Source organism: Chiloscyllium plagiosum, unplaced genomic scaffold, assembly GCF_037043375.1.
Source record: "Chiloscyllium plagiosum isolate Xiang-an unplaced genomic scaffold, Cpla_swu_hap1 HiC_scaffold_26, whole genome shotgun sequence".
Taxonomy (NCBI): Eukaryota; Metazoa; Chordata; class Chondrichthyes; order Orectolobiformes; family Hemiscylliidae; genus Chiloscyllium; species Chiloscyllium plagiosum.
The window spans coordinates 56009874-56154052 of record NW_028270164.1 but is presented as its reverse complement, the minus strand read 5'-3'; the positions used below and the strand labels follow the sequence as shown (position 1 = coordinate 56154052).

The following is a 144179-nucleotide window of genomic DNA, read 5'->3' as shown; positions in this document are numbered from 1 at the left end:
AAACTGCACAGTTTGTTAACCCAGCCACAACTCTGTTCATGAGTCTGTAGAATGTGGCTGGTGCTTTCTTCATGCCAAAGGGCATCCCTTTGAATCGATATAGCCCATTTGGGGTTACAAACGCAGAAATTTATTTCACTTTCTCTGATAAAGGTACCTGCCAATAACCACACAGTAAGTCTAACTTTGTGATGTAATTGGTTTATCCAATTTTCTCTATACTGTCCTCCAATCTCGGTATTGGGTATGAGTCCGATTTTGTTATGGTGTTGACTTCATAGTAGCCCACTATGACTTCATAGTAGCCCAAATCATTGAGTCCCATAAGGTTTGTGAACTAGCACAATCGGCGAACTCCACTTGCTCTGAGTTGGTTCAATGATATCTTTGTTCAGCATCACATCTACTTACTTCTGCACCTCTGTGGCTTTGAAAGGATTAAGCCTATAGGGGTGTTGTTTTATTGGAACAGCAATTCCTACTTCAATTTCATGCACAATAGCATTAGTCCTCCCCATCTTATTCCTGCATAAGTCCTCTACTGCTGCAACGAACCTTTCAACTGGGTTCTTTCCTCCTGAGCCAGATAGTTCACTAACCTATTCCACTCCTCAAGGACTTCCTCATTGTTTAACATATTATGAGGCACACCAAACTCCACAACATCAGGATTTGATTCCTCACTCTGCAGGGCAATAACTAACATTCACTAATTGGGGTGGCACAGTGGCTCAGTGGTTACCACTGCTGACTCACAATACCAGGGACCCAGATTCGATTCTAGCCTCAGGTGACTCTCTGTGTGGAGTTTGCACATTCTCCCCATGTCTGTGTGGGTTTCCTCCAGGTGCTCCAGTTTCCTCCCACAGTCCAAGATGTGCAGGTCAGGTGAATTGGCCATGCTAAATTGCCCGTAATCTTAGGTGCATTAGTCAGAGGGAAATTAGTCTGGGGACCTACACAATCAATTATAACAAGTATGAAAGTTTTTTTGCATGTGTGAATTGGCAACAAAACTGCTGTTTTTATTACTGCTGGTGGCTTACCTACCATTTGGCATGTATGACCTGTATGGCAAAAGTTAACCACATCCTTGTGAATTCCAGGCCAACAGAAATGCTTTTGTACCTTAGCCTTCTTTTTTCCGTACACCTAGGTGACCTCCTACAGCTAATCCATGTGATACTCTTAACATTTCCTGTCTGGTGTTCCTGGCAACACAATCAGGCACACTTCTGCCCATTTCTCCTTTGTACTAACCTGCCATTGTCTCTATTTTCATCTTATCATTCTATCTTTAAGATAATAATCCTCAGGAATATATTCTGACTCCTTTTCTGAGTATGCATCAATATGGATCTTTTATTGTCTCGTCTTTCTTTGTAGCTTTCTGTAGCTTTTCAGGACAAAGCTCTTCTGCCTGACCCTCTACCTGTTCAGGTTTTTCCTGCACCATTATGCCAGACAAGGTGTCCGCCAACTGAATCTCAACGCTTTCGTATTTCTCTTTAGTTTTTGCTTCGTGCTGTGACTTATGATAATAGGATCTTGTTACTACCCAGTCTGGAAAAATTCCAGGATATTTTTCTTTTAACTCCGCAGTTTCCTGGTCTTCCTTTGGCTTCTCCACAACAAGGGGTGTCACTCCCACCTTGGACCCTACTCAATCATTCCCAAGAACAAATTGTATTCCTGTAACTGACACCCTGTCAATCACCTCTAATGTTAATTCCCCAGTCTTAAGTTGGCACTCCAACCTGATCTTACATAGAGGTATGCTAAATTACTGTCCATCTATCCCACAAATTACCACTCTCTCAGGTAACAGGTCAGAACGAGTGCAAATACATTAATCTCTTACTATTAGAGGTTGATTAGATCCTGTACCTCTCAAAATTATAACTTCTTTCCTTTCTCCCCCAGTTCTTTCTGAGTAAACTTTACCCACAGAGGTGAATTCCTTATAGAGATCAGGCACTATCTCCACACCCAGTCCCTGCTGAGGCTGTGCACTGTTCTGCAGTTCCTCGATTTTTCTTGGGGTTTCCTTTACTACTCTCACTAATGCCATTGGCTTAGCCTCTTTTACCACATCTTTTCCCATAGTGCCTTTCTTTGATGACCAGCACTGTGATTTTATGTGTCCCACTTTCTGGCAGTGAAAACACCTTTTCCCAGTGCCCTTCTGCAACCACCGGCAGTGTAATTTTCTGAGTCCCACTCCATTACAGTGAAAACACCAAAGGCCTTTCACCTCCTGTCCACTCTCGTGGGCTTCGTTTTTAATCTGTGGTAAACTATTATCAGTGTGCTCTAATCTTTGTTTTGTAGTGTAGGATCTCCCCTTCTCCCAACTTCTATCCCTCACAGGATGAAATTCTTGCCGGAAGCTAAACTTTGCCTGATGCACCAATGCATATTCATCTCCATCTCTGCTGCTCTTCTCATTTCTTGAACTTTCTATCCCTCCACATGAATTCTTATCATCTCTAGAAGTGAGTTTTTAAACTCCTCCAGCAGAATAATCTCTCTTAGAGCATCATAGGTCTTATCTATTTGAAAGGCCTGCACCCTTTTATCAAAATTACTATGTTTAATTCTTTTGAACTCAGTATAAATCTGACCTATTCCTTCTTTATGTTTCTGAACTGTTGTCTATATGCTTCTGGTACCAATTCATAAGCTCTCAAAATAGCCTGTATAGCAGCTTCATAATCTCTTGATCCCTCATCAGACAGCGCTGCAAATACCTCACTAACTCTGCCGACCAGCTTAGTCTGAACTAGCATTAACCACAAAGTTCTCTAACCAGTCCATCTGCCTAGCCAGTTTTTCAAATGAAATAAAGAAGGCTTCGACATCTTTCTCATCAAAATGTGGCAAAGTTTTAACATATTTGTACACAACGCAACCTTCTCGCTTCAATTCTATTCTGTTAACTTGACTTTCCTGACTAATCAACTAGGAGGAAGTGAGGACTGCAGATGCTGGAGATCGGAGCTGAAAATGTGTTGCTGGAAAATCGCAGCAGGTCAGGCAGCATCCAAGGAGCAGGAGAATCGACGTTTCGGGCATGAGCCCTTCTTCAGGAAGCTAAACTTTGCCTGCTGCACCAATGCATATTCATCTCCATCTCTGCTGCTCTTCTCATTTCTTGAACTTTCTGTCCCTCCACATGAATTCTTATCATCTCTAGAAGTGAGTTTTTAAACTCCTCCAGCAGAATAATCTCTCTTAGAGCCTTCAGGAAGAAGGGCTCATGCCCGAAATGTCGATTCTCCTGCTCCTTGGATGCTGCCTGACCTGCTGCGCTTTTCCAGCAACACATTTTCTGAAGTTTAAATTCTCTCTCCCTTTCTCTTTCTTCTCTCTCTTTCTCTTTGTTCAGCTAAGAACCTTCTCTCCCTTTCTTTACCTTCTAACTTCATTTGCCTCGTTTGTAATTTAAGTTTTTCAAACACTATTGCACTTGTCTGTTTCTCTGATACACCCAAGTGCTTGACAAACTCCCTTACAATTTCAGCTTTATTTTTGTCCCTGGTTAGACCCAATTCTAACCTCTTTGCTAATTCTAAAAGTATGGCCTTCTTTTGTCTTTCTAAACTTTCTTGGCGAATTTGGGAATCATCTTCAAACCCCAGAAACTCTTCAGCAATTTTAAGAGCCTGTTCTCTCACTTTTAATTTAACCAACCACAAGTAACTTAAAGTAAACAAATTGTCTCATCTACATCTTATTTAAAGATCTAGGACAGTAATTGGCAAGTGTTTAAATCTGCTGGGATCTTTCATACCCCAAATCTGTTCAAAATCTGTCCAAACCTCAGACTGGATTTGTCTAAACCTTTCCAAATCACGGGCCCGAGCTTCCAAACTGTTATGACACAACGGTGAACCCTTCTGTTAATTAACCCAAACACACAGAAAAGCTCACCTCACCTTGTAATCTATTAAAGTATGAGGGACAGAGAACTCGCAAATTCCACTATTTAAAGGAAAAATATCAACTTTTTTCTTTAACTTTAAAAGTGAAAACTACGACAATGACTATTTACAACTCTCAGCCTCCTTTTTCTTAACTGCTTGTTATCTACCTCCACTTCTATAACAATATACTGATCTAATAACCACCCGTGTTAAAATTACAGCAACTTAATTTCGAAACTCCACAGCGGCTGACAGCTCTGGTGTCTGTCTTGCTCTGGTTGAAGATTTCCCTGGGTTGTCTTCGGTCTTTTGCTGCAAAGATGTTTCACCTGAAAAGATACCTTTGATAGAGAGTGTTTTGAATGGTAGTCTCTCTCTAGATGGCAGTTACTCTCTGTCTAACTTTCAAAATGTTTACGTCTTTATACCCCTCACATTGGATCGTCTCATTGCTTGAAGTTGGCAAAAACAATAAATTCAAATTCGATTGGGTTTTAGTACCCTGGGGCATAATTTAAACTGATTGGTTAAATTTGAACTGTTGTGAAAACAGCAACCAAACCTCAGGTCTTTGTTTCATAGCCAAATGTCGCGTATTTTCAAGTTTCCAGTACACTCTGAGACTGCTAGTCAGTCACATGACAGGTGCCTGGAAGTTCTCAGTGCAAAACAGCTTTTACTCTCTCTTAAAGGTACAGTACATGCCATCAAGTTCATAACAAGGCCCTTGGATGGTGAACAGGGAAGAGGTGAAGGGGCAGGTTTTGCGGTGATATGGGAAGGTGCCATAGGAAGGCAGAGTGGTGTTGGAGGTCATTGAAGAATGGACTAGGTTGTTCTCAGGGATTGGTCCCTTAAAATGCAGGCAGGGTGAGTGAGAAGATGTGTTTGGTTGGTGGCGTCTAATGCAGTTGTCTGAAATGGCGGAGAACGATCTTTTGAATGTGGAGGTTGGTGGGATGAAAACTGGGGACAAGGGTGACCCAATCACGTGTTGTGAGTAATGGAAAAGGCTAGGGGCAGAAGTATGGGTGATATTTTGGTTGCAGTTGAGGGTCTGGTCAATCACAGTGGGCAGGAAACTATGGTTATTGACAAAGCAAGCCATGCCAGCAGTGCCGTTTTGGAAGGGAGTACCATCTGAACATATATAACATGGACGAAAAAACTGGGAGAATGGAATGGAATCCTGCCAGGATGTGGGGTGGGAAGAGTTGTAGGGAAGTTAGCTATGGGTGTCAATGGCATTGTAGTGGATGGCAATGGACTGTTTGCTCCCCAAAATGGAAACAGAAAGGTCGGGAAAGGAAGGGAAGTGTGAGGGATGGACCATGTGTAATTTAGACAGTGAAATTGGAGGCAAAATGAACAGATTTTTCAAGATCCAGGTGGGAGCATGAAATGGAACAGAACAGTCATAAATCTATCAACAAAGGAAAGGAGCCAGTGTAAGACTGGAACAAGAATTGTTCTTGCTGGGCCGCTTGCTGAGATATTTGTATCATCGATAGCCACAGGTGAGGTGCCAGAAGACTGGAGGTTGGCTAATGTGGTACTTCTATTTAAGAAAGGTGGTAAGGAAAGGCCAGGGAAATATAGACCAGTGAGCCTGACAACAATAGTGGACAAGTTGTTGGAAGGAATCATGAGGGCCAGAATTTACATGCATTTGAAAAGGCAAGGACTGATTAAGGATAGTCAACATAGTTTTGTGCATGGGAAATCATGTGTCACAAACTTGATTGAGTTTTTTGAAGAAGTAACAGAGAGGGTGGACCTGATCAATATAGACTTCAGTAAGGCGTTCGATAAGTTCCTCATGGTAGGCTGGGTAGCAAGGTTAGACCACAGGGAATAGAGAGAGAACTAGTTATGTGGATGGGCTCCAAAGTAGAAGACAGAGTGTGGTGATGAAGGGTTGCTTTTCACCGCAGATCCCTGTGACCAATGGTGTGCCACAAGAATCGGTGCTGGGTCCACTGCTTTTCATCATTTATATAAATGATTTGGATGTGAACGAAGGAGGTATAGTTAGTAAGTTTAGAGATGACACCAAAATTGGTGGTGTAGTGGACAGTAAAGAAGATTACCTCGGAGTACAATGGGATCTTGATCAGATGGACCAATGGGCCAAGGTGTGGTAGATAGAGTTTAATTTAGATAAATGTGAGGTGCTGCATTTTGGAAAGGCAGATCAGAACAAGACGTATATACTTAATGGTAAGGTCCTGGGGAATGTTGCCGAACAAAGAGACCCTGGAGTGCAGTTTCATAGTTCCGAGAAAATGGAGTCAGTAGTAGACAGGGTTGTGAAGGAGGCATTTGGTATGCTTGCCTTTGTTGGTCAGTGCATTGAGTATAGGAATTGGGAGGTCATGTTGAGGCTGTACTGGACATTGGTGAGGCCACTTTTGGAATACTGCATTCAATTCTGATATCCCTGCTATGTTGTGAAACTTGAAAGGGTTCAGAAAGGATTTACCAGGATAAAGTTGTCAGGTTTCCCAGGAGCTTTGGAGGCTGAGGGTGAGCTTATAGAGGTTTACAAAATTATGAGGGGTCTAGATGGGGTGAATAGCCAATGTCTTTTCCCTGGTGTAGGGGAGACTAAAACTAGAATTTAAGGTGAGAGGGGAAAGATTTAAAAGTGATTGGAGGAACAATGTTTTCATGCAGAGGGTGGTACGTGTATGGAATGAGCTGCCAGAAGAAGTGATGGAGGCTGGTACAATTACTACATTTAAAAGTATCTTATGAATACATAATGAATAGGAAGGGTTTAGTGGGATATGGGTCAAATGCTGGAAAATAGAATTAGATTAATTTATGATATCTCCGCAGCGTGCACAAATTAGACCGAAGGATCTGTTTCCATGCTGTACAGCTCTATTTTCTTCACTAAAACCCATCTGATTCATAAATGTCTTTTAAGGAAGGAAACTACCATCCTTAACTGGTCTGGCCTGCATGTGACTCCAGAACCACAGTTGACTCTTAACTGCCCTCTGGGATGGGTAATAAATGCTGGCCTAGCCAGCAATACTCTCATCCTTTGAAAAATGCTTTTCTCCATCAATCATTGGTAGTTTCTGTAATGGTGACCTTTAAATTATTTCCATTCCAAATTTTATTCATTGAATTTAAAAAATCAGCAGCTGTTGCAGTGGATTAGTGCATTATGTTGGATCTCTGAATTATTATTACAGCAATATTCCCATTACATCATTACATGCCCCCGCCTCTCCCCAACCCCAAAATAACTGTTGTTATTGTGACCAATATTTGTCCATCAGTCAACATCACGTATATTCACCTTAATACACAGCCATTTACAAAAACACATTCTTATGAAGCACCTTTCATACTGAAGAGACATCACCCCATTTTCCATTTATGTATTTTATGCTTCTGGAACTCAATGCTGTGTTCTACAACTTAGAGCCTGAATTCATGACCTCTGTCCCCCATTTTTCTTCCATTCTCTCTCCCCATTCCCACAGCTTTTAAATGTTGCTCTCAGCTGAGGGGAGCCATCCTTTCCCTTTCACATCTTATGGTATACCCATTTGATATTTCCATTTCTCTTTCATCAAAATTAGCAATCGCCTTGTGTTGGGTCTCCACACCATCTGTTCCCTTCGCTTCTCCTCCTCCACTTCTGACAAATGTGTAAAACATACCAACATTTCCAACCCCTTTCAGTTCTGTAGAAGGGTCATACCAGACTTGAAACATTAACTGTTTCTGTTTCTACAGATGTTGCCAGACCTGCTAATTTCCTTCAGTGTTTGTTCCAGATTTCTGGCACCCGTAGTATTTTGCTTTTATTATCACTACCATGTCTTCTGCTCATTGATCTCATTGTCCAAGGGACAATACAAATGCTGCAATACAAAAGTTTGTTTTGTGATGTCCTGAGATCCTGAAAGGCACTATGTAAGTGCAAACTCTTTATTTACACTCAGGTGAGATACCGCTGCTGTGCACTGCACTATGTTTGCGTTAATGTCAGTATTTTATGGAGAGTGGATGCTGTCATTTGAGCCATCTAAGGCTTAATGCTCACATTCAGGACATAGGCTCTCAGTCACACTGGCTGGAGTCCCTCCTTAACTTGGATTCTTACATCCTGTTTTACACCAGCTCATGGCTTAGTAAGCCAGCATTCCTATAGTTCCCTGGCATAACAAAACATAAAATCTGGAATCAATGTAGATGTTGCAAAGTTTTAAAAACTGTATTCAATTGGCTTTTCACAAGTTCATTGATTCTCCCAAGTGTTTGAGACCCAACTGTGTATTTTTGAAGGACAAACATTCTTGTATGTAGTAAATAAATTGAATTAGCTTATTGTCACATACTGAAATGAATACAATGAAAAGTCACTTACAATGCAATCTTAGTTACAAAGTTTCCAGGTACAATCCTTAGTTACAGAAAAGAGAAATGAAGAAAAAAAGTTACATTACAGCTATACACCGTATAACCAAAGGTCAGTTACATTACAGCTTTACACAGTATAACCAAAGGTCAGTTACATTACAGCTATAGGAGAAAGTGAGGACTGCAGATGCTGGAGATCAGAGCTGAAAATGTGTTGCTGGAAAAGCGCAGCAGGTCAGGCAGCATCCAAGGAGCAGGAGAATCGACGTTTCGGGCATGAGCCTTTCTTCAGTATAACCAAAGGTCATTTACATTACAGCTATACACAGTACAACCAAAGGTCAGAAAAACAAGAAGCAAAGTCAAAAAGCCAAACATCACAGTGTGTCTCTAAGGGCTCTCTCCAGCAGACCAACACAGGGGGCCTCCATATGTTCTGACCACAGTCTACCACCACACGCTGCAGTGGGCCGCTATCACCATGCACTGCCCTGAATGGCTGGCGTCCCCACTCCGGACCGCTGTCATCTCTGCTGACCCTGCTTCAGAGGCCAGAGCCAAGTGTCTGAGGCTGATAGAAGGGTGAGAGAGGGAGAAAGAAAGATAAAGAAGAGAAAGAATGGGTGGAACAGAGGAGTTCCGGCTGGAATGTCCTACTCCATGTTATCTTACTGGAACGCTAGAGAACTCCAAAGGTATATCAATCCTGGAGTGATATAATTTCTCCTTATCACAGTCCTAAATGGCTGAATGTCGAGCCTAAGACTCTGACCAGTAAGTGGGCAGCTAATTAATATGTACATTGTGATAACAGTGACAATTTGTTTCAATGATGTATTGCTGAGACATTGGAAGGGCTCCTGTGGCACAGTGGTAGTGTCTCTAGCTCTGGGCCAGAAGGTTTGGGATAACTTGCCCCAGATAACATGTCCAAGCAGTATACTTAGAAATAATTTAAATATTGGGCAATAGATGGGGGACAACCCTTTCTGTCCTGCACTTGGAGTGTCAAGAGGATGTTGCTTAAGTCTCCGGTGAGGCAATTGAATCTTTAACCTTCTGGTCTGAATTTAAGTGTGCTACCATTGAACTTACTGGTAGCAGAGAAATGGATTTTGACATTTTGAGTTGCATAGCTGTTGGGTAAGTCAGATATCTGTTTCGTGTCTGTGGTTGGCACTTCAACTGATGCCTGCAAAATTAATAACAGTGCCGCCAACCTTCCACTGTTTCAACTATCGCACAGGTGATGCTCTATCACTTCTGAGGGACTTCCATGAATGGGGTGAAACCAGCAACTGCAAGTTCACATCCAGAAAGATAGGTGCACACATCAGCCAATTAGCTGCTTGAACTGCTTGTTCTCTGTTGGACCAGTTCCAATCTGAACCTCAACTCCTCTTAATCCATCTCTCTTGATACCCTGTATTGAACAGACATTGGTTTGAATATACCATAATGGGTCAGAATCCAAGCAGCCCATTTATCTTTGGTGAAGTTTCTCCTGTGGGTCAGGAGCCTTCCCAGTCTAAGCAGGGCACAGCAGTCCAGGAAAACCTGAAGCTGAAAGCAGGGAGGGTTGTCTCTGAAACTACATCCCTGATGAACAGCAGCTAGGACTGGATTCTGCACTTCAATAACTCAAAGCCACTTTGACAGCGACTGAGAGAAGTGTGTAAGGTAAGTGAAGGGGTAGGCTGGCTGGTGGATGAGGGGGGTTAAGGGCATTAAGTTGTGTTCTAGATTTTCATGTTACAGGCTAATTTAATGCTGAGCTAAGCAAGAGGTGGGGTGCAGAGTCTGTGTTATTTGTTAATGAAGACATGTTCTAAAGACTTGTAATGTGCCACAAGGATCTGTTTTGAGACCATTGCTGTTTGTCATTTTTATAAACAACTTGGATGCAGGCATAAGTGGATGGGTTAGTAAGTTTGCAGATGATACTAAAGTCAGTGGAGTGGTAGACAGTGTGGAAGAATGTTGCAGGTTGCAGGGACACTTGGATAAACTGCAGAACCGGGCTGAAAGGTGGCAAATGAGTTCAATGCAGATAAATGTGAGGTGATTCACTTTGGGAAGAATAACAGGAAGGCAGAATACTGGGTCAATGGAAAGAGTTTTGATAGTGTGGATGTGCAGAGGGATCTTGGTGGCTATGTACATAGATCCCTGAAAGTTGCCACCCAGGTTCATAGTGCTGTTAAGAAGACATACAGTATGTTGGGTTTTATTGGTAGAGGGATTGAGTTCCGGAGCAGTGGTGTCATGCTGCAAGCGTACAAAATGCTAGTGCAGCCACACTTGGAATATTGTGTGCAGTTCTGGTTGCCCCATTACAGGAAGGATGTGGAAGCATTGGAAAAGGTGCAGAGGAGATTTATCAAGATCTTGCCTGGTCTGAAGTGAAGGTCTTATGAGGAAAGGCTGAGGGACTTGGGTCTGTTCTCATTGGAGAGAAGGCTAAGAGGCGATTTGATAGAGACATACAAGATGATCTGAGGATTAGATAGGGTGGACAGTGAGAGTCTTTTTCCTAGGATGATGACATTGTACGATGGGGCATAGCTGCAAATTGAAGGGTGATAGTTTTAAGACAGATGTTAGAGACAGGTTCTTCATTCAGAGAGTAGTAAGGGCATGGAATGCCCTGCCTGCCAATGTAGTTAAATCAGCCACATTAGGGGCATTTAAACAGTCCTTGGATAAGCACATGGTGATGATGGGATAGTGTAGTGTGATGAGCTTGGATTAGTTCACCAGTCGGCACAACATCGAGAGCCAAAGGGCCTGTTCTGCGCTATATTGTTCTATGTTCTAAATCTCAGTGAGCCCACCCACCAGATAAGGCAGCAAGAACTATACTGATATGAATTTTCTAAAAATAGATACTCTAGTGCCCAGCTTACATCTTGACGAATTTTGAGAATGACCACTCACAAAAGTCTGATGCCCAGCAAAACCGCTGGAACCTGGCCAGAGCAGTTTGCTTGCAGCAGTCAATCGGAACAAAGATTTTAAGTTGTTTTTGCAGACCTGACAAGATAATCCATTCCTCCAAGTGTGAACAGAGTTAACGTTTTGAGTCTGGTATGACTCTAATTTGGATTATATTATAAAAATATAAATTAGAGAAGGAGTAGGCTTTTTGGCACCTCAAGCCATGCTTTGATATTTGATAAGATAATAGCTGATCTTGTGCCTCAGCTATACCTTCCTGGGCTGTCCACAAGTATCCAAGAATCTAACAGTCTCCTGATCTCTGACTTGAATAGACCCAGTGTCTGAGCATCAACAATTCACTGTGATTAGAGAATTCCAAAGATACATCATTCTTTGAGTTACATAATTTCTCTTTGTAACAGCCCTACATAGCTGAATGCCTAGTCTAAGACTCTTACCATTATTATTTATTTATTATTTATTTACCACTCTTATTTATCGATTCACCAGCCAAGGGAAGCATTCTCACAGGACCTACCCATCAAGGTCCTTAAAAATTTGATATATTTCAGTGAGATCATCTCTCGTTTTTCTAAACTGTGGGGAATATGACTCTTGTCCATTCAGTCTCTCCTTGTAGGACGATCCCACCATTTGAGGAAATCCTTCGCTGCACTCTCTGTAGAGTAGAGACTAGGTCTGTATGCTGTACTGCTGTATAAAGGATTCTCACCTGAGTCACCTTGGTCAAAGATAACTCAGGTAGACTTGCTGTCACCATTCTACTTTTAGTGGAGATCTAAAGGCCTGACTGGTCCAGTATTAGAGAGGTAAACCACTAGGTAGTTTCAATCAGTGGACCTTGTCTTATACGAGACATAATTTATTGCATGATAAAGATCTGATATGAGTTGCATTATTAAGGTAGACATAGTTACTAAGATTAAGACTAACATATAAGGCCGTATAACATCATCATTCTGGACAATGATTGATGTACTTTGCCCCATTAGCCCTTTCAGAGGGTAACATCTTATGCAATAAGTATTCCAAGCTCCCATACAATTGTAGCAAGACTTGCACACAAATCACTTTTTAATAAAAATAGGAATTTGGTGCAGGCCATTCAGCCCTTCAACCTGCCATGCATTCTATGTCATCAGGCTGATCTGACCCAGGCCTCAACTTATTTTTCATGTCAGCTCCTCAGAGCCACTAACTCCTCAATGCTTCAATAAGCCATGTAACTCTTCCTAAGATCCTTTCAATGATCTGGACTCGACAACTGTCTGGGTAGAGAATTTGTCTGGGAAAAGAAATCTGCATTCATCCCTTGTGGTTGGAGGGCTCCTAGGTGGAAGATGAGGCGCTCTCCTCCAGGCGTCGTGTTGCCATGGTCTGGCGATGGAGGAGGCCAAGGACCTGCGTGTCCTTGGTGGAGTGGGAGGGGGAGTTAAAGTGTTCCGCCATGGGGCGGTTGGGTTGGTTGGTGTGGGTGTCTCAGAGGTATTCTCTGAAACGTTCCTCAAGTAGGCGGCCTGTCTCCCCAGTGTCGAGAACACCTCTGGGATGAATGCAGATTTCTCCAGCTTCCTCATTTCCCCTCCCCCCACCTTATCTCAGTTCCAACCCTCGGACTCAGCACCGCCTTCTTGACCTGCAATCTTCTTCCTGACCTCTCCGCCCCCACCCCTTCTCCGGCCTATCACCCTCACCTTAACCTCGTTCCACCTATCGCATTCCCAACACCCCTCCCCCAAGTCCCTCCTCCCTACCTTTTATCTTAGCCTGCTTGGCACACCTTCCTCATTCCTGAAGAAGGGCTTATGCCCGAAATGTCGATTCTCCTGCTCCTTGGATGCTGCCTGACCTGCTGTGCTTTTCCAGCAACACATTTTTCAGCTCTGATCTCCAGCATCTGCAGTCCTCACTTTCTCCTAAAAGAAATCTCTTCTCAGTTTTAAATGAGTATTCCCGTATTCTGTTATCATGTGCCCTAGTTTGAGACTCTCCCACTAACAGAAACATCTTCTCAACATTGACCCAGTCCAGCTCCCTCAGAATCATAAATCTTTCAATAAGATCACCCTTGTTCTTCTAAATTCTAATGAATAAATCTCCAACCTGTTTAGCTATTCTAGATAAGTCAAACTTTTAGCCCAGGAATTGTCATTGTGAAATTTTTTTGAACAGTCTCCAGTGCCTGTACGGTCTTTCTTAAATACCAAAAACGGTACATTGTACTCCAGGTGTGGCCTCACCAACAAAGTGTACAGTTGTAACAAGATTTCCCTATTTTTAAGCTCTAACCTTATGACTTGGAGGGGAACTTGCAGGTGGTGGTGTTCCCATGTACCTGCTGCCCTTGTCCTTCTAGAGACAAGTGGCAGTGATTTGATAGGTGCTGTCAGAGGATCTTTGGTGAATTTCTGCATGCTTTTTGCAGATCGTACACACTTCTATCACTGAGTGTTGGTGATGGAGGGAGTGGATGTTTGTGGATGTGACACCAATCAAGTGGGTTGCTCTGTCCTGGATGGTGTCATGTTTCTTGAGTGTTGTTGGCACTACGCTCATTGAGGCAAGTGGGGAGTATTCCATCACACTCTTTAGTGGTGCCTTGTAGACAGTGGACAGGCTTTTAAGAGTTAGGAGACATGTTATACACTGCAGAATTCTCAGCCTCTGACCTGCTTTTGTCGCAAGTTTATGCAAGTACGGTTGAGTTTCTGGTCAATGGTAACCTCCAAGATGTTGATAGTGAGGAAGTCAGTGATGGTAACACCATTGGATGTCAAGAATAGTGGTTAGATTCTCTCTTATTGGAGGTGGTCATTGCCTAGCATTTGTGCATCGCAAATGTAACTTGCCACTTGTTAGCCCAAGCCTGGATATTGTCCAGATCTTGTTGTATTTGAGCATGGATGGCCTCAGTATCTGTAGAGCCGAAAATGGTGCTGAATATTGTACAATCATCAGCAAGTCTCCCCATTTCTGTCCTGATGATGGAGAGAAGGTCATTGATGAAACAGATGGTTGGGCCTAGGACACTACTCTGAGGAACTCCTGCAGAGATGTCCTGGAATTGAGATGACTGACCTCCAGCAAGCACAACCATCTTTCTATGTGCCAGGTATGACTCCAACCAGCAGACAGCTGGCCCCCTGATATCCATTAGTGTCAAACTGACCCAACAGGTCAGTCATTGAGTCAGGCTGTGATTGACCTGGACTATGGCAGTCAAAGGATTAGCTCACTATTGGTTGATGATGAGTCCCAGAGAAATTTGAAGATCTGGATGTTTGCAAAGTGGCAGACACTGCATAACAGTGAAGACTGAGTGAAGGCTTGGCAGAAATACCAGAGGGAATGGGTGCCCCTGCAAGGACAGTGTAGGGGTCCATCCCAGACCATGAGCAATGCTTCCCAATACTTCTCCAGATCCTAACTGCTCACTGCATAAAAATACTTCTCATGTTCTAACCCTTTAACTGATGGGAACAATTTCTCTTTACTTACTAGACCCTTCAATTTGTTTCAATGTCCCTAAATACAATTATAATTTCACCTATAATTAGTGAAGCCATGGGGTCACTGCAGCACAGTGAGATTGCTTGGGTTCAAACACACGCTCTGTAGAACAATTCAGCCAGTCCCATTGTCCCGCTCTATCCGCACATTGCTGTAAGTTTATTTCCCTCCAGTGCTGAAAATGTGTTGCTGGAAAAGCGCAGCAGGTCAGGCAGCATCCAGGGAACAGAAGCCCTTCTTCAGGAATCATTCCTGAAGAAGGGCTTATGCCCGAAACGTCGATTCTCCTGTTCCCTGGATGCTGCCTGACCTGCTGTGCTTTTCCAGCAACACATTTTCAGCTCTGATCTCTAGCATCTGCAGTCCTCACTTTCTCCTCTATTTCCCTCCAGTGTCAATCCAATTTCCTTTTGAAATCATTCAGCATCTCCATTTCCACCACCTTCAATGACAGCAGGTTCTGGATCATTGCCACTTGCTGTGCAAAAGAAATTCCTCACAACAACCCCCTGGATTTCTTGTACTGAGCCTTAAAACTGGGCCTCTGGTCCTCATTCCATCAAATAATAGGAACAGCTGTTCTTTGTCTACTGTCTCCATGCCTGACACAATCTTGTGCACTTCTTCAGAGGAGGGTCTATGTTTTCCTGGTTAATCCCTCTTCAAAATACTTATAGCTGTTTCTTGTTACTTAATTTTCTTTTATTATCATAGTAATCCTTTACCATATTTTTAAATCCTCCCAAACTTTGGGTTTTTGACTATTTTCTGACAGTTCTATTATCCTCTTCCATTAATCTACTGTTATACCTAACTTTTCTTGTTATCAAGCTGGATCACTTTTCCCTGGTGTTTTTTTTCCATAAGGAAATGTATAATAGTTGCAAATTATGAATGATTATTTTATATGCTTATTATTGCCTATCTGCTGTCATATCTTTTAATTAGTTTTAAAAACTACCTTAGCCAAAGTGCCCCTTAAACCTGCACAGTTTTCCATATTCAGATATAAAACCCAAGATTCATTAATTAACCCAATCTCAAACTCAATATAACAGCCTATCATGTTATGATAATCAATCCCAAATGTTTCAGTTACAAGGTTATTAATTAACCTTCTTTCATTGGACAATCATAGATCAAAAATAGTCTGTACTCTAGCTGATTCCTTAGTTTCCTGGTCTTGAAAATTAGCTGTAGACATTGTATGCACTCACCCTTCTTACTATTACTAGAAATTTGGTTTGCCAGTCTATATAAAGATGAATGTTTCCTAAAATTACTGTTTTATTCACGATACACATACCTCAGGTTTGCTGATTTATACTCTGCCTGCACTACAATTACTGCTAATGGACCAACTAACAATTCACACTGGTGCTTCCTGCTCCTTGCTGTTTCCTAGCTCTATTCAATTGTCTTTACATCTTGACTTTCTCTACACAACAATCCGTTCTCTGTATCTTTATCTAATCATTTATTTTCCTCCATTTTACCTATCTTTTCTAAGAGTCAATCAAGTATGCTGAAATATTCAAATTCTGGATCAGTGGTGCTAGAAGAGCACAGCAATTCAGGCAGCATCCGAGGACAGGCCAGATCGACGTTTCGGGCAAAAGCCCTTCATCAGGAATAAAGGCAGAGAGCCTGAAGCATGGAGAGATAAGCTAGAGGCAGGCCGGGGTGGGGAGAAAATAGCGTAAAACCTTCAGGGCTGAGGAAATGACCTGGGAGTTGCAGTGGGAGAGAGACTCCCTGAGAGTCTTGTAGAGAGAGGAGGAAAACTTCTTCAAGGCAGGCATCCTTGCAAGAGGATTCGACACTGCAATTATATTTCTGTATTTGCTATTAGATAAAGCTTGCTTACTTCTCTCTAGCTACTAATTCCTCTATTTATTTGTGACTAATTTGTGCATTCAGATGTAGTACCTTTGGCTTTAATTACTTCTGCCACTGAATGAGGTAGAGATAACGTTTTAGCCTCTTTCATTGGTTTGTCTGTATGCAAAACATGGTATCTTAAAAACTAATGAATGGATTTCAATGGAATACAATCCACAGATAGGGTGTGGCCCAAGAAAGAACTTATCAGTTTTTAGTGAAGTTGCAGAACCAGATCCAGATCCTTTGAGATATTAGGTGAATTGACTTTCCTTTTTGAATATTGTGGATTATTTTATTGAGATTGTTGTTGATTATTTTAATGTTGTGGATTTACTTAGGTGTGGTGATGGAATTTGTCACAATTATTAAAATGTAAGCAGAATTTTCAGAGCAGGTTAGTGGGTATGCAGTTCTGAAGAAGTCATCTAACTTGAAACATTAACTTTGATTTCTCCCGACTGATGCTGTCAGAGCTGTTTGGTTTCACAAGCAATTTCCATCACCACACCTAAGAAAATCCACAACATTAAAATAATCAAATAACAACCTCAATAAGATAATCCACAATATTCAAAAAGGAAAGTCAATTCACCTTATATCTCAAAGGATCTGGTTCTGGATTTGCAACTTCACCAAAAGCTAATCAGTTCTTTCTTGGGCCATACCCTATCTGTGGATTGTATTCCATTGAAATCCATTCATTAGTTTTTGAGATACCATGTTTGTACACAAACAAATGAAAGAGGCTAAAACGTTATCTCTACCATATTCAGTGGCAGAAGTAATTAAAGCAATTTCTGTTGTTGGTGGATGTACAGACTGGCCTCAAGCATCTTCAGTGGAGCTCTTACAAAATGATTACTTTTTCTTTTGTTTGCGTGAATGTTTTGTCTCATTTGTAGTTGCAGAACATTGACTAAGCTAGGAAAAGCATCAAGGAAAAGCTGCACATTACAATAATGTTGAGCTAGCAAAGCATAGCGGAGCATTCACTCTTCACTTTGTCCTCTTCATCTTTTCTTTGTCTCCCTCTGATGTCACCTTAGTTACTAACACTGTAAAACTCTCTCCATCCTGACCCATGCTGCATATTTTTATGTAGGATGACTACTCTGTTTTACAGCCACACAATTTTTATAGAGTACTTCTTGACAATCACTTTTCCTGAATCCTCCTACAGCTCCCAATCGGATTTAAAGCCTTTTCTACAGCACTTATTATATGTTATGGCTGGGTACTATTTCAACCTGATTTGAATAGATTCAGTATAGTTTTCTTTTCACCAGTACTGGTACCAGTGACTCATAACTCAAAACCCTTGCCTCCTGTCGATACATTCTAAGCAGGCTGGTCAAACAGAATAAGACTTGACTTTCTTTGCACTATATCTGTCCCACAGTTCTTTCTCCTGGTGCCCACTGATCACCTTGTAGATATTGACAATTATCACCTACTTCTCTTCTAGCATTAATTATTTGTTAAATTAACAGATTTCCTGCTTCTTTCCAAATAATATGTTTTCAATTTGCAACAATTCTTCTAAAAACTAATGAAAAAGTAAAGAAATAAAAGATTTTTGTGATGTTCTATATCTTGCATTATAACACATCTTCACCTTTCTTTAAAGAGAAAAATACAACAAATTAAATTACAAAAAAATCCAAACAAACAATTAATTTTCTATATTTGGTTAAGACAAGATGCCTCTCATCAATGACATCAAACAGGTTCTCAGGGCAAGTATTTTTCTTTCTAAAAAGTCTTAATAACTCATTTTGTTTTGGAAATCTCTTTTATTTCCAACATTTCTCTCACATCATCCGAAAAAAATCCACATATTTTTATTTATTCATTGGGTAGGGGTGTTGCTGATGAAGCCAGTATTTGTTTTCCAACCCCAATTTCTCTTGAGAGGATTGTGGTGAGCTGCCTTCTTAAACTGCTGCAGACAGCGAAAAAGATTACCTCAGATTACAATGGGATCTTGATCTTGATCAGATGGGCCAATGGGCTGAGAAATGAGTTTGATTTAGATAAATGTGAGGTGTAACATTTTGGGAAAGCAAATCTTAGCAGGACTTATACACTTAATGGTAAGGTCCTAGGCAGTGTTGTTGAACAAAGAGACCTTGGAGTGCAGGTTCATAGCTCCTTGAAAGTGAAGTCGCAGGTAGATAGGATAGTGAAGAAGGCGTTTGATATGCTTTCCTTTATTGGTCAGATTACTGAGTACAGAAGTTGGGAGGTCATGTTGTGGCTGTATAGGACATTGGTTAGGCCACTGTTGGAATATTGCGTGCAATTCTGGTCTCCTTCCTATCGGAAGGATGTTGTGAAACGTGAAAGGGTTCAGAAAAGATTTACAAGAATGTTTCCAGGGTTGGAGGATTTGAGCTATAGGGAGAGGCTAAAAAGGCTGGGGGTGTTTCCCCTGGAGTGTCGGAGGCTGAGGGGTGACCTTATAGAGGTTTATAAAATCATGAGTGGCATGGATAGGATAAATAGACAAAGTTTTTTCCCTGGGGTCAGGGAGTCCAGAACTAAAGGGCATAGGTATAGGGTGAGAGGGGAAAGATATAAAAGAGACCTAAGGGGCAACGTTTTCACTCCGAGGGTGGTACTTGTATGGATTGAGCTGCCAGAGGAAGTGGTGGATGCTGTGATGCTGCCTGACCTGCTGTGCTTTTCCAGCAACACACTCTCAACATTATTGTTATAACTGTCAAACCTGTGTTTTTTTTTGGCTACATATGGATCTGCTCCAACTCTTGTGGTGAAGTTACCAAGAATGATTAGGCTGAGTTTAGAACAGTAACAATCATTGAGTGGAAGTCAACATAGATATATCCCTGATTTCATCAGCATTGACCATGGTAGGGGAATACATACTAGTGAGAGTTGATTACCACTCCCTGCATAGCACTAGGCAAAGTGCCAGCTGACGGTCATTAACAGACTTAGGAGTGCAATTCAACTTAACTGACAAGATCACTGCAGCAGCAAAGCCTACCCCAGGTTTACAATATTCTTGTTTTCCAAATTCACTCCAAATAAATGTGCAACCTGTGACAATTTTGTTGAGCTGATACTGTTCAAGTAGACCAGTCTCACTGAGAATAGTGATCTGGATACTGTACTGAGACAGCTCTCTACTGACAAGAGAAGTTGTTTTGCTTGTGACCATAAGACTATAAGATATAGGAGCAGAAGTAGGTCACTCAGCCCATCGAATCTGCTCTGCCATTCAATGAGATCATGGCTAATGAGATAATCCTCAACTCCACTTTCCTGCCTGTTCTCCATAAACCTCGAATACAATTCATAACCCAACTTCGACAACCCTCTGTGATAAAGAATTCTACAGATTCACTCTCCTTGGAGACAAAATTCCCTCTTGTCTCTGTCTTAAATGTTTGACCCCCCTTATGCTGAGATTACACCCTTTGATCCAGGACTCTTTCTCATGCATCTACCCTGTCATGAGGCCTAAGAATCTTTATGTTTCAATAAGTTCACCTCTCATTCCTCTATATTCCAATGAGCAAAAGTGCAAACTACTCAACTTCTCATTATAAGACAGTCCCTCCATACTTTCCAATGCCAGTATATCTTTCCTTGGATAAGGGTCCAAAACTGTTTACAGTGTTCCAGGTGTGGTCTGACTAGTGCCTTGAATGGTTTTAGCAAAACTTCCCTACTTTTATGAAACAAGAACAAAATGCGCTAGAGAAACTTAACAGGGTTGGCTGCATTCATAGAGAGAAAAACAAAGTTAATGTTGAGTCCAGTGACCATCAGAACTGAAAACAGATAGAAAATGGTCATCTTTATGCTGATGATTGGGGTGGGAGGTCAGGAGGAAGATTGAGTAGAATAGATGGAAACAGTGCTGAGAGAGAAAGAAAGGGAAGACAAACATAAGGATTACTGATGATAAGCTGGAGGGGAGGTTGTGGTGAAGAGAAATGCTGAACATGTGCTAATGAGAAGCGTGAATAATTAAACGTGGGCTAGCTGAGTTCAGATCATCCCATAATGACCAGGATCTTGGGGTGTGGGGGTGGACAATGAACGTGGAGGAAGGTGTTCAGGTTCTGAAATTGTTAAACTCAATGTTGAGTCCCAAAGGCCAAAGTATTTGAGCGGAAGAACTTTACTGCAACACTTGCAGTAGGCCTATGATAGAAATATTGCCATGTGTTGAAGTGGTTGGTAACTGGAAGCTTCAGGGTCATTTTTATAGAGTATAGAATTTTGCAAAGTGGTCACTCATTCTGCACTTTTCTCCCCAGTGTAAAGGAGCCTTGTGAGCAGCGAATACTGTAGAGTAGATTGAGTGAAGTATAGGTTAGCACTGCTGCCTCACAATGCCAGACACCCAGGTTCAATTTCAGCCTTTGGCGACTGTCTGTGTAGAATTTGCATATTCTCCCCTTGTCTGCATGGGTTTCCTTTAGGTGGCCTGGTTTTCTCCCACAGTCCAAAGATGGGCAGGTTGGGTGGATTTTCCATGCTAAATTCCTCACAGTGTCCAGGAATGTGTAGGCTAGGTGGGTTAGGGATAGTTAGTGCAGGTTACAGGGATAGGCTAGCGGTAGTTCTGGAAAGGATGCTCTTTGGATGGTCAATGTGGATGTGATGGGCCAAATGGCCTGCTTCCACACTGGAGTGAGTCGATGATTCGAGATAAATTATTGCTTCACCTGAAAGTTGTGCTTGAATGGTGAGGAGGGAAGAGGGCAAGTGAACTCTTTTGAGATTGCATGGGAAGATGCCATGGAGATGTGGGAAAGTGTTAAGAGTGCAGTAGAAGTTGACCAGTTGCCCTGGAGGGAAAGGTCCCTGTGGATGGCTGACAAAGGAGGAGAGGATAATCTGTGATGGCTTGTGGCATCCTGCTGGAGATGGTGGATGGGACTAATGAGCCTTTTGATGCAGTGACTGGTGACATATAAAGTGAGGATAAGGGGAACCCTATTGTTATTGTGGGAAGGGAAGACTTGATTACGGAAGTGTAGGAAATCAGTTGGACATGGCTTTGGGCCCTGTCAACCATGATGGTACAAAATCCTTGGTTGAGGTAAAAGGTAAACATGTCTGAGGCTCCCTTGTGGAAGGTAGCATCAGAACCAGAGTCCCTTCTATTTTTATACATTCCATTTGTTTTCCTTATTAGCTGCTGAACTTGAATGCTAGCTTTTAATGATTCATGGACAAAGATTCACAATTCTCTCAGTTCAGTAGGTTTCTTCAATCTTTCTTCATTTAAATAATTTTCAGCTCCTCTATACTTCCTGTCAAAATGCATAAACTCATATTTCCCCACATTATATTCCATCTGCCATATTTTTGCCCACTCACTTAACCTATCTCTATCCTTCCACAGACTCTATAACTCCTTTCAATGTGTTTTCCCAACTATTTTTGTGTCATCCACAAACTGTGCTGTTTCTCCTTTAGTTCTATTGGTATCACAGAGTCACATATATATTCTGTCAACTTTAAAAATTATGAATGGGGCTTACAATGTGATAATGATCAGATATGAGCTTTGGGAAATTTTATTGAGGGGTATTGACCAGGAAACACAGGGATAAATATGTTTCTTTATTCATGGCTAGTACACATTCAGACCAATATCATCTTTCTTTTTTTGACTTGCAACCACATTCATTGGAATTCTTACCAGTTGTGGCTTGCCAGGGAAGTGAAGCTAACAATATTTAGAGCATCTTTTCTAGCCCCTTCCTCTATCAGTGGAGATGAACACCATGGTCTGTAGCTCAATCACTCACAACTTCTGAGTTCCAATTTTTTCTTTGCATCGAAAAGTGGTCCTTCAAAGCTGTGTGAATTTACACTATTGCTATGTGTCAAACTCATCGCCTCAGGACTTGTGACAGATGGATAACAGGTGATGGAAAGATGATGGGCATAAATTAGATGATAGTGAGAGAGAGTTGTGCTTTGTCAGCCTCACTCTTGGCCTCACTTGTCCTTGTCTAGAGACAAGATGATTTCATAAATCTTAAATATAGATTTGGGTGTAGTGAGGGATCAGGGTATCTTCTGTAACTTGTTAGGCTCTCCGTATTTCATAAGCAGCACTGACTCATTTTCAAAGCCATTGGATCTAAAAGGTGCCACTCCTTCCTTACAACTCATCTAGCACTGCCATTGCGCTAAATAGGATAGCTCCAAAACAGAGTATCTATGAAATATTGTGGGCCCTCAGTAACAGGAAAAGAGCTGTATTTCACCACAGGAAGTAACCTCAATCCCTCATAACAAACTATAGGACCGACCCTGATTCAGTGACAAATTCAGAAGAACACAGCAGGAGCAGGACACAGGATACACAAAAGTAAGATGTCAATCTTGTGAAGCAACAACACTAGACCATTTGTATACAAAATGGCAGAGGAAGCATGTGATAGATCTGCCTAATTAATCCTAAGTTCCTCCATCCCGCTATGTCCAGTTGTGAATTGTGCTAGACAGTTAAACAATTAACAGAGGAGAAGGCTGAATGAACATGCCCTTCCAGTAGGGCCAGTACATCAGCATAAAACAATAACTTGTGTTTAAAAAAACTTTTATCAATAAATTAACAACTAAACATTGCACAGCTCTTCAGAATTGTTACGAAGCAAGTTCTGAAAAGAGACATAGGCCAAAGAAACAGTTTTTAAGAAGAGTCTTAAAGTGGGTAAATGGGATAGCATGCCTAGGGAAGGAATTCCAGACCTTGGAGCCTTGGCAACTAAAAGCATGAGTGCCAACATTGCAGTAACAAAACTGGAGATGTTCAAATGGCCAGGATTGGAGAAATGCAGTTCCCAGTGGGTTGTGGGAGCTGGAGGAGATTACAGAGATAGGAAAGGGAGGGGCCCAAAATGCAACTAAAAAATAAAAGCTGAGACCTAGAGAAACTACCAACTGGTCTCAGTAGTTCTGAGGATCAAAGTGATGCCACTTTTGTTCCTGAAAACTAATCAGTGACTTGATGGAAAGTCTACATTTCTCTTGTGGGTTACACAGCTATGAAAACCTCAATTCCTGGATTCAACCTTTGGAGTTGTATACTTGGACAGATACTGTCACCTTCATGGCAGAACTGCCTTCTAAGGTTCCAATACTGAACTGTTAATAACCATTCAAAAATTGGGCCTACCTTCACCTTCTTAGGGCAATCATTGGGATGGACAATAAATGCTGCTCCTTCCATAGAGAATAAGAATACATTTATTTGAGTTGTGAACATACCCTAAAGGGCTTTTCTAGGGTCACAAGGGCTTCAGCAGTGAAACGGAGAAAATAATGTAGTAGAATAGAAGACAAAGAAGCTGCTCTCTTGCAATTAGCATGCTTTGTAAACAAAGATATTGAAGGGAGCTCATAACACCTGAGTCCTCTAGGCGATTGGTAAGGAAAGGGGGAGATAAATGTTTGTGCATCAAAAATTACTCTTTCTTAACGTAAATACTTGGAAATCTTCCTTTTTGTATCTTACTTCATGCAAGTTATATGAATATTGAATCGAGAAGTTCCACCAATAGCTGGTCTTAAAATCTTTAAGTAGATGAATTATTAAAAAATAGGTCATCTGAACATGTTCGAACAGTCAATTTTTAATAGACAGGCATTTGAAGACTGAGTATCAGCTCCTTGATTTGATTTTACTATTTGTACCATTTGCTATGAATTAGAGACTGCACGAAAGTCATAGGAAAATCATTTAGTAATTTACTTTTGATATTTTTATTGTATAAATAGCACCTCAGTAGTGTCTCATATTACAGTTAGTGGTGCAGAAAGATCAGAGAGCCAAATAGCATTTATATATTTCTAATCCTCTGTTTTTCCTTTAATTTGCGAGTTAGTATTTTTCCCACTATGAAACAGAAAATCAAAATATTTTACAATGGACTATTGATGCTTCGACATTAAACTAAGATAAGTGTAGTCAAATGTAGCAACAGGGGATAATGTCCAGTGACTGACTAAATGTCATGCAATGATTTCATATCCCTGATTTTAATCATTCTCTAATGATCAACCATGTTTTCTTGGCAGCCCCAGAATATCCCCCTTAAGCCTTTTTGCCTGATTATTTTGCTCTCCTCCAAGATGATCAGTAAAACCTACATCTTTAACCAAGCGATTGGACACCTGAGCAAATCGGCAACAGTGAGGACTGCAGATGCTGGAAACCAGAGTTTAGATCAAAGTGGCGCTGGAAAAGCACAGCAGGTCAGGCAGCATCCGAGGAGCAGGAAAATTGACGTTTCGGGCAAAGGCCTTTAATCAGGAATAGAGGCAGGAAGCCTCCACGGTGGAGAGATAAATTGGGGGGTCGGGGGGGTGGGAGCTGGGGAGAAGGTAGCAAAGAGTACAATAGGTGAATGGGGATGGGGATGGAGGTGATAGGTCAGAGAGAAGGGTGGGGGAAGGTAGCAGAGAGTACAATGGGAGTGGGGATGGAGGTGATAGGTCAGGGGGGTGGGTAGATAGGTGGGAAGGGAGATTGGCAGGTAGGACAGATCATGAGGACAGTGCAGAACTGGAAGGTTGAAACTGAGGTAAGGTGGGGGGAGGGAAAATGAGGAAACTGGTGAAGTCCACATTGATGCCCTGGGATTGAAGTGTTCCGAGGCGGAAGATGAGGCATTCTTCCTCTAGGCGTCGGGTGGTGAGGGAGTGGCGGTGGAGGAGGTCCAGGACCTGCAGCGCTCTGTGAGGAAGCATCCAGTCTCCCCAATGTAGAGGAGACTGCATCGGGAGCAACGGATCAATAATTCCTGCCTCTATTCCTGATGAAGAGCCTTTGCCCAAAATGTCGATTTTCCTGCTCCTCGAATGCTGCCTGACCTGCTGTGCTTTTCCAGCACCACTCTGATCTAAACCCCACCTGTCCAAATCTCCATATGTGGATTAGTGTTAGAGGGTTTTTGATGATACTCATGTGAAATGCCTTGAGGCATTTTATGACATTATTTTAAAGGTACAGGAAAATGCTGGTTGTTTTCATGTGATCAAATCTTAAGGAATACATCAGCGTTAGCAACCTATAGCTTGGGGACTGATTCTAAGCTTAAAATTACTTCTCTCGAATAAACCAAATCTTAGTGATGATGAACTAGAGTACAACTTTCAGTGGGGAAGGAATATCATTTTGAATTTTGCCACAATTAGGAATGGAAGAGTGGCCCTGAAGCTGTTTAAAAAAAAATCAGTATCAGCAGCATTGAGAAAGACAGTGAAGTAATTGTGGGGAACACTGGCCGAGTAGTAGCAATTATAGAAGCCAACTGGATATAGCCTTTAAAGTTGACCGATGAACCTAATGTTCCTAACTACCTTTCTCAGTCAGATGCAGAATCATTTTGGTCCAGATTCAAGAAATAAGGTGGCTGCAGCTTCTTTATCATTGTGAAAAAACTTGTTGCTACAGGACATATTTCAGAGACAGGCAGACAGATGGTATTGGAGCAGGTGTGGAGTCAACAGGGCTTATGTGTAAACTGACATCATGCTTTTGGGTAATAAACAGATCCCACCATTAATCCACTGTGCTTCTCTATTCAAATGAGCTTGATACACTAATTCACTTCATGATAATCCAGAAATTAATAATATTTATAAATAAAGAACACATTTCTGAAGATTTATCAGCAACTATTTTCATTAAAAGTCTAGTTTTGATTTCTCTCATGTTTTATAAGTGAACAAAGGAGTATAATAAATTACACAAAAGGGGACGTAAATCTTTAAAAGATGGTTGAGTCATCTGCTGAATTGAATTAATCACTTTTAAAGGCTAAAGGTCAGAGTGCTACAATTATCAGATGGAGGGAAAGGTTGACAATGGTTTTTAGTTTCTACTGGGATCTTTAAGCATTTTTGATGCAGTATAGCACAAACAGTACAAGTCTTAAAAACAAACTCGATATTGAACTTGCCAGATGAGGACTGAAATGTACACATATTTTCCTTTTAGGAACATAAAAAGTAACAGACTAACCAGGCCTGTTTTACCAAAGAAATGAAACCACTATTTGCTCAATTACAATTGGAGCAGCATGGTGGCTCAGTGGTCAGCACTATTCTCTCACAGTGCCAGGGACCTGGGTTCAATTCTACCCGCAGCAACTGTCTATGTGGAGATTACACACTCTCCTAGTGTCTGTGTGGGTTTTCTCTGGGTGCTCTGGTTTCCTGCCAGAGTCCAAAGATGTGCAGGTTAGGTGGATTGGCCATACTAAATTTCCCATAGCATTCAGGCATGTGTTGGCAATGGGAGTTTCAGGGATAGGGTGGGATGCTCTTTGGAGGGTTGATGTGGACTTGTTGGCCGAATGGCCTGTTTCCACACTGTAGGAATTCTACAAATCACCCTAGTTTGAATCAGTATAGCTAATACAACCTAACATACCTGCTAAAAGTTTAGTAGGTTCAGGCTGGTCACCTGAATATCTCAAACAATTTGATACTCCATTGACTTCAGAGATAAAGCCTTTACAAAAAAAACATGCACAATCTTTTGATAAAGGTGTGCAGAAAATAGCACATATTTGTGTATCAAGATAATAGCATTTAAAAAAAAATTGATTCAAGCTGAAGTCAATAGCCCTATTTAACACACAGCTGAGCTTCAAAGTAGTAAAAACATCCCTGTGTAAGTATTCATCTCAAATATGATCCATGGAATCTATGCTTGCATACTCATTAATTTAACTTGGGTTGAGTGCCCACATATCCCATTGGCCATACTGTGAGGTGAAGAGTCATAAATAGGGTCCTGTTGAGTGTGTGGATATCTGGCAGAGATCAATTTGGAGAAGCACTAGTTTTCAGATTTGTACACTTCTCATCCTCAGCTTAAATTCTGGTCATTATTCAAAACTGTATAATTCCAGCAACTTTGCTCTATACTTCAAAAACAAAAATTATTTTCAGCATCATCCATGAGAATGATACACAAATATACTTTCAATTATTCAAAAGGTTTTCAGCTTGAAACATCAACAAATACCATCTAACTTGCTGAACATTTGTGAACTAAAAATATATTTTGAAATAATGAATAATTCATTTGAGACTACATTGATCAAATTGTTTTTAATAACCTCAAAGTCAGTAAAAAGACAATTGTCATCCATTTCATTACATCCTTTTGCTTGATTCAAGCCTTGAAAGATTTGTCCAGCTTGCTAACAAGATACAAAAACACATTTGATCAGCAGGGCAAGAGGTCTGTGTTGGCAGATGTTTGTGTTAAAACAGAGATGTCAAAATACACCAAGAAATGCAAAGAAATATTATTTAGCTTATTATATATGCCATTTAGTTAGTTTATGTATGGTTCTTTTAGTTTCATCTATCACAGACATGGGTTGCAAAGGGATCATTTATGCTTACCTTGAGCATGAGACAGGGAACCTATCCAGTAATCAGCAGATGTCAAAGATCTTAGAACATAGAACAGTACAGCACAGTACAGGCCCTTCGGCCCTAGATATTGTGTTGACATTTTATCCTACTCTAAGATCAAACCTAACCAATATACTCTACATTTTACTATCACCTGTGTGCCTAGCCAAGAGTTACTTAAATGTCCTTAATATATCCGACTCTACTACCACTGGTGGCAGTGCATTCCATGTACCTACCACTCTCTGTGTAAAGAAGCAACCTCTGACATCTGCCCTAAACCTTTCTTCAATACCTTAAAAGTCTGTCCCCTCATTATAGACATTTCTGCCCTGGGAGAAATCTTTGCTCCAATGAGAAAAGCTCTAGCTCCCTCAGCCTTTCTTCATAAGACATGCCCTGCAGTCCATACAGCATCCTGGTAAATCTCCTCTGCACCCTCTCTAAAGCTTCCACGTCCTTCCTATGAAGAGGCGACCAGAACTGAACACAATATTTCAAGGTGTGGTCTAACCAGGGCTTTATAGAGCTGCAGCATAACCTCACAGCTTTTAAACTCAATCCTCTGCTAATGAAAGCCAACACCCCATATGCCTTCTTAACAACCATATCAACTTGGGTGGCAACTTTGAGGGATCTATGGTTGTGGGCCCCAAGATCCCTCTGTTCCTCTACACTGCCAAGAATCTTACCTTTAACCTTGTAATCTGCATTCAAATTCAACCTTTCAAAATGAATCACTTCACACTTTTCCAAGTTGAACTCCATCTGCCACTTCTCGGTCCAATTCTGCATCCTGTCAATGTCCCGTTGCAACCTACAACAGTCCTCCACACTATCCACAACTCCATCAACCTTCGTGTCATCGACAAACTTACTAACCCACCCTTTCACATCCTCACCCAAGTCATTTATAAAAATCACAAACAGCAGAGGTCCCAGAACAGATCCCCATGGAACACCACTGATCACCAAGCTCCAGGCTGAATACTTTCCATCTACGACCACCCTCTGTCTTCTATGGGCCAGCCAATTCTATATCCAGACAGACAAATTTCACTATATCCCATGCCTCCTTTCTCTCTGAATGAGCCTACCGGGGGGAACCTTATCAAACGCCTTGCTAAAATCCACGTACACCACATCCACTGCTATACCTTCATCAATATGTTTTGTCACATCCTCAAAGAACTCAATAAGGCTTGTGAGGCATGACCTGCCCCTCACAAAGCCATGCTGACTATCTCATAGAATCATAAAATCCCTATAGTGTGGAAACAGATCATTTGGTCCAACAGATCCACACTGACCCTCCAAAGAGTATCCTACCCAGAGACCCATTCCCTGACCCTATTACTCACATTTCCCCTGTCTAATGCACCTAACCTACACATCCCTGAACACTACGGGCAATTTAGCTTGGCCAATTTACCTAACCTTAGATTAGATAAGATTAGATTACTTACTGTGTGGAAACAGGTCCTTCAGCCCAACAAGTCCACACCGACCCACCGAAGTGCAACCTGCCCAGACCCATTCCCCTACATTTACCCCTTCACCTAACACTACGGGCAATTTAGCATGGCCAATTCACCTAACTTGCACATTTTTGGACTGTGGGAGGAAACCGGAGCACCCGGAGGAAACCCATGCAGACACGGGGAGAATGTGCAAACTCCACACAGATAGTCGCCTGAGGTGGGAAATGAACCCGGGTCTCTGGCACTGTGAGGCAGCAGTGCTAACCATTGTGCCACTGTGCCGCCCACTACAACCTGTACATCTTTGGACTGTGGGGGAAAACTGGAGCGCCTGGAGAAAAGCCGCACAGACATGCGGAGAATGTGCAAACTCCACACGGATAGTCGCCCAAGGCTGCAATCAAACCTGGTGGTGTGAGGCAGCAGTGTTAACCACTGAGCCACTGTGCCACCCCCACTGAGCCACCATGCTCTCATCAAGCTATGCTTTTCCAAATAATCATAAATCTCAGAATTCCCTCCAATAATTTATCCACCATCGACATAAGACTGACTGGTCTGTAATGCCCAGAATTATCCCTATTCCTTTTCTTGAACAAGGGAATAACATTTGCCACCCTCCAATCATCTGGTACTACTCCAGTTGACAGTGAAGACACAGGCCAGTATACTTTTGAAATTCCATTAGGTGCTAGTGATAACTTGCTGCAAGTGCTACAGCATTACATTGTATTTTAACCAGTGTTACAATTTACAAAATGGGCACATAACATCACAAAAATAAAAAAAAATGTAGCTTTATGGTGCTTTACATCTGGGCTGGGTCTTGCCTCTATTTTTTATAACTGGAATGTTTCTAAACCACTTATTTTCCAATATCAGTGACAGCTTACCTGCTGCAAGCTTTCAATTCAAAGAAAAACCTAGAGGAGTAAATATTCCTCAGGGCTGTTCGGTAAAGACATGATCAAGTATTGCATTATTATGTTGTTAACCTGCCTGACTTCGTGCCCTGCTGAAATGGGAAGAATCACTCACATGTTCATTTTTACAAAGGAACATGCAAAATACTGATGGGGTAATTCACAGAAGAACTACATAGTTCATTACAGGTGAAGCTAAAAAATATTCATTTTGTGTTCAAATCCCCCTTCACAATTATTTCTGCAGCCTTATCAGACATACAACCTCAATACTCTGCATTCATTTAATTTTGTCCTTGAGTTCACCTCCAATTTTCATCCCACCACTACTAGCAGCTGTGCCGTAAGCATCCATAAGGGTATTTGGAATTCCCTCCATAAATGTTATCTTTTTAGCTTGTCCTTCCTTAAGACTATCCTCCAAATTTACATTGTTCACAATATTTTGTTCCTGTCCATTTAGTTCCTAATGAAGCTACATGTCAGATTTTGACAATAATCAAATTTCAGCGCAGCAACTTGAGATATCTAAGGACTACCTAAATACATGTTGTTTTCATTGTAAACTAGGTCCAAAAGTACCAACAGAGTCTGTATCACATTTCATAAGTTCTCCATCAGCCAAGGAAAGAGTTACAATGTCAAAGTGGCTTCAATCCGAAAGGGTCATATTCCTAGTCCTGCTTTGCTACAGAATGATGAATGTAGACAATTCCTGAAGAGTGCTTTTTTTGTGATGTACCCCATTATAGAGCAATGCATCATGCTGCCATTTGCTACCTTGAAAAACTAAAGGTGTGTTTTCACACCCTTCCTTCTCTAAGGAATTGTAGTCCAATCCCTCCATGATGCCATGTTCTCTCTGGCACCTATAGCACATGCTCTCCTTGTGATCTCTGTAGCAAATCAAGACACAGATGGAGCCCACAGGTTCTCACCAGAACAGCTGGTGGAATTTAAATTCAATAAATAAATTTGGGCCTGAAATCTAGTCTCAGTAACGGTGATGACAAATCATCAATTTTTTTTAGGGAAGGAAACTTATTTTCCTTACCCAGTCTTGCTTACACAAGATTCCTGATCTACAACAATGCAGGTCATTCTTAAATGCCCTCTGAATTTGCCCAATCAACCCCTCTGCTCAAGGGCAATTTGGAATGGACAACAAATGCTACTGATGCACACAATGCATAAAAGAATACATTAAAAACTATATAATTTAAAAGATCAGGCACAGGAGACTTGGATTTTGATAACTCCATGCTGAATCAAAGAATGTAAACCTCAATAGGATAAAAACAAAGCTCTGCAGATGCTGGACCTTGGGAAACCTTTATCATCTCTTCCAATTACTCTTCCTTTTTTCTGCTGTATAAGACCCATCACTTTTCTAGCCCCCTTCAATTCCAAAGAGGAGTCACATTAGATGTGAAACATTAACTGCTTCTCTCTTCACAGATGCTACCAAACCTGTTGCGTTTCGCCAATACTTTCTGTTTATGCCCATAAATCACAATGCGACCTGGCAGCCACAATATGAGGTTCCTGGTAGTTGCAAGCATTTTTCTGTGTTTAATCTCAGGGCAGCAACGTGACAGTTCACTCAGTTATATTACAAATATCTCTTCACATCACTTCTTTTATGAACCGAGAACAGCAGTTCCCTTAATGTTTACTCTCACCTGAATACAGACTACCTTTGAAATGGTAAAGTAACTGCAAAGTAATAAACCCTTATTACATCAACCAAACGGAAGCATCTTCAGATTTACACCAGTTACTGTATTCGGAAGTTAGTCTGCAAGTACAGCACTGTTATATTTCGTGAGCAACTTCTCCATTGCTAACAGTTGTGCAAGGCTACTCAAGATTTATGCAAAAGGTTGGTTATATTAATTTAAATGGTGTTGAAGTGGGTATGAAAAACTACTAGGAGACCTCTGCAGCAGAAATAGGACATAATTCAACATGAGAGATACTGTGAGAGTTACAAAAATTCTTAAAAAGGTACCTTAAAAGATTCAGTTCTTGAGTTATACGTTGAATTTTTACATTATTGCAAATTACAATAACAGCAGATATTTAAAAATCAGTACAAATAATTGGATTATTTGAAAACTCCGACTTGGTCCTTTTTGGGGACAGATCGATAATTAATAGTCAATTTGTTTCAGTAAGACACAAGGCTCAGGTTCTGTTCATCTTCATTGTTCTGCAAGAGATACAAGAGTATGATGTATACATTATGTGGTGCCATACTGAATTATTAACTGGAAGTGAACGCAAAGAAAAATCAATCTTAAGTGAATGTCAATATCTACTGAGTCACAACAACAGATCATAACCCCAAATTATTTATCAGTCTATGCAACTTTCAAATTATATATTTTTGTAAAATGATGGACATACAAGCCAAAAGTTGACTGAGAATGTAAATTCAGCAGCCACATGGAACATTTGTGTGGATTACACCAAGTCCTGATAGGAATCATGGAATATCTCATCTGAAGCATATCAAAAGTACATCAGACAGCAACACTTGAAGGGGGGGATGCCATTTAAAAAAGACTGAACTGTAATCGCCCATAGCTACTGAGATAATGAGGGTCTCATCTGTCCCTAAACAAAACACCAAATAACTGTGGATGCTGGAAATCAGAAACAAGTAAGAAATTGCTGGAAAAACTCAGCATGTCAGGCAGCATCTGTGGAAAGAAAGCAGAGTTAACATTTCAGGGTCCAGTGACCCTTCTTCAGATCTATTTCAAAGATATTTTGAGTTTTGTGAGATACAGTGACACAATTTGCTATTCAGGCCTCAGTGACAAGTCCTTCACAAAACTCAACACAACTCAGGCTTAGCCAAAAAATGATGCAGGATTCAGTCCAAGTCTCTCTCAGATTGCAGCAAAGCCACTGTTGAATGAAACTGAACAAACTCCTTTAAGCTAACTGCAGAATCAAGAATCTCCAATAACATCTTAAACTGCCAAATTCAGTGCAATCAAATGGGACTAGATTAATTTGGGATATCTGGTCAGCATGGATGAGTTGGACCAAAGGGTCTGTTTCCGTGCTGTACATCTCTATGACTCTATGATGCACGTTAATGACCTCAAGAATTCATGAGCTATTTGTTATGGACAAGTTGAAGACAGATACTTTTGTTCTGCTTTGTGGACTTGCCTCTCATTTCTACTCTGATGTGTATGCGTGAATGGAGATTTTGCTAGGTAATAGTCAGAGTGCAGCAGGAATACCGTTGAACAGTTTTGGACCAATATACACTGACTAAGGGCAGTTTATGAAAGGATTACTAGCCTCATCCCAAGGATGGGGAGACTGCCTTATGATGACAGTTTGAGTAAGTTGAGCCTAAATTCGTTGGAATTTACAAGAATGAGAGGTGACCTTATTGAGGCAAGACTCTTCGAGTACTTTTGCCGAGAGGTGCGAGGGAGGAGTGAAGGACTTGTGGGAAGTCATATATTTGTGTGGTTGTGTTATCCAAAACACTACTCGGGTAGTGTCTCCCACCCATACTCCTCCTCTAACCAAAAAAAAGGTTCTGTGAGCCAGATTGGTAAGATAGTGAGTTTATTTTTTATTCCTTATTTTTCAACAGTCTCTTTGGGAATTTAGAATAGTGGGAATGGAGATTAGGGCAGTTGAATGTTGCTCCTGCAGAATGTGGGAGGTAAAGGTCACCACTAGTGTCCCTGTTGACTATATCTGCAGGAAGTGCACCCAACTCCAGTTAGAGAACTGGAGCTAGAGCTGGATGAACTTCGGATCATTCGGGAGGCAGAGGAGGTTATTGAGAGGAGTTACAGGGAGGTAATCACTCCTCAGGTACAAGAAAAAGGCAGATGGGTTACAGTCAGGGGACTGAAAGGGAACCGGCAGGCAGTGCAGGGATCCCCTGTGGCCATTCCCCTCAACAATAAGTATACCGTTTTGGATACTATTGGGGGGATGACTTACCAGGGGAAAGCAGTGGAGCACAGGGCTCTGGCACAGAGTCTGTCCCTGCTGCTCAGAAGGGAAGGGGGAAGAAGAGCAGAGCAGTAGTCACTGGGGACTCCATAGTTAGGGGGACAGATAGGAGGTTCTGTGGGGACGAGAGAGACTCACGATTGATGTGTTGCCTCCCAGGTGCCAGGGCTCATGATGTCTCTGATCGTGTTTTTGGGATCCTTAAGGGGGAGGGGGAGCATCCCCAAGTCGTGGTCCATATAGGCACCAACAACATAGGTAGGAAGAGAGATAGAGATTTAAGGCAGAAATTCAAGGAGCTAGGATGGAAGCTTAGAGCTAGGATGAACAGAGTTGTTTTCTCTGGTTTGTTGCCCGTGCCACGTGCTAGTGAGGCAAGGAATATGGAGGGAGAGGAGTTGAACACGTGGCTACAGGGATGGTGCAGGAGGGACGGTTTTGGATTCTTGGATAATTGGGGCTCTTCCTGGGGTAGGTGGGACCTCTATAAGCAGGATGGTCTTCATCTGAACCAGAGAGGTACCAATATCCTGGGGGGGAAATTCGCTAAAGCTATTGGGGTGGGTTTAAACTAATCCAGCAGGGGGGATGGGAACCAAAATTGTTGTTCGAGTATAGAAAAGGTTGAGAGTAGGGAGGTCCGAAATCAAATTTCAGGGACGCAAGATGGCACCGGCAAGCAAGAAGTTGGTTTGAAGTGCGTCTACTTCAACACCAGGAGCATCCGGAATAAGGTGAGTGAACTTGCAGCATGGGTTGGTACCTGGGACTTCGATGTTGTGGCCATTTTGGAGACATGGATAGAGCAGGGACAGGAATGGTTGTTGCAGGTTCCAGGATTTAGATGTTTCAGTAAGAACAGAGAACATAGTAAAAGAGGGGGGGGGGTGTGGCATTGTTGGTCAAGGACAGTATTACAGTTGCAGAAAGGATGCTTGGGGACTCATCAACTGAGGTAGTATGGGCTGAGGTTAGAAACAGGAAAGGAGCGGTCACCCTGTTGGGAGTTTTCTATAGACCTCCGAATAGTTCCAGAGATGTAGAGGAAAGGATAGCAAAGATGATTCTCGATAGGAGTGAGAGAGACAGGGTAGTTGTCATGGGAGACTTCAACTTTCCAAATATTGACTGGGAACACTGTAGTATGAGTACTATAGATGGGTCAGTTTTTGTCCAGTGTGTGCAGGAGGGTTTCCTGACACAGTATGTAGACAGGCCAACAGGGGGCGAAGCCACTTTAGATTTGGTACTGGGTAATGAGCCTGGCCAGGTGTTAGACTTGGAAGTAGATGAGCACTTTGGTGATAGCGATCACAATTCTGTTATGTTTACTTTAGTGATAGAAAGGGATAGGTGTATACCACTGGGCAAGAGTTACAGCTGGGGGAAAGGCAAGTACGATGCGATTAGGCAAGATTTAGGAAGCATAGGATGGGGAAGGAAACTGCAGAGGATAGGCACATTAGAAATGTGGATCTTATTCAAGGAAAAGCTCCTGTGTATCCTAGATAAGTATGTACTTGTCAGGCAGGGAGGAAGCTGTGGAGTGTGGGAGCTGTGGGAAGTGGAATTTCTGGTCAAGGGGAAGAAGAAGGCTTATGTTAGGATGAGATGTGAAGGCTCAGTCAGGGCGCTTGAGGGTTACAAGGTAGCCAGGAAAGACCTAAAGAGAGAGTTCAGAAGAGCCAGGAGGAGACATGAGAAATTGTTGGCGGATAGGATCAGGGTAAACCCTAAGGCTTTCTATAGGTATTTAAGGAATAAAAGAATGACGAGAGTAAGATTAGGGCCAATCAAGGATAGTAGTGGGAAGTTGTGTGTGGAGTCAGAGGAGATAGGGGAAGCACTAAATGAATATTTTTCGACAGTATTCCTCTAGAAAACGACAATGTTGTCGAGGAGAATACTGAGATACACACTACTAGACTAGGTGGGATCGAGGTTCACAAGGAAGAGGTATTAGAAATCATGCAGAGTGTGAAAATAGATAAGTCCCCTGGGCGGATGGGATTTATCCTAGGATGCTCTGGGAAGCCAGGGAGGAGATTGCCGAGCCTTTGGCACTGTCTACAGGAATAGTGCCAGAAGAATGGAGAATAGCAAATGTGGTTCCCCTGTTCAAGAAGTGGAGTAGAGACAACCCTGGTAATTATAGACCAGTGAGCCTTACTTCAGTTGTTGGTAAAGTATTGGAAAAGGTTATGAGATAGGATTTATAATCATCTACAAAAGAATAATTTGATTAGGGATAGTCAGCACGGTTTGGTTTAGGGTAGGTCGTGCCTCACAAACCTTATTGAGTTCTTTGAGAAGGTGACCAAACAGGTAGATGAGAGTATACCGGTTGATGTGGTGCATATGGATTTCAGCAAGGCATTCGATAAGGTTCTCCACAGTAGGCTATTGTACAAAATGCGGAGGAATGGGATTGTGGGAGATATAGCACTTTGGATCAGTAATTGGCTTGCTGAAAGAAGACAGAGGGTGGTGGTTGATGGGAAATGTTCATCCTGGAGTCCAGTTACTGGTGGTGTACCGCAAGGGTCGGTGTTGGGTCCACTGCTGTTCATCATTTTTATAAACGACCTGGATGAGGGTGTAGAAGGGTGAGTTAGTAAATTTGCAGATGACACTAAGGTCGGTGGAGTTGTGGATAGTGACGAAGGATGTTGTAGGTTACAGAGAGACATAGATAAGCTGCAGAGCTGGGCTGAGAGGTGGCAAATGGAGTTTAATGCGGACAAGTGTGAGGTGATTCACTTTGGTCAGAGTAACCGGAATGCAAAGTACTAGGCTAATGGTAAGATTCTTGGTAGTGTAGATGAGCAGCGAGATCTCAGTGTCCATGTACACAGATCCTTGAAAGTTGCCACCCAGGTAGACAGGGTTGTTAAGAAGGCATACAGTGTTTTAGCTTTTATTAATAGAGGGATCGAGTTCCGGAATCATGAGGTTATGCTGCAGCTGTACAAACCTCTGGTGCGGCTGCACTTGGAGTATTGTGTACAGTTCTGGTCACCGCATTATAAGAAGGATGTGGAAGCTTTGGAAAGGGTGCAGAGGAGATTTACTCGGATGTTGCCTGGTATGGAGGGAAGGTCTTACGAGGAAAGGCTGCGGGACTTGAGGCTGTTTTCGTTAGAGAGAAGAAGGTTGAGAGGTGACTTAATAGAGGAGAAAGTGAGGTCTGCAGATGCTGGAGATCAGAGCTGGAAATGTGTTGCTGGAAAAGCGCAGCAGGTCAGGCAGCATCCAGGGAACAGGAGAATCGACGTTTCGGGCATAAGCCCTTCTTCAGGAATGACCTGCTGCGCTTTTCCAGCAACACATTTCCAGGTGACTTAATAGAGACATATAAGATAATCAGAGGGTTAGATAGGGTAGACAGTAAGAGCCTTTTTCCAAGTAAGGTGACGGCGAGCACGAGGGGACATAGCTTTAAATTGAGGGGTTATAGATATAGGACAGATGTCAGAGGTAGTTTCTTTACTCAGAGAGTAGAAAGGGTATGGAATGCTTTGCCTGCAATGGTAGTAGATTCACCAACTTTAAGTACATTTAAGTCGTCTTTGGACAAGCATATGGACGTACATGGAATAGTGTAGGTTAGATGGGCTTCAGATTGGTACGACAGGTCGGTGCAACATCGAGGGTCGAAGGGCCTGTACTGCGCTGTAATGTTCTATGTTCTATGTACTTGCTAGGATAGACTGAGAGAGGTGGTTTCTTCTTGTGGGAAAATCTCAGAATAAGAGGTCTCAGAATAAGGGATCACACATTTAATACAGAATTTCTTCTCTCGGAGGGTAGTGAATCTGAGGAATTCTTTTCTGTAGGAGGCTGTTGAAGCTGGGTCATTATGTATATTCAAGCTTGAGATACACATTCTTAATCGATAAAGGAATTAAGGATTATGGTGACAATGGAGTTGACGATTATCAGATTAACCATTATCTCTTGAATGGCAAAAGAGACCTGATGGGTTGAATGGTCTACGTCCGCAAACTATGTCTTACGTATGTCATAGTTATTGTATTTTTGTTCATTTCAGTAGCTAATAAACTCACTCCGTCTTTAATTCAATAAGCATGGTTAAATTAATTGCTTTTAAAACAATACATCTGGGCTGGAAATGGGATATGGGATACTTTTAAAATTAACCTTGCTGTGCCCAGTTAGGGAGAGGTTGAGTAAAAAAGATGAGCCGCTCATACTTCCTCACCCAAGAGCATTACCATTTGGGGCATCCCATATGGAAACATAACAAATTGGAGACCCTCACTTAGAACTGGTCGTAATCTTGCCTCTGAGTTAATAAGTTGCATGTTCAAGTTCCACTCAGGTCTTGAGTAAAACAATCCAATTTGACATTCCAGTGCAGTATTAAGGGAGTGCTGCAGTGTCCAGAGCTGCCAATGTTCATGTGAAATGTTAAACTGAGACCACAAGTTTCCTCTCAAGTTGAGATAAATTAAAATATCCCATACTTCGAGGGATAAATATTTGTCAGAAGCAGAGAATAACTTTTTTTTCTTCAATTAGCATTACAACAGAGTGGCAAATTGGCTGTTGCATTTCTTATATCATAATGATTCAAACGATACTCAGGTGGCTTTAAAGAGATTTGGAATGTCCTATGGTTATGAAAAGTGCAAGAGTCATAGTCATAAGGTTTTGCAACATGGAAAGAGGCCCTTGGCCCATTGTGTCTGCACTGGTCCTCAAACAATTATAAACCCTCATCCCATTTTCCAGAATTTAGCCCATAATCCTGTTTGCTTTGGCGTTCTAAGTGTTCACAAAAATAATGTTGTGATTGTTACTACCTCTACCACTCTTTCAGGCAGTGTGTTCCAGATACTACTCACTGGATGAAAAAAGTTGTTTTTTAAGTCCCCTCTTAACCTTATGGCCCTCACCTTAACCCCTGGTTATTCACTGCTCGACTAAGTGGAGAAGTTTCTTCCTATCTATGCCCCTCATGATTTGTATTCCGCCATCAGGTTCACCTTCAGCCTTCTCTGCTCTAAGAAAAACAATCCCAACTTATCTAGTCTTCCTTCTTAACTGAAACACCCCAACCCAGAAAACATCCTGGTGAATCTCTCTGCATCTTCCTTAGACCAATCACATCCTTCTTATAGTGTGCACACTTCTTGTTCCTGTGGTTCTGTTCGCCGAGCTGGAAGTTTTTGTTGCAAACGTTTCGTCCCCTGTCTAGGTGACATCCTCAGTGCTTGGGAGCCTCCTGTGAAGTGCTTCTGTGGTGTTTCCTCCAGCATTTATAGTGGCCTGTCCCTGCCGCTTCCGGTTGTCAGTTTCAGCTGTCCGCTGTAGTGGCCGGTATATTGGGTCCAGGTCGATGTGTTTGTTGATGGAGTTTGTGGATGAGTGCCATGCTTCTAGGAATTCCCTGGCTGTTCTTTGTTTGGCTTGCCCTATAATGGTAATGTTGTCCCAGTTGACAACACTACCATTATAGGGCAAGCCAAACAAAGAACAGCCAGGGAATTCCTAGAAGCATGGCACTCATCCACAAACTCCATCAACAAACACATCGACCTGGACCCAATATACCGGCCACTACAGCGGACAGCTGAAACTGACAACCGGAAGCGGCAGGAACAGGCCACTATAAATGCTGGAGGAAACACCACAGAAGCGCTTCACAGGAGGCTCCCAAGCACTGAGGATGTCACCTAGACAGGGGACGAAACGTTTGCAACAAAAACTTCCAGCTCGGCGAACAGAACCACAGCAACGAGCACCCGAGCTACAAATCTTCTCACAAACTTTGAACTTCTTGTTCATAATTCACAGAATCCCTACAGTGTGGAAACAGGCCCTTCGGCTCAACAAATCCACACTGACCCTCCAAAGAGTAAGCCACTCAGACCCATTCCCCTGCCCTATTACTATACATTTACCCTTGACTAATGTACCTAGCCTAAACGTCCCTGAATACTATGTGCAATTTAGCATGGCCAATCTACCTAATCTGCACATTTTTGGACTGTGGGAGGAAACCAAAGCATCTGGAGGAAACCCATGCAGACAAGGGGAGAATGTGCAAACTCCACACAACAGTTGCCTGAGGCTGGAATTAAACCCGGGTCCCTGGCACTGTGAGGCAGCAGTAATAATCACTGAGCCACTGTACCACCCCATAATAATTCTTAGCTCCAATAATGATTTTGAGTCGCATTCATATACATACTTATGATAAATATTCACATATAGATTTACAGTGGACTTCAATCTGAAAGGGTAAACTTCCCCCAAGAATCTATTAAACTACACAAAATACTTGAAAGAAAATGCCCAATTCACAATAACCGAGATTTCTAATGATTGAAGTAAGGATGAGGAATGATCAATTTCAAAATTTGATTGCTTTTATGTATCAACTAATTCAGTACCATCATTAAAAACTTACATTTGTAGGCATTGGCCTCTCCCAAAAACATGATGGGTCTGATTTTCCTACTACCTGCCTCACATAAAGCATGCTCACAAGTGTCTATCTCCAAAAAGTGATAATGAACTGTAATCCTTGACATTTATTGGCATCAGCATTACTGAATAACTGACTAACATTCTAGGGTTACCACCGACCAAGAACTAGCTATACTAACATATACAGTATATATTCAAGTAGTAGTCAAATTTTTTGACTGCTTTTTAAGGTTAAATTTATGGGGTTGCTATTAAATGGATACTACTTTTGAGGGGCTGAAATTCATGCCCATCAAAATTCATACCATATCATTAGAAGCCCAACTGATCTCTGAATGAATAAAGAAAACTAAACAATGAATTATGGTAATTCTGAAAGCCCAGAATGGTGCACAACAGCCAGTGGACTGGAAGATCTGGAGCAGAGAGGAACAAACGACAGACTGAAAAGCTGGAGCGGAATGTGACGGCCGGGATACTGACTCATAAATGTTGAGATGTTATCTGTGAAGAATTAGGGTTGACTTTTACAATAGATGTGTGGAAAATTTCAGGTTATTTGGCCAGAAATAGGGGATCAACTTTTACATGAGATCGACTATTACTCGAGTATATATGGTACATGCTATAGTACAACACAGGTTTGAGGCTACAAAGATTTGAGGTAACTCACCTCCTGTCTCCTGAATACCTGCCCACTAACAACATGGCACAAATCAGGAACGTAATGGAACATTCTCCACTTGCTTGGATGAGAGCATGTCAGCAACACAAGAAAGTTGACATCACCCAGCACAAAACAACCTGCTTGTTTAGCACCCCACTCAACACTTTCATTGTTTACTCCCCTCATCAACCCTCAGTCTCAAACACCTAGAAGGCTAAGGACAACAGATTCATGGGAATACCACTACTGCAACTGTGATTCATGGGAATACCACTACATAAAATACTAGCGAGTTTTGCGAAGATTTGTAGGTCAGGTTGAGGTTCTGGACGTGGGTTTGCTCAATGAGCTGGAGGTTCGTTTTCAAACATTTCATCACCATACTAGGTAACATCTTCAGTGAGCTTCCGAAAGAAGCACTGGTGTTGTAGCCTGCTTTCTATTTATATGTTTGGGTTTCCTTGGGTTAGTGTTGTCATCTCCTGTGGTGACATCATTTCCTATGGTGATGTCATTTCCTGTTCTTTTTCTCTAGGGGTGGTAAATGGGATCCAACTCTATTAGTTGATAGAGTTTTGGTTGGAATTCTCACATTTGTCTCTGTTTGGCTTGTCCTAGGTTGGATGTGTTGTCCCAGTTGAAGTGGTGTCCTTCCTTATCTGTATGTAAGGATACTAGTGAGAGTGGGTCAGGTCTTTTTGGGGCTAGTTGATGTTCATGTATCTTGGTGGCTAGTTTTCTGCCTGTTTCTCCAATGTAGTGTTTGTTATAGTTCTTGCAAGGTATTTTGTAAATGACATTAGTTTTGCTTGTTGTCTGTATAGGGTCTTTTAAGTTCAGTAGCTGTTGTTTTAGTGTGTTGGTGGGTTTGTGGCTACCATGATGCCAAGGGGTCTGAGTAGTCTGGCAGTCATTTCCAAGATGTCTTTGATGTAGGGGAGAGTGGCTAGGGTTTCTGGACGTGTTTTGTCTACTTGTTTGGGTTTGTTGCTCAGAAATCAGCAGACTGTGTTCACTGGGTACTCATTCTTTTTGAATACACTGCATAGGTGATTTTCCTCTGTTCTGCATAGTTCCTCTGTGCTGCAGTGTGTGTTGGCTTGTTGAAATAATGTTCTAATGCAGCTTATTGGTGGATGTTGGGATGATTGCTTCTGTCATTCAATATTTGGTCCATATGTGTTGTTTTCCTGTAGACACTGGTTTGAAACTCCCCATTGACTGTTCATTCTCCTGCGACATCTAGGAATGGCAGTTTATTGTTGTTTTCCTCCTCTTTAATGAATTTTATGCATGTAAGGATATTATTGATGGTCCCGAATGTTTCCTTAATTTGTTTTGTTTAGTGATGATAAAGGTGTCATCCACGTAGCAGACCCAAAGTTTGGGTTGGATGGTTGGCAGAGCTGTTTATTCAAGTCTCTGCATTACTACCTCTCCTAAGAACCCTAATATCAGAGATCCTATGGATGCTCTGTTGGATTGTCTGTAGGTTTTGTTGTTGAAGGTGAAGTGGGTGGTAAGGCATAGGTCCACTAGCTTAATGATACTGTCCTGCTGATGAATTTGGTGGTGTTTGGTATATGTGTCTTTGGTTCTTCTAATAATGTAGTCAGTGTTTTCTTGCCCAGGTTGAGTTGATGGATATGAACAGGGCTGTTACGTCAAAGGGGACCATTATTTCATCCTCTTCTATCTTGGTGTCTTTGATGGTCTTCAGGAATTCGTGGGTGGCATGGATGGAGTAGCGTGAGTTTTCTACTAAGTCTTTTAGTCTTTGATGTAGCTCCTTGGCCAATCTGTGCGTTGGTGTTCCAGGTAGCGAGACAAACAGGCAGAAAACTAGCCATCAGCTAGCCCCAAAAAGACCTGACCCACTCTCACTAGTATCCTTACATACAGATGAGGAAGGACACCACTTCAACTGGGACAACACATCCAACCTAGGACAAGCCAAACAGAGACATATGTGAGAATTCCTAGAGGCATGGCATTCCAACCAAAACTCTATCAACAAATAGAGTTGGATCCCATTTACCACTCCCAGAGAAAAAGAACAGGAAATGACACCACTATTGGAAATGATGTCACCACAGGAGATGACATCACCAACCCAAGGAAACCGAAACACATAAATAGAAAGCGGGCTACACCACTAGTGCCTCATTTGGAGGCTCACTGATGTTACCTAATATGATGCTGAAATGTCTGAAAACGAACCCTCCAGCTCAGCGAGCAAACCTACATCCACAACATAAAATACTGCAGAGGCTGGAAATCTGAAATAAAAACAAAGTGAAGGAGAAACTCAGCAGGTCTGACAGCATCTATGAACAGCAACAGCTAACATTTAAAACCTCATGACTTCTTCAGAACTGAACAGAACTAGAAAATAATGGAAACAAAATCATAAATTGCTGGAAAAATTCGGCAGGTCTGGCAGCATCTGTGGAGCTAGAGCAGGATTAATGCATCAGACCCCATGTCCCTTCTTCAGAACTAGAAAATAATGGTTTTAGTGTTATTAGAAAGGGAGCAGAAGGAGTGAAACAGATGGTGAGGGTGCTAGAGCACAAAGGGAGTGATAATGAATTCTGTACAACATAGGTGCTACTGATAGATGTGGATATTGAAAATAGGTTGGCTGTCAGAGAGGAAACACATGCAAACAATACACCTGGGTAGGGGGAAGAAGGTGGTGAGGAAGTGTGTAATTAAAATGAAGGACAGTGTTGGAGAACAGAGTTAGAATGCTCTAGGCATTTAAAAAAAAATGAATTGCTCTTCATGCTTGTGGTCCCTATTCAAACTGCCTGCCACCCTAATCTAAAGGTGTAATGCCTAATGCCAAATGTTTCAGGAGCCCCTTAAAACAGACCCCAACTTATGAAAAAGAAGTCTAAGGTGGGAAAAAAATGGAAATGCCCTTCCCTGGTTAATATGTAGACATTGATGCAAGACCATAAGACATAGGAGCAGGAGCATGCCATTTGGACTCTCAAATCTGTTTTGCGATTTAGTAAGGTTCTGGCTATCAGATTGTGGCCTTCACCCCACTTTTCTGTCTGTCGCATCACCCTGGAAACGTGTTACTCAAAAATACAAATTAGCTTTTAATATATTCAGTGACCCAGCCCCCACTACTCTCTGGAGATGAAAATTCTAATAACCCTCCACAAAAAGAAATTCCTGCTAATCTCTCATACATGGGAGACATCTTAATTTAAAAAATAACTGTTTATTTCTAAGTTCCGTCACAAGGGGAAACACCTTTTCACCAACATCATTATGCATTCTTTGTCTGTTGAAAAACCTAATCCTAATGGACAACACTTGATTGACAGCTCTGACTGTCTGGTCTCTGCTGTCAATTGTATAATATATTTGCACACAAGGTTAAGAAGTTTTGAGAGCTTGCAGTTTCTGATATTGATACTTCAAAGAGTTTGGATGATAGACATTGTTATTCTGCTGTAGTTCTTTTTGTTTTATAAAACAAAAATAGTTATAGATGAACTATTGACTTTTAGAAGAAACATGTACCATTGTTACTACATGGTTCATACGTTCCGTACAACATTTAATGAGTCAATGGACATAATGTGCCATAATTTGGCTTGGGACTTTTGAACTTATTTTTCAAATTGTTCCATCATGCAGAACATGACTCAAGGCACCTCTGAGATGCCGTGAACCATGACTGGCCTGACTCCATGAAAATGAGCAAGGAATTGGACATGCTTGTTTCTAAAATGCAGAAGGCCAGATCAAGAGTGGTGGTACTTGTTTGTGATTCAAAGCAGCCCACACACTTACAAGGCATAACTGAAAACTGAAGAACTCATAATGGGGTCTGGTATTCTGAAATTGGGGCCTCCCTGTCACATTTTAAAGGAATTGAGTATCACAATTCAGCAAAGATCCAGACTACTATCTCAGTATAAGGCTATTAAATTTATTAATGTAGTACAGTGGCATTCACATGTGATATTATTCAGACTTAATTCATTTTAAAAGGGGACAGATGCCAGAGGTTCAAAAACTAGGGAGGGTGTAGCAATCTGATTTATATTGAGCTGCAAACGGGAACCAGAATTGAGAGGCTTGCAGAAACAGCAGAAGTTTGATGTTAAAAACAGAAAGACTCCCATTCTAAAACGAGGATCAACTAGATTTTACTAGCCTGCATGATGAATTTAGCCTGCTAACAAGGCTAAAGTAACATGATATATGCTTTGTTACCAGGACTACTGTGAAATAGCTTAAATTTCACTGAAAACTACCAGATTTATTTTACATGAATTTGCAGGTTTATTTGTTTATAATTGTCCCTGTCTCAGTAGGGTGATCATCTGTCCACAGTCTGGAAAGGATCTCTGCATTCAATACACACTCAGGTCAAACTGTGATATGACAAACCATGGGCAAGTAAGAGGAGGTAGAAATCACTCGCAGTAAAAGAAAATCATTGGCCCAAAGAAATCACTCAGTGCAATTTTGAAATTTACAGGAGTTACATTATTAAGCTTTTTTAACAAAATGAAAACAAATCTAGGATTGCAAACTGAAGGCGTTTTGCTAAATGTAATACTTGCATCATCACACTGTCGCCGGACTTTTTGCGCTAAAGATTCCATGTCATCACCGACAGCTGTATCACATTCCAATTCGCGTTTACCAACCATTCCTCCACTGGTGTGGGTTTGAACAATGCCTGATTAAAATAAATGCAAGAAAAAATGGAACAACATTAACGATAAAAATGTGACCCTGAAATTTTTGTTGGAGGAAAGAAGTTAATGAGTGGTCCACCTTACAGACACAAGACAATTCCCAAGTAGTTGTAACTGTCAGGCAATATTTAAACATAGCGATCCCCATTCTCTCTCACTTCCAACCCATTGCAATCATCTGTTTCTGTGCTGTATAACTTTATGACTGATGTTCAGGAATTCTTGGGTGGATTCTTTAAATAGCAAACCCAAACAAGAAGATAGAACATGCCCAGAGATTCTAGCCACAGTACCATACATCAAAGACATCTCTGAGATGATGATCAGACTACTCTGACCCCTTGGCATCATGGTAGCCCACAAATCTACCAACATACTGAAACAGCTACTGAAGAACCTAAAGGACCCTGTATCAACAGCCAGCAAAATGAATGACATATACAAAATACCCTGGAAGGACTACAACAAACACTACATCGGACAGACAAGCAGGAAACTAGCCACCAGGATACATGAGCATCAACTAGCCACCAAAAGACATGACCAACTATCTCTAGTATCCTTACACACAGACAAAGAAGGACACCACTTCGATTGGGATAACGCATCCACCCTAGGACAGACTAAACAGAGAGATGCATGGGAATTCCTAGAGGCCTGGCATTCAAACCAAAACTCCATCAATAAATACATTGATTTGGACCCCATTTACCAACCTCTGAGAAAAAGAACTGGAAATAATATCATCCACCTTAACAGATCAAGACACATAAATAGAAAGTGGGAGAGAACACCAGCGCTTCAATGGAGGCTCACTGATAATATTACCCAGCATGGTGATGAAACGTCTGAGAACAAATCTACCAGCGCAGCGAGCAAAGTTACAATCTTTCTGTCTTATTTTTAAAGTGAATATCATTGTTTGCATCGACATCATTAGGCTGCACTAGGCTGCAATAATATTAGGTGGTACGATCAGCCTCTGGAGGCAAAAGTACTTCTGTCTGGTGAGGTTGGTTTTATGCGTAGCAATGGTCTAGGCTGGTTTCAGTGAGGGAAGGGTAGCAGACAGGAAATGTAATGACTTTAATTTACTAACTAAAGATTATTACACTCAACCAAGTGTAGTCACAGAATCCTTACAGTGGAGATAATGGCCGTTTAGTCCATCAAGTCTGCACTGATTCTCTAAACAGCATCCCACCCAACCTCACATTTACCCTGGACTGTGGGAGGAAACTGGAGAAGCCAGAGGATTTAAACACAGACAAAGGGAAAAATGTGCAAACTCTACACAGATAATTGCCCAAGGGTGGAATCAAACCCAGAAACTGAGCACTGTGAGGCTGCAAAACTAACCACTGTGCCATCATGCTGTCAAATAATACAGCAGACAATCTGCACACAGCAAAACCAGGTATGTTGACAATAACTTGATACTTTCTGCCTTGATGATTTTAAAGGAGAGATAAATATTGGCCAGGACACTATAGATAACTCTGCACTTCTCCAAAATAGTGCCAATATTCTTTTAGTACTGAAGGTGTCAGCCTACCATTTTAAACATCCATTTTGTTCGTAAAAGGTGCAGAACAATTTGATCTCTAGGCCTCCAGAAAAAACCCTCCATTAAATCAACTATTAATTTTCTGTAAGAAAGTGATACACTCAATTTACTTGTCTGGTGATCTGGAGAGTCAAACCCCAAACCTGAACTGAATATGATGGGTAAGTCTTTGATTAATATACTTTATATTACATCTCTGATTTATATTTCAGTCTAAGATTAAAGCTAACATTCTTCATTTTTTTGCTCCTTATGCTAACTTCTAATGATTTGTGTACTGGGATATGAAATCATCTTACTCCTTTACAGTTCCAGGTCCCACCCTTCAGAAAATAATCCAATTTGCTTTTCCTAGATCCAAAGTGATTGATTTAATATTTCCCCAAATTGAACTCCATCTGTCACAGTTTATCCACTCAGTGTCTGTTCTTGTTTGTGGATTTAACACATGTCAAACTGTTCTTGTAAAGCACAATATTTAACGTTTCTGTTTGCCATGTCAAACACATCACTATTGGACAGCCTGTACTATATCCACTGGTTAGAGGCAACATTTATTCCATAATTCTACTCAGTCTCATGGCAGACTAATTACCTTTCTCCATGTCTATTCAGAGAATCCAATCTCTCCAAGATTTTCACCCTCTGAATCATTTCACGTGTACACTAGCAGGTTGGGATTGGTTTAGCTCAAGTGGCTGTCTCATTGGTGTGTAAAGTAGTAAGATTCCAATAATGTGGGTTCAATCCTTGCACCTGCAGAGGTAACCACAAATGGCTCTCCTTCTCAACCTCTTCTGAGTTATGGTGGCTTTCAGGCTAAATCACTAAATCATTAGGCTTACTCTAATGAGAGAGTAAGACTATGATGACTTGACAATAGGATGTGTTGTGCTGACATCTACTGGCCACAAGACAGAAATAAACACTGCTCACTATTCAACTGCACAACTAATGAGAGAATAAAAAAGTTATCATACAGGAGCAAAAGCATAAGTTAAATCCACTTGTTACTTTCACAAGTTTGTTCTGTAACATTATGATACAATATAATTATTTATCCAGTTGTTGTTTTGCATTTGCAGTATTTTGCTTTAATTGGATTATTTATCTTTGAATCCATACCATTCTTCTTCTGGACCGACATCTGGTCAGATTAAAATTAAAATCAACAGCTCATGAAGGATGGCATTGTATATTAAAGTCATGTTACAAGAAGACAGTTTGAAGGAGTAGCAATTGGTTCTTGTTTTATACCCAAGGAAAACAAATGACTTTGTATATACTACTAATCGTCCCATGAACTTGTAAAAAGGGCACTAACTACTGTTTTGATTATCATGACAGAAGATGATCTTTCACGTATGCTTTATAATATTGCTTGATGAGTGGTTTGACATAAAAAACTCCAGACTCACCATTATTCTCAGTTATTTGATCTCCCAGACAGTACACAGTTCCTCCGCTTCCATTTTGGTTTGAAGGCACTGAGGCGAGAAGACCTAAGACAATAACAAAAACTTATATATTATATATATATATATATAGTACCTTTGATGTAGAAAAATAATTCCATCGGAAAAGACAGAACAAAATCACTACTACTTCAATATTTTATGCTATTTATTTCAAAAGTATCTATGAATGTGTAACCACTTTCAACAGTAAAAAGTAAACTTTTTAAAATGTTTTCTTTTCATAAGATATGAACAACACTGGTAATTTATTATCCATCTCTAACTGCCCTTGAACTGAGCGGCTTCGAGGGATTTAAGAGTCAACCACATTGCTTTGGTTTGAGCTCTCATATAAGCCAGACTGCATAGGAATGGCAGATTTCCCTCCCTAAAATGAAAGGACATTCGTCAACCATATGGCCTTTTCCAACAATTAACAATGGTTTTGAAGTTGCTATTACTTTTGCTTCTTAAAACAAAATAAAAATCCATATTATATGCTAATTGAATTTAATTTCCACTAGCCTGGGCATCTGAATTACGAGTCCAGTAACAACACTACCACTATCTTTCCACAGCAGTATTGTTGAGGAGGCAGTACTTTCATAATAACCTCAGCTGGTGCAGGAATTGAATCCTCAGTTGGTGTCACTCTGCATTGCAAACTGGCAGATCAGCCAACTGACCTAACAATCCCCAGTATGCTTGACATACTGTGTTTGCTACACTCTGACATCGAATTTGATTTAAAGGTGGAGGGTCTTTGATGCGAAAGAAATTCATGAATGGGGTTAATAACATATTTCCAAAATCATTTAAATTGGACAAACGTTTGATTTAGGTTTCCCTGGGAAACAAGATAGTAGGCTTCTCACCAAGTCCCCTGTAGCGTGATAATTGCTGATAGATCTGCTTCATTCTCTCGATGTTAAGGCGACTGGCCTCTGCATGTATCACCATGGGCTTTGGATAGTGGATGCCAATGATGCATTTTGCTGCAACTTGAACCGAGTTAGGAGCATTCCATGGATCATAGATATACTTTGCAGGAAATCCTTTAAGAATTGGCAAGTAACGTCTGCAAACAGAGTATTATTGTAAATACTAAGGCTGATTGAAGGTATTCATCAAAGTAATTCCAGTAACAACTAATCTGTCCTCCATTTATGCTATCGATTTAACCAGGTCTCTCATATTCTTTCTTCCCCACCCTCAATCTATATATCAAACAACACATTTTACCAATAATACCAATATTTTCAGCCCCATGGTCCCCTTCGAGATCTGAAAGCTTAAAGATGTGATATAGTACAGATCCAGAGTGTCAGAATGCAGCAATTTACAGCCATAGCTTCCCCACACGGTAAACTTCGAATATTCATCACAGTATTGGGTAGAATCAGGACAAAATAAATTCTGGTCCTTCAATAGAGAGCTGTAGGAAGAAACATATAACTTGAGTATATATACGGTAGCATCTTTCATGATGTCTGGATGTTCCAAAGTGCATTGTATTAAGTACAGCTTTTCTGACATGCAATAATGTGTGTGTAATGATTGTAATGAGGTCAGCCAGGTGGACCTCATTGAACAGGAGTTCCCTGATTAGACCAGATTAGCAGTCCCAATCAGGAAGCTCTAGCTGACAGACAAAACCAGGAGTGTCAGAGGTTCTGTTCAATTTGACAGCTGGCTCTGAGGGAGCTGGATCACTTTCAAGGACTCTTCACGTGTAAATAAAGGGTAACTTGGTGACAGGATACTGGCCTCTGTGGAGTCATTTCAGTGGGAAATGTGGCAACCAAGTTCTCCACAGCAAAATTTCAAACAACCATTTGTTTGCAATGTTGGTTTAAAGAAAGGTTTTGGCCAGCACCGTGTGGGTGAAGACTCTATTTCAAAGAGTGCCAGAGGATCTTTCATGTCAAATTGAAGGATAGGCAGTGTGTCAATTTAATATTTCATTTAAAAGACAGCATGCTTCAGAAGTGCAGTGCTACCTCAGTAGTGCACAAATATGTCAGCCTGGATTGTGTGCTGTAGTCTCCAGCGTGAGACTTGATTTCACAATGCTCTGACTCAGATGAGAGCATCAATAACTGAGCTACATTTTTTTTGAGTCCTAAAAAACATTTCTTTTGCATCATTTTAAACCAGTGCATGGAGTTGACAGCATAGATGCCCCAAAATGCAATGAGAAAAGGGGCAAGTCTCAAGCTTCTCCAATGATTAAAAAAAACTTCTGATGTTAGACTACTCCATATTGCCCAAATGGATCTCCAGTACAATTGCTAGTCTGTCCTAAGTTAATGGATTTCAGCCAGTGCAATAGTTGGGTACCATATGACCATTGATATTAATATTCTAGAACTTGGTGAGGATTTCTTCTCCTAATGACTACTTAGTTACCTGATTGAGGTTGGTTAGCTCACTGGGCTAGACAGCTGGATTGCAATGCAGAATAACACCAACAGCTGGGTTCAATTCCCACACTTGCTGAGGTTACTATGAAGAACCTTCCTTCTTGACTGCGCCTCTCATCTGAGGCATGGTGACTTTCAGGTAAAATCACAAACACAGCTGATGAAAAAGCAGCATTGTGGTCCTCTGGGACTATAGTGCCGAAATAGATTTTAAAATATTATGAAAAATGGGACTGAGACAGGGATCAGCATTTTGATGCCTTGCGTCTGTTTCCTGAATTGATTTTAGGAACCTGGGAAGTTTCTATGACCTGATTCCACACTATACCTCTATCATGCATGGGATGTTCAAATGTAAGTGACCCTATTCCACTGGAAGCAAGCTAAGTAATCAACTTAATGGTACCAGGCATCACTAGAGGCAGAAGATGACTGTCAAAGGCAGATGGCAGCTATCTTATGGTCTATCAAAGTCCTACAGAACACAGAAAGCAGAACATCTGAAGGACAGCAGCTCACTGCATGGAGAACTGACTAAGTAGCTAAGAAACCCTCCACATCTGGGAGAAAAAAAATCTATTTAAGAATACCTCCATGCTTCCTGCATTGAACCAGACAGTTGTGCACTCATGCATTCCAGGCTGGTCAGAGTTACCAATGGATAATTTGAAATTTGTCTTCTGGCCCTCTCTGGACAGGTGAGCCAGCTCCTCAGGGAGATTCACAGGCTGTTGAGCAGAAGTTTTCACTCCTGTACTTATGCCCAGCTGATTTTCCCTCCCAAATGTACTTAATTCATTCTAAACAGATTTGTCTTTGGAAGCTTCAATTTGCCAATGGAACAGGACCTACCAATTTTTGCCCATTTATATAACTATCCATAACACTTATTCTAAACACATGACTTCCCTGATGCTAACATATAGAACCGTGAAATGTCATAACCGAAGTTACACTCTTCCACTTGTGTAGGTGTTTTGAAATAAAGATTATACAAAAATCAGCTTGAAGAGAGCTAAATACTGGGAGAGGGTTCTTTTTTCCTAATTTTTGTTGCTGAGAAGGTGCTGATCATAGCCTTAGCAGGTTCTTCAAGATTGCAGAAACTTTTTTACAGTACATAAAATGACACCTTCAAAAAGCGATAAGTTGATGTCAGTCTTTAATGTTTCCATAGTTTCTAGGTTTTGATGTATTTGGAATTGAAAATTCTGATGCATTTATTCAGTACATGTTTCTAATTGGCTTAAATGCACTTCAGCATTTTAAAAGGGTGGATTTAGCACAAAACTGAAATGTGCCTCCCTAGTGGTTGATGAAAAAAAAAGTACTTTTTTAAAAAAAATAGGAGTTGCAAGTCTTATTTAGATTAAAATGTTAGAAAGTTGAGGTTCATGGACTTAAAGACACATTTCTTTTAAAATAAAAATGAAGTACGAATGCAATTTGAGTTAGTAAGGCCCAGATCACCTAAATCTGTCAGATTCTTCCAAACCAAGGGAATAAAATAAATGTAGTCACAAACTTACTATATTGGATAATGAAGAAAAAAATGGTAATATTGTTCTGAAGCATGAAGACACAGATACCAGAGAGCAATAGACTAGTTAGCTTACATGGTAATAGAAATATAAAGAATTTTTACTCAAAGAAGTTTTTGAACAACATACAGTACTGAAAATATAATGAAGAGCAGCCAGGTTATCAGAGAATTCAACAAATTTGGGCAAACATGACCTTCCCCTCTGAAAAGGTGCCACACAGTAGATGCATATCAAGCTCAGAGCATGTAGAGTCAGGGTTATGGTAAAAAATAAATATTGTAAGCTGGTTACAAAGCAGAAGAGAAGGATTAGGTGTTATGGATAGCTATATAAATGGGCAAAAATTGGTTGGTCCTGCTGCATTGGGATCAGTGCAGGCACCACTGTCATTTTGAATTCATGTAAATAATTTGGGCCTGGATTTTTACCAAGTTTGGGTGAATTGGAAACCTTTTAAAGTGGAAGTTGGTACCTGATTCTGAAATTCCTGCCCAATTTCCTGCAATTATCATCTACATGGGATAAAAGTGCAGTCACAGCTCTCCCAATCCTTTAGGTTCTATTGCAGGTGTGGGCTGTTTGAGTGGGCAGATTAAGTCCCTCTAAAATATTGGGGTAGAATCAGGACCCTTCAGTTTGCAGACATAATTCACCGGCTCTCAGAAGAGAAATGAATGATAGAGAAAACTCATCTCAAGTGGGAAACCAAAAACAAAAAAGCCACCTTCTCCTGGAATTCTTTCACTGACATTTTGAAATACAATCAAAACAATTTCTTCTTTCAGTTTCAATAGATGCTATATTGTAGATTAAATGTGTTTAAAACACATTAAAAAACAAAAAAAAACTAAGTCTAATCAAAACAGAAGAACACACAACTTGGGACCTCTAGTATAAAATAAAAAAAATTCTTCTGGTTGGATAATCTGCTCCTGGACTGTTTAGATGGGCAGAACATTTGTTGTAGCTTAGAAAAGTATTTCTGGTTTTACAAAGCTCTGGTGTTTATATTTTCTAGAGTTTCTTATTTAAACAAGCATTCATAATAGGTACAGCCAAATTTCAAAAAATCTAGAATGTAGTTGAATGTATAGATATTAAAGACATTTTGACTTAGTCAATTTTAAGAGACTAATTGCATATGTTTGATGTGATTAATGAAATAAATAACTTATAACAGACTAACCACTTGCAGGGATTTTTGAATGAATTACTGTATTTTTTCAGTAGGATGCATCTGTTTGAGTGAAAACTTGAATAGATTATTTTTTTTCTTGTCCATTTCAAAGATATGGCTCCTGAAATCTATCCTTATTGACAGCGAATGCTGGATGAGCGGCTATATAGGAAATAATGGAAGGCTTTTGATCATGTGGTGGAGCGGGTTGGGGGGGGGGGGGGGGGGGAGTGGAATAGTAGGGAAACATGAAAAGGAGCTTGGGAGAGATGGTAAAGGCATTGGAGAAGGCTCAACAGTCATTTTTAAAAGTGTGGTGATATGCCTCACCATCTGCCCACCTCTTCTGCTACCTTGAGCCTAGAGCAGACTCTATCCCATCCACTTACTCAACATGGAATTACAACACCAGTGACCTTCCAACAAGGTACATAATAAACTTGCAGAATGGGAAGATAATTGAAAGATGAATTACTATCTAGATAGAGGGAACTGCATTTTAGGAAGAATAAAGAGAACACAAACAATTTGGAGAATAACATTTCTAAATGGGTAATAGGAGCAAATAGATCTAGAGATACAAATTCAAAGCAAAAAAAAGATAGTGACACAGGTTAATAAGGCTACACAAAATGTAAACAAAACACCAAGATTCACTGCTAAAATAATGCAGCGCATTATCTTCTCTGGGGCAAATAGGAGTTGGGAATAAATGCCTGTGTATGCTGTGATATCCACATCCAATGAACAAATAATAAACAAAGACTGAAAAGCAGAGAAATTATGTTGAACTAGCATTGAAGCTGGTAAGGCAACATGGAGCAACATCTGGCCTCCATATCATATAAAGATATAGAACACTGACAAAGTGACAAAACAGCCCCAATACATTTCTTGTAATGTCTGACAATTTTATTTATAGATAAAATATTAGACATCTATCAGGAAAGAGTTCTTTCTGTTGAAAAGACTAAATTGTGGTGTTGTAGAGGTTAAGATAAAAGATTTATGTACTACTGTCAAAGCAAAATTTCTGAGATTGCAAGAGTATGTATTGTGGTGGGGAGGCAGGCGTGTGGGAATGCGATGTTAGCATTCATTTTGAGAGGGCTAGAATATAGAACATAGAACATAGAAGAATACAGCACAGTACAGGCCCTTCGGCCCTCGATGTTGCGCCGATCCAAGCCCACCTAACCTACACTAGCTCACTATCCTCCATATGACTATCCAAGGCCCGCTTAAATGTCCATAATGAGGGAGAGTCTACCACTGCTACTGGCAGGGCATTCCATGAACACACGACTCGCTGAGTAAAGAACCTACCCCTAACATCTCTATACCTACCCTCCCTTAATTTAAAGCTATGCCCCCTTGTAATAGCTGACTCCATACGTGGAAAAAGATTCTCACTGTCAACCCTATCTAAACCCCTAATCATCTTGTACATCTCTATCAAGTCACCCCTAAACCTTTTCTCCAATGAAAACAACCCCAAGTGCCTCAGCCTTTCCTCATACGATCTTCCTACCATACCAGGCAACATCCTGGTAAACCTCCTCTGCACCCGTTCCAGTGCCTCCACATCCTTCCTATAGTATGGCGACCAAAACTGCACACAATACTCCAGATGTGGCCGCACCAGAGTCTTATACAACTGCAACATGAGCTCAGGACTCCGGAACTCAATTCCTCTACCAATAAAAGCCAGTACGCCATATGCCTTCTTCACCGCACTATTTACCTGGGTGGCAACTTTCAAAGATCTGTGTACATGGACACCAAGATCCCTCTGCTCATCCACACTACCAAGTATCCGACCATTAGCCCAGTACCCCATCTTTTTGTTACTCTTACCAAAGTGAATCACCTCACACTTAGCTACATTGAACTCCATTTGCCACCTTTCTGCCCAGCACTGCAGCTTATCTATATCCCGCTGTAACCTGCCACATCCTTCCTCACTGTCTACAACTCCTCCGACTTTCGTATCATCCGCAAACTTGCTCACCCAATCTTCTAACCCCTCCTCCAGGTCATTTATAAAAATGACAAACAGCAATGGTCCCAAAACAGATCCTTGCGGAACACCACTAGTGACGGCACTCCAAGATGAACCTTTGCCATCAACTACTACCCTCTGTCTTCTTCCAGCCAACTCCTAATCCAAACCTCCAACTCACCCTCAATGCCATACCTCCGTATTTTTTGCAGTAGTCTACCATGGGGAACCTTATCAAACGCCTTACTAAAATCCATATACACCACATCTACCGCTTTCCCCTCGTCCACCTCCTTAGTCACCTTCTCAAAGAATTCAATAAGGTTTGTGAGGCACGACCTGCCCTTCACAAAACCATGCTGACTATCCTTGATCACATTATTCCTATCCAGATGTTCATAAATCCTATCCCTTACAATTCTCTCTAAGACTTTGCCCACAACAGAAGTGAGACTCACCGGCCTATAGTTACTAGGGTTATCCCTACTCCCCTTCTTGAACAAGAGCAACAATGTACTCCTGAGACTGTGTAAGGCAATTGTCAGACTGCATCTGGAACATTGTGACCAGTTTTGGGCTTTCTATCAAAGGAAGGATTTGCTGGCCTTGGACAGGGTGCAGAAGAAGTTCACAAGAATGATCCCAGGGATGAAGGGCTTGTCACATGAGGAGTGGTTGAGAAGTCTGGACTTGATAGAGTTTAGAAGGATATGGTGATCTAATTGAAATTTATGAAATACTGAGATGCCTAGATAGAGTGGACATGGAGAGACTAGGACCCGACAGCACAGCATCAAAGGAACTATCCTTTAGAACTGAGATGAGGAGGAACTTCTTCAGTCAGAGGGTGGTGAATCTGTGAAATTCGTTGCTGTAGAAGGCTGTGCAGGTCAACTCATTGAGTGTTTTTAAGACAGAGATAGATAGGTTCTCGATTAGTAAGGGGTTCAAAGGTGACGAGGAGAAGGTAGGAAAATGTGGTCGAGAAACACAGGCGACTCTCTGTATGGAGTTTGCACATTTTCCCCGTGTCTGCGTGAGTTTCCTCCGGGTGCTCCGATTTCCTCCCACAATCCAAAAATGTGCAGGTGAGGTGAATTGGCCATGCTAAAATTGCCCGTAGTGTTAGGTGAAGGGGTAAATGGGTCTGGGTGGGTTGCGCTTCGGCGGGTCGGTGTGGACTTGTTGGGCCGAAGGGCCTGTTTCCACACTGTAAGTAATCTAAGTAATCTAAATCTAAAAAAAATACCAGCTATGATCAAATGGCGGAGCAGACTCAATGTGCTAAATGGTCTAATTCTGCTCCTAAAATTCAGGGTCATACGGGTGCGGAAACAGTAGTCCAAAAATTGATGTTTCGCATTAAAGTCATAGGCACTTAGGAATGAATGAACTTTCGTATCCAGAGAATGATAAGAGTGCGAAATTGTAACTACAAGGTGTAGTTGAGGCAAATGTTTAGGACAAGCTATGAAAAGACATGACATACTGTACATAATGATTTATCAACAAAATAAAAGTGATATTTTCATTGGGGCATAGGTAATCAAGAATCGATACTGGACTATTTTCACATGACATCTACAATGGATATTTTTGGAACTTGCATGGCATCAGTTGACCTTCCACCACTGCAAGTGATTTAAATTGCAGTGCTAGTTTAACTGATGACATAGAAGCACTAAAAAACAGTAGACATGGTGACGTGATAATGAATTTCTTCGCTCTCTGAAGTACGCCCTATCTTCATGCTGAAAGAAAAATTATAACACAAATAATTAGAGAGCAATTTAGAAATCAGAAAACAAAGAGTGTGGTTTAAAAAAAAGACACGGTCTTAGGGGCATTGCTACGTTGTTATTTCACTGCTAAGCTCATCCATATTGCTACCATGCAAGTAGTTTTGGGATTATTTCAGCAGTGAAATAAAATCAGCAAATATAACTCCATCCATAACCATATCTTCTCCATGTTTTTTGGACAACCATTCTGTTTGTTTAATGAATTCAGATATTGCAGAGGATTAAATCTAGAATAGAAAGAGAGTAACAGTTGGAACTGGATGGTTACCAATAATGAGACTGAAATTTACAGTAGATTCAAATGTGGTCAAATCACACAAATAAAAGATCAGTGGTTATGGCATGAAACTCACTGGATTCCACAAATTTAACATGTTGTACAATTGCTTTCCACCTTCCATTTTACAAATGCTTTGTGAAGTGAAAGCTAAAGATTAAATTGGAATTGATATTAATCACATTAAAACCAGAGCAAAGCTTCTAGGTTAAGAATGACCGCAGATTGTTTGACTTATAGGAGCAGACGTGAAGTTTTAATAAATGTTTGGGCTATCATATATAGTTTTAAATTTGCAGTGAATACTGTTTATGGGGAAGTTGCAAGCCAAGAAGTGAAATATTAATAAGATAATGTGATTCCTTCAGTAGAACTTTTGAAAATAAGTTTAAAATATTTACACACAATTGCCATGATCTTTTGGTTGGAAGATCAGCTATGTGTAGCTGTAAAGCACAAGATGAGACACATTAGTATATGGAGGATTAAGGTCATTAGGAGCAATTTTCTCTCTTCAAGATGGTAACTCTGACATTGGTTAGTGTCCTGAAAATCACCATTACCTTTGTTCATTCACAGGATATGGACTTCACTGATTAGGCCAGCATTTATTACCCACCCCTAATTTCCCAGAGAGCAGTTATGTGCCAACCACATTGCTGATAGTCTGGAATTATGAGTAGGCCAGACTAGATAAGGATGGCTATTTCCTTTCCTTAAGTACATTAGTGAACCAGATGGGTTTTTCCTGACAATCAACAATGGTTTCGTGATCATCATTAGACTCCTAATCCCAGACTTTTATTGAATTCATATTCCATCAGCTGTCACGACAGGATTTGAAACTGGGTCCCCAAAATGCTACCAGATTTTCAGGATCTGGGTAAGTATCAAGCAATAATACCACTCGGCTATCACCTCCCTGAACACTTTGCTTAGTTGCCTGGTGGTATTGAACTTAAGTATTGCCGAAAAAAGATTTACCAATCAAACAGCACTCTCTGCTCGTATGGTATAAATGTTGTTTTTCCCCTTACATTGGTAATTTATGAACTGTCATAATAAGTGGAAGTCAAAAAGCTTCTATAAAATCTTTTTGCAATCAATACTCACATTCTTAATTTATAATTTTGAATAATGTTGAAAAACTAATGAGTTTAGAGAAGATTTGTAGTTCAGGTTGAGGTTCTGGATGTAGGTTTGCTCGCTGAACTGGAAGGTTCATTTTCAGACGTTTCGTTACCATCCTAGATAACATCTTCAGTGAGCCTTTGGATGAAGCATAGCTGGTGTTTCCTGCTTTCTATTTAAATGTTTGAGTTTCCTTGGGTTGGTGATGTCATTTCCTGTGGTGACATCATTTGCTATGTGGAAAGCAGGAAACACCAGCCGTGCTTTATCCAAAGGTTCACTGAAGATGTTATCTAGGATGGTGATGAAACGTCTGAAAATGAACCTTCTAGCTCAGCGAGCAAACCTATATCCACAATGTTGAAAAATGATTAAGACCATCAGTTGGAGAATCAGCCTGTTTCTCTCTGATGGCCACACATAATTTAATTGGAGAGCAATTAAGAGCAAATATTTTTGTCACTTCTTCCCCCACCCTACCCCAAGTTTGCTCCAAATCATCCTCTTCCTACAGAAAAGAGGGCATTGATCATGGATAGCTAGCCCCAATGTATATAATCTGCATTCCATGGTCATTACTGTTTATTTACTCACCAAGCCATCATGGGAACTTTTAAACAAAATAATTTTAATGTAGAGTGGGAACATTAGATTAGAATCAGGACATCCCATGCTTCAAATCTGTTTCACCATTCAGTGAGATCATACTGAACTGCATACAAAATCTATCCACCGGCCATAGTGCCATATTTAACAAAATGCTTGGCTAGTTTAGATCTAAAGCCATCTGAGCATCTGTGTGATTATATGGAAATATGTTCTGTTATTTGGTGATCACCCTTTGCAGGAAATAACATTAACTAGCTTTTCTGAATGTAGGAGCAAATTACTGCAGATGGTGGAATCTATACTGAAAACAATAAATGCTGGAGATCACAGCAGATTAGATTAGATTAGATTACTTACAGCGTGGAAACAGGCCCTTTGGCCCAACAAGTCCACACCGACCCGCCGAAGCGCAACCCACCCAGACCCACTCTCCTACATTTACCCCTTCACCTAACACTACGGGCAATTTAGCATGGCCAATTCACCTAACCCCTGCACATTTTTGGATTGTGGGAGGAAACCGGAGCACCCGGAGGAAACCCACGCAGACACGGGGAGAATGTGCAAACTCCACACAGAGAGTCGCCTGAGGCGGGAATTGAACCCAGGTCTCTGGCGCTGTGAAGCAGCAGTGCTAACCACTGTGCTACCGTGCCGCCCAAAAAGCAGGTCAAACAGCATTCATGGAGAGACAGCAAGCAAATGTTAAGTCTTAAATGACTCTTCTGTGATCATTCTCACATTCCGATCACTTGGTCTGAACTATCAACATCTTTTCTCCATCAGCACCCTACACCCACCATCTCCACTCCATTCCCTCAACTACAGCATAAATGCTGTCCCCTCCACACTTCCCTTCAGCTCTGATGGAGTCATCTAGACTCAAAATGTTAGCTTGCTCTTTCTCCATGGATGCTGTCTGACCTACTGTGATCTCCAGTATTTTTTGATTTTAGTTATTTTCTGAATGGCTAAGCTTGGTTTAAAATTTATATTTCTTTTGACCAGTCACAGCCACCAGCAGAGAAAAAAAATCATTATTTCTCCTATCATTTTTTTCAAAATCCCAAAAATGTCAGTCAAATTCCCATTTAATTGACTATATTATAGCTACAAGCTTAGGAAGAACTGGAAAAACTAACTGAAACCTTTTAATGCCAGTAACATTCTGGTGATTCTTGGGACAGGCTGGCCACTGAAATCAATACAACTGCACAAACTCCCATGGTTACCTCAACTATAATCCTAAATGAATTCTCACACCCTGCCTCCTGTTAGGACTCCATGCTATTCTCCCAGTTTTTCATTTTTATTGCATCTTTTTCCTTAAATGAGGATTCCTCACTACCAGGGTTGACAGCGTCCTTAGCCATGTCCAGCCCATATCCCACACTTCTACCCTCACCCTTTCTATTCCCTCCCACAACAGTGATAGTGTCCCCTTGGACCTCATTTACTACCCCGCCAGCCTCCGCAACCAAAGAATTGTAAGCCACTATTTCCATCACCTCCAACGGCATACCACGACCAGACAAATTTCCCTTCCCCTTGTCAACAGTCCTCAGGGACCATTCTCTCTTGGGTACTCCTCCTCTATTCCCATCATCTCCTCATACCTCCATGGCACCCTTCCAAGTAATCACATAAGGTGTAATGCCTCCCCATTTACTTCCTATCTCCTCACCATCCAAAACCCCAAACATACCTTCTGGGTGAAACAGTGATTTAACTGTACTTCAGCAAATGCAGTAGACCATACTGAATATTCACAGTGTGATCTCCTCTAACTTGGGAATCGAAATGCAGACTGGGTGACTGCTTTGCAGAGCACCTATGTTCTGTCCATAAAAAATGATCCAGAGCATTCAAACGCTTGCCACTTCAACACACCATCATGTTCCCCTCCAATATTTCTGTCACAAGGCCTGATGCAGTTTTCCAGTGAGCCTCAGTGCAAGCTTGAAAAATAACATCTCATTTTCTATCTGGACATCTTGGAGTAGTTGGGATTCAATATCAAATTCAGTAACTTTAGAGCTGGATTCCATCCTTCCAAGATTTTTACCCACCCTCACACTATGTAATGATATGGGATATTTTTAGCACAGCCCACCCATTTTCACCCAACATCAAGCCTATTATCACAGAACATAGTTTGCTTTCAGCGTATTCTCTGCTCCCCTCAGGTCTCATTTTTTACTTGTTTAGCTTCTTTTCTGATCTGACCTGGGTAGGATTGTCTTCGGAGGGTCAGTTAAGGCTTGATGGGATGAATGGCCACTTTCTGCACAGTAGGGATTGTATTATTCTATGGGAGCAATGTTTGCAGATGACACGAAGATTGACCAGATAATACTGAGGAAGAAGACTTGAGTTACAGGAAGATAAGGATGGGATGGGCAGATGAATGCTAGATAGCATTTAACCCTGGTCAGTGTGAGGTGATACATTTTGTAAGAAATAACAGGACAAGGAGTACTCAATGAATGGCAGTAGACTAGGAAACTCTGAGGAACTGACAGACCTAAGGGTGCTTGTCCACATAATACCACCTAAAGGACAGGTTAATAAGGTAGTTAAAAAGGCATATGGGACACTTGCCTATATCAGTTGAGGCATCATTTCTCAGAACAAGAAAGTTATTGTAGAAATGTACAAAACCTTGGTTCTCCACAGCTGGCATAGTGTGCGCAGTTCTGGTCACTATAGGAAGGATGTGATAACACTGGAGGGGATTCACCAGGATGTTGCCTGGGATGGAGAATTTCAGTTATGAAGAAAGGCTGGATAGACTTAGGTTGTTTTCTTTGGAGCAGAGAAGGCTGAGGGGTCACCTGACTGAGTTGTACATGAGTTTGAGCAAAATGTACAGGGTGGATATGAAGCAGCTTTCCTTCTTAGTTGAAGGGCCAATAATAAGAACAAAGATCAAAGAACAAAGATCAAACAAAATTTACAGCCCAGGAACAGACCCTTCAGCCTTCCAAGCCTGAACTGATCCAAATGTACTGTCTAAACCTGTCGGTCAATTCCTAAGCATCTGTATCCTTCTACTCCCCACCTAATCATGCATTTATCCAGACAGATCTTAAATGAATCTACCATGCCTGCCTCTACCACCTCTGCTGGCAACGCGTTCCAAATGTCCACCACTCTCTGTCTGAAGTACTTGCCGCATGTATCCCCCTTAAACTTTCCACCTCTCACCTTGAAAGCGTGACCTCTCATTATTGAATCCTTCACACTGGGAAAAAGCTTGTCTATCCACCCTGTCTATACCCTTCATGATTTTATAAACCTCAATCAGGTCCCCCCTCAATCTCCTTTCTTCTAACCTACTCAACCTTTCTTCATAGCTAGCATCTTCCATACCAGGCAACATCCTCGTAAGCCTTCTCTGCACCCCCTCCAAAGCGTCCACATCCTTTTGGTAATGTGGCGACCAGAACTGTACACAGTATTCTAAATGCGGCTGAACCAATGTCTGTACAATGTTAACATGACTTGCCAGCTCTTATACTCGATACCCCATCCAATGAAGGCAAGCATACTGTATGCCTTCTTGACCACTCTATCCATCTGTGCAGCAACCTTCAGGGTACAATGGACCTGCACTCCCAGATCTCTCTGCCCATCTACTTTTCCCAAGGCTCTTTCCTTCATTGTATAATTCATTCTAGAATTAGTCTTGTCGAAATGCACCACCTCACATTTGTCCGGACTGAAATCTATCTGCCACTTTTCCGCCCACTCTCCAGTCTATCTATATCCTCCTGTATTCTCTGACAGTCCCTTATGCTTTCTGCCACTCCACCAATCTGCGTGTCATCTGCAAACTTGCTGATCATACCAACTGTGCCCTCTTCCAAATCATTTATGTATATTACAAACAACAGTGGCCCCAGCACCGATCCCTGTGGAACACCACTGGTCACCTTTCTCCATTTCGAGAAACACCCTTCAACTACCACTACTCTGTCTCCTGCTGCTCAACCAGTTCTTTATCCACCTAGCTAGAACGCCCTGCACACCATATGACTTCACTTTCTCCATTAGTCTCCCATGGGAAACCTTATCAAATGCTTTACTAAATTCCATGTATATGACATCAACAGCCCTTCCTTCATCTATCAACTTGGTCACTTCCTTGAAGAACTCCATTAAGTTGGTAAGGCACGATCTCCCCTGCACAAAACCATGTTGCTTATCACTGATAAGCCCATTCTTTTCTAAATATAAATAGATCCTATCGCTCAGTACCTTCTCCAGCAACTTTCCCACCACCAACAACAGGTTCACTGGTCTGTAGTTACCTGGAACATCCCTATTACCCTTCTTGTACTGGGGGACAACATGAGCAACCCTCCAGTCCTCCGGCATAAGGAGGCATAATTTTAAGGTAAAGGACAGGAAGCTTTGCTTGGACTTGTGGAAAAATGTAATAATAATAACAAAAATTGAAATAAGGCAGGGCAAGTGACTGAAATGAAAGTGGGGAACACTTTGGGTCTAACAATCATAATTCTATTAGTTTTAAAACGTTTATGGAAAAACATAGGCCTTCTGTAAAGTTTTAAAAAAATAAATTTGAGTAAGGCAAATTTTAATTGTATGAGACAAGAATGAGACGGCACAGTGGCTCAATGGTTAGCTCTGTTCTCTCACAGTGCCAGACCTGGGTTTAATTCCGGCCTCAGACAACTGTCTATGTGGAGCACACACATTCTCCCCGTGTCTGTATAGGTTTCCTCTGGGTGCTCCGATTTCCGCACACAATCCAAAGATGTGCAGGTTAGGTGAATTGGCCATGCTAAATTGTCCATAGTGTTTAGGGATGCATAGGTTAGGTGCATTAGCCTGTGGTAAATGTAGAGCAGTAGGGAATAGGTCTGGGTGGATTACTCTTCAGAGGGTCGGTGTGGACTTGGGCTGAAGGGCCTGTTTCCACACTGTAGGGATTCTATGATTCTATAGTTCTACTCAAAAGTTGACTGAAGTAGACTATTCACCGGTAAAAAGACACCTGATAAGTGGGCAGTATTCAAAAATGTGATGTCAAGAGTTCAGAGGCATTATGTTTCTGTTAGAGTGAAGGGCAAGGTTGGTAAGACTAAGGAACAATGCATGAATAAAGATACTGCGGCTCTAGTCAAGAAGGAAAGAGAACTTTATATTATATATCAAGAACTGAATTCAACTGAATTTCTTAATCAATAAGAAGGGTACTGGCGCATTCTTAAGAAAGAAATCAGGACAGCAAAGAGGAGACATGAGATAGGAGAAAGTGAGGACTGCATTTGCTGGAGATCAGAGTCGAGAGTGGGTGCTGAAAAAGCACAGCAGGTCAGGAAGCATCTGAGGAGCAGGAGAATCAATGTTTCGGGCATAAACTCTTCATCAGGACTCCACACTACATTCAGACTTGCTTTCTCCTCGGCGATATGAGATCGGATTGGCAGATAAGCTTAAGCATACCCCAAAAAGATTGAGAGAGGGTAGGGCTGCTTGGAGTACAAAAAAGGTTGACTTTGTGTTGAATCCCCGGAGATGGGAGAGATAGTAAATGAATATTTCACATCAGCTGTTACAGTGGAAGAAGAAATGGAGGCTACAGAATTCAGGGAAGTAAATATTGATGTTTTAAAAACAGTTCACATTACAGAAGATGAAGTACTGGAGATCTTAGAGAAATAAAGGTAGATAAATCTCCTGGACCTGATCTAGTGTATTCCAGAATGCTGTGGGAAGTAAGGCAGGAAATTGTGAGACCCCTTGTAGAAATATTTGCATCAGCTATAACTATGGGGGAGATGCCTGATAACTGGAGTGTGGCTAATGTTGTCCCTTTGTTTAACAAAGGTTGTAAGGAGAAATTGGGGAACTATAGACCTATGAGTCTGACTTCGGTTGCAGGTTAAGATGTTGGAGGCGTTTCTGAAAGATAGGATTTATAAACATTTAGAAGCAAAAATTGATTAGGAATAATCAATATGGCTTTCTGTAAGGAAACTCGTGTTTCACAAACCTGTTTGGGAGACTACTGTTCATAGACTGTTCTGCATTCAACACTATCATTCCTCAGCACCTGATTGGAAAGCTGAGTCTGCTGGGCCTAAATACCTCCCTCTGTAACTGGATCCTGGACTTCTTGATTGGGAGATCTCAGTCAGCCTGGATTGGGAACAGCATCTTCAACACCATCACACTGAGCACGGGGGTCCCCCCATGGTTGTGTGCTCAATCCACTGCTGTTCACTCAGCTGACACACGACTGTGCAGCGATGCACAGCTCGAATCATATCATTAAGTTTGTTGATGACACGACTGTAGTAGGTTTCATTAGCAGGAATACAGAGAGGAGGTACAGCGGCTAATGCACAGGGGCAGAGCCAACAACCTGTCTCTGAAAAGCAGACAAAATGAAAGAGATATTTGTTGACTTCAGAACGGAACGAATCGACCACTCTCCACTGGACATCGATGGCTCCCCCGTGGAGATCACAAAGAGCACCAAATTTCTGGGCGTCCTCCTGGCACAGAATCTCACCTGGTCCCCCAACACCAGCTTCACAGCCAAGAAAGCCCAGCAGCGTCTCTACTTTCTGCGTAGGTTGAGGAAAGCCCACCTCTCAAACCCCAACCTCACCACATTCTACAGAGGGTTCATTGAGAGTCCCCTGAGCTGTTGCATCACTGCATGGTTTGGGAACTGCACCGTCTCAGATTGTAAGACCTTATAACAAATAGTGAGCACAGCTGAGAGGATCATCGGGGTCTCTCTTCCTTCTATTACAGACATTTACTCCACATACTGCATTCAAAAGGTGATGAGCATTGTGGAAGATCACACATATCCATCACTCAAACTCTTTTCCCTCCTGCCATCTGGCAGAAGATATCGGAGCATTCGTTCTCTCACGGCCAAACTGTGCAACAGTTCCTTCCCTGAGCCATTAGGCTCCTTAACATTGTACGATCAGACTCTATTCCATCTGAAATTCTTTGCATGACTTTGAATTGTTGCTAGAGAAATGTTTTATTAATTATCAGTCTTTTACTACACTGTAAGTTGTACACCACTCTGTCTATTGTCTTGATCTGTCAGGAATTACTGTGCACTTCCTATGCACTTCGTGCTGCCCTGTGAACGATCATGCAGTTTGTATTATCCATGTAGCATCCTTGCACGGTGGCTCAGTGGTTAGCGCTGCTGCCTTACAGTACCAGGGACCTGGGTTTAATCCCAGCCTTGGGTAACTGTCTGTGTGGAGTTTGCACATTCCCCCCGTGTCTGCATGGGTTTCCTCCGGGTCCTCTGGTTTCCTCCCACAATCCAAAAGATGTGCAGGTCAGGTGTATTGGCCATGCTAAATTGCCCATAGTGTTAGGTCCATTAGTCAGAAGGAAATGGGTCGGGTGCGTTATTCTTCGGAGGGTCGATGTGGACTTGTTGGGCCGAAGGGCCTGTTCCCACACTGTAGGGAATCTAATCATGTTGGTCCTGCAGGCACGCTGTCTTACTCTTACTGACTCACTTGTAAATGGTAGAAATGACAAATAAAGCTACTCCTGACTCTTTTTGAGTTTTTTGAAGAGATATCTAAAAGATTGATGAGAGCAGAGCAGTAGATGTTATTTACTTGGACTTTAGTAAAGCCTTTGACAAGGTTCTGCATGGTAGATTGTTTAGGAAAGTTAGGTTACATGGGATTCAGGGTGAGCTTGTTAACTGGATACATAATTTGCTTAACGGCAGGAACAAGTGTGGAGTTAGAAGATTGCTTTTCGGACTGGAGCCTGTCATCAGTGGTGTTCCACAGGGATCGGTTCTGGGTCCTCCTTCATTGTCATTTATATAAATCATCTGAATGCAAATATAGAAGTATGAGGATGAGCACTTGAAACGTCATAACATTCAAGGCTATGTTATGGACAGTGAAATATAGGGTAGATATTTCAGCATAGACCTGATGGGCCAAAAGGCCTCTTCTACATTCCATTACTATAATTACAGAACTCTCCCAAGTATACATGGGTAGACATTGTATGAGACTATGTGAAGAGATATACAAAAGAGATCAAAACTAAATAAGTTGTGCATCTATTTGCCACTGCTCCCTTGTAAACACCCACCGTGCACTCAGTAATGGTATCTTAGTCCTATCAACGTTCCAAGGATCATGAGAGAAAGCATGAAGCATGAATGCCAGTGCCCTAATCAGCACTGGCATTCAAAACCTCAACATGAGCAGTTCAGTTAAGTTAAAGATGTTTCTTAACCAGTCTCACTACTCAGAGTTACTCTGCACTCTTCAACTAATAAAGGATGTAATTCAGCGCAGCATCACCCCATTACACAGTTTTGTGGGAGTGATGAGAAGGAAATAGGTTTGAAATGAGTAGTTGTATAACAGATGAGTGAATTATTTCAGAATAATTTTATTTACTCTTCACAGAGAATTTTGACATCTGTGAATTGTGCCCACTTTCTGAAACTGTTCCTTCTAAACCATTTATGATCAGCGATTTCATTAACCATTTCAAATGTCTCTGGTGCCTTGGAATTGATAGATGTAATGAACTTTCAAACTGAATAGTAAGAACTTAAAGATACCTTGCAGTTTGTTATCTCACCTGTCAAACATCTAACACTGAACGGTTAAAAAACCTTTCAAAACATGGATAAAATGCATGTTTCCAAGAAAAGTCTACAACCATAAATTTCTAAATATCTTTAGCATTACTCACTCATCTCAAATAGTTCAATAAAATGTAAATACAAGCCCTAAAATGCTTTACTTATGTTAGTGTACTTAATTAAAAGTATCAAGCAAAGCAAAAATAAGTCAGATAGGCATTTACCTGACATAGTCACCATTGAGATCTGTTCTGCGACCAAAGCCGACAGGACAATAACAGTGAAAGAACTGCTGAAAGAAGGAGCTGCATGATAGCCACATCCAACTGCCAGCATTTACACTCCAATCAGCATCTAAAAGCAGCTCTTCAAACACCTGCAATGACAAAAATAATGTCAAGATAAACAATGGGTTGGGATGTAGTTTTGAATATTCAAAATCCAGTTTTTTTTAAATGTTAAATAAACCTGAAGATAAAAAGGATAATACATGTAGCTAAGGTTCTTTAATAATATATAACCTGAGCACCAACAGCCTCAACTTTGACTTAACAGTAGCACTCTGACCAGTGTGTTATGACTGGGAAAAACAGATCCCGGAATAAAGAACTGGCTTGATAGATCATGAAAAACACATGCACACAATTCACTGAAACAGAGGCATACCATGATGCAGATTTCCTTTTACAATAAAAATGTAAGATTATTACACAAAAGGAAAATAAAATATAGATTTATGATATAGATATATAATTTATCTGGATTCAAATAGCTGTAAACTGATGGGATGAGGGAATAGATGAGACTTTGCTGTGTGTAAGACTACTCTCCAGATTTAAATTGTTCTTCTATATCAAATCTCTAAGTTTGACTCAACCAATTCATCCTAGTTCTATTCTGAGAACAGTGAAATCTTCTTATATGAATATGCACAAAACTGAAAGCTTAGAGACTTTCTCAAGTCTTTTACTACTTTTAAGACTTCTAATTCAAACACTCCTGGTTGTGGAAGTGTCACAACCTAAACCTTTAAATCAAGATAACAGAGCTTCCCCAAACTGTCATATACATTTTAGGGGATAAACTATATTTGCTTCTGACTTCCAAGGAGACCTCCTCCAAACTCTAGCCTAAAAACTTTCAATCTTTGGATTTTTTTTCTTAAGTTAAAAATCAATCTGAGGTTATTCTAAACTAAAAGCAAATTAATGCCTTTAAATATTTACACCCTTGTCATAAACCCCCCAATACCTACAATCTTCCAGGTACACTCCAGGGAGCTTGCCTTGGTATTTGACACATTCAGAAGATTCTCACCTTATGTTACAGCCTTCATTAAAGGAATCATCATCCATGTACCATTAGTTTGAATCCAAAAGCTAAAATTGATATAAATCACACATTGTTCATCACAAGAATCAAAAGGTTGTTGGTTCAAGTCCAACTCCAGACTTTTAAATAATCAAGACATACTTCAGTGTAGTAGTGAGTAAATGCTATCAAATGGTGCCATCTTTTGGGCAGAATATTAAATAAAGGCTCTGGACATGAAAGATACATACTATTTGAAAAATAGGCATCTTGGCTAATACTTAGCTCTCAGCCAACACTAAAATAGCAATATAATTTGCAATTGTAAAATAAAATAATCCTAACCATGCAATTTTTAATCTTTGTCATAACATTTCTGCAGCTACCAACTTCCAGCTTTGATGTCGTTGCTCCTATTAAAACCATTTCTGTCTTCATCCTGACCACCTTCCAGGTCATGCTCTCATTACTAAAGCTTTAAGTCTGAGGACTGCAGACAAATCTCATGCGTTCTAAGCAACATGGGCTATGGTGAGATTTATGGTAGAATTAGACAAGAATTCCAGCGAGACTTAAGTCGAAATTATCACATGCCAACATTTATGCTTTTGCTAAGTTGCATGGAGAGCTGCCAATTAAGGGGAATTATAGCTTGTTAAAAACCCTGCTAATGACCTAAACTACCTCATTAATATTTAGCTTCCTATTTTATCAAAAACACCAAAAAAGTCAGTATAGAAATCAGAGCAGGGACCTGGCGACTTCAGATTGCCATTTGCTCAGAAGGATCTCCATGTTGCTTAGGGCCAAACAGCAGGTCTACTGACACTAGTTATATGTATCCCTCGTTCATGGACTTCGGATTTGCCATTCTCTCACGAACATCATGGCACCCTTCCGACAGACACTGAGACTGATCAGGAGCAAAACACTTGTAGTGCAGGACACACTGGCAATTAGCATTGAAATGCTGCAGTTAGGGAGATGAGGTGTTCATGCAATTGGGAAAATGTAGAGCCAATTTTCAAGGAGTGGGCATTTCATATTCACATTGTCTGATTAGGGGGTGAATTTGAAGGGTTCACCCACGAGACTACAGGGAAACCGAGAGGGATGGAGTGGCTGAGGAGCAAGGGAGGGATTAGAGAGACAAGGGGACTGCCACCATGGGAAGGAGATTTTACTAGCTATTCTTCAAGATTGGAGCTGTAGGTTGGGGGTGTATAACAATTGTAAAGACAGCATACTAAAAGCATGGATGGGATGGGTCAAGTGGTGGGGGGTGGGGAGAATGAAACAATCTGTCCATGATCAGGAACACCCTGACTCAACAGGAGTGGGGGTGTGGTTGGGTGGGGAAAGGCGGTAAAATGGGCAGTTGCATGATCATATAAAAATGGTTTGGCAGGGACAAGAAAGTTTCAAAACCTGTGAAGTTTACTGCAAGGGCTACCAAGAAGGGGTTTGAGGGCTCACTGACATGTACAGGTGGAGGTTGGAAACCACTGACCAAGGAGCACTCATTGTCACCTTCCATCATACTAGAATTTAAAAGTGAACAATGGGGTAGAAAATGGCTGCAACCACACTTGGAGAGGGCAGGGTAAGTGTCTTGACATCAGAGTGGGAGGGTTGTACAGTCATAGAGTCGTCGAGTCATACAGCACAGAAACAGATCCTTTAGTCCAACCAGTCCATGCCGAATATAATCCCAATCCTAAACTAATCCCACCTACCTAGTCCTGGACCATATCCCTCCAAATCTTTCCTATCCATGTACTTATCTAAATGTCTTTTATATGTTGTAATTGTAACCACAACCACCATTTCCACAGGAAGGTCATTTCACATGTGAACCACCCCCTGTAAAAAAATTGCTCCTTGTGATTTCTCTCTCTAGCCTCGGTGCACTCTGCCAACTATTCAACTTATCAGATTCACCAACATGTTTAGTCTTGGGGATACTATAGTGGTCATCACTGGAGTGGCCATGAGTGGCCAACAATGAAGCTGAGCTATGGAAAACGATGGTATCCTCACACCTAATCCTTCTTCTTATACATTGTTTCCTTCTAGTTCACAAGGGTAGCACTAATGTGTAGGGAGGCTACAAAACCCACTGATACAAGGATATGTTTAAAAGGGAAACAGCACTATGTTCAGTCCTATGCATTGCACAGGATACAGTACTGTGAGGTCTCCAATCCCCGATCATCTGTAGCGATTGTAACAAGGTCAGCCAGGTGGATTTCATAGAATAAGATTTCTCTGATTGGACCAGAATAACAGCTCCATTTAGGGAGCCCCGGCTGATAGATATAAAAAGTGTCAGAGGTTCTGTTCACTCTGAGGGAGCTGGATCAGTATCAAGGATTTACCACATGTAAATAAAGGGTGAGTTGGTGGTGTGAAACCAGGCTCTGTGGAGTTATTTTAGTTTGGGTAAGCATTTCTGGGATCATGCCATTATTTGGGAAGCTTGACTTGTTCGATCCTGCCAAGGACTGGGCCCAGTATGTGAAACGAATCCAAGCAAATGATATTGGGGGATGAAAAAGCAACAAGTAACTTTCCTGACAGCTTGCGGACTTGCAGCTTTTTTGGTTATTAGGAGCCTAACTTTCCCTGGGGCACCATATACTAAAATCTTTCAAGAATTGATGGATTTAGTTCAGTAATATTATGACTCCAAGCCTCCCCTAACTCTGAGACACTATTGGCTTTACTCAGCAATTCGAGAACTAGGAGAATACATATTGGGATTTTTGACCAGGTTAAGACGACTGGCAGAGGCGTGTCACTTTGGTTTAATCCTTAATGAGATGCTGAGAAACTGTTTGGTATATGGGATCAATGATGTAACCACGCAAAAGTGCCTACTAGCTGAAGTCAAACCAGATTTCAAACAGGCACCACGACTAGCTTTACCATTGGAAAATGCGGCATGTGGAGTACATGAGTTGCAGGGTATTCCAATGGAAGTGGACAACCCTCACAAGTCTAATTGAGCTTGGGGAAGACCACTTGAGTGAAAGTAATTGCATAGCCTCACTCATGACATATCCTGAATTGAGGGACTCTAGGTCAGCAAAACCCAGAGCAAAACTTAAAAAAAAAGCCAACCCTCCATCAAATGGTTAAAAATTTCTTCAGGAACCAGGCAGACAAGCCATTGTAGTTCCTGCCGATATGTGGACTTGAGACAGCAAGAGTCCTACTAGACCTAAATTGAGTAAAAGAATTCATAGGCTGGTATCCAGGAGAGTGCACACCCTGCAAAGTCTGCCGAAATGTAGTTTGAAAGAGTTAAATTGCTTAGCAAGATCCAAATCAGAACCAATGAAAATAAACATCTTGTTAAATGGTCACCTGGATCTAATGGAGTTCACTACCAGCGTGTCTGTTTTAGGCATTGCAGAACTAGTCTTTAACAAAATCTGCTCTGGACTCAAACGTTTAAGTTGGCTAGACTGAGAACATTTACAGGTGAACCTTTACGGATTAAAGGTACAATTTCAGTCCTGATCTCTTGTAAGAAACAGCTGATTCAGTTACTACTGAATGTAGTAAAAGGCTCAAACCCAAACTTGGTGGGGAAAAATTGGTTGAGAAAGATTCACCTTGATTCACCTCAACAGTTTTCATTAGAAAATAGCTGTCTGAGTGAAGTCCCAATTAATACCCAGAGGTTTCTCAAGAAGGTTCAGGAACCATCAAAGGAGCCAAGGTCACCTTGCATGTTGATAGGAAGTCGACAATTTTGCAAGGTCTGCCCAATGTCACTTTCCTTATGGGCAAAAGCAGGAGGCAGCAATCAGAAGGCTGCAAAGTGAAGGAATCATCAAACCAGTGCAGTTTGCAGAATAGGCAGTAGCAATTGTACAAATTATGAAGCCCAATAGAATAGTTTGCCTTTGTGGAAATATTAAATAAATGGTAAACTGCTTTTTGCAGCTGGATAAATAACCAATTCCTCGCATAGAAGATTTATATGCAAAGTTGGCAGGGGTCATGTATACTTGCAATTGTAGTTCAATGAAGATTTCCAAGAAGGATGCTACAGTTAATAGTCTCAAATATTTGTACCAATATATGAGACTGCCAGCTGGGGGTGTCATCCGCCTATGTCAGGAACTCTAATGCTGGACACAAGATTCCAATAAGTGGGAGAGACAGTTTACTTCAGGGGTTTTAGTTTGGTGTTTGAACCACAGGAATGGCCCTGTGTGGTAAGAGGCATGATCCATGCAAGGTCAGGTCAGGTAGGTACGATAGTCCTGAACAAGTACATGGACTATATCAAAGCTGCAATCATGCAAACAGTGCAGAAATAAAGCGTGTCCGACTGCCCTTCCACCTGTTCCAGAAGCCATTAGTCCTTGCTCTCCGCCAAGTGTCCAAGATACCTCAGAATCTGTGATATCACCGCCTTGCACGTTTGCTGCTTAAAGAGAATGAAATTCTTCTGAGATGGTCCAGGCACAGGAGGTGAGCTACAATGCGATACATGCCACTCAAATCAAAGACAGAGGTGGAAGAATTTGACCCGGTGTTAAATCACCCCAGAAGGAGCAACAAAAAAAGACAGGCCTATGATTTTGTGGCAAGGTTTAGTCCTTGTACTCTGGTTTTCTTTGTTTTTTTGCATGTTTTGGTTTTCTTTTTTTTTGCATGTGTTTTCACTTTTTTGGTGTTTGAACTGAGTCCTTGTAAAAAAATACACCTTTCCAGATGACCTGTTCCTGTAGGGATAGGTGTGTGAGCTGGGAGGTGAGCAATCGCTGCATCCTGGAGTGGTCTCTGCCTTCGGAGTGAACCAAACCCCTGTGAGTTAACTGCACCTTTACAATGTACTGTGTTCCTGTGAGTGGGCCTAGCCCTTTGGATGCACCAGGCCTCTGTGGAGATTGCACAACTGCGTGTGTGGCATGGACTCTGCCTTCGGGCGTGGACTCTGCCTGAGTACTGGAAACTGTATTGTGAGGATTTTGTGAATTCTGTTACTGTATGTGTTTTGTTATTAATTGGTGTTTGAGTGCAGGCCAGAATGGGCTAGTCAGTACATGGGGCAACTGGGAGCTGGAGGATCGATGACTAGCCTGGGGGAAAGCAGGCTGGGGTTGGTCTGTTAGTTCACAGATTGGCTAGGGGCTAGGCAATCGAAAACATGCCCATAGGAAAGCTGGTCGGGGAGGGGCAGCCAGTATGCGAGTTGGCTGGGGGCCTGAAGGTCGATGACCAGCCTGGAGGAAAGTGGGCCAGGAGGACCCTGTCTGTATGTGGGGCGGGCAGGGCCAGGCAGCTGATAGTGTCCTCGCAGGAAAGTCAATATTGGGCAGGCCGGTCAGTAAGCGGGGATTCTGAGCCAGGCAGCTAATGGCAGCCCGTAGGAAGGTCGAGTGCAGGAGGACCAGTCAGTAAGCAGGGAGGCTGGGAGCCAGACAGCCGATGGCCAGTCCGTAGGAACACTGGCCAGGGGAAAGGGTCAATCAGTATGCGGGGTGGCTGGGTGCTGGAAGGCCGACAGCCCATCTGTAGGAAAGCAGGTTGGAGGTGATTTGGTTAGTATGCAGAGGGACTGGGAGCAGTGGCTGATGACTGTGTTGGAGGAAAGTGGGCTGGGGAGGGTCAGTCAGTATGCAGGGTGGCCGAAGACTGGAAGGCTGGCAGCCAGCTTGTACGAAAAGCGGCCCAGGGTAGTCTGGTCAGTATGCAGACTGACCGGAGACTGGAAGGACAAAGACTGTCCTGCAGGAAGGCTAGTCATGGGCAGTCTGATCAGTATGTGGTGTGGATAGGTGTCAGGATTTTTTTATAGCTAGTGTGGGTCTGTGTTCTATGCACTGTTTCTTATTTGATTGGACTGTCTTGTCTGTGTCTGTTACTGTTAGCTATGACTGGAAGTGGGAGTTGAGCTGCGTCCTCATTTCCCTGAAAACTGGTTGAACAGTGGGGTTTGGGGTTTGGCTTTTGGCTTTTCTGCCCCTTCCCTGCTATATAGTGGTATTTTGTGAACTGCTGTTTTCTGTTTATTGTCAACTGTATTTTGTACTGTTTAATTAAAAAAAACAGGATTCTCAGACACCCTATTCGGCTCTGAGAGCTGGCTTTGAGGGAGCTGGATCAGTGTCAAAGACTTTCCATTTGTGTCAGGGGACTGACTCTGAGCTGATTGATCACACAGCCAGTAATGTTGCTGTTGGTGGTTTCTGTTTTGGGGGGCAGCTGTTCCTGAACTGGCTGATTTACACAGCCAGTTTGTTAACTGGTATTCCTTTTTATTGAGGACTGATTTATAAATTACCTGAGCTATACAGTTAATGTGTTTTAAGTGTATTTCAGTTCTCATTAAGGAACTGTTGTTTCACTGGCTAATTACAGCATGTGTTACTCTTCTTTTATTTTGAGAAAAGAATAATGCTGATTTTGTGGCAGCCCTTGCACTTTGGTTTTCTTTCTTTTTCGCACTTGTTTTCACTTTTTGGTGTTTGGACTGAGGGCCTGTGAGATTATGTACCTTTCCAGATGAACTGTTTCTCTGGGTCGGCGAGGCCTTTGTAAAGATTGAACACCTGTGTGTGTGCTGGGAGGTGAGCATTTGATGCATCTGCCTCTGCCTGTTGAGTGGACCATCCCCTTTGAGTTAACTGCACCTTTTACAATGAACTGTATTCTTATGCTTGGACCTGGTTCTCTCTGGATACACCAGACCTCTATGGAAACTGGACACGTGTGTGCGTGCTGTGGAGTATGCATTTGCTGCCTTCAAGAGTGGACTCTGCCTTTGGTTGTAGACTCTATCTCTGACAATGCACTCTGTACACTGGACTAGACTCTGTTTCTGGGAATGGATTCTGCATTCTGAAGAGACTGTTTATGCTAATAGACTCTGTGTACCAGAAGGGACTCTGTCTTGTTGCTTGTTGGGTTTATCACCTGCACTGTGTTTGTGTGTCCCTGGGTCTGGCAGACCTTACTGTGAGCTGGGAGACTCATAGGTCATCCTGAAAGCTGTCACCCCGAGAGCTGGAGGGTGGGTAGGCTGCCTGAGGTGGATAGACCACCACGATGTTGGTTGCCCAGAAAGTTGGAAGGTGGGAAGGCTGTTCAGAGTGCTGTCATCCCGAGAAGGGGTAATCGGGGTGGGCTGTCCTAGAGGTGGCTGGAAGGTGCGTTGGAGTGGCCGAGAACCAGAAGGTGCATAGGGGCAAGCCGAAATCCGGAAGGTTTGCAGGCTGCTCTGTGTGCCGTCGTCCCAGGGAAGGTGACAGTCTGGCCTAGAGGTGGCCAGAAGGTGTGTCAGGGTAATTCATGGGCTGGGTGGTGCATTGGTGTGAGTGAGAGTCAGATGGTTCATAGGGATGGACAGAGAGCCAGAAGGCAGGTAGACCTCCTCAGTACTGTTACCCTGAGAAGATACCGGAGGAGAAAGTGAGGTCTGCAGATGCTGGAGATCAGAGATGGAAATGTGTTGCTGGAAAAGCGCAGCAGGTCAGGCAGCATCTAGGGAACAGGAGAATCGACGTTTCGGGCATTAGCCCTTCTTCAGGAATAGGAGGAGGCCATTCTAGAGGTGGCTGGAAGGTGTGGAAGGGTAGTTAGGAAAGCCAGAAGGTGGATAGGCTGTCCTTATCACTGTTGTGCTGGGAGGGAGGTAGGAAAACAGGATGGGCTGTCCTAGAGGTGGCCGAAGGTTAGATTAGATCACATTACATTACACTGTGGAAACAGGCCCTTCGGCCCAACAAGTCCACACCGACCCGCCGAAGCGCAACCCACCCATACCCCTACATTTACCCCTTACCTAACACTACGGGCAATTTAAGCATGGCCAATTCACCTGACCTGCACATCTTTGGACTGTGGGAGGAAACCATGCAGACACGGGGAGAACGTGCAAACTCCACACAGTCAGTCGCCTGAGGTGGGAATGGAACCCGGGTCTCTGGCGCTGTGAGGCAGCAGTGCTAACCATTGTGCCACTGTGCTGGCCACAGGGTGTGTCAGGGTGGACTGAGAGCCAGAAGGGGCATGAGGCAGACAGAGAGAGCTGGAAGGGATAGAGGGGCAGGCTGCCTTTGAGTGGCCTGAAACTGGGACAGATGGTTTGCTGGTTGCCAGGAGTGTCTGTGATACAAAAAATGTTATTGTTTAGTTTATCGGACTGTCTGTATGGGATTGTGACTACTGTTTCCTCTTTGATATGATAAGGTGTGATTTGAGATTTGTCCTCTTTTCCTTGTGATCTCGTTGTACAGTGGGATTTGGGGGTCTGGCTTTGCCGCCCCTTTCTCCAGTAAATTGCTGTTTCTTGTAAACTATCATTCATTGTTAACTGTTTGTAAATTGTACTTGTTAATAAAATTTTAAAAAAAACACGACTCTCAGGCACCCTATTCGCTCTGAGAGCTGGCTTTGACGGAGTTGCACTAGTGTCAAGGACTCTCCACTTGTAAATAAAAGGTGACTTAGTGATGCGATATTGGCATTTGTTGTGTTATTTTAGCAGCTAATGATCCTTTGATTGTGGCTGCTCCACTTCCCATGTAATCACCAGAAGGTCTAACACCTGCATGTTTATTTCCTCTTTCCTCATTATTCAAGGCCCAAGACACACCTTCCAGATGAAGGAGCACTTTAACTGCACTTTACTCAATCTAGTCTACTGTATTCACTGCTCACAATTAGTCTCCACCAGATTGGGTAGATAAAATGCAAACTGAATGACTGCATAGTAGAACACCCACATTCTGTCTGCAAAATGACCCTAAGCTTCCTGTTGCCTGCCATTTCAACCCACCACTGTTCCCTGGCCAACATCTGTCTCAGGCTTGCTGCTGTCCTCCAAAGCTCAGTATAGGTGGAAGAAAAGCACCTCATTTTCCGCTTGGGAACTCTGCAGCCTTCTAATTCAATATTGAGTTCAACAATTTTAGAGCTTAAGCACCATTTCCCATGTACTTACACCAGCTGCTACACACTTGTACTTGGGCATGGGCTACTACCACAAACAATCCACTGTCTGTCACAAATTGTCCTATTAACAGCTATTCACTCTACCAGGCTGACCGAAACCCATTGTTTTTATCTTCCCAAGTGTTTTTCTTTCTTTCTGGGCTTCATCTCCACCTATTATTTACTCCTTTCCCTCCCACACCTGACCTTGAGCTTATTTACCAACCTTTACCTGGCAACAATCAATTCTGAAGAAGGATCACTGGACCCAAAATGTTAAGTTTGGTGCCAGACATGTTGAGATTTTCTGGCAATTTCTGCATTTATTTCTTATTTCAGGCATCTGCAGTTCCTTCAGTTATTTATCCAAAAGAATATGTTTGTTTTGGATCTCTGTATTGCATTGGTCACATAAATGTAAGAGTTCTTTATAAGGTTGGGATTGTATACGTATCCTACTGAGTCAGCATACACTCAACACAACTACAGACTATTAATGTTATTTGAAGGCTTAAACACATGGCAAAAAAAACTGAAAATAGTCTTAGTTCAGTATTCCCATACAAATAGAAACTTCTGTCAACTCAGGAGGTCTTATCTTCAGACTATCCACTTAAGAATTATGTAATGTGAATTTCCACTACAACTTGATAATAAAATGAGATACAGTAAATAATTGAAGAGCAAAGGATGCTGCAAATAAATATGAACCAGATGGTGTACTGGATAAAATGTGCCAGGTGGAGTTCAATTTCGGGAGAAAGTGAGGGCTGCAGATGCTGGAGATCAGAATCAAAAAGTGTGTTGCAAAAAAAACACAGCCAGTCAGGCAGCATCTGAAGAGCAGGAGAGTTGATGTTTCAAGCATAAGCTCTTCATCAGGAATGACTTGATGAATGTCCAGCCATGTCCTGAAACAGATCTGTTACTACAGCCACATCTCCTTCCTCAGCATCAGCCTACGGAACCGACTGATTCCAAGTGGCCTCCAGACTACGTTCAGACTATCGCAGTATGGACCTGACCAGGGAGTTCAATATCAGTGTGGTTTGAAGTTTCATGTATTGGTCTCTTTTTCCATAACTGAAAAATGTGTTGCTGGAAAAGCGCAGCAGATCAGGCAGCATCCGAGGAGCAGGAGAATCGACGTTTCGGGCATAAGCCCTTCTTCAGGAACCTCTCTTTTTCCATAACCACAAACTAAATGTTGTGATTTATGGCTAAAATGTTTAAGATGAAATATTACTTGCACTGAATGTATAAAATCATAGTGCAGTTGCAGTTAAGTATTGTGTCCAATTTTGGGTTCTACAACATAGGAAGAATGTTGAGGGAGTGGAGATGCTGCAACACCAACTGTTATATCATGCCTTTCATATCACAACATGATCTAAAATGCTTCCCAGGAGTATTACAAAACAAAGAATGAAAACTAGAGATTTCACCCTGTATGCAGCTAAGGTAGCATACCCCCAAAAATATAAGACTGTGAAGTGAGGCCATGGTGTTGTTAGGTGGTAGTTCCAGAACTTGGTGCCAAGTGAACTAAAGATGCAGCTAACAACGATGGAGCTTTAAAATTAGAGATGGTTAAGAGGCCAAACTTAGATGAGCACAGGTCTCTTGGAAGTTTGTAGATGTGAAATTGGAGTGATTTGAAAACCAGGATAAGAATTTCACTAAACAAAAAGCCAAAGAAATGTGAATGCTTGAAATCAGAAACAAAAACAGAAATTTCTCGAAAAACTCAGCAGATCTGTCAGTATATGTGGACAGAAAGCAGAGTCAACATTTCGGGTCCAGTGGCACTTCTTCAGAGCTGATTGTAGCTAGGAAAATATTGGTATATATGCTAAAGATCATCAGGTGGGGGAGGAAACGATAGGTGGGGATGGAGCTTAGGTAGAGAGAGAGCCCTTAGCGAGTCTTTCTTCAGGATAAAGCTAATTGAAGGTAGGGAATAACTGGACCAGGATTGGACAGCTATAATTATAGTAATCCAATCCAGTAAATTTGTTCCTATGGTTACATAGAAAAACTTAGAGCAGTTTTGGAAACAAGATGATCTTACTCTGCAATATTGAAAGAGCTGGAATACATCGAGCATAATGCCACAGCACCACCATCAGGGAAGAGTAATTACAGTTAGACTTAGGCAATTTTTCTAATAAATGTAGAAATGGGAAGATTAATACAAAATAGGTGTAACACTTCTAATAGATAATACAGGCAGCATCTTCTTTGTTGGAAACCTCTGGTAAGTAGAACAAGCAAAGGAGCCAATTGGCTTGAGATGGATCTTTTGAAAGCAGCTATCCAGTTTAAGAAGATATCCCAGATTTCTTTTCTCATAATCCTAAAAATTTGCTGTTTGCTGTTGCAAATTTTCTTGTCTAATTACCTTTGACAATTTGTGTGGAACCTGCTTCCACCACCTGTTTTTGTAAGCTGTTTATGTTAGTTTTATGCTGTCCTTTATCACTTTCTTTGTCCATGGCGTTTTTTTTTGGTGAAGTGGAGCTTTTCCCTCTAAGGTGTATACACTTGTTCTGTATTATGTTAAATGTTTATTTAAACATTCTTTAGTGTTCTTCAGCTGTTTTAGCCATTAGCAGATTTTCCCAGATTATTGCGAATAGTCTTGGCTTTATCTCATTAAAGGTGGCCTTATCCAAATCTAAAACTCTAGCAGCTGATTCATGCTTTTCATATTGAAACACTACATTGAACTTGATCATGATATGGTCACTATTTGATAAATGACCATGCACTAAAAAATCCGGCTTGTCACTGAATCCAATATTGTTGTCTTCCTGTTGCATCCTGTTGCATAGTTCAGAAATTCACTACCTTTCTAATAGGTGTTTCTCTGCCTCTCCCAATGTATGTTAACTTTAAAATCCCTCATTAATATCACTCTGGCTTTGTTTTGCCTAATTTCTGTATTTATACAAATCTAGCACTTCAGAGCTGCTACTAGGCATCTACACACAATACCTATTAGCTTTAGGTCATTCAGTGTTCTTCATAAATACTGTTGGCGGGATGCTGCCTCAGCTTTGTCCATGGTGGATACTACGTGAGTTAGCATAGGGAGGGAAGAGCAAAGAGTGACAGGCAGGACAGTAGAATTGATATAAGGGTCAGATGGCAACACAAAGGGTATGAGGGATCATGGATATGGGAGATAGGCATAGGGTGGAGGTGAGGGAAAGTGAATATGAGAGATGTTTTGTGCTTTAATCTCTATTTTATTAACTTTGACAACAATGCCAGAGCTCCATTGGAAGCTTTCCTCTTAGCCCACCTCAAGAACTAGCGGCCTTAGATTTTTGCTAAGTTGTTTGATCCGACTCCCAATCAAGCTTGCCTCCCTAAACTGAAGATCAGAAGAACAGACATCCATTTTTAAAAAGTTGTATTTGCAGAGTTGGGAATTGTCCTGCCTCTGCAAATCTGGCCAGGGAATGAAAATTGGGCCCAACAACTAGATTTCTACATCTAAATTGCATCTGCAATGCCTGAATTTCAGTCCATGTCATGAAACAGGAATAACAATGATCACACTACATTCTTCATTCCCAATTCCCAGTCAGAAATTATCCATTCATCACTACTATCTGCCTGAAATACCTTCATTCCTTCTTCCCAACTGATCCAGAGGTCTCCACGTGTTAGGAAACATGCTACAGCATGTCGGGCTAGATGGTGGATCCAACCTTCCTGACGCAGCTGAGTCATAATAGCGTCAATCCATGGATAGCCAGTTTTCCCCTCTGCCCACTTAGCTAGTGAAACAGGATTCTTGTCCCAAGGTATGCGCACACAAATTGGATTTCCCTCCATTTTGTCAAAGCATGGGTTATTTGTTGCTGCTGTGTAGAAAAACTCACGCCACAGAAGCTGGCCATAGAGAGACAGTGGTGGTGAATCTGTTTTCTTTATCTAAAAGTAAAAAATCAAAACAAATCATTTTATTTATTGGACAACATCAGCTAACAGCCAAACTGACAAAAGAGACAGTTTTAAGCTAATTTAAGATGGAGTGGGCAACACAAAGAAGCGTTCAGAATGAGATGCAAAGCAATCAAGGGAAGATGATAGCAAACATAGTTAGAATAAAGAGTACCAATAACTCAAATAAATGGTGGAGGAAATGCAAAGGAGACTAAGATGTGCTTGAAGTACATGTACATAAAAGGTGTACAGGTTGGTAAATAAGGTTGATGATCTGCAGGTGCAAATAGTCAGATGGTATTATGAAATGTTAATAATGCAGATGTATTTGAAACAAGATGAGGAATGGGAATTTAATATTCTTGGCTACAGTATTTACAGAGGTAGTCACACACACCTGAGTGTATATTATGGAGATAAGGCAGGAACAGGATACTGATTGGGAATGATCAGCCATGATTATATTGAATGGCGGTGCAGGCTCGAAGGGCTGAATGGCCTACTCCTGCACCTATTGTCTATTGTCTATATTATAAGCAAAATAACAGGAAGGAGATAGATATGTGGGAAATTTACCAATGCAAATGAGAGTTCTACCGTGTAGTAAAAGGATTCAATTATCCCAATCAGGTTGGGATTAAAAACAGATCTAAATATTTTCTGAAGTAAGTAAGGAAAATATTCCAGATCAGTTTGTTTCCATATCAACAAGAGAGAAAGTGGTATTGGATCTGATTCTGGGGAATGAAGTGAAGCGTATTTGCACAGAGATCACAACATTATTCAGTTTAGAATAGTTGTAATGAGATATGACCATCTCTAACAAAAGAAGATTTAACCTTCATGCTATCATTATTGAATTTCCCCACCAATAATATCATAGGATTATAACTGATCAGACACTGAACTGGACTAGCCATATAAATTCTATGGCTACAAGAGCATGCTAGATTAGATTTGGATTGGATTAGATTACTTACAGTGTGGAAACAGGCCCTTCGGCTCAACAAGTCCACACCGCCCCGCCGAAGCGCAACCCACCCATTCCCCTACATTTACCCCTTACCTAACACTACGGGCAATTTAGCATGGCCAATTCACCTGACCTGCACATCTTTGGACTGTGGGAGGAAACCGGAGCACCCAGAGGAAACCCACGCAGACACGGGGAGAACGTGCAAACTCCACACAGTCAGTCGCCTGAGGCGGGAATTGAACCCGGGTCTCTAGCGCTGTGAGGCAGTAGTGCTAACCACTGTGCCACCGTGCCGCCCATTGTGCCACCGTGCCGCCCATACTACTTACCGCCAATCATGGTACTTACATTATTCCCCAAAACCTGTGCACCATAAAAGTCAGGAATATGATGGAATACTGCTGCTCCAACACAAGAAACTTTGCCATCATCCGGGACAAAGCAACCAAAACGATTGGCAGCACGTCCATAAATATTCATTTCCACCACCGTTGACTCATCTACAATTTGCACTGCAGAAATTCACTAAGACATCTCAGACAGCACTTTCCAAACCCATAACAAGTGCCATCTAAAAGACAAGGGCAGTACGTATATGGGAATTCCACATCTACCAAGCTACTCACCATCCTCACTTGGAAATATATTACCACTCTTTCAGTGTCACTGGGTCAAAATCCTGGAACTCGCTCCCTAATGTCATTGTCAGTGTACCTACAACAAAATGAACTGCAGTGCTTCAAGAAAGCAGCTAACTACCACCTTCTCAAGGTAACTAGAGATGGGCAATATCCCGTGAATTAATAAAAGAAAATAGAATCCATATAGTGTGGAAACAGACCATTTGGCCCAACAAGTCCACGCCAACCCTCCAAAGGGCATCCCACCCAGACCCTTCCCTTTCCCTGTAACCCTACATTTGTCCATGGCTAACACAACTAAACTCCCTGAATGCAAAGGGGAATTAAGCATAGCCAATCTGCCTAACTTGCATATCTTTTGACTATGGGAGGAAACCAGAGCACCCAGCGGAAACCAACGTAGACATAGGGAGAATGTGTAGACTCCATGCAGACAGTTGTCCAAAGGGTACTAACCACAGAGCCACCATGCTGCACTGAAATGTAAGCCTTAACTTTAACAAAGGGGCATAGTGTACAAAAGCAACAAATTCAGACTAAAATTTAATTTACAAAAATGATTAGGTCAAAGAAGGAATACGTGTCCCTTAGTCAAATTTTAGGAAGAATGACAAATCTCAGAGATGGTAGAGAGGACATTTAGCGAAATGTGGTACTTTAGATACAGAAGTAGGGATATTATGATCATTTTCTTTAAAATAGATCAGAAAGGGGGTAAAAGAGGGATTTGACAATGGTGATCAAAGTGTTTTGATGCATATACAAGGAAAAATGATGGTTTCTCAGGGTCAATAAATAGAGAACATAGATTAAGTGAACAAAGAACAAGTGGTAACATAGAAATGTACACAATTTATTATTCTATTCCAGAAAATCAGCTGAAGAACAGAACTGCAGCTGATCTGTACTCTGAGTTAAAATAGCAGGGAAGGATGAGCAAGTTCAGAGACTTAAACAGCACAGAGAGAGGTGGACGATGCGAGTTAAAACAGCACTGAGAGAGTTGGACCCAGAATGTTAAAACAGCACAGTGAGATGGGGACCAGGAGTGTTAAAACAACAGGTTGGTGGATCCAGGAAGGGAGCTGTGAGGGAGAAGATTATCATAAAGGTGAGAAAACAATTGGAAAACCACAAGTCCATTGGTTGGTAAGGAACAATTGCTCAATTGTTGTCTCACAGCACCAGGTTTGACTCCAGCCTTACGTGGCTGTCGGTTTAAAATTTGCATTATCTCCCAGTGTCTGCATGGATTTCCACTGGTTGCTCCAGTTTCCTCCCACATCCAAAGATATAGAGTTGGGAGGATTCGCCATGCTAACTTGCCTTTCAGTGTCCAGGGATATGCAGGTTGGATGGATTAGCTATGTTAAAAGCAGGTTTATGGGGATAAGGTGGGAGTTGGGTCTGTTTGGGATACTCTTTAGAGGGTTGGTATGGATTCAATGGGGCAAATATCTCTTTACATACTGTAGGGATTCAATGACTAGCAGGAAATTTTAAAAAAGTAAAAAAATAAAAACTAATTAAATAAGAGATTCTGGGCCAGGTAACATGCTTTTCCTGCATGATGTGAGAACTCGTAAACCTAACTGTGGTTCATTGAGTACATCTGTAGGAAATATTGATTGCTTGAGCAACTCTGATTCAGAATTGATGAGCTGGAGTCTGAGCTTTGAACACTGATACATTAGGGAGGGGGACAGTTATCTGAACTTTGGGATCTTAAGACAGCCACATTCCTTATATTAACTCTGTTGATTTTGGCCAGTGGTCAGGATCAGGAGGGTGTGACTATGAGTGAGGGAATATGAGCAACTGAGAGCTAAATTAAAAGCAGAACCGAAAGAATACTGAACTGTAATTACTAACCAAGTCACAAGTTAATTGCCACAGGATCAATTAGATTAAAGAGGTAAATGCATCGCTCACATATTGCTTTTGGGGGAAATGGGTCTGAATTTATGGGACTTTGGCACCAGTATTGGAGAAAGATTGTTCTGATGGGGAGTGGGGTGTGGGGGGCAAGTGGTGGGGAGGTACAGTAGGTAGGTAGGTAGGTAGGTAGGTAGAAAATGGAGAAGGAAGAGGAGAAGATTCAACTGTGTGAAACATTAGAAAATCAAAAAGTTAGAAGGACAAGGTAAGAATGCAAGTTAGTGAATGGGCTGATTGTTGCCGGAAAATGAAAGGAAGAGAAAATGTATGAAATGTCATACTGCAAAGAATTAAAAGACTACAGAGAAATTTGATAATAAACAAACTTAAGGGCTTTGTATCTGAATGCAAGACACATTCTAAATAAAGTGGAGTTAACAGCCCAAATAAAGATGAATGGGTATGATTTTAGTGATGATTACTGAGGCATGGTTGCAGGGAGATCAGGTTTGGGAACTGAATAATCCAGTGTTTCAGAAGGACAGGCAAGAAGGAAAAGGAAGCTATTTTATTGAAGGAAGAGATCAGAATTGTAGTGAGAAAATAACATAGGCGTTATGTTGAATCTCAGGAGAGATATTAAATGAATATTGTGCTTCAGTTTTTACTGTTGAGAAAGAAATGGAGGCTAGGGAAATTCAGGTAAATAGATATTGATGTTTTGAAAATAGTTCACATTACAGAAGAGGAATTCATGGAGATCTTTGAAAACAAAGGTAACTAAATCTCCAGGACCTGATCAAGTGTATCCCAGGATATCGTGGGAAGTTAGGGATGAAATTGCAGGGCTCCTAGCAAAAATATTTGTATCATCTGTGGGTGAAGTATGCAGGACTGGAGGATGGCTAATGTTGTGCCATAGTTTAAGAAAGACTGTAAGGAGAAGCCTGGAAACTGGAAATCTGGGAGTCTGAAATCAATAGTGGATAAGCTGCTAGAGGTGATTCTGAAAGGTAGGATTTATATGCATTTGGAGAGTCAAGGATTAATTATGGGTAGTCAACATGGTTTTGTGGAAGGAAACTTGTTCCTCGCAAACTTGACTGTGCTTTTTAATGAAGTAATCAAAATGATTGATGAGGGTAGAGCAGTAGATGTTGTTTACTTAGACTTTAGTAAAGCCTTTGACAAGGTTCTACATGGTAGATTAACTAGCAAAGTTAGACCACGTGGGATTTAGGGTGAGCTTGCCAATTGGTTACAAAATTAGTTTTATGGGAGGCGACAGAGGGTGGTAATTCAGGATTGTGTTTCGTACAGGAGACCTACGACCAGTGGTATTCCTCAGTAATCAATACTGGGTCCACTTTTGTTTGTCATTGTTATAAGTGATTTGGATTAGAACATAAGAGGTATGTTTAGTAAGTTTGCCGATGACACCAAAATTGGTGGTAGTAGACAGTGAAGAGCAAGATTACAGCAAGATCTTGATTAATTAGGTCAATGGGCTAAGAAGTGGCAGATGGAGCTTAATTTGGATAAAAGATGAGATATTATATATTGGTAATACAAATAAGGACAGGACTTATTCAATTAATGGTAGACTCTCTGTAGTATCATAGAACAGAGACACCTCGGGATTCAGATACATAATTCTTTGAAATTTGTGTCACAGGTAGACAGGGTAGTTAAGAAGGCATTTAGCATGCTTGCCATCAATGCTCAGACCTTTGAGTTATAGGGGTTGCATTGTCATCTTGAGCTTGTACAGGACGTTGGTGAGGCCACTTCTGGAGAATTGTGTGCAGTTCTATTCACCCTGTCATAGGAAGGATATTATTAAACTGGAGAGAGTTCGGAAAGTATTTACCAGGATGTTGCTGGGAATTGAGGATGAGATATAAAAATAGACTGGAAAGATTGGGACCCTTTTTGGCTGGAGGGTAGGAGGTAGGATGACCTTATAGAGGTTTATAAAATCATAAGGGGCATACATAAGATGAATAGTAAGGGTCTTTTCCTTAGGGTGGAGGAGTTCAACACAAGAAGGCATATTTTTAAAAGGTGAGAGAAGAGAAAGATTGAAAAAGGACATGAGAGGCAACTGTGTTTTTTTTACACAGTGTGGTTAGTGTGTTGAATGAATTGGCAGAGAAAGTGATGGATGCAGGTAAAGTTAAAAAGACATTTGGATAAGTTTATGAAAAGGAAAGGGTTGGATGGATATGGGCCAAGGACAAGGATATAGGAATAGGTGGGAGCATACTTGACATAGACTAGTTGTAGTCACTTTGGAGGCAGATCCAAGGAGGTTCACTAGATTGATACCAAAATAAAAAAATGCTGGAGAAACTCAAAAGATCTGGCAACGTCTGTGGGGAGAAAGCTGAATTAATGTTTTGAGTTCAGTGACTTTTCACAGAACTGTTCTGAAGAAGAGTCACTGGACTCAGTGTTAACTCTGCTTTCTCCTCACTTGCTGAGTTTCTCCAGCAGCTTCTGTTTTTGTTTCAGATTTTCAGCATCCGCTGTTCTTTGTTTTATTTTATTCACTAGATTGATTCCAGAGGTGAGAGGTTTGTCTTATGAAGGGAGATTGAATAGTTTATGCACAAAAGAATGAGAGAAGATCTAATGCAGGTATATTAAATGCCAAAGGCGACTGAAACATTAGTCAGAGAAAATATTTCATCTAATGGGGTACTCCAGAGAAAAGATTATGATAAAGGGTACTGGATTTAAAACATATACGAGGAGAAAATGCTTCTCTCAAACGATCGTGAATCTGTGGAATCCACTACCCCAGAGTACGGTGGATGCTTGAACATTGAGTAAATTTAAGGTGGTGCTTGATAGATTTTTAAAAAAAATTGATCACAGTTTGAAGGGTCATGGAACGGCAAGAAAGTGGGAGTGGTGTTGAGATGGAATCAGTCATGATCATCATGAATGGGTGAGCAGGCTTGAGGGGGTGAATTACCTACTTTTCCTACTTCTTACATAAATACTTATATATTTACTGACAGAGAAATGTCTCAAAGATATCCATCTCTTAATCCCAACAAACAATTTTAACCAGTGTCTTTTGATAAGAGTCAAATGAATCCGCAGTAATGTTCATCAATTGCAAAGTGGTGGATGAGACTTAATAATAATCCAAGTTCTGTTTGAAAATTAGTTGTAATGAAAAAGATTGCAGGCCCCAGAAGAATAGACAATGAGAAGGAAGTGGCACAGACACAATGTGTTGAATGGTCTCCTTACATGCTGTCATTTTATATTGGATGGTAAAAGCTGTTACTTTAGAGCTCTAAAATGTGACCTGAAAATTGCAAAGTTCCCTGCACAAAACAGTTTTGATGAACTCCAGGATGACCATGTGAATTGAAGGGCGGGGTCGAAGTTGTGGGCGAAGATGATGAACTGCTCCAGTTCAGCTGCACCGATGCAGTCATCGATGTAACAGTGGAAGAGTTGGGGCACATTTCTTGAGTAGGTACTGAAGAAGGACTGTTCAAAGTAGCTGACAAAGAGACAGGCACAGCTAGGGCTCATCAGAGTGCTCATGGCCACCTGCTGGATTTGGAGGAAATTGGCAGAGTTAAAGGAAAAGCTATTAATAATGACGGAAGAGGGTATTGGTGGAAGGGGACTGGATGTCTGTTGGAGAGGAAGAAGCTGAGGGAGTGAAGGTTGTCCAACCATGGTACACTGCAGACAAGTGGGATGCTGGAAGAACACAGCAAACCTGCTAGCATGAAGTGGAGAAGTCAATGTTTTGGGTGCAACCCTTCTTCGGTTCTGGTTGTGGGGGTAAGGGGAGTTGCTGATAAAAGGGGGTGAGTGTGGGGGAGCGGTTTGGGTGAGGAGGGGTGGAGCTCTGAGGTAGTGATAGGTGAACACAGGTAGAATGTACGTTCTGATTGGTCGCTGGGAGGAATGAATTTGGTTGGTAGCTGGAAGGGTCATCAGAGGAATGGAGGGGAGAAGGAGGGGCTGGAAAGGGAATTGGTTAATTGGACGGAAGGTTATTTGAAATTTGAGAACTCAATGTTGTGTTCTCTAGGCCGTAGGCTGCCCAGCCAGAAGATGACATGTTGTTTGTCCAACTTGCTGACTCACTGTGGCATGGGAAGGGAATTGAAATAGGCTGTGACTGGGAGGTCAGGTTGGCCCCTGTGGGCCCGGCTGAAATGATCAGTGAAATGTGCCCTTCGCTTATGTTTGGTCTCACTGATGCAGAGAAGACCACATCGTGAGCACTAGATACAGTAAACTAGGATGGAGGAGAGAAAGGTGAACTGGGAGGTCATCTGGGAGGACTGTTTGGGGTCCTGGATGGAGAGGAGGGTGGTGGTGTGCAAGCAGGTTTTGCATCTTTTACAGTTGCAGGGAAAGGTACCAGGGGTTCAGGGAATATGGTGGGGCGGGTGGCACAAACCAAGGATTGGCAAAGGGAATGGTCCTTGCGGAAGGCAGAGAGGGGTGGGGAAGGGAAGATGTTCTTAGTGGTGGGCTCTAATTGGAGTGGTGGAAGTGTTTAAGGATGATGCGGAGGCTGGTGGGGTGGTGGATGAGCACAAAGACTCCCTGCCTTTATTACATTTGGAGAGGGCGGTTTAGAGCAGTGGAGTGGGGAATGGAAGAGGTACAGTGAAGGGCTGTCTGGATGACAAAGTGGGGGTGGGGGGGGAGTACATTGTTCAAAAAGGTGGCTATCTGGGATGCTTGGGAGTGGAATGTCTCCTCATCCAAGCAGATGCGACAAATGCGAAGGAATTGGGAAAACAGGATGCAGTCTTGCAGGATACTGGTGGGAGGAGATGTAGTCCAGATAGCTATCGGTGTCTGTGGGTTTATAGTAAATGACTATCTGTAATCTGCCCTCATAGATGGAAATGAAGAGGTCAAGAAACAGGAGGGAGGTGTTTGAGATAGATAATGTGAATTTAAGGGTGGGGTGCAAGTTTTGGGTGAATTCGATGAACTGCTCCAGTTCAGCATGGGCGCAGAATGCTTCACCGATGCAGTCATCAGTATAACGGTGGAAGAGTTGGGGCGCATTTCTTGTGTAGGTACTGAAGAGGGACTGTTCAACATAGCTGACAAAGAGGCAGGCAGAGCTAGGCCCCATCTGAGTGCCCATGGCCACCCCCTGGATTTGGAGGAAATGGAAAGAGATGAAGGAAAAGTTATTGAGGGTGAGGACAAGTTTGGCGAGGCGGAGGAGGACTGGATAGGTCTGTTGGAGGGGAAGAAGCTGAGGACCTGAAGGCTGTCCAACTGGGGTATGGACGTGTTTAAGGACTGCACATCCATAGTGAAGATAAAACGTTGGGGCAAGCTTAAAAATTAATATAAAAATCTTCCTGTTTGTACTACCGATATCCAATATACAAGCTGCAACCAGATTTTTAACAGTTGATGCATGAATTGAGTAGCAACTTTGAACCAACACCAATAAAAAGAAAGTAAATAAATTAGTGGTTTGTTTAGTAGTTTCACATTTTGACGCTGCACTTCATAATTAGAAATATTAGCTGTTCGCGGGTGGTGCTCTATTGGATGGCATTGATTGCCCATTTTCAGGCCAGTTTTAGCATATTGCGCCCATAGGTGTTAGTGTGTTTTGAGAAGATTTGCAGCTCAAGTTGAGGTTCTGGATGTAAGTTTGCTCGCTGAGCTGGAAGGTTCATTTTCAGATGTTTCGTCACCATACTAGGTAACATCATCAGTGGCTCACCGATGATGTTACCAGTATGGTGACGAAACATCGGAGAATGAACCTTACAGCTCAGCGAGCAAACTTACATCTAGGAATATTAGCATTTGTCACAAACAGCAAAATACAAATACTTATATGCAGCAGTTTCCATTTCTCCCAAGCAAGCTGTTATGCTTCTTTGAGATGTCAGAAATGCATTATCTTATTGAAAAGCACCTATTTAGCAAAAATCTCAAAATTGAGTGTTTTTTAATTGCTTGATCAATACTAGGCAGCTCGCAATAGTAAAACAAAAATTCAATTCTCAGAAACTTACATTTTTATATAATTCTGTTAGCTTGAAGTAGAAGAGTCGACAGGACAGGCAGCCAAATCGAAGGTATGGACTGAGACCTGTGGGACTTGCCATTAGTGATAAGGCATTCATTCTGGGCCTTTCAAAGTTTGCTACCCATGCCTACAAGAGAAATTAAAGTGATAAACTGTCACATAGTACAGATTAAAGTTCTATTTTAAGGAGATTCAACACCATTGCATACTCACAGGTGAGCTACTCATTTTGACTGAGGCTTGTTTTAACAAGTTTCTGCTTTTTGGCCAGAATTGTTCTAAAACTACTTGGCTAATCAAAGTAGAGTTTCTGGGGTTGTAAAAATATTAACAAATGAAGATTTAAAAGGCTTTTCACTTGCCTTTCTTTCCAAATGTCTTTCCAGCCGAGTTAAAGCCTCTGTTTCCCCACCTGGCCACACAGCAGAAGGCAGACCTTCGGTATCAAAACCTAAACAGACAAATGGTCAGGCGCAATGCAGTTAACAAATATTCAGGATTCAACTTGTGGCTCAATAATTAATTCAGATTTTGCTTATATGATTGGACAAATACACTGTTCAATAATTATGCTCAAAACCTGATCTAAGCAGTTATTAAAATTAAAAGTCGGTTGCCTTTTTGTTCTGTACAAATGTTTACTATTTTAGATTTATAAAGCTAACAGACAGCAATAGTTCAAAACGAAATGCTCCAAAGTTAAATGTAGAATCAGGATATTGCTTTTTGGTCCCTCAAACCTGTTCTGCTGCCATTCAACAAGAACATGGCTGATCAGAGATCAACTCCCAACTGGTTTACCTCCAACCTCTTACTAGTTTTGGTTAGTTAGAAAAACATATTAGTCTCAGATTTAATACTTAGCGAAGAAGATTCCAAATTTCTCCCACCATTTGAGTAAATATGTTGCCTAACTTCAGACCTGAAAGGCCTGCCTTGAATTTTTATTTATATCCCCTAGTCTTAGACTATGCAAAGTTAAGTAGTTTGAGATTCTGGAGAAGACTTGTAGCTCAGGTTCTGATTCAGGTTGTAGGTTTGCTTGCTGAGCTAGTGGATTTGTTCTCAGAAGTTTTGTCACCATGCTAGGTAACATCAATAGTAACCCCCAGTGAAGTGTCGGTGTTCTGTCCCACTTACTATTTAGGTGTCTTGGTTTGTTGTGATAGCTGACAAAATTTCCTGTTCTGTTTCAGAGATTGATAAATGGGGTCCAAATCTATATGTTTGTTAATGGAGTTTCGGTCTAAATGCCAGGTCTCTGGGAAATCTTGTGTGCGCCTTTGTTTTGCCTGCGCCAAAGGTGGATGTATTGTCCCAGTCGAACTGGTATCCCTCTTCACCTGTGTGTATGGATACCAGTGATAGTTGGTCGTGATTTGGAGATGCCGGTGTTGGACTGGGGTGTACAAAGTTAAAAATCACTCAACACCAGATTATAGTCCAACAGGTTTAATTCGAAGCACTAGCTATCGGTGCACCGCCCTTCATCGGGTGGCTATGGAGGACACAATTGTAGGACTCAGAATTTATAGCAAATGTATGTAACTGAAATTATACATTGAAAAATACCTTGATTGTTTGTTGAGTCTTTCATCTGTTAGAATACCATGATAGTTTCACTATTTTCATATGTAAATCACAAAACTTTTTTAAAAAGTTACATTCTCAGGTTAACTGTAACAATTGGTGTCAGCCAGATAATATGTTGAAGGTGTTAGCCCCCTGTGTAACCTGTCTGTGCCATAACATTTAGACTGATTCTAATCTAAAAAGTGAGTTAACATAGTCTTACATGGATTCATGCAGTTTTTGAGCAACAATGTAACTCTGCAAGTACAAATTCACCCCACATACATGTATGCATATGTGTGCATGTGGGTTTTTGTATGTGTGTGTGTGTGTGTGAGAGAGAGAGAGAGAGAGTGGGGGTCGGTGGGTGGTTGGGGGTTGAGAGTGTGAGAGTAAGTGTATATGTGTGTGTGAGTGTAAAGTTGTCTAAGTCTGTGAGAGGATGCACATGTGAGTGTATGTGAGCGTCTGTGTGCGTGTCTGTGTATGTGTGTGTGTGTACAGTGCAATGGTGGTCACCTGTACTGTTACATGAACCCAAGGTCCTGGTTAAGGCCCTCCCTATGGGTACGGAACTTAGCTATCAGCCTCTGCTCGGCTATTTTTTGCTGCTGCCTGTCCCAAAGTCCGCCTTGGAGGATGGTCACCCAAAGATCCAAGGTCGAATGTCCTGGACCGCTGAAGTGTTCCCCAACTGGGAGTGAAGACTCCTGTCTGTTGATTGTTGTGTGGTGCCCATTCATCCGTTGCCACAGCCTTTGCTCGGTTTCCCCAATGTATCTTGCGTGCAACGTATAAGATAGACAACGTTGGCTGAGTCACATGAATACCTGCCACTGATATGGTGGGAGGTGTCCCCACGTGTAATGGTGGTGTCCATGTCCACACTCTGACACGTCTTGCAGCACCTACCGTGACAGGGTTGTATGGAGTTGTCCTGAAAGCCGGGCAGCTTGCTACGAACAATGACTTGTTTGAGGTTTGGCGGTTGTTTAAAGGTGAGCAGTGGAGGCATGGGGAAGGTCTTAGTGAGGTGCTCATCCTCATTGATAACGTGTTGCAGGTCATGAAGAACGTGGCATCGTTTTTCAGCTCCTGGGAAGTACTGGACAACGAAGGGTACCCTGTCAGTCTCAGCATGTGTCTGTCTCCTGAGGAGGTCATTATGGTTCCTTGCTGTGGCATGTTGGAACTGGTGGGCGATGAATTGAGCATCGTACCCCGTTCTTATGAGGGCATCCCCAAGTACTTCTCGGTGCCCGTCACATTCCTCCTCATCTGAACAGATCTGGTGTACGCGTAGGGCTTGTCCATAGGGAATGACTGTTTTAAAATGTTTTAGGTGGAAGCTGGAGAAGTGTAGCATTGTGAGGTTGTCTGTGGGTTTGCGGTAGAGTGTGATGCTGAGGTGTCCATCCTTGATGGAGACGCATGTGTCCACGAATGAGACAGATAGTCGAGAGTAGTCTATGGTGAGTTTGATGGTGGGATGAAACTTGTTGATACCACTGTGTAGTTTTACCAGTGACTCCATGCCATGGGTCCAGAGGAAGAAAATGACGTCTATATACCTGGTGTATAATGTTGGTTGGAGGTTCTACATAGAGAAGAAGTCTTGCTCGAACCTGTGCATGAACATGTTGGCATAATGGGGTGCAAATTTGGTCCCCATGGCTGTTCCATGTGTGGATGAAGAACTGGCTGTCAAAGGTGAAGACGTTGTGATCAAGGATAAAGCGGATGAGTTGTAGGACAGTGTTTGGAGATTGGCAATTGTTGGTGTTGAGTACTGAGGCTGTTGCCACAATGCCGTCATTGTGAGGGACGCTGGTGTAGAGTGCTGAAACATCCATTGTGATGAGGAATGTTCCCGGTTTGACTGGTCCATGGGTGCTGAGTTTCTGTAAGAGATCCGTAGTGTCACGACAGAAGCTGGGCATCCCCTGTACAACAAGTTTCAAGATGCCTTCAACATAGCCAGAGAGATTCTCACACAGGGTCCTATTGCCTGATACAATGGGATGTCCTGGTGTATTGGCTTTGTGTATCTTTGGAAGGCAGTAGAAGTCGCCTACATGAGAAGTACGTGGGATGAGGGCACATAGGGAACTCTGAAGGACTGGACCCAAAGTCCTGATCAATGTGTTTAATTCACAGATGTATATACACATATACTTTTGTGGGGTGAATTTGTACTTGCAGAGTTACATTGTATTTTGCTCAAAACCTGCATGAATCCATGTAAAACTATGTTAACTCACTTTTTAGATTAGAATCAGTCTAAACATTATGGCGCAGACAGGGAACACAGGGGGCTAACACCTTCAACATATTATCTGGCTGACACCAATTGTTACAGTTAACCTGAGAATGTAACTTTTAAAAAAAGTTTTATGATTTACATATGAAAATAGTGAAACTATCATGGTATTCTAACAGATGAAAGACTCAACAAGCAATCAAGGTATTTTTCAATGTATAATTTCAGTTACATCACACCATAAACTTTTGCTATAAATTCTGAGTGCTACAATTGTGTCCTCCACAGCCACCTGATGAAGGGGCGGTGCTCCGAAAGCTAGTGCTTCGAATTAAACCTGTTGGACTATAACCTGGTGTTTTGTGATTTTTAACTATGTTTTTTGGTGGCTACTTGGTGCTCATTTATCCTGGTGGCTAGTTTCCTGCTAGTTTGTTGCAATCCTTGCAGAGTATTTTATGTATAACATTCATTCTACTGGCTGTGTGTATGGGGTCCCTTAAAATTATCAGTAGCTGCTTCAGTGTGGTAGGTTTTTGGGCTAGGGGTTGAGTAGCCTAGTTGTCATCTCACAAATGCCTTTATATGGTACGGTTGCTGGAGTCTCTGGGCATGTTGTGTCTCCGTTTAGGTCTGCTGTGCAGGAATCAGCAGACTGCGCTTATCGGGTAACCGTTGCTCCTGAATACATTCTATAAGGGTTTCTCCTTGGCTTCTTGTATAAAGTTCCACCAAAGAGGAAGAGTACACCGAGTGCTCCAGTTTCCTCCTACTGTCCAAAGATGTGCAGGTTAGGTGAATTGGCCATGCTAAATTGCCCATAGTGTTCTGGGATGTGTAGATTAGATGCATTAGTCAGGGGAAATATAGAGTAATAGGGTAGGGGAATGAGTCTGGATGGGATACTCTTCAGAGGGTCAGTGTGGACTTGTTCAGCCTAATAGTCTGTTTCCACACTATATAGATTCAAGGAATTCTATAAATGAATAAAAGAACAACAACCAACTCCTCTTCTTGGATGTCACAGTAGAACAAAAAGCCAATGGAGAACTGCAGACCAGCATTTATAGAAAAGCCACACACACTGACCAGATACTTATCTACAGGAGCAATCATCCCAACATGTACAAGTGGAGCTGCATGAGGACATTATTTAAACGAGCCACAGACTGCAGCACCCAGGAACTATGAGAAGCCAAAGAATACAATATATTCAGGAACAATGGTTACCCGATAAGTGCAGTCTGCTGATTCTGTACAACAGTCCTAAAAAGGAAGCCACAACATGCCCAGAAACTCCAGCCATCATACCATACATCAAAGACATTTCAGAGATGACGACTAGGTATCATGGTAGCACACAAACCTATCACCACACTAAAACAGCTACTGATGAATTTAAAAGGATCCCGTACCCACAGCCAGCAGAGCAAACGTTAGTTTCAAAATACTCGGCAAGGACTGCATCAAACATTACATCAGACAAATGGGCAAGAAACTAGCTACCAGGATACATCAGCACTAACTAGCCACCAAAAGACATGACCAACTATCACTGCTATCTGTACGCACATACAAAAAGGGACACAAGTTGGAGTGAATACATCCATCCTGGGACAGGCTAAACAAGGACACACGCAGGAATTCCGAGAGGCCTGGCATTCAAACTGGAACTCCACTAACAAACATATAGATTTGGACCTGATTTACCAACTGCTCAGAAACAGAACTGGAAATGATATCACCTACCACAATAAACCAAGACACATAAATAGCAAATGGGACAGAACACCAAAGCTTCATCAGAGGCTTACTGATGATATTACCTAGTGTGGTGATGAAACATCTGAGAAAAAACCCACCAGCTCAGCGAGCAAACCTACAACCTGAAAATTAAGTAGTTTCTGTCTCTGTATTCTGCCTGTTCTCTGTAAAAACCCTGAAAACATAAATCAAATCAACCCTTACCTTTTTATTTCAGTGAATGCACCACCAATTTAGCTGACTCCGACTTCTAAGTTAACTCTTGCAATCAGTAATTATAAGCTGTATCCTGATAAAAATAATATATGCACCCTACAATTTGCTTCCAAGATCCCAATCCTTTATGCCCAAGAGTAGTCTATGTAACATAATTCTCGTATTCTAGTTCTATAGATCAATGGACCAGTAAATCAGAGGCCCATGTTAAAGGATGTGGGTACAAATTCCAACAAAAGCAGCGAGTGAAATTTGAATTCAATTAATAGGTATGAAATATAAAGTAGATTTCATGGTCAAAATTAATGACATGATTATGGATTGTTTTTTTTTAAAAAAAAGCCCTACCTGACTCAGTGATGGTCTTTAGGAAAAACGAAGTCTGCTATCCTTGCTCTGCCGGGCCAACATGCATTTCCAGACCCTTTGATTCACTCATGGTTTAGCAATCGAGTCAATTCAAGGCCAACTATGGATGGGGAACAAATTGGGGAAGGGCTCCTGTGGTACAGTGGAAGTACCCCTACTTCTGGAGTTCCACCTGTTCCAGAAATATGTTTTAACAGGCTGATTAAAAGTATCTACATATGGTGGGCAGGGTGCAGATTGGACACCTACCCATCCCCTACTGTGAGATGAGTTGGAAGGTGATGAATTAGGAATCAGCCAGTGTTCAAAACACATGTGGGTGGTAGACAGTGTGGTAGCTGTCAGCAGGGCCAGAGGAAGGAAGAATAGAAACAGGAAGCAACATCACTGGACAGGCAATGAGTCAGAGGCTGCACGGGTTGGTGGATTGAGAGCAAAGTGGGCGGCACGGTGGCACAGTGGTTAGCACTGCTGCCTCACAGCGCCAGAGACCCGGGTTCAATTCCCGCCTCAGGCGACTGACTGTGTGGAGTTTGCACATTCTCCCCTTGTCTGCGTGGGTTTCCTCCGGGTGCTCCGGTTTCCTCCCACAGTCCAAAGATGTGCAGGTCAGGTGAATTGGCCATGTTAAATTGCCCGTAGTGTTAGGTAAGGAGTAAAGGTAGGGGTATAGGCGGGTTGCGCTTCGGCAGGGCGGTGTGGACTTGTTGGGCCGAAGGGCCTGTTTCCACACTGTAAGTAATCTAATCTAATCAAAGGTCTCAACTTTTCTGCAAAAGAATATTTTGCTAAATTGGGGACAGGAAAATCTGAACTTGAATCCTTGCAAATCAATGCAGAGTCTCTAGATTAAAGTTGAAAGGGTTCAGGAGCTATTATAATGGAGGAAAATTGATGGACAATATTTAACATCGTCAATTATATAAGTTAACGTGGAACAGTTTTAATACATACATGCAAGTCTTTATGAAATATTAAAACTCAAAGAATCTTGCACACTATTAATGTTTAACGTTCCAGAATATAGATGCTATCGGAAGGAGAGAAACGAGGGCAATCATAGTCAGAGAAGCAAGAGTAGGATATTTGGCCCATCAGGCCTGCTCCACTATTCACTAAAATCATTGTCTCAGCTCCTCCTACTTACATTCACCCCATAACCCTTAATTCCCCTACTGTGCAAAAACCCATCCAACAGTGTCTTGAATATATTTAATGAAGCTGCCTCTACTGCTTCCTTCCGCAGAGAATTCCATAGATTCACTGCACTCTGGTAAAAGTAGTTCCTCCTCATCTCTGTCTTAAGTCTACTCCCCCTAATCATGAGGCCATGTCTCCTAGTCCTAGTGTTACCCACCAGCGGAAACAACTTGCCTGCCTCTAACTTATCTATCCCTCATAATTTTTTATGTTTCGATAAGATCCCTTCTGATTCTTCTAACCTCTAGTGAGTACAGTCCCAGGCAGCTCAACCTCTCCTCATAGGGTAACCCCCTCATTCCTGAAATCAACCTGGTGAACCTCCTCTGCACTGCCTCCAAAGCCAGTGTGTCCTTCCTCAAGTAAGGAGACCAGAACGCCACACAACACTTGAGGTGAGACCTCACCAACACCTTGTACAATTGCAGCAGAATGTCGCTGCTCATAAATTCAATCCATCTAGCAATGAAAGCCAATATTCCATTTGTCTTCCTGATTACCTGTTGCACCTGCAAATCAACTATTAGCGATTCATGTATGAGCACTTGTAAATCCTCCTGCACAACAGCATGCTGCAATCTTTCACCATTTAAATAATACCTGACCTACTATTTTTACTTTCAAAGTGGATACCTCACATTTACCAATACTGTACTCCATCTGTCAGACCCTTGCCCACTCATTTAACCTATTTAATTCTCTCTGGAGACCCTTTACATCCTCTGCACAGTAGGGTGAGTGACATTTTTGGTTAAGGATAAGATTAGAGTTGTGCTTAGGGAAGATATTTCCAGGAGAATGTACAGTGAAGTCATATGGAGAACCTGAGAAATAAGAAAAGGATGATCACCTTATGGGGATTGTACTGTAGACTCCCAAAATGGTCAGTGAAAAATTGAGAAGCAAATGTGTAAGGAGATCTCATTTCTGTAAGAATAATAGAGTTGTAATTGTAGGGGATTTTAACTTTCCAAACATGGACTGGGACTGCCATAGTGTTACAGGCTTGGACAGAGAGGAATTTGTTAACTGTGTACAAGAAATTTCTTTTTGTACAATATTTGGATGTACCCATTAGAGAAGGAGCAAAACTTGACCTTCTCTTAGGGCAAGTTACTGAGGTGTCAGTGAGAGAGCACTTTGTGGCAAGTGATCATAATTCTATTAGTTTTAAAATAGTTATGTAAAAGGATAGAACTGATGTAAAAGTTAAAGCTCTAAATTGGTGTAGGGCCAATTTTGATGGTAATATGCAAGGACTTTCAAAAGTTGATTGGGGAGACTACTCACAGGCAAAGGGGAGCCCTTCAAAAATTAGATAATGAGAGTTCAGAGACAGTATGTTCCTGTTAGTGCAAACGGCAAGGCTGGTAGATGTAGGGAAAGTTGGATGACAAGAGAAATTGAGACTTTGGTCAAGAAAAAGGGGGCATATGTTAGGTATAGACAGCTGGGATCAAATGAATTTCTTGAGGACCATATCGGCAGGACGAGTTATACACAAGATGACGATCAGGAGAGCAAAAAGGGGAAATGAGATAGCTTTGGTAAATAGGGATAAGGAGAATTCAAATATATTGTATAAGCACATTAAGGGAAAAAGAGTAACTATGGAGAGAATAGGGCCACTTGAAGATTAACAAGGCTGTCTATCTATGGAACCACAGGAGATGGGTGAGATATTAAACAAATATTTTGCATCAGTATTTACTGTGGAGATGGACATGGAAGCTAGGGAACTTGGGGGAAAAATATAGTGATATCTTGAAGTCTATTTTACAGAAGAAAATGCATTAAGATAGATAAATCCCCAGAATTTCATCATGTGCATTCTAAACTGTTGTGGGAAGCAAGGGAAGAGATTGCAGAGATAATGGTAATATCGTCAGCCATGGGTGAGGTGCTAGAAGACTGGAGGATGGCTAACATGCTGTCTTTATTTAAGAAAGGTGGTATGGAAAAGCCAGAAAACTATAGACCTGTAAGCAGGATGTCAGTACTTGGTAAGTTGTTGGAGGGTGTTCTGAGGACTATTTACATTTATTTGGAAAGGCAAGGACTGCTCAGGGATAGTCCACATGACTATGTGTGAGAAATTGAGACTTACAACTTGATTGAGCTTTTTGAAGAGGTGACATGGAAGATTAATGAAGGCACAGTGGTAAATGTTGTCAGTATGGATTTCAGCAAGGTGTTTGACAAAGTTCCGCATGGTATACTGGTTAAAAAGATTGGATCTCATGGAATCTAGGGGTGGGGTGCCAAGACAATTGGACATAAAATTGACTTGAATGCAGGAAACCGACGGTGGTGGTAGACAATTTTTTTTTTAAGACTGGGTGCTTGTGACCAGCGGTGTGCCATAAAGACAGTTTTTCATCATTTATATAAATGATTTGGATGTGAATATAGAAGGTATGATTAGTAAGTTTACAGATGACACCAAAATTGGTGGTGTAGTGGACAGTGATGGAGGTTAACAATGGGACCTTAATCAGATGGGTCAATAGACTGAGGAGTGGTGAATGGACTTTAATTTAGATAAATGTGAGATGGTTCATTTTAAGGTAGACCATGGCCGGACTTATACAGTTAATGGCAAGGCTTTGGAGAGTGTTGCTGAACAAAGAGACTTGGGGTGCAGGTGCACAGTTCCTTGAAAGTGAAGTTGCAGGCAGACAGGGTGGTGAAGAAGGTGTTTGGCATGCTTGCCTTCATTGGTCAGTGCATTGAGGATAGGAGTTGGGATGTTATGTTGTAGCTGTTCAGAACATTGGTGAGGGCACTTCAAGTCTGTTTGCCCTTCATAGGAGAGATGTTGTTAAACTAGAAAAGGTTCAGATAAGATTTACAAGGATGTTGCAGGGTTTGGAGGGTCTGAGCAATAGGGAAAGATTGGGAAAGACGGGGCCTTTTTATCCTGAAACATCAGAGGCTGAGGGGTGACTTTATTGAGGTATAGAAAATCATGCAGGGCAGGGATAGGGGGAGTAGCCAAGGTCTTTTGTCCAGGATAGGGGAGTCCAAAACTAGAGGTTTGAGGTGAGAGGGGAAAGATTTAAAAGGGACTTGAGTGGCAACATTTTAATGCAAGGGGTGGTGTGTATGGAATGAGCTGCCAGAAGAGGTGGTGGAGGCAGATGCAATGTAACATTTAAAAGGCATCTAGATGGGTATATGAATAGGAAGGATTTAGAAGGATATGGGCCAAATGCTGGCAAATGGGACTAGATCAGTTTAGGATATCTGGTTGGCACAGTCGAGTTGGACTGAAGGGTCTGTTTCCATGTTATCTGACTCTAAGATTTGAGATGTAATGTCAGTCAGGTGAGTTAGATACAAACATGTAATACTTTAGCTGTGATCTCATGGTAATCCCAATATTTTTATGTTAAATTACCAACATTTCTTACTTTTTGCTTCTGTCTCTAATATTACTAAGTTATGGATCATCCCAAACCTGGATATGTGGGTCTCTACACCATTATGAGACATTACTAAAAAATGATGAATAGTTAAATCTTCATATATCCCTATGGAAAATGACTAGTCATATACTTTCCAATATCACTACAATATATCCTTTGTTCAGCCAATTACTGCATCAGTCTAAAGGCAGGGTAACATAGTAGTAATATTACTGAACTAGCAATCCAAAGGTGCAGGTTAATGCTTTACTGGGGTGGAAATGAGAGAAGGCAAAACAGAAAAAAAAAGGCTCTATCTCAAATAAATAATGAATATGCATACCAAGCTCTTCCAAGGATGGAACACCATATTTCTCATTATGATCATCCAATACCAATATTGTGGACTTTCCAAGACTTCTCTCACTAATAGTTTCCACTGGTGGCTCTGGAGGGTCCATCTGGCTGATTAGAGTCTGGAATCGTTTATATGTTAGTGGGGGTTGTCCTCCATTCAACTCAATTATTCTGGAAGAGAGAAAACAATGAATTTGGAAAACAAAAAAGTTTAATATTTTAGATTTCATTAACTGATCTTCTTGCCATCATCTACTTTAAAAAGTAGAGAAAGATGTCTGAAGTGTGAAACCTCATGTTCAATGTACCAAAATATATCCAGTAATTCCAATACAGCTACAATACTGACAACTACTCGACAATGTGGAAAATTGTCCAGTTACGTATAATATACAAAAAACAGGATAAGACCAACCTGGACAAGACCAACAGCTCCATCAGTCTTAATGGAAGTTATTATCAACAGCGTTATCATTCAACACTTGTTTAATAATAACCTGCTCATTGACACTCAGTTTGGATTCCACCAGGACCATTCAGCTCCTGACCCCCACTGCCAACATCCTGGGAGGTTAATACTCAACTGGACCCGACATATAAATACTGGTGGTTCAAATCTAGGTGCTCACTTCGTAACATTTTAGGGTCTGGTGATGATGTATTGGTGTCCCTGAGTCAGGAGGCCTAGATTCAAGTCCTAGCAGCTCTAGAGGTGTGTAATAATATCTCTCAACAGGTTTAAATGATAAATTTTGGCTACAAGAGCAGGCTAGAGGTTATGAACACTGCACCATGTAACTCACCTCCCTACTCCCCAAAGTCTGTCCACCATTTACATTGCAAAGTCAGGAGCATAATGGAGTACTCCCCACTTGCCTGGATGAATGCAGCTCCAACAACACTCAGGAAGCTTGACTTCATCCAGGACAAAGCAGTTCACTCGACTGACACCACTTCCACAAACATCCACTTTCTCCACCACTGATGCTCAGTATACACTACTGCTACTATCTACAAGCTTTACTGCAGAATTTCACCAAAAATATGACACAGCACCTTCCAAACCCATAACCACTTCCATTTAGAAGAACAGCAGATACATGGGAACATCATCACCAGCAAGTTCCCCTCTAAGCTACTCACCATACTGACTTGGAAATATATCCTGGTTCCTTCACTGTCACTGGATCAAAAATCAACTTCAGGAAGCAGACTGGAGGAGCCAACCTATCTCTATCAGTGGTGCTGAGATGGAGATGGTCAAGAGCTTCAAGTTCTTAAGAGTAAATATCACCAACAATCTGTCCTGGTCATCCACGTCGACTCTACATTCAAGAAAATGCTCCAATGCCTCTACTTCGTCAGAGGCTAAGGAAATTTGGCATGTTGACAATGACTCATCAATTTTTATAGATGCACCATAGAAAGTGTCCTATCCGGATGCATTACAGCTGGCATGGCAATTGGTCTGCCCAAGACCACTAGAAATTACAGAGAGTTGTGAACACAGCTCAGTCCATCATGCAAACAAGCCTTCCTTCCAATGACTAAGTCTATACTTCATGCTGCCTCAGGAAAACAGTCAACATAATCAAAGACCCCTCCCACCCCATTATACTCTCTCCCATCCTCTTCCATGAGACAGAAGATAGAAAAAATTGATAACATGTACCAGCAGATTCAAGTACAGCATCTTCCTGATGTTATCAGACGTATGACTCACATTAGAGTTGTTCTTTCTCTGCGCCTTCTTTGTAGCTGTAATTCTATATTTTGCATTCTGTTCTATTACCCTGATGTACTCATGTAAGGTATGATTTGTCTGGATAGCATGTAAAACAATATTTTTTACTCGGTACATTCAAAAAGAATAAATCAAATCAAATCCTGGAATTCCGTCCCCAACAACATTGTGGGTCAACATGTGGCATGTGAACTGTAGAGGTTCAAGGCAGCAGCTCCCTATTATTTACTTAACAGTATAAAGAATGGTTGAGCCAGAAACACCCACATCCTACAAGTGAATTAAAAAAAAAGTCCCCAAATCCAGCTTCTGACAGAGTGTATACACAAGGTGGCAACAGCTAAGGGACAGCAAAGTCCTGGTAGGTTTCACAAACAACAGAAATGGAAATAGCTGCCAGTCAGGTGACATCTGCAGAGAGCTAAAACGTTAACTTAGAAGTTGTGAGATAAACTTTCAGGTTGGAAATACTAAATGACAAAAGGAATTATGGATCAAGGCAAATAAGATGGTAATTGGACTGATGAAGAAACACAAGACGAGGTCTTGGTTCTTCCTAATATACCTTAATATTTTACTTCATGATATTGCCAGCATTTTACCAACTGGTCCACAAGCAGTTACCAACAGAAAGCCTGCATGACAGACTGTAAAAAGATTTTGATTTCAGGCCACAGCAGAAAGATACAATCATTAAAATCTGACTTTATCAATATCATGGCTTCATATATAGTAATGTTTACGTACTTGAGTTTAAGGTAATGGAGACACCTGGATTGATAGTTTCAAAAACAAACGATCAATATAAAAGTTTTCCTTAAAAGGCATTTCTTGGAAAGCACATGGCTCCAGATAATTATTGGTCTTGGTTCATGTCAAAGAAAACATATTTTTTTATGGCCATCTTGGTTGAAAAGTGTTTTGCTCAGATTTGAGTTAATTTGGAATTTTAGCTGGGTCCAGAAAGATGTTGGAAAAGTAAATATGAGAAGTTAGGAGGGGTTATGAAAAAGAATTGGCACACAACAAAAGAAAATCTCAAAGACTTCTATCTACTTCTAAAAGCAGAGCAATAGTAAAAGGATGGGAAAGGGAAAAGTAGGACCAATTAGTGATCAAACAGGGGATTTATATAGAGGCAGGAGAGTTTTGATGAGGGCAAAGCCATTATATGGGGTACACGCACTGTTTGATAGAGAGCCACACAGACTTAAGACAGTTATGGATTATGGAACAAAAAGAGACAGAATTGCTGGGGGATGAGAAAAAGAGTAATGGACATTTTTTGGAAGGAAGAATATTTTTAGTGGAGTTCCTCAGGAGTTGGTATTGGGATTCTCACTTCTCCTATCTATAAATGTGATCTAGATCACAGTGTGCAGAGTTCAAAGTTTGCAGACACAGAGCTGGAGAGAATTGTAACTTCAAAATGACATTGACACCTTGTGAAATGGATAGATAGGTGGTAGATGAAACTCAATGTGGAGAAGTGTGAAGTGATACAATTTTGGTACAAAGAACATGACGAGACAGTGTAAAATAAAAGATGCCATTCTAAAATGGTGTGCAGGAGAATGTGTATATACATAATCATTACACGTGGTAGGACAGGTAGGAGGTACTGCTAATAAAGCATGCAGCCCTCTAGGCTATATCATTGGGGCACCGATTACATTAAAGGTAGGTTATAATGAACTTATAGAAGACACTCAGCTCGAGTACTTTGCAGTGCTGGGAGCCACACTATGGAATGATTTGGAGACACTGCAGGAGTCCAGATGAGGTTTATGAGAATAGATCCAGGGATGATACACTTTGGTAATAAGGAAACATTGGAGAATTTGGGACTAATTTCCTTGGAGAAATGGCTAAGAGGAAATCCGAGAAGTTTTCAAAATTGAGGGGGAGGGCAGAGTAAATGGAGGAAACTGTTACCAGTCATAAGTGGATGGAAAACTAAAAGGCACAGTTTTAAAGTGTTTTGCAAATATAAAGGGAGAAATAAAACTTTTTCATTCAGTGAGTAGTCAGGGTCTAGAACATGCTTCCTGGAAGGGTGGTGAAGGCAAGTTCAATTGAGACATTCAAAAGGGCATTTACTGTAAATAGAAACAACATACAAGAAAGAGGCAGGGGATTAACATAAAGACAAAGTTTTCAGAGAACCAGTGCAGACACGATGAGCTGAACTAACTTCTTCTGCACTTTAACAGATCTGAGATCCTGTGAAGATTAGAAAAAGAGAAAGATACTGGCATGTTACAGAAACAGAGGAAGAAAGAAAGAAGAAAAGCTATTCTTTGACTTGAGACAACCCAAGGATGCTAGTATGAAAAATACTAAGATAAGATTACAGATATTGAACACTGGATGATAGAATAAATCTGTTGGTGAATGAAGTGTATTTATCTCAGCTTCTAATTACTTGAATCATTGCATAGCACTGAACCATACTAATTATACTTGTGACAAAGCTTTCACTTTAAAAAGATTATTTTGTCCTGTTTTTTTTTGTAGGGAGGTTGTAATGGCAGAGGTGCCAAAGAGTCTAGGGCTAGAAAGTGAAAACAGTTTAACAATGGAAGGGGAGTGGCCAGTTCTCCAGTTTAGAGTTTTGTAGTTTTTCTTAAGCTGTAGTAGTCACAAGATGTTGGAGTCCCGAAGGATTGCAAGCTTCACTAAATCATTCTTAACTAACTTTCTCTCTCTGAAATCTTTCTGGATGTTGTGGCTTCCTGCCTGTAAGAATCTGTGTTTGAATTTACCTTTTTATCGGGGGTGGGTTTATGGGATGTTACTATATTAGAACAGTTGATTATTCAAGTTACTGTTTTGAGTATTCAGTAAAGTTTTCTACTATTTAAGTTATTCTAAATTCCCCTTCCTTTTGTTTGTGTTTTAACTGCAGTGTTTAAATAGAACATTTCAAAATTGTAGGAACCTTGCTTGCACCTTATTTCCATTACAATATTTTGGATAGTTTTAACTTAGCAGAGCCATGCATTCGCTACCACTACATTAGTTTAAATATTTAACAGAGTACATACTTATCTAGGTCATACAATGTGTGTGAAATCTTGACAATGACCTCAACACCAGCTTCACTAGCCAGCTTCTTGATGGCTGCATCGCGTTCTTTACCAAATGGCTCAGAATCATATTCGAATGTCAAACGGTTAATATTCCATTCCTGTTAGATTAAGAGTAATGAATCTTTAGAACATCATAAACTATCATCTTACAGAAATTTTCCCTCAAAAATTGAAGTTCAATACCTTGCAATTTGACACTTAAGTAACTGGATCATGACTGCTCAATTGTAAGATTTAGTGACTAGTGGAATTAATCCAGTTCCTTGAATTGAGAAACTTGATCATCTTAAGTCCAGGATAAGTCAAAATTAAAATTCTCCTTGGGTAAAGTTAAGTGAACCTGCTGATAAGATTATATGGGATATTATTTTTGTCATTGTAGTTTATTGGATAGTAAGACTTGACTATTTTACAAATAGTGGCTGTTGTCAAGTTATTGAACAATTTGTATCTTGTTTTATCTCAAAATGCTTCAGCCTATCTCTGGAAAGATTGGAAAAATACATAAGCACTTATTCCTCATCCAATATCCATTGGAATCAATGATAATTAAGAGTAATACAGGTATTACTGATATCATGGTGATCGGTATCGACATACATCACACTTGGGTTTCTTGTTGAACTACAGAATCTTCAGTGATTTTTTTCAATCTTCATTGCAAAGGTAGAGAGGATACCATTGTTTTATAGTTCTAGTCAGCAAGGAGAGAAAACATCCAAATCTTCTGATCCCTAGTTCAATCACTGCTACAATATTGGTGATGCTGTGCCCATTGGCAGACCACTGGCTGTCATATTATCCTATTATAACTACCAATGTTGTTTACCTGAAAGGAAACCACAGTATTTTCAAGTTGGAAACTACACTACAGACTCTACTTTTAACACCAAATGGGCAGGTTTTTGAACTCGAATCTCACATTTTGTTCGAATCATATCTTGTGATCAAAGGACAAGACAAACTATTTAGTGGCCAAACCCTGTCAAAATGATCTAGCAATATAAGCAAATATTGAAAATGAGAGGCTACATTGACCCAAACAGAGGATGAGTCAACTTAAATACCAATGATATCTCAGACCAGAGGTTGGCAATGGTGCCTCAGAAAAGTCAATCTTCCAAAATTAATACTAAAAGCTCATTTTAACCTTTTGGAAACTTTTCTACCAGGTTAAAAACAAACCATGAAGAAGGGCTAATGCCCGAAACGTCGATTCTGCTGTTCCCTAGATGCTGCCTGACCTGCTGCGCTTTTCCAGCAACACATTTCCATCTCTGATCTCCAGCATCTGCAGACCTCACTTTCTCCCCTAAAAACAAACCATCACTAGTCTCTTTACTGGTTTATGAAAAATGTATGTTATGTGCTAACTAAAAGAGTTTTTCAAATTCTTACCTATCATCACTTGAATCATAGCAAATTAATTACAAAGTAAATACAATGCAAACTCTGGAACTTCAAAGGAACATTTTGAAAATAAATATCAAGTTAGAGGTAAGCTTAGTTACAGTAAATTTACAGGTGTTTACTATTTACAGACATTGCATATGATTCACAAGAACTTGCCTTAAAAAGCCTGGGAAAGACATCAGCAGGTTGCCCACGTATTACAAACAGCCGGGAGTTTAGCTCCGCAAGACTAGTATCTAGATCTTCTAAGCACTGAAGCAAGAACCTGATGGATAAAAAGACAATTTGATTCCTTTCTTCTATTTTGGAAACAGGAGGAAAACATAATTTTAGCCTGATAATCATTACAGTCTGTGCAGAGCACAGAAAGGAACAATGATGTGGACATCATTTTGTAAACAGACCTAGATGACATTCCTTCTGTTGAAGTGTAAAGAAAAAGTAGGTTCTGTTGTTAGCATTGCATTTTCCACTTTGCAATTGTAGCTTTAGAAGTTCACTGAGGAATTTCTCAGTGTTGTACCCTTGGCCCAACCATCTTTATCAAAGACATTCCATCATAAAAAGGTCAAAAGTAGAGGTATTCATGAACAACTGTAAAAGAAAGTCATAAATAACATTTTTGCCATAAAGGGCCTGATAATAAGAATTTCCAACAACCAATGATCAAATCGTCTCCCCTTGATATTCAGTGGGATGACCATTGCTGAATATTGCACCAATATTCTGGAGGTGACAATTGATCAAAAACCTCTGTGATAAAGCTGCAATTGTCAAGTATAAGTCCTAGTTGGGCAGAAAATTCAAAACATCATACTATTAATCCATTTATTTTGAATCCCAAAGTTAGTTATCTTGTTGGCTGGGTTTATTCACAACATCGTTAACAACTACTCTTGGTGACCAGAATGAAATACAGCACTTGACTTAGAATCATAGAATCCTTACAGCATGGAAAGAGGCCAATCAGCCCCTTCTTGCCTACCCTCTGAAGAACATCCCATCCAGACTCAGACTCCTATCCTAACCCAAAAATCCACATTTACTATGGTTAATCCACCTAGCATGCACATTCCTGGACACTAGGGAAAATTTAGTATCGCAGAAGTGAATACTGCAGGCGCTGGAGATTAAAGTCAAGGTTCGAGTGGTGCTGGAAAAGCATAGCAGGTCAGGCAGCATCCGAGGAGCAGGAAAATTTACGTTTCGGGCAAAAGCCTGATTCTGATGATGCCTGATGACGGGCTTTTGCCTGAAACATCAATTTTCCTGGGGCTCTGGTTCTAATGGAGTGTTGGGTGACCATGTGAAAACTCCATATGGCCATTCTTCCTATGTCTGTTTGGATTTCCACCAAGTGCTTTGCTTTCCTCCCATTGTCTAAAGATATGCAGGTTAGATGGGTTGGCCATACTAAATGTTAGAGTGGTGCTGGAAAAGCACAGCAGGAAAGGGAGCATCCGCGGAACAGGAAAATTGATGCTTTGGGCAAAAGTCCTTCAACAGGAATGATGCTTTTCTCATTCCCGATGAAGGGCTTTTGCCCGAAATGTTGATTTTCCTATTCCACAGATGCTGCCTGACCTGCTGTATTTTTTCAGCACCACTCTAATCTTGACTCTAATCTCCAGCATCTGTAGTACCCACTTCCGGCATTGCTGTTTCTTATCTATTCCAATGATTTGGATGAGAATGTACAAGGCATGATTAGTAAGTTTGCAGATGACACTAAAATAGGCAGTATCGTAGACAGTGAGGAAGGTTATCAGAAATTGCAGCAGGACCTTGATCAGCTGGGGAAGTGAGCCCAGACATGGCGAATGGAGTTTAATATAGAGTGTGAGGTCTTGTATTTTTGAAAATCAAATCAAGGTAGGAGTTTCATGGTGAATAATAGGCCCTTCAAGAGTGTAGTGGAAGGGAGGGACCTCAGGTGCACGGTTCTCTGAAGTTGGAGTCACAGGAAGAAAGGGCAGTGAAGAAGGCTTTGGCACACTGGCCTTCATCAGTCAGGGCACTGAATATAGAAGTTGGGAAGTTATGTTGTAGTTGTACAGGACATTGGTGAGGTCGCATTTACAGTATTGTGTTCAGTTTTGGTCACCTTGTTATAGGAAGGATGTTATAAAATGGAAAGAGTGCAGAAGAAATGGACATGGTTGTTGCCAGGACTCAATGATCTGAGTTCTAGGGAGAGGTTGGACAAGCTAGGACTTTTTTCTTTAGGAGGTGTATAAGATCATGAGAGGCATGGATAGGGTAAATGCACTTAGCCTTTTTTCCAGGGTTGGGGAATCAAGGAGTAGGGGCAGGTGCAGGGAAATGGTGGTAGCGTTGATGGACATTTTAGAACATAGAACATTACAGCGAAGTACAGGCCCTTTGTTGTGCCGACCTGTGAAACCATCGAGAGCTAATCTGAAGCCTGTCTAACCACACTATTTCATTCTCTTCCATATCCTTTTCAATGACCATTTAAATGCCTTAACGTTGGTGAGTCTACTACTATGGCAGACAGCATGTTCCACGCCCCTACTACTCTGAGTAAAGAAACTATTTCTGATATCAGTTCTATATCCATCACCCCTCAATTTAAAGCTATGTCCCTTCGTGCTAACCATCGCCATCCGAGGAAAATGGCTCTCACTGTCCAACCTATCTAACCCTGATTATCTTATATGTCTCAATTATATCACCTCTCAACCTTCTTCTAAAAAAAAAACAGCCTCATGTTACTCAACTTTTACTCGTGAGCCCTTCCCTCCATACTAGGCAGCATCCTCATAAATCTCCTCTGAACCCTTTCCAAAGCTTCCACATCCTTCCCATAATGCGGTGACCAGAACTATACGTAATACTCCAAGTGTGGCTGCACCAGAGGTTTGTACAGCCGCAGCATTACCTCATGGTTCTGAAATTTAATCCCTCTGCCAATAAAAGCTAACACACCTTCTTAAGTATGCTTTCTTAACAACCCCATCAACCTGGGTGGCAACTTTCAAGGATCTATGTACCTGGACATCGAGATCTCTCTGCTCATCTACACTAACAAGAATCTTACCATTAGTCCAGTACTCTGCATTTCTGTTTCTCCTTCCAAAGTGAATTACCTCACACTTTTCCACAATAAACTCCATTTGCCCATCTCTCAGCCCACCTCTACAGCTCATCTATGCTCCTTTGTAACCTACAATGTCCTTCGGTGCTATCCACAACTCTACCGACCTCAGTGTCATCCACAAATTTACTAACCCATCCTTCTATGCCCTCATCCAGGTCATTTATAAAAATGAAAAACAGCAGTGGAGCCAAAACAGATCCTTGTGGTATACCACTAGTAACTGAACTCTAGGATGAATAGTTCTCAACAACCACCATCCTCTGTCTTCTTTCAGCGAGCCAATTTCTGGTCCAAACTGCTAAATCACCCCCAACCACATGCCTCCATATTTTGTGCAATAGCCTACCATGGGGAACCTTATCAAATGCCTTACTGAAATCCATGACCTGTTTGGTCACTTTCTCAGTAAGGTTTGTGAGGCACGACCTACACTTCACAAAACCGTGTTGACTATCCCTAATCAACTTATTCCTTTCGAGATGATTATAAATCCTATCTCGTATAACCCTTTCCAACACTTTACCCGCAACCGAAGTAAGGCTCACTAGTTCATATTTACCAGGATTGTCTCTACTCCCCTGCTTGAACAATATTTGCTATCTTCCAGTCTTCTGGCACTATTCCTGTAGACAATTTCAACATAAAGATTAAAGCCAAAGGCTCTGCAATCTCCTCCCTGGCTTCCCAGAGAATCCTAGGATAAATCCCATCTGGCCCAGGGGACTTGTCTATTTTTACACTTTCCAGAATTGCTAACACCTCCCCAATCCCATCTAGTCTAGTAGCCCGTATCTCTGTATTCTCAACAAAATTGTCTTTTTCCAGTGTGAATACTTTTTCCAGTATTCAGTTAGCATTTCCGCTATCCTTGATTGGCCCTCATCTTACTCTAGTCATTCTTTTATTCCTGATATACCTATAGAAAGCCTGAGAGTTTTCCTTGATCCTCTCCGCCAACAACTTCTCATGTCCCCTCCTGGCTCTTCTTAGCTAGCTCTCTCTTTAGGTCTTTCCTGGCTGACATCACTCTCAAGTGCCCTAAATGAGCCATCACATCTCATCTTAACATCAGCTTTCTTCTTCCTCTTGACAAGAGATTCAACTTCCTTAGTAAACCACAGCTCCCATGCTCAACAACTTCCTCCCTGCCTGACAGGTACATACTTATCAAGGATCTGCAGTAACTTTTCCTTGAATAAGCTCCACATTTCAATTGGAGTTTCCTTCCCCATCTTATGCATCCTAAACCTTGCCTAATTGCTTCATAATTGCTTTTCCCCCAGCTACAACTCTTGCCCTGCAGTATATACCTATCCCTTTCCATCACTAAAGTAAACATAACCGCATTGTGGTCATTATCACCAAAGTGCTCACCTACCTCCAAATCTAACACCTGCCTGGGTTCATTATCCAGTACCAAATCTAATCTACCCCTTATTGGCCTTTCTACATACTGTGTCAGGAAACCCTCCTGCATACATTGAACAAAAACTGACCCATTTAAAGTGCTTGAATTATAGTATTCCCAGTCAACATTTGGAAAGTTAAAGCCCCCATAATAACTACCCTGTCACTCTAGCTATCATCGAGGATCATCTTTGCTATGCTATCCTATCCTCTACATCTCTGTAACTATTTGGAGGCCTACAGAAAATTCCCAACAAGGGGATCTCTCTTTTCCTGTTTCTAATCTCAGCCCATACTACCTCAATAGACAAGTCCTCAAACGTGCTTTCTGCAACCATAATGTCACTACCTTCCCACCCCACCACCACCCCGCACTTTAAACCATTTTCTCTGTTCTTACTGAAACATCTAAATCCTGGAACCTGCAATAACCATTCCTGTCCCTGTCTTTCATAATGCAAAGTGGGGTAGAGTGAACTTTCAAAAAGTGGGGAATACCTGTATTTCAAATCAATACTGTTCCTGTCTGGAAGTTCTCCAATAGCCTTGGTCACTCTGCAATTGATAATCTAAATACAAGGGTGGTGGGCACCTGCTTCATCTGCTTGGGCCTGAAGGTTTTTCAATAAAACATGGCGTATCCACATGATAGGTGCGTACTCCAAAACTAGGTTTGCAGATGGATTGCATAATTGGATCCAAATGCTTTACATGAATCAGTAGTGTAGCTTCATTCAAAGAGGGAATCAGAAAGACTTTGAATTAAATCTGGATTCAGTATTGTCCTCTCTCTCTTCCAGTCTCGCCTGTGTTCTGTATCAAATTGTTTGCTGAGCCCATCAGTGAATATCCAGCCACAGAAGCGGGGTGACAGTCTTAGGTATTCAGATCAAAGCATCCCTAGTTACAGACAAAGTTGCTGTCATTTAGTCAGTCTGTAACCAATTCAAACTGGCTTCCAAAGCCAAAGTGTATTGCAACAAGAGCACGTCCTTAGAAAATCAGGACAACTTGTCCTTTGAATCTTGCACCATCAGTTCAGAGTACCTAATGGTGTTTGAAATGTGGGGAAGGGTTGCTGCATGTGCTAACAACTGGAAGAAGTGCATAATTATAGTGAAATAGAAACTGGGCACACTTGCCCACAGATACAAGGCATTCAGCATTGCTATATTTTACACCTGTGCTGTGGCGATCATCCAGTCTGATATCCATTTTTGGTGAGATTGAAAGTGATTCATGTCAGCTGATGGAGATGTATAAATCTCCATACAAAACATCCCCAACTGTGTCCTCATCCTAACAGCATAGAGCTTGTGTGGAAGCATATGGACTCTCTGTTTGCAGTCAAGTGTCCCTACATGCTAAGGTACTATTGGGTTGCAAAGGATAGGTCTGACCACATTACTGTGGAATATTCCAGTCAGTTGGTTGCACCAATCGTCTCTCCACCTTAATGCAGGAAAGCACACTGGACCACAAAACCACCAGGCTGCGGTCCACATGCAATATCTTTGAGGCCTTACAAAAATGCTCTTGACACAGAAGGATGCCATGTAGCGCATTGTGCATGTACCATTCTATTAATGAGTGCCAAGCTTATGCATTTTCCTGATATCCTTGTACACCATTTGTATTCAAATAATCATCCAGTGCTCTCTTGAATCCCTCTACTGAAGCTGCTTCCAGAACAGTTCCAGGTATTGCATTCTCTACCTTAAACTTCTCACTGTGTGAAAATGGTTTCTTTCCCCCTTCATCTTAACTTTGCTTCTTTTGCAGATCACTTCAAATCAATGCCTCTTGATCCTTTTACAAGCGAGAACAGCCTTTCCCTATCTACTCTACCCAGCTCATTCATGACTTTGAAAGCCTCTATCATACCTCCTCTAAGCCTTCTTCTCTCCAAGGAACACAGTTTCAACTTCTTCAATCTAGGCTCATGACTTAAGTTTCTCATTTCTGGAACCATTCTTGTAAATCACTTCTGCATTCCAATGAATTTATATCTTTCTTATAATTAGATGCCCACAACTGTACATAATATTCCAGCTGAGGTCTAACAAGCATCTTAAAGAAGTTCAACACAACTTGCTTTCTCTTGTACTCTATGCCCCTACTAATAAAACACGATGCTTCATTAACTGCTTGCTCCACTTGTGCTGCACATATATATTCATATCCCACTGCTCCAACACCACTTTTAGAATTGTATCCCTATTTCATATTGTTTTTCAATGTTCTTCTGACCAAAGTGCATCACCTCACACTTCTGTGAACCTCCTATCTGCCTATTTAAAAGGGTAAATAGAGTGGTCAACAGAATTTCAAACTAGAAAGTGGTGGGGGGTGTGATAAGGGAAAGGTAAAACACAAAACTATAATGGCCAATGGGAAACAAAGCAGCTGTAGGGGTGGGTTCAACTGCATGGAAAGGTATGAAAAGAAACAAAAACTCAGGAGAGGTTATTAAAATCTCCAGCACACAAAATAGATCAGAATGTTTGGAAAGGGTTAGGAATCAACCTTCAAGCATACTGGATAAATCAGTGACAATGAGAAGAGGGACAGTCAATACAGGACTGAAAGTGTTGTATCTGAATGTATGCAACATAGGAAATAAGGTAAATTAGTTTTTGGCACAGATTGAAATTAGCAGGAATGACATGGTGGACATCACTGAGACGTAACTGCAAGAGGATCGGGATTGGCAGCTAAATATCCAAGGATTTATACCCTATTGAAAAGATAGGTGTACAGAGAGAGTGGGGTTGCCTTATTAGTAAGAAATGAAATTAAATCATTAGCAAGAAACAAACTAGGGTCAGATGATGTAGAATCTGTGTGGTCCAGTTGAGGAATTGCAAAGGTAAAAAAACAACCATAATGGGAATTATGCACAGACCTCGAAACAGTAGTCAGGATTTGGGGCAAACATAGAAAAAGCGTGCAAGGCGGCAAGGATACAGTGATCATGGGGGATTTCCATACATGGATGGACTAGGAAAATCAGGTTATTTGTGGATTAGAAGAAAAGGCATTTGTGGAATATCTGTGAGATGATTTTTTGGAGCAACTTGTGGTGAACCTCACTAAGGAACAGGCAAATCTGGATTTAGTATGAATGTCTTAGTGTTGCATAACGAGGCAGACTTGATAAGGGAGCTTAAGGTGAACGAACCCTTAGGAGGCAGTGACCATGATATTTTCAAATTTATTCTGCAATTTGAGGGAGAGAAAGTGGAATCAAATGTATTACAATTGAATAAAGACAACTACAGAGGCATGAGGGAGGAGCTGAGCAGAATTGACTGGGAGAGGCGCCTAGCAGGAAAGACTGGAGCAGCAATGGCAGGGGTTCTGGGAATAATTCAGGAGATGCAGCAAAAATTCATCCTGAGGAAACAGAAGCATACTAAAGGGTGAATGAGGCAACCACAGCTGACAAGGGAAGTCAGGGTCAGTATAAAAGCAAAAGAGGAGGCAAATAATGTGGCGAAGAGTAGTGGGAAATCAGAAGATTGGGAAGCCTACAAAGACTAACAGAGGATAATGACAAAAGAAATAAGGAGGGAGAAGATTATATGAGGATAAGCTAGACAGTAATATAAAAAAAATTGCAAGAGTTTGTTCAAATATGTAAAGGGCACAAGAACCAAAATTGGACATTGGGCCATGGAAAATGATGCTGGAGAAATAGTAATGAGGAGCAAAGAAATGGCAGAGGAACTGAATTAATATTTTGCATCAGTCTTCACGGTGGAAGACATGAGTAATATCCCAAAAGTTCGAGTGTTGGGGGGCAGAGATGAGTATGGTGGCCATCACCAAGGAGAAGGTGCTAGAAAAACTGAAAGGTCTGAAGCTGGATAAATCATCTGCACCCCAGAGTTCTGAAGGACATAGCTGAAGAGACAGTGGAGGATGTAGTGGTGATCTTACACTGCAGTCAGGGAGTGTCCAAGAGAATTGGAAAAAAATCGTTAATGTAACCCCCTGTTTAAGAAGGGAATTAGGCAAAAGACAGAAAATTATAGTCCAATTAGTCTGACCTTGGTCATTGAGAAGTTTGAGTCTATTATGAAGGATGAGATTTCTGAATACTTGGACATGCATGGTAAAATCAGTATGGTTTCATCAAGGGGAGATCATGCCTGACAAATCTATTGGAATTCTTTGAGGAGGTAATGAGCAGCCAGGGCCAAGGAGAGCTAATGGGTGCTATCTATCTAGACTTCCAGAAGGCCTTTGACAAGGTGTCACAAAGGAGGCTGCTGAGTAAGATGGTGTTAGAGGCAAGGCACTAGCATGGATAGAAGATTGGCTGTCTGGCAGAAGGCAGAGAGTGGGGATAAAAGGGTCCTTCTCAAAATGGAAGCCTGTGACTAGTGATGTTCCACACCCTTCAAGCACATTTAGAGTATTGTGAGCAATTTTGGGCCCCATACCTCAGGAAGGATGTACTGGCCCAGGAGCAGGTCCAGAGGAGGTTTGTGAGAATGATCCCAGGAATGAAAGGCTAAACATATGAGGAACTATGGAGTCTATATTCAATGGAGTTTGGAAAAAGAGGGAATGTAATTGAAATTTACAGAATACTGAGAGTGGATGCGAGGAAGATATTTCCATTGGCAGGACAGACTAGGACACAAAGGCATAGTAAAGGGAATGGAGGTAAGGAGAAACTTCTTCACCCAGAGAGTGGTGAATTTGCAGAAATCATTGCCTCAGATGGCTGTGGAGGCCAGGTTATTGAGTATATTTAAGACAGATGGTTAGGATCTTGATTGTCAAGGGAATCAAAGCTTACGGGGAGAAAGCAGGAAATTGGGGTTGAAAAACTTATCAGCCATGATTGAATGGCAGAGCAGACTGGATGGGCTGAATTGCCTAATTTCTGCTCCTATAACTTATTGCCTCCATCAACTTGTCAATGCCCTTATGGAGTTCCATTCTGTTCTTCTCATAATTTATAATTTTCCCCAAGTTTAGTGTCATTTGCAAACTCTGAAATTGTCTCCTGCATACTATTATCCAGGTTATTATCCAGCATCCAGATTATTAATAAACCTCAAGAAAAGCATGGCTCCCAATATCAACCCCTGGCGCACTCCACTAAAAATCTTCAAGCCTGAAAAAAAAATCTATGACTCAGTCAATTTTGTATTCATGAAGCTACTGTTCCTTTAATTCTATGACCTATAAATTTTCCTCACAGGTCTGAGTGTGGCACTGTATTTGGAAATGCATGTATACCACAACAACACGACTCTCATTGAGACTGGCAGCTCTTCAAAACAAACACTCCAGTAAGTTGTTAAACATGGTTTCCCCTTTAGAAATCTGTGCTGACTCTTCCCATCTTTTTCCATATGACTACTAATTCTGTTCTGAACTGTTCCTAGAAGTTGTTCCTCCAAAGTTAAACTATCCGCTCTGCAATTGCTGGGATTATCAAACCTTTCTTGAACAAACACTTCAATTTTTCAGTCTTTAGACATCTCCCTTGATCCAGGGAAGATTGAAAGAAATTGTAAAGGTACTAGTCATAATCTCTCTCATTTATCTAAATCCTTGAGTGGATCTCAACCCATTCTAATACCTTGACAACTTTGCCAACAATCTATTAAAAACTTTTTACTTATTAACTTTAAACCCTTTTAAGGTCAGTTTCCTCTGTCACCAGAGCCCAGGCAGCATCCTCCTCTGTTCTAAAGACAAAGACAAAGCATTCATTTAACACCTCAGCCACTTAGAGTCATAGAGATGTCCAGCACAGAAACAAACTCTTTGGTCCAACTTGTCCATGCTGACCAGATATCCTAAATTAATCTAGCCCCATTTGCTAGCATTTGGCCCAACTCTCTGGAAACCCTTCCTATTCAAATACCGATACACATCGTTTTAAGATGTTGTAATTGGTCTCTGAACAGTCCTATTCCTCCTTTGACCAATCCCTTAATGTTTATATGCCTTTCGAGAATTTTAGATCTCCCTTTATGTTAGCTGCTAGTCTTTCTCAAAATTCCTCGTTTGTAAAAAAGAAAAAGAATACGGTGGATCCTGTTGACCACCTGGATTTAGTTCTGACAAAGGGTCACTGGATTCAAAACATTAACCGTTATTCTCTATACAGACGCCGATAGGCCCATTGCGTTTCTCCAGCGCATTGTTTTACATCTCTCGCATCCGCAGTTGCGTTTTATTCCAGATATACTTGGCTGTTGGTGAGAAAGACCTTCCTCCATTAGATCTTCCCTGCCCGCCCCCTCGTTCATCCATTCTGTGCGATGCCCTTGTTGGCTGTATGGGGAAGATACTGGTGCCTGTGAAAAGCAGGCTTGGAGAAAAATGTAAATGTAAAATGTTTCAGAATGGCACATTGTATGGGATTAAACGCCAAGGGACACACACTACAGCTTGCAGCAAAACAAAAACAGCTCAACAGGGAAAGGCCATTAAGGTCCAAATCGTCATGCTAAAGCAAATCGTCCTATCGCGCTCCCCTCGCCCATTAGTATTTAGCTTTCGGATTGTATGCAATGTATGTAACCATCACAAATTTTAGAAGAATATTTGAAACAAAAGACGATAAACGCGGGCGGCAGTAGTCGGCCCATAAAAGGGTTAATATTATATTGTCTTCTCGTCTTTGGTGAACAGCTTGCCGCTTCGGAATGGTTATTACTTTTTTATTGTAGCGAGACTAAAAGCACGTTCCTAACAGAGCACAGCTCCCTGCTTCCGTCAGTTTTCTGTAGTGTTCGTTCCCCATCGTCGTCCAGCTGCCTGCTCAAAATGGCTCTACTCCGGCGATATTATAATCACTGCGTTATTTCACTGGCAGAATGCAAGAAAAATCAATAGTCATGTGTTGCACTGTGATTAAATGACCTACTTTAAGAGAAAAAGATAGTTGCCAAGTTATTCCTTTGACATTGATTGAGCATGTACAAAGGAATTAAATGTTACAACATGAATCATTGCTTTGTTATTGACGTATCCAGCACCGCAGGTCACTATTTGGATAAATCTGCGTCACACATTCACAATAGGTGGCCTAGATCAGACAGGAAACAATTTTTTCTTGATTGATTTTATATTCTTGCGATGCCTTTAACTTCGTAATGTGCAATAACAGTTTACAATCTCAATCTCCGGCCGTATTCATGTTTTATCTTCCTTTCCAGCGTACATTGGAACATTTAGCACATGAATATTGTTTCAATGAGTGATATAAAAATAGAGATAACTATGCCTCCGTCTGTTAAATTGGACGATAAATTAAAACCACTGAATCGAATGCTACTTTAATGAAAATTTATTTTCCATCAACATGAATCAGAGGTCTGAAACAATAAGGCTAAAAGCACAATGCAGTTTGTTTAGTCAGGACTGGAAGAGGATGAGTGGTTCTAACTTGTTTTAACTATTTTATGTTGGTTTATATTCGCAACAACTGGCTCTTATACATAAAGTTTCTTGAACTGATACGACGAAAAACCGCTTAAAATAAATACACTAATTAAACAGGGAGTTAATCCCTGTATACAACTAAACAAAAACTGTGGATGTTGGAAATCAGAAATAAAAAAAATAGAATTCCTGGAATAAAACTCAGCAGGTCTGGTCAGAACTGAAGAGAGTTATTCGACTCGAAACATTAGCTCTGCTTTCTCCCCAAGGATGCTGCCATACCTGCTGAGTTTTATTCCAGGAATTCTAGGTTTTATTTCTGATTTCCAGCATACATAATTCTTTCCTTTTTTTGGGTTGTATGCAGGGATTGCCTTCCTACTTAATAAGTGTATAGTTATTTTAAGCGGTTTTTCATTACATCGATTCAAAAAGCTTTATGTATAGAGCCAGTTATTGCGAATATAAACCAACATAAATTAGTTAAAACAAGTTAGAACCACTCATCCTCTTCCAGTCCTGACTAAACAAACGGCATTGTGCTTTTAGCCTGTCTGGTCAGGTCTGCTTTAGCAGGTCTGGTCAGAACTGAAGAGAGTTATTTGACTCGAAACATTAGCTCTGATTTCTCCGCAAGGATGCTGCCAAACCTGCTGAGTTTCTCCATCAATTTCTTCTTTTGTTTAAGATTAGACAAGTATCCTTTGATGTTCTTTTTCAAAGGGCACGTCTGGATTCCGTTTCTGCTAAAAATCGATTTTACTTACATATTTGATAATTAAACAAGGTATGCCTCTTTGGAAGTCTCTATCGAAGCTACAGGTCAGAATCCCGATATTTGAGAGAGCGACGAAACGACGATGTTTTAGCTTGTGTATGTCGAGGGTGCTCCTGTGCATGCAAATCGCTGCCCGAGTTTCTATGTGCATTGTTAAAGTTGACAAAATGTGCGCGTTTGAGTGAGCAAATCAGGCAGATAGGGTGACCTAATTTATGGCAAGTCCAAGACTACGGGATTTTAGAAAAGAAATGCCAACAACAAATTTTAAAAAAAGGCAGAAGGAAAACGTTCACAGGAGATGCACATTTTAATATTTAGCACGTCCTCTTGGCTTTGTTCATGGTGAGCTGGAGACTAGGAGTGTCCACCAGGCAGAGTAGGTACACAGATTGTACAGTCCTGAGACATCACGTGTAGGTGGACATGCTTTGGTGTTCAATCCCTAGATATTAGACAGTGTTCAACTAGCATTTCATCGCAAATGGAACTTCTCGTCACCTAATGTCTTCTCTTCTTCATCTATCCAACTGACCCAGTCTCTTATCAAACAACGAACCCATTTCACCACATACACAACATTTACTCATTTAATCCCTTGGCATTTAGCTCCTTCCCCTGTGATCTACCACTCTCGATCAGAGAAAGCATTTTAAAGCATTATGTTGCTGTCTGCAATAGGATGTTTGTATGTAAACTGGAAGATATTGAAATTGTAATAAGTTAGCAGAGTTTGAACACTGAAAAGTATGGATTCAATACCATGTCAGGATTATTCATTTTATTGATCAACACTGTGTTGTGTGCTGAAACTGGAGGTTATATAGCCAGGAAATAGTTCACAAAACGGGGGTTGGGTGGGGGAATGCCTTAACATGTTAGGTTAATCAGTCAGAACAACCAGGTTTTCTATGAACAGATTACAGCACAATCATTTGCTGCTTTATTCAACTCCTGCTAATAATATGTTTCCTCTTTGCAAGATATTTTTCAAATGATACTGTACTCCCTACACTTTGTGCCTGCTGTAACCAGCCGTCATCTATAACGTTTGAGTATTTAAAAGCACTGGGTAACATGCCAGTATACACTGAAATACTTAGCAGCATATGTAAAAATGAGTAAGCCTAAACTTTTGCTCGTGTTGCAAAGCATTTTGCAAACGGTTCAGTGTATCAAAAACAAACCTTAGGGGATTGCAAAAGCTTCGGCTACTACGTGGAATCACGCTGTCACGGCATCTGTAAACTCAAAACCGTGTTACTTATATAATAAAAACATTTGCCCGAGACACTGGCCCCGGAGTAATGCTATTCCCAAATTTGGAAAACATATACCATCATTCTTTGCTTTCTGACCGTTATTCCAATTACATACTCCACTGGCACTTTAACCCCATTCTGTTCAATTATGTTGTTGCCTCAGAAGTCTTTTTTTTAGGGGAAAAAAAAAGACGCAACAGTTAGCAGAGATGTAGAACTTTAATGAAGTGTTTTGTAAATTTGCTTACGTGTGAAACTCAAAACAGAGCTGTCCGACTCACAAGTTACATAACTATCCTCGTTGTAAGCCGTTCCCCACAGAATGCACAAAACTCTATGACCACAGGGTAACCCACGACAATGTACAAGGAACCTCCCCGCAATAACGAACCCACAAGGAGATGGTCCCCTTACCTCCAGCGGTTCACGCCAACGTTGGACGAACCGGCGAACCAAGGGTCGAGGATGTACACACAACGGACGGTGCTAGCGCCCCGCAGGGCTTCCTTGAGCGCCGGGTTATCATGAAGCCGGAGTCCCTTACGGAACCAGTGGATAGAATGGGTCTCCATGGCCACAGGCGGCTACGCGGCGAGGGTCGACAGTCACTCTAACGGTTGCAATGGCGCAGCGCCATGACCACGCTCCCCTCCCCTCCCCTCCCCCACACGCGCGGACTCGCACCTGGACTGCGCCTCGCGCTCCAGCCGTTAGCTTTTCAGAGCGGGCAGCGCGAGCCCCGCCCCATCCGCGCCGCTCATTGGACAGGGCGCGGGAGCGGATCCCGCCTCGGGGCTCGCGCTGGCCGCAGATCAGGCAAACTGCGTCCTCATGAACAAATAGATGTCATCGTATTCACAAGTAAATGTATAACCAGGACAAAGTGTGTTACCCACTTGCGCTGATGGATTCAGAACAGATTTAGCAGCTCAAACGTGGGCTGAGCTTAATGATGAGGTCCTGTGGGCCACAATCACTGAGTCACAAACTGGAACCGTAAGAGGAAAATGACCCTCGCTCTATCATACAAAAAACTCTGGTACAGCAAAGAATACAGGAGCTCCCAGAACAAGCAGCTCAAAGCATAGTTTAAAATCAGTCGTAAACCTGGTGAGGTTACAATATCAAACTACTTACATGCTAAATAACAACCAACATGCGAGAGACAGATCTAAGCAATCTTACAGTCAATCCACCAACCCTAAGTCCTACCATATCCAGTCGTGAATGGTCGTGAACAATAAAACAATTAATGAAGTAGCAGGTTCCATAAGCATCCTCAAATCTCAAATGTTGGTTTACTCAGTAATAATCTGTTCACCAGTATTTATCCCACCAGGGCTACTTGGCTTTAGACCTCATTTGGACCTTGGTGCAAGCATGGACTAAAGTACACCAGAGGTGACTTGTGAGTAATTGTCTTTGAAGTCAAAGTAATAAATGACTACGTATGGCATCAAAACACCCTCTCAAAATTGAAGTCAATCAGAATTGTGGGGAACAACTCTCAACTATTTGGATGCTATACCTAGAACTAAGGAAGGTGATGGTAGTGTTGGAGGTTAACCATCTCAACCCCAGAACATCACTGCAGGAGTTCCTCAGTGTAGGGGCTCTGAACGCAACTACTTTCAACTGCTTCATTAATGATTAATAACTGCTTCATGACAAGGTTAGGGTTGGTGGTTGTACAATGGTCAATGCTACTTAACAGTAGCACATTAGCTTAGTGGTTAGCACTGTTGTCTCACAGCGCCAGGAACCCAGGTTCGATTTCACCCTTGGAAGTTTGCACATTCTCCCCATGTCTGTGTGTGTTGATGCCAGCTTCCCCAGTTTCTGCCCACAGTCCAAAGATGTGCAGGTTAGGTGGATTGGCAATGCTTAATTGCCCATCGTGTCCAGGAATGTGTTACTTAGGTGGAATATGCAGGAGGAATAGGGTAGCGGGGTGGGTTGCTTTTCAGTGGATCGGTGTGAACTCATTAGGTTGAATTGACTAATTCCATATTGTAGGGATTCCATGATTCTATACTTCAAATATTGATTCAGTCAATGTCCTTATTCCACAAGTGCTGGACAATATTCAGGCATGGGAAAATCTGTAGTGCAAATATTACTTCCCTCTTAAGTACATAATCAAACATTCACATTATTCAAGGTGTCTTTGACAGTATCTTCCAAACCCACAAACATTACTACCTGCAAGGACAGAACATTAAATGCATGGGAGCATTATTGCCAGCAAGAATCCCTCCAAGCCATTCACCATCCTGACTTGGAAATATATCACTGTTGTTTCAGTGTTGCTAGATCCTGAATTCCCTAACAATACTATCAGTGTACCTTAGAATAATATCTGGGTTCCAATAGTTCCAGGAAGTTAGCTGTGGTGCCAGGGATGCTCAGATCCCATGAAAGAATGAAAAAAAAACTAGTTTCAGAAGTTGCAACTATCTGTTAAGCTCTTGTTTGTAGTGAATTATATCTCCATGCTGTACTGCTGGCCAATATTATGTCATTGTTGACTAAATGACTGTTCAGAAAGTGCAGAATAATTTGTGTAAATCAATCTTACCTCTGGGTGAGAAAAATGTAAATGCTATAAAATATTTTGATATTTTGATATCTTTTGGCTATTCAAACGGAGGGAAGGCCTAGACAAAGCCCTGGCCAGACGCACTCTTTCAAGCTGACAATGAGCAAGCCCACCTATGAAGATCAAAAACAGAGGGAAAGACAAATTAAGAATAAAATTGTCCAGCAATCCACTGAATCAGGTAACCACTAAATCATGGAACCAGGGTCTCAAAAGCTGTTTTTATGTTGGCAATGCCATAATAGACATTGAGGGGAAATATCTCTTAAAATACAAACATACATACATTCACGCTGTCTTTGGTTGTGAATGAATTCAGTTCTTGAAACTGTTCTCAAGTCTATTTGTATTCAAGATGGAATACAATGCAAGACAACGTAAAATAGCTGTTGATTAGTACAAAGAAACATGTGCATGTCAGATCTTTAATATTAACATTAGTACACCCCGATATAGAATTGCATTCTAAGCATTTGTAAGTCAAATGTTCATAAACTCAGTAGGCAATTCTGTCCTAAAATAGTCTGATACAAAGCATGACAGCCTCACCTTTTAGGTACTGAAATTTAGGAATGATCCATCAGAGCCTCAGTTTTTAGGAATGGAAACTTGGGATTGATACTTTAGAATTCCAATCTTTGGGCATGTTAACCAAATTTGGATACCACATTTTAACACATGTTAAATTGTTGTTCTCAATAGTTAGTGATGTACATTTATTATAATAAAGCAAAACATCAGATGTTAGTTCCAGATAATAGTCAATAGGCCACAAATTGTTCAGTAGTTCCTTCTCTCTTTGGGTGTTGGATTCTATGCTTGTTGATTTTATGTCAAATTGAGTTAGAGTTCGAAATCACCATGTTCTGGATCAGTAGTGCTGGAAGAGCACAGCAATTCAAGCAGCATCCGACGAGCAGCAAAATCGATGTTTCGTGCAAAAGCCCTTCATCAGGAATAAAGCTTTTTAAGGCAGAGAGCCTGAAGCGTGGAGAGATAAGCTAGAGGAGGGTGGGGGTGGGGAGAAAGTAGCATAGAGTACAATAGGTGAGTGGGGGAGGGGATGAAGGTGATAGGTCAGGGAGGAGAGGGTGGAGTGGATAGGTGGAAAAGGAGATAGGCAGGTCGGACAAGTCCGGACAGGTCAAGGGGACAGTGCGGAGCTAGAAGTTTGAAACTAGGATGAGGTGGGGGAAGGGGAAATGAGGAAGCTGTTGAAGTCCACATTGATGCCCTGGGGTTGAAGTGTTCTGAGGCGGAAGATGAGGCGTTCTTCCTCCAGGCGTCTGGTGGTGCGGGAGCGGCGGTGAAGGAGGCCCAGGACCTCCATGTCCTCGGCAGAGTGGGAGGGGGAGTTGAAATGTTGGGCCATGGAGCGGTTTGGTTGATTGGTGCGGGTGTCTCGGAGATGTTCCCTAAAGCGCTCTGCTAGGAGGCGCCCAGTCTCCCCAATGTAGAGGAGACTGCATCGGGAGCAACGGATACAATAAATGATATTAGTGGATGTGCAGGTAAAACTTTGATGGATGTGGAAGGCTCCTTTAGGGCCTTGGATAGAGGTGAGGGAGGAGGCACAGGTTTTACAGTTCCTGCGGTGGGAGGGGAAAGTGCCAGAATGGGAGGGTGGGTCGTAGGGGGGCGTGGACCTGACCAGGTAGTCACGGAGGGAACGGTCTTTGCGGAAAGCGGAAAGTGGTGGGGAGGGAAATATATCTGTGGTGGTGGGGTCTTTTTTGAGGTGGTGGAAATGTCGGCGGATGATTTGGTTTATGCGGAGGTTTGTCGGGTGGAAGGTGAGCACCAGGGGCGTTCTGTCCTTGTTACAGCTGGAGGGGTTGGGTCTGAGGGCGGAGGTGCGGGATGTGGACGAGATGCGTTGGAGGGCATCTTTAACCACGTGGGAAGGGAAATTGCGGTTTCTAAAGAAGGAGGCCATCTGGTGTGTTCTATGGTGGAACTGGTCCTCCTGGGAGCAGATACGGCGGAGGCGGAGGAATTGGGAATACAGGATGGCATTTTTGCTTTTTTACTTCAAAATCACCATGACTAATATCAGGAACTATAATTGATAATGTGGCTGTATTAGCCATGTCTACTTTATTTTGTAGATATTGAACACAAGTAAACCCATGTAGCTCTTACACACAATCCATTCTACGCCTCATGAATGGCACTACCCTTGTAAAGTTCGACCAGTTAATTTTGTCTCAAAAGCATATTGTAAAGGTTTTGTGCTTAAATTCTTTAGTACTCCTGTGACTTATGGCTGAGGTGAGATCCGAAACCAATGTCATTATATTACATTGCATATGGGACCTTGCATTATGATGCTGGTTACCAATGCTGCTCATGAAATCCTGCACAAGTTCACATCATAGATCATTCTGGCTCCACCCACTTTCCAATGAGACTATTTCCTGTTGTCCTCTAAGTTTCTGGATAAGAAGTTTAAGTAAAGCAGAGTTCTGATAAATAGTCACAGGACTTGAAACATTAATTCTACTTTCTTCCTCTTTATGCTGTCAGATCTGCTGAGTTTCAGCAGCAATTTCTGTTTTCATTTGAACAATTTAGCCATTGCATACAAGCAGTAACAGGAATGCAGAGTACTGGATTAATGGTAAGATTCTTGGTCGTGTAGATGAACAGAGAGGTCTCAGTGTCCATGTACATAGATCCCTGAAAGTTGCCACCCAGGTTGATAGGGTCATTAAGAAGGCATACGGTGTGTTAGCTTTTACTAGTAAAAGGATTGAGTTTCAGAGCCATGAGATCATGCTGCAGCTGTACAAAACTCTGGTGCAGCCACACTTAGAGTATTGGGTACAGTTCTGGTCACCGCATTATAGGAAGGATGTGGAAGCTTTGGAAAGGGTTCAGAGGAGTTTTACGAGGATGTTGCATGGTATGGACGGAAGGTCTTACGAGGAAGGGCTAAGGAACTTGAGGCTGTTTTGTTAGGTGATAGATATAGGGTGAGGGTAATAGATATAGGACAGATGTCAGTGGTAGTTTCTTTACTCAGAGTAATAGGGGCATGGACTGTCTTGCCTGTAATAGTAATATATCCGTCAACTTTAAGGGCATTTATATGGTCATTGGATAGACATATGGATGAAAATGGAATAGTGTAGGTTAGATGGGCTTCAGGTTGGTTTCACAGGTCAGTGCAACATCGAGGGCCTATACTGTGCTGTAATGTTCTATGCATTCAATTGGACAACGATTTTAAGTCATTTTCTTCACTCAGATGTAGTCCATAATATCATCCAGCGAGATCATGTCAAGAGTGGATTTAGAGTCATAGAGAGTCATGGAGCTGTATAGCGTGGAAACAGACCCTTTGGTCCAATTCATCCATGGAGAAAGTGAAGACTGCAGATGCTGGAGATCAGAGCTGAAAATGTGTTGCTGGAAAAGCGCAGCAGGTCAGGCAGCATCCAAGGAGCAGGAGAATCGACGTTTCGGGCATGAAGAAGGGCTCATGCCCGAAACGTCGATTCTCCTGCTCCTTGGATGCTGCCTGACCTGCTGCGCTTTTCCAGCAACACATTTTCAGCTCCAATTCATCCATGCCGACCAGATATCGTAAATAAATCAAGTCCCATCTTCCAGCATTTAGTCCATATCCCTCTAAACCCTTCCTATTCATATAGCCATCCAGATGCCTGTTAATGTTATAATTGTACCAGTCTCCTTTGGCGGCTTATTTTTTTCACACACCACCTCTACATGAAAAAGTTGCTCCTGAGGTCCCTTTTAAATCAGCCTTGCTGATTATCCCAATCCCAGTTTATGTTTGGAAAGTTAAAATCCTCTACCATAGCCACCTTATTATTCTTACAGATAACTAGGATCTCCTTACAAATTTGTTTCTCAATTTCCTGCTGACTATAGGAAGAATGATAGTACAATCCCAATAAGGTGAACATCCCTTTCTTATTTCTTAGATCCCCCAAATAACTTCCCTGGGCGTACTCCCAGGAATGTCCTCCCTAGGTACAGCCATAATGTTATCCCTGGGTATAGTCATAATCTTATCCCTAATCAAAAATGTCATTCCCCTTCCTCTCTTGACCCCCTTTCTTGCCTTCCTATAGCATCTATACTCTGTAACATTAAGCGGACAGTCCTGTCCATCCCTGAACTATGTCTCTGTAATCGTTATAATATCCCAGTCCCATGTTCCCAACCATGCCCTGAGTTCATCTGCCTTACCCATTCGACCTCCCGCATTAAAAAAAATGCCTTATCTGCTGTGTTCCTGCTTCCCTGCCTGTTTGTTTTGCTCCTTTTCCCAACTGCACCAGTCTCAGATTGATCTCTTTCCTCACTATCTCCCTGGGTCCCTTCACCTTACTAGTTTTAAATCCTCCCAAATAGTTCTAGCAAATCTCCCTGCTAGTATATTAGTTCCTCACCAATTCAGGTGCAATCCATCCTTCTCACATTGGTCACTTTTACCCCAGAAGACATTCCAATGATCCAAAAATGTGAATCCTTCTCCCCCGCACCAGCTCCTCAGCCATGCATTCATCTACTCTATCCTCCTATGCCTACTCTCACTAGCTTGTTACACTGAGAGTAATCCAGATATTACTATCCTCGAGGACCTTTTTTTTTAAGAAATAAATTTACTGCTCATAAATGTACAAGGTCTTCTTTCATCCATGGAAATTGATTAAATCTAGGTGTAGAAAAGGATTAATTTTAAAAATGATACTCTGGCATTTTCCAAAATAAAAATCAGGAACATCTGATTCCTCTTGAATTTCAGAACAATACACAGATTCCTGAGAAGGAAATATGAAAGATGATAACATTTAATTGATTCATGCAATTTTTTTCATTCAACCTTATCAGCAAGTTCAATTTTGATGTCATAACTACTGATAGTATTTTTACATAGAACATAGAATAGCATAGGTACAGGCCTTTTGGCCCACCATATCTACGTTGTCAATAAAGGTATTATAAACTAATCCCATCTGCCTGCACAAGGTCCATATCCCTCTATTCCTGCCTGTTCATGTGTCTGTCTAAATGCCTCTAAACATTCTAAATAGTTTTATTGCTATTGTTCCTCATGTTTGAAATTTCCTTAACAGAAGATTACACAGAAACACAGCCAGCAAGTGCTCCTTATGTTTTAGCTGTTTGATGTTTTAGAAGTGGGATTACATAAGAGGGGATCAATGGCAGTTACTCAGATAAATACTAGGCTCTAGTTACACTGGAAATGTTACAGATCCAGTGTTGTTTGCAGCTCTCAAATAAACAAGATGAGGGAGTGTCATATGGTTCGTTAGGCTACAGGTGGAGTACTCCATGGAAGTCTGAGCAAATCATTTCAGAAGTACTACAGAAATAAGGAAAATATTCTAAGACATTGACTATGATGATAATAAGAACTTGGAAAAATTAGAACTGTATTTACTGAAGCAGGAACGTTCAGAGAGATTTAATCAAAAACATTTAAAATTATGGAAGGACAAATATTTAAAGATTACTTTTATTGAAAAATAAGAATACAAATTTTGGACTGCAACTAGTAATGCAGTTGAAATCTGGAATACATTAATTTAGAAAACTATTGAAATCAAATTGTTTAGAATGAAATGAGTTACATGATCCTTTGAAATGTGTGAAAGAAGTCATTTGAATGGAAGTCTTTGATGTTGAGTTAGCATTAGCATGGTAAGCAAAATATAATGTATAACAATATTCAGACCCTAGGAAGTAAGAAAATGAGAGTCAGTATGAGGAAGGATATGGATGCCTAGTGGATGTTTGGAACTCCCAGCTCAGCTACACTACAGATGTATGCAAAGAAAAGCTGTCATTCTCACTCAATTGCTCCATCCCGTCTAATATACCTCCTGTTGGGAAGTGATTGCTGGGCCTCTTGCTGAAATATTTGTATCATCGATAGTCAGAGGTGAGGTGTCAGAAGGCTGAAGGTTGGCTAATGTGGTACCACTGTTTAAGTAAGGTGGTAAGGAAAATTCAGGGAACTATAGATAAGTGAGCCTGACATCAGTGGTGGGCAAGTTGTTGAAGAGAATCCTGAGGAACAAGATTTACATGCATTTGGAAAGGCAATGGCTAATTAGGGATAGTCAACATGGCTCTGTGTGTGGGAAATCATGTCTCACGAACTTGATTGAGTTTTTTGAAGAAGTAACAAAGAAGATTGATGAGGGCAGAGCAGTGTATGTGATCTACATGGACTTTGGTAAGGCATTTGACAAGTTTCCTCATGGTAGACTGTTTAGCATGGTTAGAGCACTTGGGATACAGGGAGAACTAACCATTTGGATACAGAACTGGCTTGAAGGTAGAAGTCAGAGGCGGTGGAGAGTTGCCTTTCTGACTGGAGCCCTGTGACCAAAAGTGCGTCACAACAACTGGTGATGGGTCCACTACTTTTCATCATTTATATAAATGATTTGGATGTGAATACAGAATGTATAGTTAGTAACTTTGTGGATGACACCAAAATTGGAGGCACAGTGGACAGTGAAGAAAGTTACGTCAGACTACAATGGAATCTTGAACAGATGGGCCAATGGGCCAAAGAGTGGTAGATGGAGTTCAATTTAGATACATGTGAGGTGTTGCATTTTGAAAAGGCAAATCAGGGCAGAACTTTAGAATGCAGGTCGATTGTTCCTTTAATATGGAGTTTCAGGTAGATAGGAGAGTGAAGAAGGCATTTGGTATGCTTTCCTTTATTAGTCAGTACATCGAATATAGGTGTTGGGAGGTCATGTTATAGCTGTACAGGACATATTGTGGTGCTGGAAAAGCACAGGAGGTCAGGCAGCATCTGAGGAGCAGGAAAATCAATGTTTCAGGTGGGCTTTTGTTCGAAACGTCGATTTTCCTGCTCCTCGGCTGCTGCCTGACCTGCTGTGCTTTTCCAGCAGCACATTTTTGATTCATCACCTGATGAAGGAGCGTCGCTCCGAAAGCTAGTGTGCTTCCAATTAAACCTGTTGGACTATAACCTGGTGCTGTGTGATTTTTAACTTTGTACACCCCAGTCCAACACCGGCATCTCCAAATCGGGACTAGATTAGTTTAGGATATCCGGTCAGCACGGATGAGTTGAACCGAAGGGCCAGTTTCTGTGCTGTACATCTCTCTGACTCTATGATATGACTCTACTCCAGATGTGTAACATATATTGTAATTCTTGCAACAGTCAACTTGTGAGATTATCTGATGCATTATAACGGCATTTAGTTAGCTGTTTCCAGAAGATTTTGTGCAGCAATTTTCAAATAAGTACATTTTGTATGTTTTGTTGAGGCTTTTTGAATATAGTAGGTAGTTTGCAAGAACATAAGCAGGTAGATCAAGGGTACCATTTGAGAGTAGGTTTGTTTGAGAATAGATTACTGACAGCAGATTTGAAGGATAGGAAGACTGCTCCTGTGGAATTGAAACCATCTCTTGTATCAGCCAACTTAGTGACCTGAAATGGAATTTGCATGAGCAGCAATTTAGTCAGAATAGAATAGAGAGAGCAGGAGGTAGGTCTCATGGAAAAGGTAGCTTGGAGAATAGATGAGGAAAGATAGGAGAGAAATGTAAGAAAAATACATGGTTTAAGATGCGGTGGTTTGGCTTGTTATACAAGAAATATGGAAGGGTGTGCCAGGCACAGCTGAGTAAATAATCTGTACTTATTGACAAAGAACCACATGAATTTATTGAGGGCAAGGGTAGAAAGTGGCAGGGGCTAGGGTTTTCTGGAGATGGATGACAGTGGAGAAGATAAGCCAAATGTTATCTTTGCTGTTCAGAACCATTGTAGAATATTGTACAGTTTTGGCAGAAGTGAGCCTGATATTATTTGATATATTCTAGCAAAACCTAGGAATGAATGCCTTAAATAGGTGTGTCCAAGGATGGTGTCATTTGGACAAGAGAATGAAAATCAGGTCATGCCAGAGGGATCAACCAAGTGAAAGAAGAAAAGCATTTTAATGGTGGTTGGGGGAATGTGTATTATATGCAGAGGTAAAGGAGTGGTTTGATCAAGACTATGTAAAAACAAATGTGATGAATTCAGGGGCAAACACTCAATTCTAAGAAGTTATCTTAAATGAAGAATTCTATCCCATTATGGCTGTTCTTACACAAGGGATTTCACATTGCTAGATTGCTAATAATTCATTTCTTCTTAAACAATATCCTCTAGTTGGTTCCTCAACGTATTGTTCCAGAAATCAATTCTGTATATACTTGACGAATTCCTCATCCACGGTATTGTTAGTAATTTGATTTGCTCAGTCTATATGCAGTTTAAAGTTGCCCATAGTTACATAATTGAATCTCTATTGCTTGTATCTATAATTTCTTGTTTAATACCATACCCAAAATTATCACAATTATATCACTCCTAGTATCGTCTTCTGCCCTTTGATGATTCTAACTCTACCCATACAGATTTTACTTCACTGGAGCAAATATCCTTCCTTGCTTTTGTGTTAACTTTTAATCTTTAACCAGCAATGCTACCCCACCTCCTTTCCCTTTCTTTCAGCTAATTGCTGAATACCCTGGATTTTCGTTTCCATCGCTGACCACCCTGCAGCTCCATCTCTGTAATCTCAACTTTACCATACCCATTTTTATCTATTTGCATAACTAATTCATCCATTTTGATGGAATAAATGAAAACTAGCTCATGTGATCTAACTAGTAGTTTGTATGTTTTTATCAGGACTTTACGTCCCTTTGAAATAAATAAACAATCAAAATAGAGACACCATGTGAGTAAAATTGACAGTGATTATGTGTACAAAATTTTAAATAGAGCTGTGGTTAACACAGACAGTTAACCCGGGAAAGAAAGTGGGCTGAGATTGAAGTTGATGGCTTCAGTGCAGAATCTGATGGAGGTCAGAAGTGAGGATGTTAATGATAATAACTCAGGAGTTCAGAGTTAGGGATCATGAATGAGAATTTTAAAAGGGAGTTGAGGGAAGTATAACAAGGTGAGAGACTCTCTTCAAGGCTACATTTTGATAGTCAGGGTTACATTTTGATTTTTAGGAGATTTTGAAAAACATAGGTTGGAAATCAAAATGTTCTCAAAGCAAAAAATTGGAAACTTCTTGTACACTTCCACTCAAGGATATGAAAGAAATGGGAGACTCAGCACTGGGCAGGCGCCAAGAATTCAACAATAGTTAACAAAGGTTTTCTTCATTCACTTATTCCATCCTACTGCAGTGACTGAAATAAGACCACAAGACATAGGAGCAGAAGTAGGTCATTCAGCTCATCTAGTCTGCTCTGCCATTCAAGGAGATTGTGGCTGATTTGATAATCCTCAACTCCACTTTCCTGCTTTTTCCCCATAACCCATGATACCTTTATTTATTAAAAATATGTCTCTCTCCGTCTTGAACATACTCAGGGACTCAGCCTCTATGACCCCCTGCAATAAGAAATTCCACAGACTCAGTACTCTTAGAAAAGAAAATCCTTCTCATCATTGACCTAACTGATCAACAGTTTGATCTGAGATTATGCTTCTAGTCTTGACTTTCCCACAATAGTAAATCTCTCTATGTCTACCCTTTCAAGCCCCTTGAGAAACTTGTATGTTTCAATATGCTAGTCTCTCATCTTTCTAAACTCTAATGAGTACAGGCCCAACCTACTCAACTTCTCATCATAAAGAAATCCTTCCATATCCAGGATCAACCTAGTGAATCTTCTCTGGACTGCCTCCAATGACACTGTATCTTTCCTTAGATAAGAGGCCCAAAACTGTATATAGTAATGTAATATAGTGTCGAGAGTATAGTGCTGGAAAAGCACAGCAGGTCAGGCAGCATCCGAGGATCAGGAGAACTGATGCTTCGGGCATAAGCCCTTCATCAGGAATGAGGCTTGTGGGTCGGGGCTGAGAGATAAATGATAGGGGATGGGGTTTGGGGAAGGTAGCTGAGAAAGCGATAGGTGGGTGAAGTTGAGGGAGAAGGTGATAGGTCAGAGGGGAGATGATGGACAGGTCTGGATGGTAGTGCCGAGTTGGAGGCTAGGGACTGAGATAATGTGGGGGGAGGGGAAATAAGGAAGCTTGGAAATCCACATTTATCCCGTGTGGTGGCAGGGTCCCAAGGTGGAATATAGGCGTTCCTCCTCCAGGCATCAGATGGTAATGGTTTGGCATTGGAGGAGGCCAAGGACCTGCATGTTCTTGACAGAGTGGGAGGAGGACTTGAAGTGTTCAGCCAAGGGGAGGTGGGGTTGGTGGGTGCGGGTGTCCCAGAGATATTCTCTGAAACAATCCACAAGAAGGTGTGCTGTCTCCCCTACTTAGAGGAGACCACACTGGATGCAACAGTTGCAGTAGCTGACATTGGTAGAGTGCAGGTAAATTTTTGACGGATGTGGAAGGATCCCTTGGGGTCTTGGACGGAGGTGAGGGGAGTGTGTGGGCGCAGGTTTTGCACTTCCTATGGTGGCAGGGAAATGTGCCAGGAGTGGGATGCGGGCTGGTGGGGGGTGTGGACCTGACGAGGGAGTCGCGGAGGGAATGGTCTTTTCAGAATACTGATAATGGGGGGAGAGGGAAATATATATCTGCTGGTGAGGTCCGTTTGGAGGTGGCAGAGGATGATGCTTTGTATGCAGAGGTTGTTGGGATGGAAGGTGAGGACTGGAGTGTTCTGTCCTTGTTGCATTGGGAGGGGTAAGGTTCAAGGGCGGTGGTGCATGAAGTAGAGGAGATGCGCTGATGACATCGTCAACCATGTGGGAAGGGAAGTTGCGATTGTGGAAGAAGGAGGCCAGCTGGGATTTTCTGAGGTAGAATTGGTAATCCGGGGAACAGATGTGGTGGAGGCGGAGGAATTCGGAATAAAGGATGGTGTTTTTACAGGAGGGAGGTGGGAGGAGATGTAGTCTAGGCAGCTGTGGGAGTCAGTGGGCTTGTAGTATATGTCTGTGCTTATTTGGTTACCAGAGACAGTGATGGAGAGGTCCAGGAATGGGAGGGAGGTTCCTGAGATTGTCCAGGTGAATTTGAGGTCGGGGTGGAAGGTGTTGGTAAAGTTGATGAACTGTTCAACCTCCTCGTTCAACTGTATGAGGTGGCGCCGATACAGTCATCGACGTGGTGGAGGAACAGTTGGGGGTGTGCTGGTGTAACTGCGGAAGATGGATTGTTCCACATATCCAACAAACAGGCAGGCATAGCTGGGTCCCATGCAGGTGTCCATGGCTACCCCTTTGGTTTGGAGGAAGTGGGAGGATAGGAAGGAAAAATTGTTGAGGTTGAGGACCAGTTCAGCCAGGCAGATGAGGGCATTGGTGGAAGGGTACTGGTTGGGATGGCGTAAGAGAAAGAAAAAGAGGGCTTGAAGACTTCCGTCGTGGCACACCGATGTGTACAGGGGCTGGATTCCATGGTGAAGATGAGGCGCTGGGGGCCCGGGAAACAAAAATCTTGGAGGAGTTGAAGGGCAAGGGTAGTGTCACGAACGTAGGTGGGAATTCCTGGACTAAGGAGGACAGACGGTGTCGAGGTAGGAAGAGATGAGATCGGTCGGACAGAAGCAGGCTGAGACAATGGGTCTACTGGGACAGTCAAGTTTGTGAATCTTAGGAAAGTGGTAGAATTGGGCTGAGCAGGGTTCACAGACAATGAAGTTGGAGGCTGTGATGGGATATCCCCAGAGGTGATGAGGTTGTGGTTGGTGCTAGTGGCATGAATGCTGAATCATCCCAGCATTGATGAGCACTTACACTGGTACCAAGTGCAAGAGAGGAAAAACTGCATTAAACCAGTTAAAAGTTTTCATTCTTCAGCCTCAATCTGCTTCATTAGATCTGCATATGTTTTGTTTTCCAATCACTGACAAATCATATATCAAAATCTATTCTCAGAGATCATACATCATGCATAATCATTTAATCACTAATGCTGCAGATGGGAAAAGAAATGTGACCTTTATTTAAAAATATTGCGGGTGACATTTTGTAGTAGTGTTTGAATTAATCATAGTTTGTTGTGAAGGCAATGTTTGAACTTTGAAAGTGTTTGCAGAGTGTTTTACAGACAATGCTGAATCTTGTTCATCTTTCATCCAAGCAATTCCTGTGGTTCTGTGAAGTGATCTAATGCTGCATTATAACATTGTTTTTCTCATCAAAATAGGTCATTTGTTGCTTTGAAGTTAAAGTGGAAGTGAAAAAAAAGAGAGGCAGACAGAACTTTTCCTTTCTGGTGAGTGGATTGATTATTGTTTTCATTAGGGTTTTATGAGATGCTTTGTTGTACTTACATTGGTACAGAATCTGTACTTTGAGTGCTAATGACATAGAACGTTTTGTAACATCCGATGCATTGGTTATTTCAGTCTTCATTTTAATTTATCCAATTGTATAGACAAATTTTAATTTGACAAATTAAATTGTGCCATAATTTGATTACATTTTGTGGGAAGATAATTGAAGGATGCAGAAAGAATGAGTGAGATCACTTAACTACCACATCTAATAGATTTATCACTTCAATCCCATGGACAGTGACCCATTGCAGGCTGTGAAATGCCACTCCTACTTCGAAGAGAGAAGATTTAGTAAGGGGATGGGGGTCAAGTGTCATTATGGCAATTTGAGCAAAACCCATTCCAGTATTGCACCAGTGGAGGTATCATCATTTAGATGTCTACACCCTCAAAGGGTGGCATGGAGGCTCAGTGGTTAGCACTGCTGTCTCAGAGCGCCAGGGACCCAGGTTTGATTCCAGCCTCAGGCAACTGGCTGTGTGGAGTTTGCACATTCTCCCCATGTCTGCGTGGGTTTCCTCCAGGTGTTCTGGTTTCCTTCCACAATCAAAGATGTGCAGGTTAGGTGAATTGGCCATGCGAAATTGCCCGTAGTGTCTTCAGCGATGTGTAGGTTAGGTGCATTAGTTGGTGTAAATGTAGAGTAATGGGGAATGGGTTTGGGTGGGATACTCTTCAGAGGGTTGGTGTGGACTTGTTGGGCCGAAGGACCAATTTCTGCACTCAGGGATTCTATGAACTGGATATGAAAGAATCCCATGGCATTTTACCCTCCCTGGTGGTGGTGAAAACGTAAGGAGAGGGAAATAGTTAGGCAGCTTCGACCTAGAAAGAAATACTTATCTCCTTCTCATTATCTTGCCAATTAAGTGCTTGGCAAGAAGGTCCATTAAGGTCTTTCTTGATTCATCAGCGATTAAGGCACTTAAAATGATCAATTAAGATATGAAGAATAGTTATTTTTTCATGTGGCTGACCAGGATGACCTGACTGCTGGGTTGAGGTGAAGAGGTCTCCATTTGCTCCAATCTTGGAACATCCAGAAATGTAGATGGAGTCAAGATGGTAGTGGCCGAAAGCTAATCCTGCCATTGCCATCAACACATCTCTCAATCATTTTTTTCCATGAACTCTCCCCACCCCAGGAGAAATAACGTTTTGCAGTATTGGTTGTCCTGAAAGATATGTGTTTATTTCAAATAAGCGTGGGGAAGTCTCCCTCGGTGTCTTAGCCAAGATTTACTTCTCCATCAAGTGCCTAAAACAAACAAACTACAAAGTAATTCTAACGTACAAATTAGGAGCAGGAGAAAGCCAGTTGGTCTTTCTAGCTTGCTCTGCCATTCAGCAAGCTCGTGGCTGTTCTCCATATTTACACATACCTTTGATAACCACTGACTCTGTTGTTAGTGAAGAATCTATCTAGACCTGCCTTAAAAAAGTAAATTACCTTACCTCCATAGCTGCCTGAAGAAGAAAGTTCTGAAGGCTTTTGACCCTCAGAGAAAAAGAATCCTCATCATCTTAGTCTTAAATGGAAGGCCTCTGATTTTTAAATTGTGTCCCCTGGTTCTAGCCTGTTTCACTGCTATATACAAGAAGAAGCCTGTTTTGAAACAGAGTCCAAGTCTACGCTTCTAATGAGAGCTCTTCTTCAATCAGCCCCTTTCCATAAAACTCACACCTAATGAATTACTAATTCCCCACATTTATACAATCAATTGTTGGATAGAGTTGGTTTTGTCAGGCATGTCCAGGAAGGATTCCTGACTCAATATGTTGATAGGCCGACTTGGGGAGTCTATATTGGATTTGGTACTAGACAACAAGCCAGGCCAGGTGTTGGAGCTCTCGGTCAGAGAGCATTTCGGTGACAGTGAGCACAACTGCCTCTCCTTTAGCATAACCATGGAGAGGGATAGGGGCAAACAGTATGGGAAGGTATTTAATTGGGGGAGGGGAAATTGTATGGCTATTAGACAGGAGCTGTGGAATAAACTGTGAATAATTAATTGTTCTATAAGAAAGGCACATCAGAAAGGTGGAGGCTGTTTAAGGAGCACTTATTGCATGTGTTGGATAATTTTATGCCACTGAGACAGGCATGGAATTGTAAGGTAAAGGAGCCTTGGATGACAAGAGCAGAGGAGCTTCTTGTCAAGAGAAAGAAGGAAGCTTACTTAAGGCTGAGGAAGCAAGGTTCTGGCACCGCTTCAGAGGATTACAGATTAGCTAGGAAAGAACTCAAAGGTGGACTGGAGGTCGGGGGGGGGGGGGGGGGGGGGCACAAAAAAGCCTTGGCAGTAAGGATTAGGAAAACCCAAAGACGTTCTACATGTACGTGAGCAATAAGAGAATGATCAGAGAGAAGATAGGACTGATCAGGGATAGTGGAGAGAACTTGTGCCTGGAGTCTGAAGAGGTAGAGAAGGCCCTAAATGAATTTTTGCTTCAGTATTCACTAGAGAGAGGGATCTTGTTGATAGTGAGAATACTGTGGACCAGGTTAATAGGCTTGAACAGATTGATATTATGGAAGTGGATGTGCTGGAAATTCTGGGAAGCATCAAAATAGATAAGCCCCCATGGCTGGACCAGATATATTCAAGGTTATTGCAGGAAGCAAGGAATGAGATTGCTGCACTTCTGGCAATGATTTTTGCATCCTCACTTTCCACTGGAGTAGTACCTGCTGATCGGAGGGAGGCGAATGTTGTACCTCTGTTCAAGGAAGGGAATAGGGAAATCCCTGGGAATTACCGACCAATCAGTCTTACGTCTGTGGTAAGCAAGGTACTGGAAACGATTATGAGAGATAGGATTTATGACTATTTGGAAAAACAGAGTTTGATTAAAGATAGTCAGCGTGGTTTTGTGAGGGACAGGTCATGCCTCACAAGCCTTATTAAGTTCTTTGAAGACGTGATGAGACAAGTTGATGAAGGTCGAGTAGTGGATGTGATGTATATGAATTTCAGTAAGGCATTTGATAACATTCCTCACAATAGGCTCATTCCAAAAGTTAGGAGGTATGGGATACAGGGAAATTCAGCTGTCTGGATACAGAATTGGTTGGCTGAAAGAAGACAGCGACTGGTAGTGGATGGGAAGTATTCTGTCTGGAGTTCGGTGACCAGTAGAGTCATGCAGGGATCTGTTCTTGGGCCTCTGCTCTTTGTAGTTTTTATAAATGACTTGGATGAAGAAGTGGAAGGGTGGGTTAGTAAGTTTGCCGACGACACAGAGGTTGGTGGTGTTGTAGATAGTGTCGAGGGCTGTTGCAGGCTACAACAAGACATTGACAGGATACAGAGCTGGGCTGGGAAGTGACAGATGAAGTTCAACTGGACAAATGTGAAGTGATTCATTTTGGAAGGTTGGATTTGAATGCTGAATACAGGGTTAAAGACAGGAATTCTTGTCAGTGTGGAGGAACAGGGGATCTTGCAGTCCATGTCCATAGATCATTCAAAGTTGCTACCCAAGTTGATAGGGTTGCTGAGAAGGTGCATTGTGTTTTGGCTTTCATTAACAAGGGGATTAAGTTTAAGAGCTGCGAGGTTTTGTTGTAGATGTATAAAACCCTAGTTAGACCACACTTGAAATATTATGCCCAGTTCTGGTTGCCTCATTATAGGAAGGATGGAGATGCTTTAGAGAGGATGCAGAGGAGATTTACCAGGATGCTGCCTAGATTAGAGACCTTGTCTTATAAAGGAGGTTGAGTGATAATAGACAATAGACAATAGACAATAGACAATAGACAATAGGTGCAGGAGTAGGCCATTCAGCCCTTCGAGCCTGCACCGCCATTCAATATAATCATGGCTGATCATTCCTAATCAGTATCCTGTTCCTGCCTTATCTCCATAACCCTTGATTCCACTATCTTTGAGAGCTCTATCCAACTCCTTCTTAAATGAATCCAGAGAGTGGGCCTCCACTGCCCTCTGGGGCAGAGCATTCCACACAGCCACCACTCTCTGGGTGAAGAAGTTTCTCCTGAGCTCTGTCCTAAATGGTCTACCCCGTATTTTTAAGCTGTGTCCTCTGGTTCGGCACTCACCCATCAGTGGAAATATGTTTCCTACTGCCAGAGTGTCCAATCCTTTCATAATCTTATACGTCTCAATCAGATCCCCTCTCAATCTTCGAAACTCAAGGGTATACAAGCCCAGTCGCTTCAGTCTTTCAGTGTAAGGTAATCCTGCCATTCCAGGAATTGACCTCGTGAACCTACGCTGCACTCCCTCAATAGCAAGAATGTCTTTTCTCAAATTTGGAGACCAGAACTGCACACAGTACTCCAGGTGTGGTCTCACCAGGGCCCTGTACAGCTGCAGAAGCACCTCTTTGCTTCTATACTCAATTCCTCTTGTTATGAAGGCCAGCATGCTATTAGCCTTCTTCACTACCTGCTGTACCTGCATGCTTGCCTTCATTGACTGCTGTACAAGAACACCCAGATCTCTCTGTACTGCCCCTTTACATAAATTGATTCCATTGAGGTAGTAGTCTGCCTTCCTGTTCTTGCTACCAAAGTGGATAACCATACATTTATCCACATTAAACTGCATCTGCCATGCATCTGCCCACTTACCTAACTTGTCCAGGTCACCCTGTAATCTCCTAACATCCTCAACACTTTTCACCCTGCCACCCAGCTTTGTATCATCAGCAAATTTGCTAATGTTATTGCTGATACCATCTTCTATATCATTAACATATATTGTAAAAAGCTGTGGTCCCAGCACAGATCCCTGCGGTACCCCACTGGTCACTGCCTGCCATTCCAAAATGGAGCCGTTTATCACTACCCTTTGTTTCCTATTAGCCAACCAATTTTCAATCCAATCTAGTACTTTGCCCCCAGTACCATGCACCATAATTTTACTCACTAACCTCCTGTGTGGGACTTTATCAAAAGCTTTCTGAAAGTCCAGGTACACTACATCTACTGGATTTCCCTCGTCCAACTTCATAGTTACATCTTGGGCTTTTCACACTGGAGAGAAGAAGGAAGAGACGTGACTTGTTAGAGGTGAACAGGGTAATGAGAGGTATAGATAGATAGCTAGAGACTTTTCCCAGGGCAGAAATAGCTATCACGAGAGGCATAAATTTAAGTGATT

General features: G+C 41.5%; 1 protein-coding gene across 1 annotated transcript; it reads right to left on the bottom strand.

The window, feature by feature from the left end:
* Positions 1-27770: 27770 nt before the first annotated feature.
* LOC122563330 (cryptochrome-1-like) lies at positions 27771-124802 on the bottom strand. Its single transcript, XM_043717068.2, has 12 exons — positions 124546-124802; positions 110304-110412; positions 108690-108832; positions 103885-104069; positions 93116-93204; positions 92740-92880; positions 82880-83191; positions 69205-69356; positions 50253-50455; positions 49339-49422; positions 46216-46334; positions 27771-32713 (listed from the first exon to the last, which is right to left on the bottom strand). Exons 1-12 carry the CDS (start codon positions 124701-124703, stop codon positions 32672-32674), a joined length of 1737 nt encoding a protein of 578 aa, XP_043573003.2. The 5' UTR covers positions 124704-124802; the 3' UTR covers positions 27771-32671.
* Positions 124803-144179: the final 19377 nt, after the last annotated feature.

What these genes read in the sequence shown, in the direction of transcription:
- LOC122563330 (XM_043717068.2), bottom strand. Translation starts at nt 124,703, where the DNA reads ATGGAGACCCATTCTATCCACTGGTTCCGTAAGGGACTCCGGCTTCAT. An exon ending in TAACAGAATTATATAAAAAT is followed by an intron (nt 83,192 to 92,739) that starts GTAAGTTTCTGA and finishes TTTTACTTTTAG; the next exon opens with ATAAAGAAAACAGATTCACC. An exon ending in ATCACGCTACAGGGGACTTG is followed by an intron (nt 49,423 to 50,252) that starts GTGAGAAGCCTA and finishes TTATTGTCTTAG; the next exon opens with GTCTTCTCGCCTCAGTGCCT.